The sequence below is a fragment of the Mercenaria mercenaria genome, chromosome 16 (genome assembly GCF_021730395.1).
Source record: "Mercenaria mercenaria strain notata chromosome 16, MADL_Memer_1, whole genome shotgun sequence".
In the NCBI taxonomy this organism is placed as follows: Eukaryota; Metazoa; Mollusca; class Bivalvia; order Venerida; family Veneridae; genus Mercenaria; species Mercenaria mercenaria.
Genome location: NC_069376.1, coordinates 50,674,709 through 50,818,887, shown reverse-complemented (window position 1 = coordinate 50,818,887; position 144,179 = coordinate 50,674,709). Strand labels below are relative to the sequence as shown.

Below are 144,179 nucleotides of genomic sequence, written 5' to 3'. Positions count from 1 at the left end.
TCCTGCATACCAAATGTCCAGAATATCGACCTGTCAAAGAATTAATTGATGAATATGGCACGAGAGAACATTTCACTGTTTGAGAATATGTTTTCACGTCTTAAAGTTTTGAAATATATTAACTTGTCAAGCAATGAATTAATAACTATTCTTTCAAAAATGTTCGAGAATAACAGAGAAATCGAAGTGATAAACTTGTCTGACAACAAATTGGACCAAGTGCATTTCATACTAACAGCACTGAAGAAGCTCCAAGTTTTAAATCTGCAAGGGAATAACATTCATACTTTAGATCCAGTCTCTATTGATAATTTAAACAGTATCCAAAACAGAAATTCCACAGGAGATTCCCACGTAACTGTCATATTGAAGTTTAACCCTTTATCCTGTTCCAGATGTGAAACAAAACAATTTCATACTTGGCTGCTATCAACAAATCTTGTCAACGTAACATCACAGAATTTTAGGTGTTCCAACGAGAATGCTATGGCGGAACGTATAAATAAAAAAACAGAGAAGACTAAACGAAATCCTCCAGCTGATGACGGGTATAGTGGAGAATTAGTCTGTACCGGAGACCGGCATTTTCGCCCTGGTTTCTATGTACACAATGAAGCGTACAGGCGTCTGGATACAGCGTCCGTTATGATAGTTGTTGCTTCGGAAAATTTCTGCCAAAGTGCTTATTGTCAAACTGAACTTGAACAGGCCTACCTGAAAAAGATGCCAATCATTATTATGTTTATCGAGCATATTGACCACGACGTTATGACCACAACAATGAAAGAGTTATACCAAAGGAATGTAAGAATACTGTGTACTGCAGAAAATGGTGAATATAAAATGAGAACAACGTGGGAAAATGTGTGTACATCTATTCTGGATCTTATACAATGAAGTATAAATTTACAGTCAAACTTGCTCGAGAGACGAGAGCACTTGCATTAATAGACCACTTTTTCAATTCGAAATAGTGTTGTTGAAGAACTCATTAACATGTTGTATTAAGATAACATTTGTGTAAAGAGACCATTTTCATCCTTCCCTTATGTAGTCTCTTAATTCAAGACTTATGGTAATTTTATTCAAAGGATAGTATTGCGTTTCAGAACAAAAAAAAGTTTCAAAGTATGGGGAAATTGCTCGATCGTTTGTGACAATATGTTAGATGAATGAGATGGTGTAAGGGAAATAAATCTCGGTAAATACAATGTAGCTGGTATGTCCTACAATAGCATCTGCAATTATTCTACGTTCGGTTTGCATAATTGGTGTTCAGACTGACCGTTTAATTGCAATTTATTGTTATTACAACAATTGATAAGTTGATTTATATGTTTCTGCAACTGGATTCGCATGCAGTTGAGACTAGTTTATTATAGTTTTCAGTGAAAATTTCTGACAAGAGATCCCACATTCTACGCCTCTGTGCTTCTCTACAAGTAGCTGACCACTCCCACACCCCTCCCCTCCTCCACCCCCTCCCCACCCCATGTATCAGATGTTATCCGACAAACTAAACTGGCTTCTGTAACTCCGTCATAGAGAACTTAAAACATCTCTTGGATTGATCGAATTTATGACATCTTGATTCATATTCTTGCGCCAGACTAAAGAATTTGAGCCGCGCCATGAGAAAACCAACATAGTGCGTTTGCGACCAGCATGGATCCTGGCCAGACTGCGCGTCCACGCAGTCTGGCCAGGATCCATGCTTTCGCTAAAGGTTTTCCCAATTGCAATAGGCTTTGAAAGCGAACAGCATGGATCCTGACCAGACTACGCGGAAGCGCAGGCTGGTCTGGATCCATGCTGGTCGCAAACGCACTATGCTGGTTTTCTCATGGCGCGGCTCTTTAAACATGTGACAGCCATTTCTTTTTCATCAAAGAAACATTTGCTTAATCCCGCCACTATGAATAGAATAGTAGAGCGCCGCTTCGGGTGCGGGAGGTATTGGGTTCACAAAATACTCAGTATCAATCACAGACGTGGAAGAAGGTATTAGTACCTTCCTCGCTTGAATTTCTAGAACTAGTCAGCGCAGTATCAGTGTAATGTGATTGGGTAAGGTATCATGCCACGTGTTTCCGGCGTGATATTCCAGCGAGGCAGCACTATAAAGTTGGACTTTGTGTTCTACGCGTTTTTTCATTGAAACTTAACGCGAACGCAAACAAACACATCAATTATATCTGTAAAGAGCTACATAAATATGCTGAAATGATAATCTTATATAGTGCTGACGGGGCGGAGTTAACCTCTGGCTTATGCAAATAATGGTAATCACAAAAAACGAGCAAAATATGCTAAAGAGGTCATGAACCCTGGAGAAATGGAGAATGTAAACAATTCTCACGTGGCTAATTTTATTTTAACAATGGAACTAACACTTGGAGCATATTGTAGAGCTTTGCCAGAAACGTAATTTTGAATTTTTAAATTAAATAGAATATCTTAATCAGTTTTGCAGTTATATTGTTATGTTATTTAGAAAATAAAGTTTTAAATCAAGATGTAGAGAACTAAACTACAGACATACAGTGATAAATTATTTCAAATAGCTTATCATTTTTAATACCTTATCACAGCAACACTGCTAATTTGTGTCTATTGTTCTAAATCCCAGACAGAGAAAACTGTGAGGATAACTGTGTGCAGCGGAATTTAGAGCACGGCTAACCGTGGCGATACCAGAATTTAGTAAACACAAAACTTCAAAAGAAAATGCCGCAGTCATGCAATAATTGAAATATATTGTTTCGATTGTAACACATTACCGAGGATTTTTATCTAGACCTTTGAAGATGCGCATCAAAAGCTGCTTGTTTTTTTTTTTTTTTTTTTTTTTTTGTGTGTGGTTTTCTTGTCCAGAGCGCCGCTATGACGTTTGACGCTATAACGTAATAATTGTGATGTACAAATAGTGCAATTGTTGCGTAATAACACAAAATTTTCTTTGTTCATTTAGGAAATAAATGGGGAATGTTAGAATAAGTTACAACGGAACCTGAAACGTCAGTATTTCCCATACAGTAGTATCAGTTATGACGTACAATTGCACATTTCAATGTATCGTCGCGTTAAAAAGTACGGTGCCCCTAAAGTGACATGTAACAGACTTTTTTTCCAATAAGGTAATGTGAGACTTTTTTTTATTTCGTTTAAACGAAATGATTTCGTTTAAACGAATTCATTTCGTATAAACGAAATAAAAAAGTCTCACATTACCTAATTGGAAAAAAAGTGTGTAACATGTCACTTTAGGGGCACCGTAAAAAAGTACTAAGACAGTCATGATTTTTTTTTTATTTTGCTCAGCTGAATGAACAAATTCATCTAGTTCAAAAGTGTGAATATGTATGTAATATAAAAATTATGAAAACTGTCCACTCGTTCTGTAGCGGCTTTTGCAATATTTTAGCTGCAGAACTCGCGACTTTGATAGTTTTAAATTTTAATATTATGGAGGATGTCCCACGGAAACTCTCTAGATATTTTGCAGCTGGGTGAATTGTCCTATAAAGACCCGAATAGGGTTTGAACTCACAGAGTTAAATGACTTAAATACAAAAAAAATAGTATACTCTAAGTTAAAGCAACATAGAAGCTACTTCAGAAAGCACTGAGTTGATGCAAGACTTATTTTTGAATTTGTAACTTCCATAATGACATTTCCTGCTTCTGAATTGATATATATTTGGACGAATAGGGGTATATTGTTTTACTTTGCTTATAAAAGATGGCTATTTCCATCATCCTCATCTTACCTAAGTGCTTTTAATACATGTTTGCGGGTTGACAGATTGGAAGATACTTTTATGTTATGGAGAGGAGAGGCGTGAAAAATGTATACGATCTTTCAGGTTTATTATAGCAATGATGTATTTGAAGAACGGCGTGGCTTTCGGCCTGCAAGCATCTCACTAATTGCTTTGTAGGTCAGTGTATGTACTAACCACAAGTCACCAAACAGGACTAGTACAGCTAGTTGCTTACTTCGGGTATTCTGAATAGCCGAGGACAAAGCAAAGTCCTTCCCACGGTGTGACAAAAGTTTGATTTCTTCCTCCCGCAAGTGATTAAATACTGGTGTATGACAAGAACACTGTTGTTATGATTGTTATTTTATTACAAAAATATACAAACTAAATCAAATAAAATATACAATACAAACTAATACTTTGTAAAAACAAATATCTTTATAATATTTGAACGTGTCTTCACACAGTTAGGACCTTAGGTTTCCGGTGTGAAAGCTATTCCACAATGTCATTTATTTCAGGATGACAAACACAGCCGTTATCGAAACAATGGCGAACTTCTCTCAAACCTGTAAAACTTAAAGGACACGGGGGACAGTCATCCTTCTGCATGCATTCAGGTCCTTAAAAAGAAAAAAGTAGTTCCAAAACCATTGGTTCTGTTATCTTATAATTATACATTGATTTTTTTTATACATTTTCACACATCCTTAAAACTAACTAATTTTTGTTTTAATTGTTGTAAGAAAAAGATGGTAGTCTGTTTTTCTTTCGAAATCTCAATCAATGCTACAAACGTCTTCTGTAAAATTTCAAAGTTTAAGAAAAAGCACAGTTACAACGCTGAATCAAAGTACAATTATTTCTGAACAAATTTCATTTCTTCTTCAATGTGCCTTGTTGAAGACTTCGATAAACGTAATCAATATATCAGTGTATTACAAATAAACACTCTCAGCAGGTTTACCGGTATCATAAACGAAAAGTCGCAAGTCACTTCCACGAAAACAAAAAAAAAAGTTACTTCTTATGATTTTGGTTTTTGGGTAAAATTTTACAAAGTTATGTATTGAATGATTTTAGACACAACGCTGTACAATGGATCTTTTAGTTAAACAGCTCAACAACTTACCACATGCACAGACAAAGTGTTCACAGATCTTGCTTTCATTCGGCGGGCACGTGTGTGTACATTTGCTTGGATCCATGTTTTCACATAGGTGGCTATAAACTACCACTGGAAGGAACATGTGAACTAAATTTTAGACAACATTTGTCACTTATCATTGCTATTTTCATACTGTCATGAGAAAAAAAAAATATTTGAAGATATTGTCATATAATAAAAGTGCCAGCAACATTGTATATGTATCGTGTACTTTTAATTGGCAAAAAGGTATGTGAACATTTTGTCAGTAGAAGTTTACGATATTAGTAGGAAATTTAGACTCAAAATCTGAACAACATGTAAATACAAACTAAAACTGTTCTTTTTTGTTTTAAACTGAAAAATCATTTGTTTATGCTACTATACTAACAATAGTATATCACACATTTATACATTTGCATGTCATCATTTGTTTAACCCTTACCCTGCTATATTTCTATAATGGACTGGTCCATCTTTCAATTTGGACAGTACCACTTATTACTCAAAGGGGTTTTCACTGAAAATTTACTGACTGAATAGCGAACAGTGCAGACCATGACCAGACTGCACGGATGTGCAGGCTGATCTTGGTCTGCACTAGTCGCAAAGGCAGAATCATCTGCCGCCAGCAGGCTAAGGGTTAAATATGTTTTCCTTAAAAAGATAAGAAATAGAATGAAAATAAACTAAAATACAAAATAACTCAAAGCACAGACCTGCACAACCGATCACAATGATTATTTTCATCTTTGCTTTATTGTAGAATTATGGTTTTTTCGACAAGAACGCTTCCTTTTATACAGGTTTTCGAGTTACACTTTCTAAAAAAAGATCAATAACCCGCGAGTCAGAAGTCAACAATCGCATGACATTAAGTTCATTTACCTTTGCTATTCAAGGGGCATTGTTTCTTTACTTCTGTTTATGTATAGCTTTGAAGACCTTTTAACATGCATGCAATAAATCACAAATGGTTATCAAATTTTCAAATGTTCATGCCAGTACCATCTCTTTATTCTACCTGTGTTCAGATGCTGTCATTCTTTTGTTATTAAATTTCAACTGAAATTTAAGCTCGATATGGATTACAGTGTGATAACAAAGACTATAGAAAGACTAAAACGAGACGAAAGGGCATTTTGCAGAGATTTCGCATCACCATAAGCCTTAGAATCTATTTTCAGTATTAGAGATACTGGGGTATCCACGGAAGGCAAAAACTAATCATATCTTTGAAACAGATTTTGACCGGGGAATTCACTGCAAAATAATCGAATGAATATTGAGAGGGTACCAGGTAACACAGTGCCGGGGATTAACTAGGCTGTGAATTGGCAAGAACAGTGGGATAACTTGCATAAGCACTGCGAGCATTGCCAATGTTGTGATTGGGCTGTGTTAAGGCTTGGTTTATACATTGACAACAACTTGACTGGATATTTATAAACCGCAGTTTAGAATAGACATTTCTTGATGTGACTGAACATGGACAATGCTATGAGTGGGAGTAGCAAAGGCTTTTGGGTAGTTGTGTGTGGTATTCGTCAGGCGGCTCCTGGCCTTTGATGACTGTAAATGGCAATAGAAAGACCGTGATAGCCTTTGAAAAGGCTATGACTGGGTTTTAACAAGGCCTTGACTGGGCTTTGACAAGGCTATGACTGGGCTTTGACAAGGCAATTACTGGGCTTTGACAAGGTCGTGACTGGGCTTTGACAAGGGTGTTACTGGGCTTTGCCAAGGGTGTAACTGGGCTCTGCCAAGGCCGTAACTTGACTTTGACAAGGTTGAAAATAAAATTTGACAAGGCCGTGACTGGGCTTTAACAAGGCTGTGAATAGACTTTGACAATGTTATGAATGAGCTTTGACATGTCTGTGACTGGACTTTGACAAGGCTGTGAATGAGCATTGACATGGCCAGAACTGGGCTTTGACTAGGTTGTGAAAGAGCATTGACAAGGATATGAACGGGCTTTGACAAGGTTGCGAATGAGCATTGACAAGGCCTTGACTGGGCTTTGACAAGATTGTAAATGAGCATTGACAAAACCTTGACTGGGCTTTGCCAATGTTGTGACTGGGCTTTTTCAAATGTGCCTTGGCAAGACCGTGATTGGTGAGCCGTGCCAAGGCGTGACCGGGCTTTGACAAGGTTGTGAATGAGTATTGACAGAGCCGGAATTGGGCTTTGCCAAGGCTGTGACCAGGCTTTGACAAGGTTGTGAATCTGTATATGTATTAAAAGACATGAAGATCCACCAATGGATTACCTTGTTATGTGGACAAGTATGCCTTGTAAACATTTAAAGGATAATAATTCTGCAGTTACTGAATAGATTCTGATGAAAGATGAGCATGCACCACCGCCGTATAGTGATCTATATTTGTGTTAAAAGACATGAAGATCCATTAATGTATTACCTTTTTATATGGAAAGTATGCATTGTGAACAATTAAAGGACAATAACTTTGCAGTTACTGAAGAGATTCTGATGAAAGATGAGCACGCACCACCTCCGTATAGTGATCTATATTTGTGTTAAAAGACGTAAAGATCCATAAATGGATTACCTTGTTATGTGGAAATGTATGCATTGTAAGCAATAACTCTGCAGTAAAACAGATACTGGAGAGATTCTGAGGAAAGATAAACTTCCCCACCGCCCTATAGTGATATGTATTTGTGTTAAAAGATCCGTCAATGTATTACCTTTTTATGTAGGAATTTATGGATTTTAAAACAATTAAAAGGCAATAACTTTTAAATAGTTACTGAAGAGACTCTGATGAAAGATAAGCACGCACCAGCGCCCTATAGTAATGTATATTTGTTTTAAATATCATAAAGATCCATCAATAGGTTACCTAGATACAGCCAAAAATCATTATTTGTACCAAATCAAGGGGGAAAGTGATTTTATTGAGTCAAAGGGAATAATACTACATGTGAGCAAAGGTAATGTGCTTATCAGTCATAATGTGATTTTTAGTGATTCTAATTGAAAGTATGTTTGAATTATAAGCATTTTCAATCTTTTATAACCAAATCAAGAGGAAAATTCAGCTTTTACTCGGTCTAGGGGGATAATATTTGGAATTTATTACTTTGGCATTATTTACACCATAATTTACTAGAACTTGATAAATAATTGCAAGTCTTTTCAACCTGATTAATGTTTATACATAATTTTGGGGATGGCATATCGAAGTATAGATGTTGTGTTTGTTACTTATATATTTTCTCTGATATTATAAATGTCCCTAAGTTTATTTGTTTCGGCCTACGCCGTCTAAGAACGAATTCGTGACCTGGACTAACCCATGCTACGTGACTAAAGTTTGCAAATCAGATTACTTGATAACGCATTATAGATAATTTATCAAAATAAAAAAAACTTATGCAACACTCTGCCTGAGTGGACGAGATTTTCTATTTGTTCACTCTGCTGATTGTGCAACGCTGAGTGAAAATGTCAGACAAAGCGATTCTCCTTAATGACGTTGTTTACAGTTTTAAAGTTACGTTTCGCTAAGTATATTTAGCAAGAATAATGATATATCTTAAAATGATAAGTAAGTTTAATAAATATAATCAAAGCCTTGAGACGTCTGGTGGTTGCGGGTTTTGGTAGATTTATTTTCTGTTTAAATATACATGTATGAGAAACAAATACAGATGTGCCTCATATCTAAGATGAACTCTGCCTGACCTTACATGAACTTATCTAAATTGTCAGCTGGAAATCAGTGACGTAACCATGGGCTGGAATACCTTATCATTGATAGATGTTATCTAATCTAAATAGTCAGTGTGAATGAATACAGGTTGAATATTAGAACTGCTTGATCATTGAAAATTCATCCGCATTGTTTGTTAATGGGACTATTTTGTTTAGCACATGAACATCTTTTGAATGTGATTAGGAATAAAATAAAGGTGCTATATGATTGTCAGAAATACACTTATAACTTTGGTAGCGGGATAAACCCGCAACCAATAAAAACCTGCTCAAATACCAAGAGGTATCAATTGACAGAGAGAGCTATATACGGTCTACGTATCACATGATAAGGGTGTGATTAGCCGATAGATTAAAGTCGTGTCTTCCAGCTCGTCGTAAAAAACGAAACAAAATTGCACCCCTACGAAACTTTTGTGAAAAATTAAAAGAGAACCATTTAAATTGTTAAAGTGTCGTGTTTAGTTTGCTATTAAAAGTAAAATGGCATTATAAAGATCGCGAATAAAAGGAGTGAGTATCTTTACATACATATATTAGCGTTGACCTAATTTACCAAATCAATGTCAAAATGTGCAATATCAGAGTAAAAGTCGAGAGATTTTTACATAAACGGAGACTTAATTTGGCAACTTTGGGTAATTTTTGTCACATTCTTTACTTTTTCCTTTTTAGTTCCTCTGTTTCTAGTTATTGTTCTTTATAATACCTCATTTTTGTTTGCAATGTTCCTAACCAGTAGGAATTCTTGTATTGCTCTGCAATACTTCTCTGGTTTGTGCCCCTTACAACTAACTCATTGTAAGCAGTTTCATTGTTCTTTTGACAGTTTTTTAAACATGTAATTGCTTCTCAGTATATCAATATGATTTTTATTTTTCTACAAAAATTTACTTATCTATGTATATGCAAGTCTATATTAAAGTCAATGACTCAACTTGGTTTTAAGAGTTGATTTTGGAACCATGGCGGGGGCCAAGCATAAGGATACAAATGCAGCATAAACGGTTTACATTTACCAATGTGTTTCCCACAGACGGTTCAAAGACGGTGCCCGATTGTTCCTTTCGTTGTTCATTTTGTCTTTGTTGTCTATAAGTTTTACTTCGTCTATGTTTTGTCAGATTTCTTATTTAGAATTACGTTGTGTTTGTCTCACTAATTGTGTTATCCCCAAATGAAGCAAACACTATGTGTTTTTCACCATCTATAGTCTGCAATATCTTACCTTTCTAAAGTTAGTTAAGATGATTCCTCTCAACAGTACCCTATGCTCGCATTAGTTTGATACGGAAAACCCATAATATTTCAGATTTTGCAAAAAGGTTTCCGACACAGTTATTTAGTGCTTTGTGGTAGCCAGCCTTTCTGTACTTTCAGTACTTTGATTCTTTTTAAGTGTATTATATCGTATTTTGTGGTAAATAACTCCAATGGGGTTTTTCATTATCGTTAACAGTAACTTCGGTACACCTCATTTTATAAAAGCTGAAAATGGTATCGATATACTTTAAAGATTACCCTTTGGTGTTAAAAATGGGGAAAGAAAAGTCAAAATCGCTTTTTACCGTCTTTACATTGCTGGAAATAATGTGAGATTTCTCATATAAGGTAAACTGGCGGACACATATTAAGTATTTAAAAATCAAGAGCTTAGTTTTACCACTGACTGTTCCTAAGCGGTGCGCCGCTGTGTTAACCACCATACTTACACAAGGGGTTCAATGTGGGTGGCTTTAAACGAACTGTCATTCGGTTCGGCCTTGCTCAATTCAGATAGACATGAAACTGTTGCAAGGCCAACGGACAACATTGTATAATTGAAAACAGGACATATATCCGCCATGGCATCAAGTTTTAGGTCATACACTACAACTGACACATAATTACAGTGGAGGTACGTGTGCTGCTGCTGTGATGATGATGAAGTGGCGGATGTTTTTATCGAAAAGAATTGCAAATGCTCTTTATCATTATTGTTTGTTATGTCGCATTTAAATTGAATGTAGCATTTATGCATAACGATCAAATAAGTCATTTTTTTTAAAGAAATCAAAAAAAAAAAAATCGACAAGATGAAAATATAGAATGGGATTTTACGGAGAATCTTACAAAATTGAAAAAAATTTTCGTCTGAATCGTCATAATCAGTGCAAATACTCGACTACACCGGAAGCAGAAATATCATTTATTCGACATATGGATCTGCACAAATCGCCAATAGTTAAAATTATCGTCCGCCGGGTGGACCGCCGTCAGGGTGATGTGGTCCCACGTGCTCTGGTAGACATTTACATACACTGTCTACGCAATGTACTTTCTCGTGCGTCACGTGACCCATAGGGTCAGTGTTGGAAGGGCAGTCCGCGCAGTCGCTGACCTGTATGCAAGATGGTGCTGAAAATAAATGAAAAACATTCATAGTTGTTGTAGTTGTTCTTGTTGTTTTGTTGTCATTAACAGCGAAATATAATACAATATTAACGTACCATAAACAATTACTGGGAATAAATAAAAGTAGTTTGAATGGTTTTGTTTATTAGCAAAGTGTATTATAATGTACTGAGTCCTAGTGAGATACGCCGCGTCACTGAAACTTTGTATATGTAATATGACTTAAATTGTATTAACAAGTTCTAAATGATTTTGTTTTTGTTTGTTTTGGGTTTAACGCCGTTTTTCAACAGTATTTCAGTTATGTAACGGCGGGCAGTTAACCTAACCAGTGTTCCTGGATTCTGTACCAGTACAAACCTGTTCCCCGCAAGTAATTATAACTGCCAACTTCCCCACATGAATCAGAGGTGGAGGACTAATGATTTCAGACACAATGTCGTTTATCAAATAGTCACGGAGAACACACGCCCCGCCCGAGAATCGAACTCGCGACCCCGCGATCCGTAGACCGACGCAAAAAGTTCTAAATCAAGAAAATACTTCGATCGACGCGCTTTTGATTACATTTTAGATCACTTTATCTATAAGACACGCACATCGTCTTGCCATATTTGACTAACTGACGAAACTTTACTAACTTATTATGTTAGTAACATTCATATTAACGTCAAATTTTGTCTAAAATGCCCTGTATCTTATCGTCTAGGATTGAAATCAAAGGTTGCAAACTACTGTATAAGCATTTTACGAATTTACAAACCGCATGTGCAGATCTCGTGCTCGCATGTTTTCGCTTCTCCGACAGGACACGTGTGTGTACATGTAGACGGGTCGTTTTTGGTGCAAATATTGGTGTGAATCACTGAAGATAAGATAAAAAGTACTAGATAAAAGTACTAGTATACAAGACATCATACCGTGTAAAATAAAATAGGCAGAAGCTTTTCAACAGTTAGTCGCTGCCAGTTTACCTTTATCACAACTAACGAGTAGCGTGAGCCTTTTCATAAAGGAGCGGCGTCTAAAATGTCCTAAATGCAGGTAGTCGGAACCATGCTTACATACCTTTGAACAGAGATCGCCTGCTCTAAAGACTGTCTGTTCCGATTTTGATAAGAATCACCTGCAAATAACGTCCACCTTTTGTCTCTTTCAAGCTTGGTGTTTATATAGCGGTTTGACTGATTTTGTTATGTCCTAGTATGATCCTTTTAGCAAATCATTACAAAATTGCAGTGTATTTCTGGGAATATTTATTGTTTTATCAATTTGATTCCGTAAAAATATATTTTGCCATTTATATAAATTACTAAAATGTAATTTTGAATTGCCACATCCAAAGTAAATCAACGACGAAATCAATGCCTCTATATGTTTCTAGGATATATAATTACACCATTTTGACTTTTATGATTCAATCCTTACGTTTCTGGGATATACTAGTATTGCACTTACTGACAAATAGGACTAGCCCATTAATACAATAGGGTTACTATAATAGTAGTAAGATATTTTTCAGTAGCTTGATTTGGGTGGAGTTGACATTTTTTAACCATAAATACAAGAGGTTTCATCTGTAATGTACTTCAGTCTCGTGGATTTTACCAGGCCTATCTATTTTTTCTTGATTTAACCAAGTATAGCTATATACTTTGCCAAAAAATGTTTAACAGGTCACGAATATTAACGAATTAACCTAGACACAAGCAAAATACAGAATCGGATAATACTGATTGTTTATACCTGTCATTTCGTATTTATTGCCATTTCTTGTACAGAATAACTATAGGTATATAACAAATATAATCAATACATAATCAATAACAAATAATTCAAAAGAACATTGGTCTTATTGATAAATGGTTAGTCGCTCGATCCGGAGGTCGTTAGTTCTGGTCCTATGTGGTTCTGAGAAACGTTTGTTTGAAAAGAATTGGAATTACTGCATTACACTCGTACAATCGTAAGAAGCAATTAATAGGGTCTGAATTCTTGGTTTTACTGTCTCTGTGATTTCAGTGGGTATAAAGGTTTTGATTCCATACCTCATGTATTTATTTCGATGCAAATGAGATGTGAAACCAACCTTTTAGTCCTGTTTGGCGCCATATAACCTCAACTGTGTTGGTGTACCATAAAACCAAAATGGAATCAAATTCGTTAGTTTGAACACAAATAGGCTGATGAAAAGTTCATCAAAGAATGCGAATTCGTTATCAGAAAACAACATGCTGGAAATTTTATAATAAACATGAAAAAAAATGTCGGTTCAAGAAATAAAAGGTTGGTTTTCACAGTATAATTAAAGCAAATTTGTGTAAGCGATACCTTGTAGGAAGCTAAGTCCAGCAAAAAGTATAATTAATTTCATCGTTCTTCTAAGTCCTTGTCGTTAGAATGTCAACAGTGTCTTACAGAGATTGTTACGTACAATGTCTAACCTTGGATAACCTTAATCTGTAAATGATACGTGTTACGTATTCTACGAAAGCCTTCAATGCCATTTGGACGTCGGCCCGTCTCGACGGGTCGGAATGAAAGCAAGGACAAAGACCGAAGCTTAAAAATTTCGAGTGTCATGGAGTACTTTATATCTTTCTTTCTGTCCATTAAGCAATGGGCAAGCTGAGAACTAGCGCAGTTGTTGAAAGCTTGCATGATTCTGTGAAATATATAGGAAAGAAGCTTGCTTAAGAAAATTGTCTAAATCAAAGCCAAGATTTGTGTAGCAAGTGGGTATAGGTGGACTTTTCTATGCCGTTTTCATCGTGTTTGAAGTTTCACAGTCCTAACCACAGATCACAAAAAATAACATTGTATTTAGTTTATGACATGAATGATGACTTAACTCTAGGAGGCGTGAGGGGTGTTACACTGTCCATTACCTCTCATTATTTATTAAGAACTGAAGCCTTTAGGACCATGGACTCAGAACTTATCACCTAGAACCTACGAATTTGAGCTTTTGACTTACTGAAAAAACAGTTGATTGGCGAAAATGCTAACATTTCATTATTATTTTGTTACAAATATCGGTAATAACATGCAACTGTTATTAATGGATGCTCATCAACTTGACACCTAGGTACCAGAAGCTACCAGCTAAAAATAAGAACTTACAACTTGAATTTAGAACTTAGAAAGGTATGGAATATAACGGGAAAAACCGGACAAGCCAAATATTAGATGTAATTCATTTAAAATATCATACCTTATCTGATATATGATTTGTAATTAGACAAAAGCAAATTCTCTTCCAAATAACCATATTAAGGTAGATTTTTCTATTTTTGTCCATCAGCCGTTTCTTTAACGTTCTTATGTTCAGAAACCTATACAGGACATTTGAACTTAAAAACCTATGAACTATTAACATGCACATATTTGGTTATTTTGATGATAATTCGCTTTTATCTATTTACGAATTGATTACAGGTTATAAGTTTTAAGATTCTACAATAAAAGTGCTAATCCCGAATAGCTTTTGTAGGATTTCGTACTTCTCTGTCTTATCTTAAATACTGGTATATAAAGGTCATTCATACATAGGTTAGAACACTGTTATAACTTACTATAACTTTCATTATATCTCCCTGTTCTTCAGGACGTCGCAGAAAACATGATAAAATCAAGCCCCCATCAACGAATAACGTGTCAAAGTGGGTTTGTTTTAGAAGCAATACAAATATCACATTTGTTTTATACTTTAATACGTATAGTTAACAAAAAATAAGCACCGGTTTATCGTCCTCCTGGACCGTGGTTACCACCTGGAAACATGTGCTCTGGCACACACATACATGCGCCATCAATGCAGTGCTTGGTCTCGTGCATGGTGTGCCCGTGATGGTCTGTGTGAGATGGACAATCTGGACATTCAGTGGCTTGAATACATGACACGGCTGAAATGAAGAATAAAATAGTCATAATACTACAGTAACGAGGAATATCGTTGTACATATTTGCAACCAGGGTAACTGCTTTTGTGGTTCGCATGGTACAGGCTTTACTGTGGGCTCATACGGAGCAGTATTTACACTGCGGACCTTACGCACAGATTTTTGTCGCGATTTCGCAAGGCACCGTCCAGTGTATTACCAAGCAAAAAATGAGGAATGTACCTGTCTTTGTTTCTGATGGCGCCTATTTGAGTATTAAAAGCAAATTATGGATACTCAAGTCAAACAGTGTAAATCCGAGAGGCGCGAACTGTGTAATTGACTAGAAAAAATGATTTAAAACGTTGTCCTTTCCCATCAAAAGGATACCGTTTTCATTCATAAATGTTTGCTAAAACATACATTTTTAACCAGTCCCTAAATTGACCTACTGTTTGCTTATATCTGGCAGGACTTTCTCTTTGTCCGATTTTCTTATCAGTTCATGATGATTCATTGTTCTGCTGGATAATATTGTCCAAATGCTTGCAAATTTTCATTATGATCGATACGATGTGGTAAATACGACACCTTTCTCTACCTAGTGGCGTTATACTGTTTCCATTCAGGATACTAGCATGTCGTACAGAGAGCAAACTACGAATTTCTCTAGAAACTTCAAAAGGCTCTTATTACATATGATAATAATGGATGCCCTATTCTGTACCGAAATGTAAGCCATACAAATGCAGTTTATTTACCGACTTATCTTAATAGAAATTACTATGTGCAAAACACACGCTTCTTACATGCCCTTACTTTGACACTCCAAGCCGAGACCACATAATTTTATGTAAGTGCACTACACCACGGGCACTGAGAAATAAATAATATGGATATACACTTGCGTGGCTCCACCTAGCCACTGAAGCGAAGTGAAGCGAATCCTGCACGTAATGTTCACGTAAAATTAACGATTATGTATCTCTTGAGTTTTATCTTCAAGAACAGTACTAATTGTATTTTTGTTTTTACTGCTATTGGTTGTCTGTTGTTTGTGAAATGCCGGAAAACGCTCCGGGGCGTATTCTAGTTAACAAACTTGAGTAGAAGCATACCTGGACCCCCTAATAGACTGGGCCGGTAGCTACATTCTGGTATAGCTACACACCTTGAATAGAAATAGTTATAATCTTAATACAGAACATATTAAATACAATTCTAAGAACAGATTACTTTCTGATAAAATACTTAAACCAAATCACTTACAGCACGTGCATACATCGTGTTCACAGGCTTTCACCTCTCCATCCGGGCATGTGTGAGTGCAAGTCGAAGCATCATTGTTCGTGCAAATACGACAATGTACTGCAACTGTAAATTAACAAAGGGACAGTACTAAATATTGCATGTTAGTGACTATGACGTTGCTTGTTATGAGCGCTCGAACGTGCTACAACTTCTTTAGGTATCGACCTTTCGGGCTAATGTGTCTCTCAAAGACTTATACAAATTATAGTCTTTTTTTAAATGTGAATAGTGAAAAATTTTGAACATTCTAACAAATGAATACTCCATATCTCTGCGTTCACTTGTAAAACAGCAACTAGCAGCAGTGTAAAACGTACAGTGTCAATGTAGCTAATGCTGAAATAGGAACTCTTAATCAAAAATCAATCTTTCTGGAGTAATTATTTAATGATCAAAAGTTAATTGTTTCAGGAATATAAAAAAACATTAAACTCTTCAGAAAATATGTAATTGCCATAGAATTATAACGATTCCGATTGTTAGAACAATGCTATAAATCGGGAGGTCGAGGCTTGGATCCCTGGGCAAAGCTTATCTCTTCCATAACGATTTCACCGAATCATTCGTCCTTGACCTCCAATAATTCATGTATAAATCTTGTCAGCTGGTTGCGTAAGGCAAACAGAATCGGTGAATATTTGCTTTTGAAAATGGCGTTAAACACAATCTAACAGAATTAACAAGCGTCACATCATATGAGGCTGCATATGGTCAAAATACATTAGATAAACGGGTTTTAAATAAAATACTGAATCATCTTTCACTCGCGACCCGCATGTATTAACATTTTCATTGGTTGCTACGTCAAACCCTGGAGTTAACTTGATAAAAGATGTTTCGATCATACTTTATGAAAAGAGTTCAATCTTCAAAAAAAAAAAAAAACTAAAACGTACCTGCGACCAGAGACAGCACTGCTAAAACGACTGTAAATTTCATGGTTTGAGATCTGTTTATCTTTCTTAACTGTTTCCGAACAACGGGTCAGTCCAGCATTTATATGTCACAACTATGACAGAATAAGACATAACAGATACCGCAGGTCAATATAGTCTGGTCACGAAAGGTTTATGAAACGGTTCCCTGGTCATTCCCAATTAAGGTGAAGGCCACATAAATAGACCTTTCACATAAAACATGTACAGTTCAGAACAGCTATCTGTAAATACCTAAATGCCTGCATTTCTTTAATAAGAATTTACTTGACTTAATGGTGCATGTTTATCATAAAATTATTGAAACATAACATGAAAAAAGCTTTAATACAACGAAAAACATATATTACTAGTAATCCATTATTTCCTAATATTCTAGATATACATTAGATGTTCTACGTTTTTAGAGCCTCCTATATATATATACCCTATATTTATCATAAACAGTTTTAAACTTTGTTAAAGAAGTATTGTAACACGATCCGGTTTGTTTTACTATTAAACAAAGAAGGCTTTCATTCCTGACGTCACAATAATTATACGTTATGGCGTAAAACGGCATAGCGGCGCTCTAGAAAAGAAATCATTAGCAAACAGACAAATATTTTATGGATGGCGTCAAAGATGTACATAATTATCATTGATGACGTGTTAGAATCGAAATAGTATATCTCAGGGTTAATTACGTCTGTCATTTTGATGCGTATTATTATTACTCGGGTTGCGCCCTCGTGATACAATTCCTTCGCATCTAAACTCCAAACAATGATTTTATTCTATGACAAATCATTGTTTATGATATATTATTTCTTAAACATATTCCAAACACAGGTTTTTCGTTTAATACAATCACTGTTTGGCGTTAATGATACGTATCATTATTCAAGAGCAAAGCACTGTTTGAAATATATCATTTCGGTCGTAACTGATTACCGATGATTATTATCTACATCACTTTGTAGGTTAGTGTATGTACTAACCAGTAGTCACCAAACAAGACCAGTACAGCTAGTCTTCGGGTATTCTGAATAGCCAATGACGAAGCAAAGGCCCTTCCCACGGTATGACAAAAGTTTGTTTTCTTCCTCCATCACCATATCGTGTTCACAAGTGATAAATCCTTACCCTGCTAAATTTCTATAATGGACTTGTTCATCTTTCAATTTGGACAGTACCATTAACTGTTAGAAGGGGTGCATACAAAAAAGATACTGACTGAATGGCGGACAGTGCAGAGCATGATCAGATCTGCACTGGTCGCAAAGGTAGAAACAGTTGTGTCCAGCATGATAAGGGTTAAATTATATTGTAGGACAAGAACACTGTTGTTATGACTGCTATTTTATTACAAAAATATACAAATTAAATCATATAAAATATACAATACAAATCGATACTTTGTAAAGGCAAATATTATATTTGAACATGTCTTCACGCTGTTAGAACTTTAGGTTTCCGGTGTGAAACCTATCCCACAATATCATTTAATTCAGGATGACAAACGCAGCCGTTATCGAAACAATGGCGAACTTCTCTCAAACCTGTAAAACTTAAGGGACACGGAGGACAGTCATCCTTCTGCATGCATTCAGGTCCTTAAAAAGAAAAAAAATAGTTTCAAAACCATATAACTAGATCTTTTCAGAATGTTATCTTATATTTTACATTGAATTTAATATACATTTTCACACATCCTTACAAGTAACTGAATTTTGTTTTAATTGTTATAAGAAATAGAGAGAAGTCTTTTTTCCTTTCGGAATCTCAATCAGTGCTCCAAACTTCTTCAGTAAAATTTTAAAGTTTAAGAAATAGCAGCGTTACAACGCTGAATCCAACTATACTTATTTTTGAACATGTTTCATTTCTCCTTAAATATGCCTTGTTGGAGACTTCGATGAACTTAATCAATATATTAGTGTATTACCAATAAACATCCTCAGCATGGCTACCGGTATCATAAACGAAAAGTCGCAAGACACTTCAACGTAAACAAAAAAGTTACTTCTTATGATTTTGGTTTTCGGTAAAATTTTACGAAGTTACGTATTGACTGATTTTAGACAAAACGCTGTTACATTATATTTTTTTCTGAACAATGGATCTTTTAGTTAAACAGCTCAACAACTTACCACATGCACAGACAAAGTGTTCACAGATCTTGCTTTCATTCGGCGGACACGTGTGTGTACACTTGCTTGGATCCATGTTTTCACATAGGTGGCTATAAACTACCGCTGGAAGAAACATGTGAATTAAATTTTAGACAACATTTGTCTCTTATCATTGATATTTTCACACAAACATCAAAACGTGACAATGAGAATGAACAAAAGTAAAAACCCTCGTAGTTGCAAGATACTACAAGATACTACAAGACGCCTAATATACATGCACCCAACAACTAAACAAAATTTCATAAGAAAAAAATATACGAATAGGCAATAAACAAATAAAAACAAATACGGAGAAAAAACTATTTGAAAATATTGTCACATTAAAAGTGCCAGCTACATTGTACATATATCGTGTATTTTTAATTGGCCAAAAGGTACCGATACACCATGTGGACAATAGGAACTTTAGACTCAAAATCTGAACAACATGTAAATACATTACAAACTAAAACTGTTCATTTTTGTTTTAAACTGAAAATCATTTATTTATACTACTACATAGTGTATCACACATTTATACATTTGCTTGCAATCAATTGTCCCAATACATTTGCCTCAACATGATAATAAAATAGAATGAAAATAAAATACAATTCAAAATAACTCAAAGCACAGACCTGCCAGCTGATCACAAATATTATTTTCATCTTTTCTTTCGTAAGGTTGTAGAATTATGGATTTTCGACAAGAACGCTTCCTTTTATACAATTTTTCGAGTTACACATCCTAAAAAAAGATCAATAACCCGCGAGTCAGAAGTCAACAATGGTATGACATTAAGTTCATTTACCTTTGCTATTCGAGGAGGCATTGTTCCTTTACTTCTGTTGTATGTATAGTTTTGGAGACCTTCGATATTTTGGATATTAACATACATGCAATAAATTACAAATGGTTATCGAATTTTCAATTGTTCATGCCTGTACTATCTCCTCCTTCTACCCGTGTTTAGATATTGTCATTCTTTTGTTATTAAACTTCAACTGAAACTTCAGCTCGATATAGATTTCAGTGTGATCACAAAGAATATAAAAAGGCTGAGAAGAGACGAAAGGCATTTGGCAGAGAATTCGCATCACCAAAAAAAGCCGTAGAATCTATTTTCAGCATTAGAGATACTGGGGTATCCACGGACAGACTCGGTAGTTTAAGCGCTTAAACGGCCAAAACTAATCATTCTTCCCTTTGAAACAGATAGATTCACTGCAAAATAATCGAATGAATATTGAGCGGGTACCAGGTAACACAGTGGCCGGGGATTAACTAGGCTGTGAATGGCTAGAACAGTTGTATAACTTGCATAAGCACAGCGTGCATTGCCAATGTTGTGATTGGGCTGTCGAGGCTTGGTTTGTGCATTGACAACAACTTGACTGGATATGTATAAATCGCAGACATTTCTGGATGTGACTGAACATGGACAAAGCTAGGAGTAGGACTAGCAAAGGTTTTTGGGAAGTTGTGGAAAGACTGCAATAGCCTTTTTGAAGGTTATGACTGGGCTTTAACAAGGCCATGACTGGGTTTTTGACAAGGCAATGACTGGACTTTGACAAGGCCGTGACTGGGCTTTGACAAGGCTGTGACTGAGCTTTGCCAAGGCCGTGACTTGACTTTGACAAGATTGAAAATAATATTTGACAAGTCTGTGAGTAGGCTTTTTCAAGGCTGTTAATGGACTTTGCCGAGGCCGTGACTGGGCTTCGACAAGGCTGTGAATGGGCTTTGACAAGGCTGTGACTGGGCTTTGACAAGGTCGAGACTGGGGTTTGACAAGGCTGTGACTGGGCTTTGACAAGGCTGTGAATGGACTTTAACAATGTTGTGAATGAGCTTTGACAGGTCTGTGACTGGGCTTTGACAAGGCTGTGACTAGGCTTTTACAAGGCTGTGACTGGGCTTTGACAAGGTCGGGACTGGGCTTTGACAAGGCTGTGACTGGGCTTTGACAAGGCTGTGACTGGGCTTTGACAAGGTCGGGACTGGGCTTTGACAAGGCTGTGACTGGGCTTTGACAAGGCTGTGACTGGGCTTTGACAAGGCTGTGACTGGGCTTTGACAAGGTCGGGACTGGGCTTTGACAAGGCTGTGACTGGGCTTTGACAAGGCTGTGACTTGACTTTGACAGGTCTGTGACTGGGCTTCGACAAGGCTGTGACTGGGCTTCGGCAAGGCTGTGACTGGGCTTCGACAAGGCTGTGAATGGGCTTTGACAAGGCTGTGACTGGGCTTTGACAAGGCTGTGACTGGGCTTTGACAAGGCTCTGACTTGACTTTGACAAGGCTGTGACTGGCCTTTGACAAGGCTGTGACTGGACTTTGACAAGGCTGTTACTGGGCTTTGACAAGGTTGTGACTGGACTTTGACAAGGCTGTGACTGGGCTTTGAAAAGGCTGTGACTTGACTTTGACAAGGCTGTGAATGGGCTTTGACAAGGCTGTGACTGGACTTTGACAAGGCTGTGACTGGGCTTTGACAAGGCTGTGACTTGACTTTGACAAGGCTGTGACTGGGCTTCAACAAGGCTGTGAATGGACTTTAACAATGTTGTGAATGAGCTTTGACAGGTCTGTGACTGGGCTTCGACAAGGCTGTGACTGGGCTTTGACAAGGCTGTGAGTAGGCTTTTTCAGGGCTGTTAATGGACTTTGCCGAGGCCGTGACTGGGCTTCGACAAGGCTGTGAATGGACTTTAACAATGTTGTGAATGAGCTTTGACAGGTCTGTGACTGGGCTTTGACAAGGCTGTGATTTGACTTTGACAAGGCTGTGACTGGGCTTTGACAAGGCTGTGACTGGGCTTTGACAAGGCTGTGCCTGGGCTTTGACAAGGCTGTGACTTGACTTTGACAAGGCTGTGACTGGGCTTCGACAAGGCTGTGAATGGAGTTTAATAATGTTGTGAATGAGCTTTGACAGGTCTGTGACTGGGCTTCGCCAAGGCTGTGACTGGGCTTTGACAAGGCTGTGACTGGGCTTTGACAAGGCTGTGACTGGGCTTTGACAAGGCTGTGACTTGACTTTGACAGGATTGAAAATATAATTTGACAAGGCTGTGAGTAGGCTTTTTCAAGGCTTTTAATGGACTTTGCCGAGGCCGTGACTGGGCTTCGACAAGGCTGTGAATGAATTTAACAATGTTGTGAATGAGCTTTGACAGGTCTGTGACTGGACTTTGACAAGGCTGTGACTGGGCTTTGACAAGGCTGTGACTGAGCATTGACAAGGTCGGGACTGGGCTTTAACTAGGTTATGAATGTGCATTGACAAGGCTGTGAACGGGCTTTGAAAAGGTTGTGAATGAGCATTGACAAGGCCTTGTCTGGGCTTTGACAATGTTGTAAATGAGCATTGACAGGTCTGTGACTAGGCTTTGACAAGGCTGTGACTGGGCTTCGACAAGGCTGTGACTGGGCTTCGACAAGGCTGTGAATGGGCTTTGACAAGGCTGTGACTGGGCTTTGACAAGGCTGTGACTGGGCTTTGACAAGGCTGTGACTTGACTTTGACAAGGCTCTGACTGGGCTTTGATAAGGCTGTGACTGGACTTTGACAAGGCTGTGACTGGGCTTTGACAAGGCTGTGACTGGACTTTGACAAGGCTGTGACTGGGCTTTGAAAAGGCTGTGACTTGACTTTGACAAGGCTTTGACTGGGCTTTGACAAGGCTGTGACTGGACTTTGACAAGGCTGTGACTAGGCTTTGATAAGGCTGTGACTTGACTTTGACAAGGCTGTGACTGGGCTTCAACAAGGCTGTGAATGGACTTTAACAATGTTGTGAATGAGCTTGGACAGGTCTGTGACTGGGCTTCGACAAGGCTGTGACTGGGCTTTGACAAGGCTGTGAGTAGGCTTTTTCAAGGCTGTTAATGGACTTTGCCGAGGCCGTGAATGGGCTTCGACAAGGCTGTGAATGGACTTTAACAATGTTGTGAATGAGCTTTGACAGGTCTGAGACTGGGCTTTGACAAGGTTGTGACTGGGCTTTAACAAGGCTGTGATTTGACTTTGACAAGGCTGTGACTGGGCTTTGACAAGGCTGTGACTGGGCTTTGACAAGGCTGTGACTTGACTTTGACAAGGCTGTGACTGGGCTTCGACAAGGCTGTGAATGGACTTTAACAATGTTGTGAATGAGCTTTGACAGGTCTGTGACTGGGCTTCGACAAGGCTGTGACTGGGCTTTGACAAGGCTGTGACTGGTCTTTGACAAGGCTGTGACTGGGCTTTGACAAGGCTGTGACTTGACTTTGACAAGACTGAAAATAAAATTTGACAAGGCTGTGAGTAGGCTTTTTCAAGGCTGCTAATGGACTTTGCCGAGGCCGTGACTGGGCTTCGACAAGGCTGTGAATGGACTTTAACAATGTTGTGAATGAGCTTTGACAGGTCTGTGACTGGACTTTGACAAGGCTGTGACTGAGCATTGACAAGGTCGGGACTGGGCTTTAACTAGGTTATGAATGTGCATTGACAAGGCTGTGAACGGGCTTTGACAAGGTTGTGAATGAGCATTGACAAGGCCTTGTCTGGGCTTTGACAATGTTGTAAATGAGCATTGACAAGGCCATGACAGGGCTTTGCCAAGGCCGTGAGTGAGCTTTTTCAAATGAGCCTTGACAAGACCGTGATTGGTGGGCCGTGCCAAGGCATGACCTGGCTTTGACAAGGTTGTGAATGAGCATTGACAGGGCCGGAATTGGGCTTTTCCAATGCTGTGACCGGGCTTTGATAAGGTTGTGAATGAGCATTGACAATGCTGTGATTGGGCTTTACCAAGGCCCAAAGCCGTGACTGGGCTTTGACAAGGTTTTGAAAAAGCGTTTACTATCAGTGCTTTCCTTAATTACTGTTATACCAATCAAGATTAATTCTTCCACTTCTTATCACTTATTCATGTTATATTTACGTTAACTTTATTCAATATAAAAAAGCAAAACTTTTGTCCAGTATTAGTATAAAGTTCATTTTAAATAGTAGAAAATTATGTCAAAGATAAATATTTTAACATAATATTGTTTAAGTTATAATGACGTAGATCAGGTAAATGGTTTTATCTTTAAGGTCAACAATGATTCCTATTACAGAATATTTCTATCGGTCAGTAATGTATAACGACATTGCTTCCAGGCATCGCAACAACATTTGATGTGTCTCGCATGACTCGTTGATACCCCCATATAAAATAAAAATTCCTCTCTTCCCTCGATAAAGCGATCCTTAAAGTGCAAGGAAAGCCGGATGATAAATTAATTTCATATGGAAGCCATCTTCAAGTCTTTAATACAGCTAAGGAATTTTCAAAATTGGACCACTCTTAAAAACGATATGGCAATTTGAAAGTCAAGAAAAGTGCTGATCATGGAGGCAGCCATTTTGGTGTATTTATGACTTCATTTACACTTCGTGCTGGATTCTTTATTTAGCAAATAACCTTTAAATAGACAACTTTTCTTGAGAGTAAGATGTAAAACATAGTCTTTTTTCTCATCTTTCATTATAGATGATAAGATTATAATTATAAGACATTATTTGACAGAGATAAGTAAACACAGTTCAAGTATGTATATACAAATTTAATACATCCGCCATTTAGCTTTTTGTTGCCGCTTAAATATTTAAATGCTTATAACCGTCTCCTTTTAAACCGATTTTGAAAATTCCTTTACAGTAACTTCTTTAAATGTTTTAAGAAATCTTAGAAGACGGAATTAACATAAGAACAAAATTGCCTTTCCTTTTAACACCATTCATATATTGTCGTCTGCTGTGATTTTAGCTGAAACTGTGCTCTTCTGAGCAAATAATCATTATTCACAGCAAGGCAACCTATAATTTTCGTTTTCAAGGCCACGTATACCGGCCACTACAATTGTGCTGATATTGACAATGGTATAGGGTCAGGATGTATTTATTTGTTTATATCACGTTTTATACATGAAATTGTTGTAGAATAAAAAGTAAATTCAGTGAATTTATATCCCCCGCCGAATAAGTTGTTTTGTGAATGAGGGGACTATATTTTGAAATATATTTAATTTCCAAACATACACAAGTTATGACGAAAAGTACCGTGCAACGGTTTGTTGGTTGTTACATTTTTACAAAATCAAGGCAAAAGCTCTATAGTGATCCGTATTTGTAGGGTTATTCTGTGGGGAATTATTAATTTTAAAAAATCAAAGAGCAATAACTATGACGTCACTAAGGAGATCCTGATGAAAGACACGCATGCGCCACCGCCCTATAGAGATCTGTATATATGTTAAAAGACATGAAGATCCACCAATGGATTACCCTTTTATGTGGAAAAGTATGCATTGTAAACAATTAAAGGGCAATAACTCTGCAGTTACTGAAGAGATTCGGGTGAAAGATGAACATGCCCCACCGCCCTTTAGTGATCTCTATTTGTGTGCAGACACAACAGGCATATTGTTTTACAAGTGTCATAATTGTGATTCTGATACAGATTAGAGTAAAATGAGAAAAAAGTGTATATTGTATATTCAGTCAGTGAAAGGGATTTGTTCACGTTCATGACTTTTTAGACTTGCGCAAGAGTTAATGCTCACGTTAAATGTTCAACTTCATGTTCAATGTTAATATAAACACACATGCTGGTGTTCAAAGTGATAAAACTATATGATGTTAGAGTTATAAATATGTTTTAATTTGTCAATCTACTGACTGGTTCCGCGATATACAAACATTGCATAATAAAGTCTCTACAAGCCGAACGTGCCCGTGGGGTGGCCAAACTTGCCCCTTTGCGAGGCAAGTTCGGTCACCCTGACCTGATCACTTTGAGCAGTGAACTACCCTTATGAAGATAGAGAAACACTATAAGAAATAGCGGGAGTACTATAGTCCCATTATACTTTACTTAAATATACATTTTTCAGAGATCTAGCTATATAAACCCTTTATAAAATGTGATTTTTTTAAAATGGGGCCGAACTAGCCCCGGTCTCCCCTACTCAGTCACTTCATTTATTATTTATAATAATAATATGGTTATATTTAAGAACCCGTCATTATTCATGATAACGTACCTGTATAATATAGATAGGGAAGCTTCAAAATGATTTTCGTTGTAATAATTAAACGCTAATGATATTTCATCTTTCAACTTTTCAACTTTTATTTCAATACTTAGGCTCAAACATAATATACAGCAAAGCATCACAGTAAAGAAAACATTTAAAACTTATCAATGGCGGTAACATAATTATGTTTAGTGCCGTGAACGGCATGCCACTGTATAGTTATTAGTTACATGGATCATTAGTTTATCCGATGTTTATGCATTGTTTCTGAAGACAGTTTACACGATTTAATTTCGAGATATACATTAAAAGTTCCATTGTTTAATATTACAGCTTTTCAAATAGCTTTAAAGGCATATGTGAAATATAATGTTTCAATCATAGTCTGATAAAATTAAATCATTTTTTTTTTCTTTGTTTTAAACTTATATTACAACCTTGTGTCATGTTCAATTTACGTGACATCCATGGAATATTACGAATACAATCCTTCAAAGTTTAAATGTTATGGTAAAAGAATACATTGTGTAAAAGATTTATACGCTTTTTGCATTGGCGTGGCTTTTGGCAACGAGTTATTTTTCTTGTGATCTTTGTAATAAATATCGTTTAAAATTCAAATAGCAAGCAATTTTTTAAATACATCGGAAATCAGCTATAACCGCTTTACACTCCGCATATTATAGCTGGCGATTTTAACTGTACTATTAATCCGGCGTTAGACAGGAGTAATTTCTCCAATAAAAATAGGCGAGATGAAGGGTATTTTGATTTAAAAAATATAATTCTCAACTTCGACCTTGAGGATATCTGGCGCAGACGCAACCCATGTGAAAAACAGTTTACTTTTAGGCGTGCCGATGCTAAATCGCGCATAGACTATTTTTTCACCTCCAAAACTATTGATAACGAAATAACCGACACAAAGATAAGAAGTTTTTTTTTCTGATCACGATCTAATTTCTTTCTTTTGGAGTAATGCGCATGCGTGGAAATATGGCGGACACTATTTAAACTGAGAAAAAAAATGTGAAAATTTACGAGTTCTAATGGGAATATCTCGGAATTTACTTAGCTTAGTGCTTGTGTTTCCATTTGCTGACATTTCGTGAATATTTTTGTGTGAAATGGTCCTGCATTATGTGTTCAAATGCCAAAATCTAAGAAAAATAACAAAAAGCGGACGCTTTCTTCTCCGGACAATGGGGTTGGAAATCAGCCTGAGAAGCGAACATTAGTGACTAATTCAGTGCATAATACGGATTATAATACAATGGCGTCGCCTGGGTATGTACAACCGTTAAACATGTCAAATATGGCGAACATGAACAATTACCAAACTGCTATGAATACGTTCTATACACCACAAACTCAAATGTACGGTACATCATCTGCTATACCGCAGACACAAAACCAAACCCAGAATCAAATGCAGTCACCCCTACAGACTATACCACAACCATATTCTGATAATTTTCAACAAACAGTACTAGATAGGTTCAATGCTTTGGATTCACGACTTGCTAAGCTTGACTCCATAGAGAAACAGTTAACTTCTATCAATCAAAAATTGACTTCAGTAGATGTGCGTGTAACGTCCCTTGAAAAATCCCAAACTGAAATTAAAAGTAGACTCTGCGATGTTGAAGTCAGTAGAGCCATGGACCAGCAGATATGTGAGGAGATTCAAACTAAACAATCTGGCATTGATAAATCTCTGAAATCTGAACGTGATAGAATTGACCAGCTTAAGCAAGATTATAACATGCTTAAGTCGATAAATGAAGATGTCTTAGACTTGCAATCGCGCTCAATGAGGGATAACCTGTTATTTTTTGGGTTCAAAGAAGCTGCGTCAGTTGATGACAGAAAAGTGGAAAACTGTTCCGAAGTTATATTAAATTTTTGTCGTGATGTTTTGAAAATTGAAAATGCCCCAGATTCAATAAAATTGAGCGAGCACATAGGGTCGGAAAGTATGACACTGGAAAAAAGAGGCCAATTGTTGTGAAATTTAATCACTATCCAGAAAAAATGCTGGTCAAACAGAAGGCTTTCACCGAACTGAAAGACACGGATTATCGGGTTAGTGATCAATATCCAAAGGCTATTCAGGACAGGCGTAAAGCATTAATACCTACAATGATTAAGGCAAAACAGGATGGAAAAAGAGCCGTGCTTTCATATGATAAGCTTATCATTAACGGTACACAGTATACAGTGGATAATGTGTCACGTGCAGGTTACTAGGTCAGCGCTGAGAAACAGCTGTCTTTTCTACTCTGGAATGTGCAGGGTATCAATACCAAATTAGACGATGGTGACTTTATAAATTTTGTTTCGGACTTTGATATTCTCTTATTCACGGAGACGTGGAACGCTAAATTGACAAATGTTCACATTGAGGGTTATGAGTCGTTTAATTGTCCACGGCCAAAATTTAATAAAAATGCAAAGCGTCACAGCGGTGGCGTTATCGTATATTATAAACAGTTTCTTAAAAACTACATAAGCCTTGAAAGTATTAGCACAAATGGTTTAGTTTGGTTTAAATTGCTAAAATGTTTTACTAAAACGCATAGTGACTTATATTTTTGTGTATGTTACATTCCACCTGAAGACTCTTCTGTTTACCGAAATGCAAATTCAGATTTATATGAAATAGACTTGTTTGAATGTATGAGTAATGATATATGGAAATATAGTGACCTTGGTATTGTGTACCTGACTGGTGACCTGAATTCACGCACGAGCACGCACTTAGATTACGTGCCTGATATACATTTAGATAGATTTGTTGATTTACCGTATACAACTGATCAGGTGACCAGCCTACCTGTGCGGAAAAATCGTGACAGTCATGTGAATAATTTTGGGTCGAAGTTACTAAATCTCTGTAAAGAAAATAATTTAGTAATATTAAATGGTCGCCTAGAAGAGGGTAATTGTACCTACCATGGAAAAAATAGAAATAGGCCAGTACAAAGCTTGGTTGATTATTTAATCTGCAATGTTGACAGTTATAATTATGTTTATGACATGTGTGTATTAGATTTAACTGAATTTTCAGATCACTGTCCAGTAACATTTTCTATGAATTGTAGTGAAAAGTGTCTTGATGCCTATTGTTGTAAGCTTGAAAAAATTGTTTGGGACACCTTTGAAACAGAGTCGTTTTTAGATTTTGTTAATAGTAAAAAGACATTATTTGATGACGCAACCCGCAAACTATCGTCTGGAGAGTATGACATTAATCAGTGTATTGACTATATGTCAAAGCTGGTGTATGACTTGTCTTTCCACTCTTTTGGTAAATCCTTCTCAAATAAATCTAAGAAATTAAAACACAAAGTACTATGGTTTGACGAAAGTTGTCGTCGGGCTAAGGCTGAGTTTTGTGATGCTAAACGTCAATTTAATTCAAATAAAACGGATGAAAACAAAATGTACTTTCTAACATGTAGAAGTAATTTCTGTAATGTGAAGAAATGTGCTAAATGGAAATTCTATAATAATAAGAAAGGAAAATTTTGCACTTTAAGTAAAACGTCGCCACGTAAATTTTGGAAGTATATAAATAAATTTAAAAATACAAATAATAGTCAGAATGATGTAAAATTAGATGATTTTGTTAGACATTTTTCAGATATTTCAAATGAAGCTATGAACCAGTGTGATGATACTGATTTTACAAGTTCTCGAAATGTACCATTAAATGTTGAGCTACTTAATTGACAAGCAAATAACTGTGGAAGACGTCAAAAAAACTATTTCTTCATTAAATAGGAATAAAAGTTGTGATTATGATCGAAATGTTGCCGACTTTTTCATTGACACTAATGACTTTATATCTCCATATCTATGTGTTATTTTTAATCATATTTTTGATACTGGATTATATCCTGAGGCATGGTCTAAAGGAGTTATAATACCGGTATATAAAAAGGGTTGTAAATCTGAACCTGCAAATTACAGAGGGAATACACTGGTAAATGTTTTTTCGAAGATTTTTTCATTGCTACTTAGAAATCGTATTAACAAATGGTGTGAATCTGAACAAATATTTAATGATGTACAATTCGGTTTTAGAGATAATCGTTCTACAGCTGATGCTATATTCCTTCTACATGCTATTATTCAAAAAGTACTGTCTAAAAAGTCTAAATTATGGTGCATTTTTATAGATTATCAAAGAGCTTTTGATACAGTTAACAGAGATGCATTATGGTATAAATTAATACAGACTGGCATTAGCTGTAAAATGATTAATATTATTAAATGTATGTATCAAAAAGTACAGTCATGTGTTAAGATATCAAGTACGATGTCATTTTCTGACTTCTTTGATGTAACGATCGGATTGAAACAAGGGGAGCCATTATCTCCCTTGCTATTTATTTTGTTTATCAATGATATCACAGAAAACTTAAATTGGAATGATTTTACGGATAAAGATCTTGAGCTTCTTTCTATGTATTTAATATTATTTGCTGATGATATTGTATTGTTTACGACTGATCCTAAGAGCTTACAGTCCCAAATCGATTCCATTCATCAATTTTCAATAAAGTGGGGTTTAACAATAAATGTTAATAAAACAAAAATTTGTGTTTTTGAAAACAGAAAAACTCATCATAATGAAGAATTTTACATTAATGATGATAAAATAAAAATAGTTGATGATTTTACATATTTAGGCATTAAATTTTCTTATACTGGTTCTCTTTTAGGTGCAGTTAAGGCACTGAATGATCAGGCTTTAAGAGCCTATCACAATATACTGCTATTAATTGATAAAGTCTGTTTAGATGTTAAGACAAAATTATTACTGTTTGATAGAATGGTTGTACCTATTTTACTGTACGGAGCAGAAATTTGGGATGTTTACAATTTCAAGGGTGTCGATAATTTACATTTGAAATTTTGCAAATATTTACTAGGAGTAAAGAAGCAAACGCCAAATAATGCTGTGTATGGTGAATTAGGTCGCATTCCATTATCTACTATTTGTAAAGAGAGATCTGTTAAATATTGGTTGAAATTAATGAAAAATGTAGATTCTCCAATGAATAGTCTGTATCAAAATCTATGTTCAAATGTTATTGGTAAGAACTGGGCTAAACGTATGCATTCTATTATTGACCATCTGGGTCTGACACATGTGCGTCAGTATTTTGATCCGAATATTAACTATCTCCCTGCGTTCAAACTGAGATTACGTGACCAATTTATTCAAGAATGGAATGCATCGATTAATTCAATGTCAAAGCTGAAATATTATTGTCAGTATAAAACAGTCTTTTGTTATGAAGAATACATTGATAAAATTGCCAGTGAAAATTTAAGAAAAATGTTTACTTGTTTCAGATTATACTCCCATAAGTTAGAAATCGAGTCTGGTAGATTTAATAATATTGATCGAAACAATAGAATATGCAGAATATGTAATCAAAATGCAGTTGAAACTGAGTACCATTTCTTGTTATGTTGTAGTAAATATACAGATGTTAGAAATAAGTATTTGGGAAATATAGCTTGGCCTACAATTCAGATGTTTGAAAATATTATGCTAATAAGAAATAAGAAACGTCTTGTAAACATCTGTAGATATATAAAAGAATCTATGACGATAAGACATAACACCCTAACAAATCTTGCTGTTTCTTAATTTATTACTGTTTGGTATTTTATAGCATGTGATATTCTCATAAATGTGCTATGTTTATGCAATATATGATATTTTTTGTTTGCCATGTTTATTATATGCTGTTTGTTAAATGGCCAAAGTCAAATTATTGCCGATTTTGCTAATAAAGTTGATTGATTGATTTAAAGCTGAACACTGAAAACATTCAAAGAGGCCCCGGGCTCTGGAAATTTAACGCTAGTCTTTTACAAGAAACAGAGTACATCAATTTAGTTAATACCTTTTGGCGATATTGGACAAAACACAAAGGAAACTTCATTACTTTGAAAGAATGGTGGGATATGGCGAAGATAAAAGTCAAAACTTTGTCAATGGAATATTCATACAATAAAGCTAAACCGCACCTAAAAATAAATCAGCTAGAAAATAAACTTCGAAAGTTAAAAAACGATTGCAATATAGAATATAGTGATATGGAAATAGAAAAAATATATACGGAACTGAAATATTATTATGAAAAACAATTAGAAGCAGTAAAAATAAAATCAAAAGCTAAAAAGCAAAAGAAACATCGTCTAAGTATTTTTTTGATCTTGAGAAAAAGCGCGGAAAGCAAAAACTATGATCTCAGATACGTACGGAATCGGGTGAAATTAAATGTGATATTGGTTCAATCTTACAAGAGCAGTACACATTTTATAAGACACTTTTTACTACGGAAGGTATCGACGTTGACGCTGTAACTTATTTAGCATCAAAATTATCAACAAAAATTAGTTAAGAACAAGCTAGTAAGTTAGATGAAGATATAACAGAAGCAGAACTTGATAAAATAGTTAAAAATCTAAAACTTGCAAAATCTCCGGGCGAAGACGGATAAACAGTGGAATGGTATATCACTTTCTGGAATACCATTAAATCCGATTTTAAGGAAGTCATAAATGAAATTTGTAATGAATGTTCCTTGTCAGATTTACAATATAAAGGTGTCCTCTCATTATTATACAAAAATGGAGATAGACAACTCCTTAAAAAATGGCGTCCTTTAACATTATTGAATGTGGATTATAAAATAATTGCTAAATGTCTCGCAGAACGTTTAAAGCCACTTCTGTCAAAATTAATTCATACTGATCAGAAGGGATTTATAAAAGGTCGATTTATGGCAGACGCAAATAGTTTTTTACAAGATATAATAGATTTTGCAGATGGTAACAACAAAAACGGAGTAATGATTTTTTTTAGATCAAACAAAAGCATTTGACAGAGTAGAGTGGGAATGGGTCAATATATGTCTTGAAAAGTTCTGCTTTAACATCAAATTAAGGAAATGGGTTCAAATGCTTTTGGTTGGTCCAAGAACTGCTATCGCTATACAGACAAATGGCTTTGTATCTGCTTTTTTTCAGTATATCCCGTTCAATAAAACAAGGTTGTCCGATTGCACCTCTGCTCTACATTTTACAAGCAGAGCCTATGGCTTGCATCATAAGACAAAATGAAAATATATGTGGTATCAAAATTCCTTCGCAAAATGGAATTGCACTTGAAGCTAGGTTAAACCAATATGTTGATGACACACAATTCTTTTGTGAAGATGAATCTTCAATCCCTGAGATTTTTCAAAATCTTTCTATTTATGAAAAAGCATCTGGGGCAAATATAAATAAAGAAAAAACAACTGGGCTTTTTATTGGAAAATTGAAAAACAAGGCCCCCAAATTCAAAGAAATAAAATGGACCAAAAACTATGTAAAAACATTAGGCATTTGTCATTGGTACAATACAGATTTAAATGAACTTTGGATGTCAAAAATAAATAAAATCAAGAGTTGCCTAGAAATATGGAAATCGAGAGGTCTCACACTTAATGGAAAAATCCTCATTTTAAAAGCATATGTAATATCAAAGATCATTTTTGAAATAGAGATAAGAGGCATTCCGGATAATTACATCAAAGAAATTGAACTAATTATGTGAGATTTTCTTTGGGACGTCAAAAAACCATTGGTAGCAAGTAACACATTACTTTTCGATATTGAAAACGGGGGTTTGAATATGTGTAGCGTAAAAATCATTTTAGCAGGTTTACAAATAATACCAATATTTAGAATAATTCACTCTGAATTACAAAACTGGAATTCAATTGGAAAATACTACTTGCAATCTCTCGATCCATTGTTTTTACAATCTTTTATGCTTTGTAAATGTTCATCCTTAGAAAATGTTAAAATAGTATGTAACATGAGCGATTTCTATAAACAAGCGCTCAGTGAATGGGTGAAATTCAGACAAAACTTTCGCCCCACAACTATTTCTGATATAAAAGATATGTTCTTATTTGGAAACAACGAGATAAAATGTCGAGGGAAACCTATATTTTTAAATCTTTCTTAAAAAGTGACATTGTTTCAATGAAAGATATCTGGGATTTGATTCTGAATGATTTTATTACTGCAGAACATCTGCTAACAAAATTGAAATACAAGCAAAACTGGATATCAGAATGGCATATTATCAAAGCTAGTATTCCTTTAAAGTACATTAAAGCTCTTAAAGAAAACTTCTATAGACGTATAAATTTTTCACAATGTTGTGTATGAAATAATATTAAAATTTTGTAAACTTGACAATAGAAACTTCGTCAAATTTTACTTGTCTTTTCGTTTTTCGAACAAGTTCTATTTTACTGGCGATGTAACTATTGTGTTCAATATAATATTATCCTTAAATTTATTATTCATATGTTTGTATGAATTGGTTGTTTAATGACTTCTTTTCTGGTTATTGTTTTGTAAATGTTTATATCTTACAAAAATAAATGGGTTATCCCAATTGGGAGCCCGAACAAAAAAAAAAAAAAAAAAAAAAGAAAAAAAAAATCAAATAGCTGAGTTTTTCAGTTCAGAAAGATTTTAAAATTATTTATAAGATATTTTCAAAAGTTTACCTCTCGCATCGGAATATATGGTACTAGATGGTCAAAATGATTATAATGAATATTTACAAAGCACTAAACTGATTGGAATATTTGTAAATATTTACAAGAATTTGGACTATTTTAGTGATACATTTTCAAAAATGTTGTTCTTGCACTGTCTTTAAAATGGCTTATCCTGGAGATTCTTTCGCAAGAACGAAAACGTTTGAAAAAGAGATAGCTTCTCTTTTGAACGAACGTGGTATAGAAGGACTGAACGAATACGTAAGTAATGAGTTTGTAAAATGGAAGGATATTGAGATAAATAAAGCGGTGACGGGAAATTCTGGTACAGGAAAATTTGCGTTTATAAACGCAATTCGTGGTTTACACCCAACAGACCAGCAAGATGCTGCAGAAGAGGTGACTGAGTGTACACAAAGACCAACGCCGTATTCACATCCCAGAAATCCAAGATTTGTCCTGTGGGATCTTCGAGGGATAGGTACCCCTGCTCGGAAGAAATCTTCGTACGTGGATGATATGCAGTTTAGGAGATAAGACTTCTTCCTTGTCATAAGTTCACTAAGATTTACTGAAATTGATTTCGATTTGGTACAAACACTTCAAACATTTGACAAGCAGTTTTTCTTTGTTAGAGCTCGTATTGATCAAGATGTTGCAAATGTTAAATTTTGTAAAGGAATAAATCATGATAAAGAGATTTCACTGAAAAGAATTCGCGAAGATTGTATGCACAATCTCTCTCCATCTGCCAAGTTACACACGAAGCGTGTATATCTGATTAACAATCACTGTACAAGTAGCTACGATTTTGAAGAGCTCCAGAGTGATCTGCTGGAAGCTGCACCAAAGGAAAAACACAATTCTCTGATATTGTCAATGTCACACGAGTCAAAAAATGTTATTAAAGAAAAAGTGAAAACATTAAAAGCTGGAATTCTCAGAGTAGCAATTAAGGCGACGATATCGGTAGCTGTTCCAGGTGTAGACATGGTTATGGACGGAAATATTCTATTGAAAGAGGTTCAGTTTTATCAGCAACAGATGGGACTTGACGAGACCTCTATGCGGAGAACTTCCGAAAAATTGGATATGGCAATAGAGAAAATGACGCAGGTGCTGAATTTGAAAAATGATATATTTACTGTAGAGTCAGTTATTTCATTTTGCAAAAGTCTTATTAATACATCAATTATAGGGGAAGCATTATTGACCAGGTCGGTCCGTGAGCACTCTAGGTATGTTGCAACTTCTTGGAATTTATGCTTGGCAGCAAGCGATGGATTACTGGACATTCTGCTTTCAATGGAAAAAGACGCTATAGAAATAAGCGCTAGGTGAACGCGCTCGAGGCGCTTCGATTCTGTGAACAATGCCCGTTACCTGTTTATATTCTTATACAATTAAAACTATACGCCATCGTATGATTAGAATCCATTACCTACAATAATTATTTGTAATCATTCGCAATTACTAGACGTCTTGCTGAAGACGTGAAAATGAGAACAATTGCTAAACAGTATCTAGAAATGGTACCTACCCAAGATGTTTAAGGGGAATAGCTTTGAACTGGCCACAACCAAAGAAAGAGAAACTGTATAGATCATTTTTTCAACAACTGATCAGGACAATAAAATATGGCCGACATTTGTTAAAAACTAAGATCATGTGTCTACATTGAACTGTTATTGTATAAATCATTCGGAGGCCCTGTCAGAAAGTTTAATTGCATCAAAATTGAAAATGCATCAGTTTTATTCAAGAAATTTTACGATTACTGCAAATATTTGTGTTTTTGCTTTTTAGCTGAATGTGCTTGCTCTTACTGAGGATAACTTTGTTAACACAAAATATCATATGTTATCTGACAATGAGAAATAAGAAAAAAGATGGTATCACATATTTGCAATAACCAATGTAGAATGTTGTCATTTTATTGTTTCAAAAGTGTTTCAGATGCTTTACTCATTTTGAACCATTTCTCTGACTGGTCAGGGAACATTTCGCTGCAAGTAGGGTTACACACAAAGGTCCACTCCCATTAAATGTAATTTTAGCAAATTAAACATATTGTAAGATGTATTTATTGCAAAAAACGTAAGCGAGTACTATAGAAATTGACAATAATTTATAAAATGAAATATCTACTGCAGCGTCAGTTATTTCATTTTGCGAAAGTCTTATTGATACATCACATTCAAAGACAGCTTTATTGGAGAAGCTGTTTCGGGAGCCTGCTGAGTATGTTTCAAGTTCTTTCAGTTTACGTTGGGCAGCACATGGTGGCTTGAAGGCAATTCTGTCATCAATGGAAACAAACGCTGTAGAAATAAGCGAGTCGCTAGTGGAACACGCTCTATCTGTGAATAATGTTCGTTCCCTATTTGTTATATATTTCAAGAATATATTCTATTACATTGAAAATTATATGCCATCTTTGATTAGAAACCGTTACCTTCAATAATTATGTGAAATTATAGGCAATTACTACCTCTTCACCCAGACGTCTTCAATGTATTTGGACTTATGCTTTGATGTCAACATAATAAATGAACATTACTTCTATTTTGTCAGCATTGAGCTTCAACATGTTGCAATGCATCCACGAGACAATTTCAGACTGATAACCTTCAAAGCGACGACATGCCATTTTTTAAACGTTGTAATAATTTTAAACGAAAACAAATTTTCAATAACTCTTGGTTTGATGCCGACTGTATCACGGCTAAACGTAAATACAAACAGGCTCTGCATGTTTTTAATCAAAATAAATCACAGGAAGATAGAAATGGTTTATGTAATGCAAAAAAGGAATACAAATGTATTATTAAATTAAAGAAACGAGCACACAAAATTCAAAACTCTAAGGAGTTGGCTGAACTGAAGAAAAGTAAGCCTAAGGACTTTTGGAAACACTTCAAAAAGAAAACTTCAGTGTCGGATGCTGATATAAATGTTAATGAATTTCATGAGTATTTTTCTAAAATGTTTGATGACATAAGGACAACAGTAGTCAATGAAGCAGAATATTTTAATTCTAATGATGATTGTAATGTAAATGACCCTATTTTTGATGAGTTAAACATTCCTATTACCTCTGTTGAAGTAAGAGACGCTGTTAAACGCCTGAACAGAAATAAGGCATCATGTCCTAGTGATAATTTACTGAACGAATATTTTTATTGTTTCTATTGACATATTAGTTGGCCATTTAACAGATATGTTTAATATAGTTTTCGATTTGGGACATTTTCCCGAATCATGGCCATATGGTCATATTGTACCGATATAAAAAAAAGATGTCAGAGCTCCAGACAATTACAGGGGCATAACCTTACTAAGTAATTTTGGTAAATTATTTACTAGTATATTGACGCATAGAGTTAAGAGATGGTTTGATAAGTACAATATTTTGTCAGATGCCCAGTTTGGTTTCCGCAAAGGCTGTAGTACAGTAGACGCGACTTTTGTTTTACATAGTATAGTTGAACATGTTTTGTCACAAAAATTAAGATTACCTTGTGCATTTATTGACCTGAAAAAGGCGTTTGATTCAGTTTACCGTAATGGTCTGTGGTATAAACTTTTTAAATTAGGCATAGATTGCAAACTGTTGAGGATTTTTAAAGCCATGTACTATGTTGTCAAATCTTGTGTAAGACATTGTAATAGTTTATCTGATTTTACCAACATATCAGTGGGCTTACGTCAAGGTCAAAATAACTCTCCAGCTCTGTTTGCTCTATTCTTAGAAGATTTGGAACTGTATTTACAGAACGATATAAATTCTGGATTATCTTTATATGAAATTTGTGTCATATTATTATTATTTGCGGATGATATGGTTATATTGAGCCATTCCCAAGAAGATTTGCAAAATAGTCTTAATATTTTATATGAATACTGTCAATTATGGGGACTTGAAGTCAATACTACAAAGACCAAAATAGTTGTTTTTCGCAAAGGGGTAATATCTATCCCCATGAAACTTGGTTTTATAATAATGAACAAACTGAAGTTGTCGATGACTTCAACTATTTAGGTGTTGTTTTTTTTAACTATACAGGTCCTTTTGTACTTAATAACCATTACGTCAGTGGGAAAGCCTTAAAGGCTATGAATGTTTTGTTATATAATGTACATAAGTACGAATTACCACCACATATTGTACTGCAATTGTTTGACTCATTTGTCGGGTCTATTTTAAATTATGCTTGTCCAGCTTAGGAATTTACCAAAAGTAAGGATCTGTAAAGGATCCACTTAAAAAATTGTAAATCTATTTTGGGTGTTCCAGTAATGCGGCAGTTTATGGCGAATTAGGAAGATACCCTTTATACATAAATAGATATGTTCAAATAATCAAGTACTGGTTTAAATTATTGCATTCAAACAATATTTTATAAAGTAGTGTATGATAATGCTTTAAATGAATGTAAAAAAATGTGTTAAAAATTGGGTTTCCAAAGTAAAATGTTTGCTTGAAGAATATGGTTTTTCAGATGTATGGAATAACCCACTTGCTTATTAGTCAAATGTGTTTTTACTAACATTTAAAAAAAGGGCTATAGATTGTTTCGAGCAAATGTGGTTTTCTGATATTGTAAACAACAATGTATTAAATACTTTGTATATGTATATTAAACCTGTATTTGGTATGGAAAATTATCTAGAAAAAAATGTTTGTAAAAAAACTAGACAATATTTAACCCGTATTAGGGTATCTGCACATAGTTTGCGCATAGAAACTGGAAGATATGGTAGAGATAGATTGGAGAGAAACCAAAGAATTTGTCAGATATATAATGTCCACGATATTGAGGACGAGTTTCATTTTATTTTGAAATGTAACTTTTATAACGAATATCGTAGGAAATGTATACAAAAGTACTACTATGAAAGACCAAATATGCATGAATTTGTCGAACTATTGCAATGTACTAAAAAATCTGTTCAATTAGGTTTATGTAGATATATCAGACTAGCAAGCGATAAAAGGAATAATATGTTACTTACATGTAGATAATAAAGGGCAACATGTCCATTATATATCCCACCATACAGTGTGGGAGACATATTGATTTACTCCAGTCTGTGTGTGTATGTGTCTGTCTGTCACAAGGCTTGTCCGCACTCTAAGTCAAACATTTCTCATCCGATCTTCACCAAACTTGAAGAAAATGTGTTTGACCATAAGACCTCGACCAAGTTCGATAACTAGCCGAATCGGTCCAGGCATATTAAAGTTACGGCCCTTGAGTTACCAAAAAATTGGCCTTTTTACTCTTGTCCGCATTCTAAGTCAAACATTTCTAATCCAATCTTCACCAAACTTAAACAAAATGTGTTTGACCATAGACCTCCGCCAAGTTCAATAATTAGCCAAATTCGTCCAGGCATTTTGGAGTAACGGCCCTTGATTTACCGAAAAAATCGGCCTTTTTGCTCTTGTCCGCACTCTTTAGGTCGAACATTTATCATCCGATCTCTACCAAACTTAAACAAAATGTGTTTGACCATAAAGGGCCAAGTTGGAAAACTAGCCAAATCGGTTCAGGCATTTTGGAGTTACGGCCCTTGAATTACCGAAAAATCGACCTTTTTGCTATTGCCCGCACTCTAAGTCGAACATTTCTAATACGACTTTCGCCAAAATTGTACAAAATGTGCTTGATCATAAGAAAAATAATGAGCCAAAGCGGTCCAGGATTTTGGAGTTCGGGCCCTTGAATTGTACTGAGTTAACAGTTTATAACGACTGATTTGCAATTTAGATGTTTAGGCAGTTGTGGGAGACATTCCCTTTTCTCAAAAGCAGCTCTATTTGTAGTGTTGATAATTATGATTGTCTCCAGTGTCTACGGGCAATTGAAATTATTAATTGTGCTCATCACACATAGCATAAAAGCAGTGACAATTATACCTGCATGGAAACATTAATAGCAGCAGTACTAACAACTCGTTATTTTTTGTCATAGTGAATTATACATAGTTCATTCTTCAGACAGTTTAGGTTACCATATTAACATTGAATAGCAATCACTGATGTTGTTATTGTAATGTTTTTGTGATTCTTCATAACATCATCATCTTTATTCTTAAGACCGTAATGGTAGTGGTTTTTTATTTTGCCCCGGGACCTCCCAGTGTACATTTTTAGGTTTGTTTGTCTGTCAAATGACAACTACTTTAGAGGAAAATAACTGCAACACCTTTATTTACAGTTAAGCGCTTTTGGGTTGTTCCCCTTGAGTTATCATGTTATATAGTTACCCGCTCAGTATCAAATTAAGTGATTATTTTGACGCTGGGTGACATGGTGGTGGTTGTTTTTTGGGGTGTTTTGGGTGCTCTGGAATGTCTTGGTTTACTCTAACTACAAAATACTAAGTAGATTCAGGTTTAAGTTCAAAATACAAATGATGAATCTTTTTAAGTACAACAATTTCAGTAGTTTAAATTTTCACCTAAAAAAACTTCCTCACTTCAAGTTATAGAAGAAAAGGCAATCAACACTCACCATTGTCTACTAGTATTGCCTAAACTATATATTACATTTGCAGTGTGATAAAATTAACATGTGATGTTTCTGACATATATATACACAGGAAATATAATGTAAAGAAATCTTTTGACATAAATAAACTTTTTATCATAAACTTACCAGACATACTTATAAATGGCACAAAAAGTGTGCATCACTTTTGAACAATATTCATTCTACTGTAAATCTAGTTTGTTATAACAACTTCTTAATGCAATCTCTCATAACAAACTTAAGATGGTTTATAAAGTCATACTAAGTTTGATTTTTTTTACATTAAAAGTATATCCAATATTTCGAAGCCCACAATTATCAATTTGAGTTAATAAATGATAAAAAAATTACCCAAAGGAGCCGATTTTGATAATAATAGACAGACACATGCCATAAATAGTTTCATTGGGTATCAAGGGAGATAACTAGATTTACAGTGAAAATAGTAGCTAATATTTGTCTATTTTCTTACAAATAAAATCCAGAGCATATTTTGGTCCCCTGTGCATTGCTAATGTAATACAAATTATACACCATATACCTACAAATAAAGGCCCCCACATTCTCCCCCATCTATATACACACATTAGTGAATTTTCACAATATTCTGGTAAGAATAGTTAAAATCAATCTATTATAAGTTAGATTTATGGCTAAATTCAATTGAATTTTTTCCCTAAATGAAATGCAAAACGCAATGACTGGGGACATTTAACTGAGGGTATATGGTACTTGAACAATAAAACCATTAACATTTTTAAAAGAAAAGCAACTGTTAATCAGTTAAAATTAGAATCTAATTATCTAATACTAGTAGTATTTTTAATACAAAACTAGGAACAAGGTTTGAGATGATACAAAACAATATAAACTTCTAATATAAAACTAAACATTACAATATATACAAACAGTATCTGATGACCCTGCATCCTTGTATTGAAAAAAAAAACAATTATGTACTTTCATATATCATTTATATACAAAGTAACTGGAAACTGACTAATTTACAAGAACTTCCTTTTTGTGCAAGAACAATAATGATGGGGAAGAAAAATATATTTTCTCCAGTGCAACTTGCATCAAGCAGCCTCCTAAGGACATAATGTGGTTTGAATATAGTTTTAATACAATATAGTTTGTTCTTTAACAGCACAGAAAGAAACTGAAAATGTTATCTATTAATAGTAGTCTCTTAATAGATGTGGTCTCTCGAGCATGCTTGACTGTATAATAATAATCACAAATTTAAAGTTCTTTTAAAACATTGTAAGATAAGATAAGATAAATTTTATTTTGAGTCGGCAATACAAGTTTCAATATAACATAAGCACTCCAGGTGCATTTGAACATTGTAAATGGCAAAACCAGTTTATGAATAAGACAAGCAACAAAGCATCATTTTAAACTATTCTGTAAGAAGACTTTTAATATCTATAATTAGCAAAAATAATGAAGTTGTGAAAACTAACGTTAAAATGACGTGGGTTTCTAACATGTAACCATAGCCCTAACATGTAACCATAGTCCAACATTATATAACTGAGTTCGAGACCTCTCTCAATATTCAAGTACTTGATTGGCTATTTCTGAAAACACCATCTTGGAACTGACCAATCACAAGCTTGTACACTCTGACTGGTCTCCAAACTCAACTTTATAACCTTGAAATCATGTAAGCTATTTAGAGAATTTGAAAACCTTAAATCAGGTCCAGGTACAAAAGTTACCTTATAAATATCATGTTTCCTTCTGGCAAAGGAGATAATATAATAGTAATTATATTACAATGATAACTTGGAATGTTTTTTTCTTATACCTTGAGCACAAAATTATACAGTATAGAAACTATTAACATTTTTCATCTTATTTAATTCACCAAATGTATATGTACAAACCTTATAACTAAACCACTGATACAGAAAAGCTTAGATTAGCATATATGAGCGCTGCTGTGCTAAAAGCAACATTAGGGCTTTGTGACCAGCAATGATCCAAATCAGTGCATAGCCATCCCCACATCTATTCTGTTTGTTTATCAATTCAACACCTGTATCCAACTGACTGCACAAATATTCAGGCTAATCTGGATCTATACTGGCTGCAAAGCCCAAACATTAGTTTTTTTCAGTAGACAAATAAACATTTCAGTAGTCAAATAAAAAAAAACAAAGTTTTCTCTTCTAACTTCTAACTTAAGGTAATTCTGCTGCCATGACTTTTGACAAAACAAATGTGAAAAATTATCTTAACCTGAAAGAATCCACAATTACCTAAAGCTCTAACAAAAATGGATACTGTGAAATCACTACTATTCCTTGGGGATTAATTTTCTCAGATTGTGTGGTTGCGTCATTCCGTGAAATTAAATCCTAACAAAAAAGAAGAGTTTCCAGTGACTATTATGTTGATAAATGGAAATCAATGAATCCATATCCCATTTTAACAAAAAATAATTTTATTTCCACAGAACTGATGGTTTTGAAATATGGCACAGCTACAGGTCATGATTTGAACAAACTAGGCAGAGGACCACTACACAATACTACAAGCCAAATACTGGTTCATACAGCAGTAGAGAAGATGATTTTTAAAATTTTGCTAATTTATAAAAGTCTATGCAAAAAAATGTGCAACCTGGGGCTGGGACAATTTTGAACTCAGGTGGTATGATTTGAAAAAATATGGTAGACTCCTACTAGACAATGCTTCATATCAAATGATAAAGCTCTGGGCCTTGCAGTTCTGGAGTAGAAGATTATTATTCTTAAAGTTTTTTCCTTCTGGTTACCAAGGTGACTAGAATTCTGTATAGAACGACATTCTTTGAACAAGTTTGGTGGACCATACAAGGAACATCTAGGCCAAGTTTCATCAACTTCTACCAAACGGTTTCAGAGATGGTGTTTGAAGAAAAGTGCAGATAGACAAATGAGATTCTAAACAATATATTCCCGATGGTATTTTAAATCCATAACACTCAAACTGTGTATGTAATTAATAAGCACCTACACTGTCATATAACCGGGAAAATAATCAACATTATAATACTATATCATAAAATCTACATTTTACATACACAATTCTTACGTTATACATAAATTTGCTCGTTTTGATCAAATGCTCTAGTGGCCATTGAAATCAGTGTCTTTAGATACTTAAAAATAATAACAAAAAAATAAAATCTAGTGCTTTGTGAAATGTGAAGTTTATGAATAACAATTATGCAATATGTTCTCTTAAAGCAAACAATTCCCACCCGTTCATTACAACACTGTAGCAAAATGAACATTATTCATTTCTGATAGGAATTTGTACATGTCTTTGAAATATAACTATCTTTTCTAATACCCTGAATGTCCCTACCATTTCATCAGTCATTACTGAGATAATAACAACATGGAATGTAAAATAAACTTCTGCTGTGTACATCTGGAATGTTAAACAGATTTTGCAATTATCTATAATACTATAGTCAAACTTCGTCACTCAAACTCTATGGGACCAGTCAAATTTGTTCGAGTTATCGGTTATTTTCAGTTCGAGACACTGAAAAATATCAATTATAAAGATGTTTTGCTGGGACCTGTAAGGATGAGTTCGAGCTAAGGGTAGTGCATGAATTTTATCCGAGTTTGAGCGAACAAAGTTCTGTATTGTCTTTTCAATACCGCTATATACACCCTCATCAAAATGGTTCATTACATGGATCAGGGAGTGGTACAAAATAATCTGTAAGCATGTAACAATACTCATTACAAGTTAGTAAACACATATTTAAACAAGAGGACCATGATGGTCCTGAATCGCTCACCTATCCCCACATGACCCAGTGTTGAACCGAGTATGACGTCGTTATTTCTATTATTTGACAAAGTGACCTAGTTTTTGAGCATATGTGACCTAGATATCATCAAGATAAAAAATTCTGACCAATTTTCATGAAGATCCATTGAAAAAATAAATTGACCTCTAGAGAGGTCACAAGGTTTTTCTATTATTTGACCTAATGACCTAGTTTTTCAAGGCACGTGACCCACTTTTAAACTTGACCTAGATATCATCAATGTGAACATTCTCACTAATTTTCATGAAGATCTCGTGAAAAATATGGCCTCTAGAGAGGTCACAAGGTTTTTGTATTTTTCGACCTACTGACCTAGTTTTTGACCGCACATGTCCCAGTTATGAACTTGACCTAGATATCATCAAGCTGAACATTCGCACCAACTTTCATGAAGATCCAGTGAGAAATATGGCCTCTAGAGACATCACAAGAATTTTCTATTTTTAGACCTACTGACCTAGTTTTTGACCGCACGTGACCCAGTTTTGAATTTGACCTAGATATCATCAAGATGAACATTCTGACCAATCTTCATCAAGATCTCTTGAAAAATATGGCCTCTAGAGAGGTCACAAGGTTTTTCTATTTTTAAATCTACTGACCTTGTTATTGACCGCACGTGACCAAGTTTCGAACCTGACCTAGGTATCATCAAGGTGAACATTCTGACCAATTTTCATAAAGATCATTTGAAAAATATGGCCTCTAGAGAGGTCACAAAGTTTTTCTATTTTTAGATCTACTGACCTAGTTTTTGACCCCACGTGACCCAGTTTCAAACTTGACCTAGATATCATCAAGGTGAACATTCTGACCAATTTTCATGAAGATCCATTGAGAAATATGGCCTCTAGAGAGGTCACAAGGTTTTTCTATTTTTAGACCTACTGACCTAGTTTTTGACCCCACGTGACCCAGTTTCGAAACTGACCTAGATATCATCAAGGTAAACATTCTGACCAATTTTCATGAAGATCTCATGAAAAATATGGCCTCTAGAGAGGTCACAATGTTTTTCTATTTTTAGATCTACTGACCTAGTTTTTGACCCCACGTCACCCAGTTTCAAACTTGACCTAGATATCATCAAGGTGAACATTCTGACCAATTTTCATGAAGATCCATTGAGAAATATGGCCTCTAGAGAGGTCACAAGGTTTTTCTATTTTTAGACCTACTGACCTAGTTTTTGACCCCACGTGACCAAGTTTCGAACTTGACCTAGATATCATCAAGTTGAACATTCTGACCAATTTTCATCAAGATCTTATGAAAAATATGGCCCCTAGAGAGGTCACAAGGTTTTTCTATTTTTAGATCTACTGACCTAGTTTTTGACCCCACGTGATCCAGTTTCGAACTTGACCTAGATATCATCAAGGTGAACGTTCTGACCAATTTTCATGAAGATCCATTAAGAAATATGGCCTCTAGAGAGGTCACAAGGTTTTTCTATTTTTAGATCTACTGACCTAGTTTTTGATCGCACGTGACCCAGTTTCGAACTTGACCTAGATATCATCAAGATGAACATTCTGACCAACTTTCATAAAGATCCCGTGAAAAATGTGACCTCTAGAGTGGTCACAAGCAAAAGTTTACGCACGCACGCACGCACGCACTGACGCACGGACGACGGACGACGGACGCCACGCGATCACAAAAGCTCACCTTGTCACTTTGTGACAGGTGAGCTAAAAAAATTAGACTATCAATAAATTCATAACTGGTTTCTCCGATGAGTATAGTTTGTAAAACATGTGACAAAGAATTGATCTCTATTTCCAACTTGTCTGTTCAAAATTCAACAAAAAAATCTAAACAATCAAGGTTCGTCATTTCCTTATACCAATCATAAGTCACATACAAAAAATACTAGTTTTTTTCAACTACAGTATACTGGGAAGTCATTAAATTTCATGGGGTACTAAATTTCACCGACTCGGTACTTCTGCAAATCCATGAAATTAAATCCAAATGAATAACTAAAGGATCATTCATTAAATTTTCATCCTTATAAGGTTAAATCTGCAAATTTTATACAGCCCAAAGAAATGACCATTTTGGTCTAAACCATAAAACTTTATGCCAACGAAATGAAATGATTTTCCAGTATTCCGTATTAACTCATAAAACAACATGTATATTCCTGAGGTATTTCATTCATTTCATATAACAACATCCACAGCACCTTCACTGTAGCCGTCCAATGGTCAACAACAACATTAAAGGGGCACACCTACAGATTAAGTCATTTTTTTTTTAAACTTAAAAAGTGCTTAAATAGGTAGTTATTGTAAATAAAAGTAAAACTAAAGTGATTCTTTGAGGTATTAAGTATCTACAAAAACTCTTGCGTAGTTCATAAAATATGTAGAAAAACTAAAGTGACAGTCCGCCGAAAGAAATGTGATGTAAAAAAAATGAATATAGCTGTAAATTATATCATAATTGAAAAATTAATATCAATTTAAATAAAGTGATTTATATTGTTTTTTTATTTAATATACCATATATTGTTGCTATTTTAATTTGTTTCAAATTCTATGTTAACTGGGAGTAGTGCCCCTTTAATGCAAAAACAAATATTCACACAAAAGATCTTTGTATACTATGTAATAGCAATTTTCTTCCTTAAATATATTTGGCATTCAAGTGCCTATAACAACAAACCAATATGAGATTTTTTCAAGTTAATTACAGGAAATAAATCTGTTTTAATTACACTTGACTTTACCACTTTCGTGTCATTTTCAAATCGTGAAAAATCCAAACAATACTGTTCCAAAACGTTGCTCAAATATCTCATTTAAGAATAATACAAATTCATTCTTGTTCTTGGGGCTGGTATTGTAAAAATGCATGTAAATAATGAAAATGGCACGCAAATATATTGACAAATGTGCAAAGTAACTGTGCAAAGCAGTGTGCAGTTTGTGTGTTAAGCAAAATACTATTCTGATATGTGTTACATGATAGTTATTCTTTATCTCAAAATAAAAAAAGGTAAACAATATGTAACATTCTAATGTGACTTACAATGCTTTAATCATCACAACAATATTATGCTGACGTCACGTCGACATTTAGCGCCATGTACGCATCAAGAAATAGCGCTTTCAAAATTTGATCAAATATTTTACTTGAAAACATGTTTAAAATAAAATGTCACATAGCATAACACTGTCTAAATTAATTTACACACAGCCGGAGTTTGTTATTAGCTGGGCAGAACAATTCACTACCATTTGCGCCCTAATGGAACTATTCTGCAAGACGTATTACTATTTCTGGTCCAGGCGCGTAGAAACAAAGGAGCATGATGACCTACCATTTGGAGTTTCATCATATTTGATCTAAATTTTATAATAAAAGACATATTAGAATGTAAATAATTTACAGCAAAAACTTGTTCGAACACTATTTATACACTCTGACTGTGCCCTTGTGCAATTATTACACCCGACATATAACCACCCATTTGAAAAATGGTGTTAAAACACGGTTTTGTTTTAAATTATTTCTTAAATATACATGAACACATCTAGAAAAAATCTCTCTTTATAATCATATATTTCAAATATATGCTTAAGATGTAAAAATAAAATTGAAGTTAAAGGCAGCCTTATAGCACGAAGCAATTAGGTTTTAAGATAGTTCTGCATGTTGGATGAACTGGGAATCACAATGTTAAGTCATTTGTCTCGATATTATAGAACAGAGCCTGGACTTGTCATACTGAAAAATGTAATCCTACATATGAAAACAATTATGAAAATAGCGACATGAATTTCTTTCCAAAGATAAAAATGGTGACAAAATTGATAAGTGAAATAATTTGGTGCCATCAAATCTGCTTGAACTTTGCATACATTTTCAGTCATAGGAAAATAACTCAAAAATAAGCACACAGACTTAGACATTTTACTTTACCAATGGGAATAAGTTGATTTTCATTAAAATCTACAATGTCAAAAACTTTAAACTTGCAAAAATGACATCAAAATTGTGATTTTTTCATGAATTCCCATGAATATGAAAACCTGCTTGAGATACAGATCCAATTTCCTTTACAAAATCAAGCATAAAATCCTACCCTTTTGTATTGGCAGAATTTCCTTAGTATATTCTTAAGTTTTGAAAACTGAAGGTTTAAGAATAATCTGCTTTGTAGAAAAAAAATATCCAAACATAGAAAACTACCTTAAAACAAACATTATTTTGAAGACTTCTTTCTATATTTTTGTTTCTAGTTAAAGCTGGCAAGTTTTGTGTGTTACAGTTATCTTCTTTATTGGTACACCCTGCATCATTTAATTAAAAAAAAAACAACAGACAATAAATTATTCAAGGACCCACTGTTTTCACATTAACATAAGAGAAACAAAAGTCATTTCAATATAATAAAACAGAAATGCTAAGCATTTCAGCACCAATCTATATGCCACCTTTGAATGTATAGAAAACACATCTTAACAAATATACCCAACAGAAATATGCACAAATGTATAACATTAATCTCTAGAATAAATAAATTGATATGACTAGGGTATTAAATATATACACCAAGTTCAAAACTTATAAAACCAAGTTTGGAGACCAGTCTTTGATCTCTGGCCTCTGATTGGTTGATTCTGTGCACCATTTTGAAATCAACCAATGACCTGGCTGTATTCTAAGATTGGACTTCAAACTGACTTTGAACTCATAATTTTGAACCAAGGCTTTTTTCTCGAGATTCAACTGAACAAGTAAAATAACCTAGTGGCTGTTGTCATCAACATTTATACCAGAAATTTAGTTTTGAATTCAAAATGTCTATCAGTAATTTTGAAGACTTTGTGCGTATGCATAGTTTTGACAAATTGACAAATTCAGCTTCTGTACGACTTTTCAGGTTTTTTATAGTGTAGAATAGCTCAAAATGTTCCTCTGGGTATTACTGTAGGCATCTGCATGCACCTGGTTCGAACTGGCATACATCTGGTTAAACTGACAGGCACCTGGTTAAAAAAGTGGACACCAGGTTTAAACAAGAAAATTCAATCCTAGCTCCAATCATTTACCTCATGTGAGAGTAAATCTGGCCTACCTGAAAAGGTAAACACATTATAAACCTACAACTGATACTGAATGTCATATAAATGTGTTTAAGCATGTTTGCCAGTAATTCGGATTCTTTTTTCACATTTCAAAATATAATCCTACTGTCAATATCTAAATAAAATTCAGCCAAATTTGCAAACTTTGAAACGAAGTACAGCATAATGAAAACATTCCCAAGGCTATTTTTCTGACATAAATATTAATGAAGAACAGCCTAGGTTTTAACATTATTTCTACATTTCACACATAATGTAAAGCATTTAAAAGCTCATTGACAAACACTTGGAAAAAAAAAAAAGATTTTACAAAAATGAACACAACAAAGAAAGTGACTCAGTCTGACTGCTTAAAGGCAGTACTTTTGATGCTTAACACAAATTGAAATCTGAACAAGCAATTTAGGAAGTTAGCTAACACGTTGCTTGAGGCACCTGGCTGCTTATTATGGGTGGTCACTGAGTCAAATTCAACTGTATATCAAAATATCAGCTCTTCATAACACAAAGACATCTTATCTATAAACATCTCACTAAGATAGGTAAGTACAAATTAATAAAATGCTGAAACAAATTGCACCTCAAACTTGACAAAGGAGTATTTTCTCCTATAACAAAAAATAAAGAACAAGAAATACAAACAAGAGGACCATGATGGTCCTGAATCGCTCACCTCTTCCCACATGACCCAGTTTTGAGTATGACATCGTTTTTTCTATTATTTGACATAGTGATCTAGTTCTTAAGCTCATGTGACCCAGTTTTGAACTTGACCTAGATATTATCAAGATAAAAATTCTGACCAATTTTCATGAAGATCCATTGAAAAATATGGTCTCTAGAGAGGTCACAAGGCTTTTTCTATTATTTGACCTATTGACCTAGTTTTCAAAGGTATGTGACCCTGTTCTGAACTTTACCTAGATATCATCAAGGTAAACATTCTCACTAATTTTCATGAAGATCTCATTAAAAATATGGCCTCTAGAGAGGTCACAAGGTTTTTCTATTTCAAGACCTACTGACCTAGTTTTTGATCGCAGTTGATCCAGTTTCAAACTTGACCTATATATCATCAAGATAAACACTCAGACCAATTTTCATACAGATCCCATGAAAAATATGGCCTCTAGAGAGGTCACAACATTTTTTCATGATTTGACCTACTGACCTACTTTTTGATACACGTGACCCACTTTCGAACTTGACCTAGATATCATCAAGATGAAAATTCTGACCAATTTTTATGGAGATCCATTCACAAGAATGGCCTCTAGAGAGGTCTCAAGGTTTTTCTATTTTTAGACCTACTGACCTAGTTTTTGACCGCACATGACCCTGTTTCGAACTTGACCTAGACATCATCAAGGTGAACATTCAGACCAACTTTCATACAGATCCCATGAAAAATATGGCCTTTAGAGAGGTCACAAGGTTTTTCTATTATTTGACCTACTGACCTAGTTTTTGAAGGCACGTGACCCACTTTCGAACTTGACCTAGATATCATCAAGATGAACATTCAGACCAACTTTCATACAGATCCCATGAAAAATATGGCCTTTAGAGAGGTCACAAGGTTTTTCTATTATTTGACCTACTGACCTAGTTTTTGAAGACACGTGACCCACTTTCGAACTTGATCTAGATATCATCAAGGTGAACATTCTGACAAATTTTCATGAAGATCTAATGAAATATATGGCCTCTAGAGAGGTCACAACGTTTTTCTATTATTTGACCTACTGACCTAGTTTTTGAAGGCACGTGATCCACTTTCGAACTTGACCTAGATATCATCAAGGTGAACATTCTGACAAATTTTCATGAAGATCTCATGAAATATATGGCCTCTAGAGAGGTCACAAGGTTTTTCTATTTTTAGACCTACTGACCTAGTTTTTGACCGCACGTGACCCAGTTTCGAACTTGACCTAGATATCATCAAGATGAACATTCAGACCAACTTTCATACAGATCCCATGAAAAATATGGCCTTTAGAGAGGTCACAAGGTTTTTCTATTATTTGACCTACTGACCTAGTTTTTGAAGGCACGTGACCCAGTTTTGAACTTGACCTAGATATCATCAAGGTGAACGTTCTGACCAATTTTCATGAAGATCTTATGAAATATTCGGCCTCTAGAGAGGTCACAAGGTTTTTCTATTTTTAGACCTACTGACCTAGTTTTTGATGGCACGTGACCCAGTTTCGAACTTGACCTAGATATCATCAAGGTGAACATTCTGACCAACTTTCATAAAGATCCCATGAAAAATGTGACCTCTAGAGTGGTCGCAAGCAAAAGTTTACGGACTGACGCACGGACGACGGACGACGGACACCGCATGATCACAAAAGCTCACCTTGTCACTTTGTGACAGGTGAGCTAAAAACATCTAGACAAAGCTGTCCCATCTCCAGCCCCATTCTAACCATAAATACAAGCTTAGATGGTAATTTCTCTAGAAATTATGTGAACTCTCAAACAAAGGAGATTCTCTGAAAACTGATATAGTCTCAAGTACCATATTAACCTTAGCCTGCTAAATTTCTAAAATGGACTGGTCCATCATTCAATTTGGGCAATACCATTTATTATTCGAAGGGGTGCTCTCTAAAAATTTACTGACTGAATAGCGAACAGTGCAGACCATGATCAGCCTGCATGGATGTGCAGGCTGATCTTAGTCTGCGCTGGTCGCAACGGCAGAATCAATGCCGGCAGCAGGCAAAGGTTAACTCTTTTTATTGAAATATTTCAGTTATACAGTCATTTCTTAAAGATTTTACAGTTGGACTAATTATCTTTCAAAAAAATACCTTTCAACTGCCTTTAAAAAAGAAAGGTCTTTAACAGCCAATTTGGAAGACATAAAAGTAGAAGCACAAATTTTATACAATAAAAGATATGACACATTTTTGTAATTTCTTCCCATTTCGAGCTTGAATCTTTCTCTATCTTGTTCAGCCTAACAAAACAATTGTGTTTGGTAAACTTAACAATAATTTGAACATAATAGTAATTATTACACTATCGTGATGGGAAAACAAACATTACACTAGCTGCCAGCAGCCTATTCTTTCATCAATTTCTGATTGATGTACACAACATTGTTATTCAACCCTGTTACAAATTATATTCTCACTGTACATCATACTTTTCAAGCAATTTTACACAATAATCCTGCTGCCTGTTGCCATGCCATCAGAAGTAGGAATATGTGTATTGTCGTGTGTTGTTGTTGTTGTTGTTGCTTGATGAAGAATACACAGAAAATGATTGTGAATCCACGAGGCTGTTGAGAAAATTGTCGTTGTCTAGCGAAATCATCTCATCATAGTTATCCTGTAAACAAATTTAACATTATATATATAGTACATAAACTGACTTTTTATAGCTATTATTACTCTTTGTTGTTCATTTTTTTCCTTAAGCTATGCACAGTTTTTGTTTATAATTTTTTCATGTTAATGCCACTCACATTTTTTCCAATCTACATGTACATAATTATATGCACAAAGTTCATGTCATACAGAGACTTGCCAGCTTTGCTGGTGGAGCGAAACCCAAGGTGCCCCTCAGTACTGATTCAGGCACAGAAGGGCTCTTTGGTAGAAACACTGACCCTTCTCGAGTCAGATGGATGGCTTCATTTTATGCAGCCGTAGTACAGTCATGTCTAAATGAAACATTAACTTCCCGCTGTGCCTCAGCACACCTTAACTTTTCATGTGAAGAAGTCATCCAACAACTTGTGTCAATGTTGGCAAAAAGCCGGTCAATATGAGTATTGACCGGGCCGGCGGTCAATACTGGTTAAAACCGGTCAATACTGGTCAATACCGGTCAATACTGGTCGATTCAATACTAGGGTTATTCTTGATTGGTCAATATTGGTTTATTCAACACTTTTATACATTGTACATTCACAGATTTGCACAGGCTGTAATAGTAATATAAAAATATTAAAGCAGTTTGAATAAGATAAAGTTTTGTTCATTCAAAAAGTATAGTGGTCAATACTGGTCGATTCAATTTTGGTCCTTGGCAATGTGTCCTGGTCAGGCTCCATTTTGGACAATACTTACATGTAGACTGGTCAGTAACTAGTTTATTCAATGCTTTTGTCTTCTTACAGTTAGCCTTGATTTCAAATTAATTAAAGATTTTATTACTAAAATTACACTCAGTGAAATGGACAGTACTGTCATTCAAATTTGGTCCTGTGCAGTATTCCTGATCAGTACATGTAGTGGTCAATACTGGTCAATTGAATATTGTAATGGCATTACTTATTTTTAAAACAAAGTTAACATGTTCAAACATTGAGAATAATACAGTGGGATTATTGATCATGACAGCTAATTAGTGACAATAATAAACAGCCAGCAACATACCTACTGTGTATTGTAAACATGTGTCAATTAGGCAATGACAACTGCTTTCAAAACACAAACCACCTCCATGAAAGGGTCCAGGACTGGTGTTCACAGCAATTTTTCATTAAATTATTTATACCAGTAAAAATCATTCAATTTATCACCTGAGAAACAAACACTTACTGCTACAGTTTATGAAATACTTTCAGTTAAATTACAGTTTTTCCCACTTATTGTGACAATTTGTAGAAATATAATATATCTTTGTAATTTAATCTTACAGAAAATGTTCAGTGACTAAAAAATTCAACCGTATTGACCTACTGACCACTTCTTACTAATTTAGGAGTACTGATTAGGTTGCTTTAACTAAATAAATAATGCCTGCATTCACCAAATCAAGCCCCAAATGCTCTTAGACAGTCGTTATTAAATAAATCTTAATTGTTCATAAACATTGCAAAATATTTTAACAGTTAATTGACTAGTATTGACCAATCGACCAGTATTGACCGGTATTGACCACTTCAGGGAGTATTGACCGGGGCGGTTTTAACCGGTTAAAACCGCTGGTTAAAACCAGGGGCGGTTTTAACCGCCCAACATTGACTTGTGTGGCACTCGTACTAGAAAAAATATCTTAAGGGGCACTTAGAGTAACCTTCCTCCATTAAAGCTGTGAAATCAATATAAACCCTGTGGTCCAGTAGTAAGACGACAGACTCTTAAGCCAGTTATTTTATCCCACTATCTAACTTAAGTAAACAAGAGGGTCATGATGACCCTGGATCACTCACCAGAGTAATATGAGCTACATGTTTCAAATGTCAAACTGATGATTTTTAGAATTTTTTTGGAATTTTTTCCGATGTACAATCAAGTAACCCCTGGGGCGGGGCCAATTTCACCCCGGGGGTCATGATTTGAACAAAGTTTGTAGAAGTCTAATAGGCAATGTTACATATCGAATATCTAAGATCTAGGCCTTCAGGTTTATTTTAAGCAAATTTATGAAGATTTCCCTATGTACAATCAAGTAATCCCTGGGGCTGGGTAAATTTGACCCGGGGGGGTGGGGGTGGGGGGGTCAAGATTTGAACACATTTTTTAGAGGTCCACTAGGCAATGCTACATGTCAAATATCTAAGCTCTAGGCCTTCTGGTTTATTTTTAGAAAATTTTGAAGATTTTTCTATGTACAATCAAGTAACCCCATGGGACGGGGTCAATATGACCCCGGGGGTCATGATTTGAAGAAATTTTGTAGAGTCTATTAGGCAATGCTACATGTGAAATATCTAGGATCTAGGCCTTTTGGTTTATTTTTAGAAAATTTTTGAAGATTTTCCTATGTAAAATCAAGTGACCCCTGGGGCGGGGTCAATTTTGACCCTGGGGGTCATGATTTGAACAAATGTTGTAGAGGTCCACTAGGCAATGCTAACATGAAATATCTAAGCTCTAGGCCTCCAGGTTTATTTTAAGAAAATTTTTGAAGACTTTCATATGTAAAATCAAGTGACCCCCAGGGCGGGGTCAATTTTGACCCCGGGGTCATGATTTGAACAACTTTAGTAGAAATCCACTAGGCAATGCTACATGTTAAATACCTAAGCTCTAGGGCTTCTGCTTTTTGAGAAGAAGATTTTTTAAGATTTTTCTATGTAAAATCAAGTGACCCCTGGGGCGGGGTCAATTTTGACCCTGGGGGTCATGATTTGAACAAATTTTGTAGAGGTCCACTAGGCAATGCTACATGTGAAATATCTAAGCTCCAGGCCTTCTGGTTTATTTTTAGAAAAAATTTGAAGATTTTCCTATGTAAAATCAAGTGACCCCTGGGGCGGGGTCAATTTTAACCCCGGGGTCATGATTTGAACAACTTTAGTAGAGGTCCACTAGGCAATGTTACATGTCAAATATCTAAGGTCTAGGGCTTCTGGTTTTCGAGAAGAAGATTTTTTAAGATTTTTCTATGTAAAATCAAGTGACCCCTGGGGCGGGGTCAATTTTGACCCTGGGGTCATGATTTGAACAAATTTGGTAGAGGTCCACTAGGCAATGCTTCACACCAAATATCTAAGCTCTAGGGCTCCTGGTTTTTGAGAAGAAGATTTTTAAAGTTTTTCCTTTCTGTTGCCATGGCAACCAGGGTTCTGCATGGAATTCAATTCTTTGAACAATTTTTAAAGCAGACCATCCAAGGAACATCCCTGTGAAGTTTCATCAAAATTGGCCTGTTGGTTTAGGAGGAGATGTTGTTTAAAGGAAAGTGTGGACGGACGACAGACGGACGTACAACGGATGGACGGACGGACGCCGGACGGTGAGCGATCACAATACCTTACCCTGAGCTAAAAACAAGGCAGTCTGAAAGACAGCTAAATCCCCCTCCACTGCTATGGATAGTGAAAGGGTAAACCTTTGATTTTAGCTGTGACCTTGACCTTGAACTGACATGGCTGACTCATGAATTTTGCACAACGTCTTGATCATTTGACCCAAGTTTCATGAAAATCCTTCAAGGGGTTTAGGAGATACAGAGCTGAAACCTTTGACCTTCAGTTGTGACCTTGACCTTGAGTTGACATGGCTGACTCATGAGTTCTTGATGAGGTGATCATTTGACCCAAGTTTGATGAAAATCCTTCAAGGGGTTTAAGAGATACAGAGTGGACACCAAATGGAAGGCTCAAACCTTCTACCCTTAGTTGTGACCTTGACCTTGAGCTGGCATGGTTGACTCATAATTTCTGCACATCGTTCTGATGAGGTTATCATTTGACCCAAGTTTTATGAAATTCCTTCAAGGGGTTTAGGAGATATAGAGCAGACACGAAATGGAAGGCTCAAACCTTTGACCTTCAGTTGTGACCTTGACCTTGAGCCGACATGGCTGGCTCATAAGTTCTGCACATCGCCTTGATGAGGTGATCGTTTGACCCAAGTTTTATAAAATTCCTTCAAGGGGTTTAAGAGATATAAAGCGGACACAAAATGGAAGGCTCAAACCTTTGACCCTGAGCTGTGACCTTGACCTTGAGCTGGCATAGCTGACTCATGAGTTCTGCACATCGTCTTGATGAGGTGATCATTTGACCCAAGTTTTATAAAATTCCTTCAAGGGGTTAAGGAGATATAGAGCGGACACAAAATGGCAGGCTCAAACCTTTGACCTTGAGTTGTGACCTTGACCTTGAAACGACAAGGCTGACTCATGGGTTCTGCACATCGTCTTGATGAGGTGATCAAGGACGGATGCAGACCAATCCTATAATCCCTCCGCCACGGCGGGGGATTAATAACATTAGTTAAGGTTCCATTTGGGTGCTTTTATTCTTCAGTTCTTCAGTATCTTGCACTATCCTCCAAGAAGCTAAAATGATGCACCATTTTTCTAGAGGAGTACCCTGTATGGATAACTGAGGACAACCGTAAACGTACTTTAAATACACAGGCATACACAGACCTAAGCTTTCATTAACAAAGCAGACATATGAAGCCGTTACCTTTGTGAGATCAATGTTACTGTCTGCTATGTAACTCAGAGTGAGATTGTCAACCCATGCACGAGATTTCTTCTCCCTGTACTTCTTTCTTACGAAACATACTGATACAATCACTGAAAACAAAATAAAGAAGGTAAAATAGGTTACCATATAAACTGTCACAGGTTACTTTAAGGCCTTGGTTTAAAATGTGGCTGCCACTTTTTCCGTCATTAACATTTATTTATTTATTTACTTGGGTTTTACGGCGCACCAACACAGTATAGGTTATATGGCGCCGAACAGGACTAAAAATTTTGGTTCCACATCTCATTTACATCGAAATAAAAACATGAGGTATGGAATCAAAACCGTTATGAACATAAAATAATGTGCGTGAAATTAGCCAGAGTAGCCAGAGTTCAGCCAGAGAAGTCATTACTCTGTTTACTCTGGCTGGCCAGAGTAGCCAGAGTTCAGCCAGAGAAGTCATAACTGGTTACTCTGGCTGGCCAGAGTAGCCAGAAATCAGACAGAGTAGCCAGAGTTCAGCAAGAAAAGCCAGAGTTTCTAGGATGTTAAAATGTTCTGGCTACTCTGGTCAGCAATAGTGTCCAGAATAGCCTGAGTCACCTGGATTTTATTTGCTCTGTTAGTCTGGCTGGCCAGAGTAGCCAGAGTTTCTAGGATTTTAAGAGTAGCCAGAGTAACCTGGTTCACAAAACATTTTCTGTCTTAGCTGGGTTTGCTTATGAAACTTAATATGTGATTTCTATCTAAATAGCATGTTTAAACTGAATTTCAAGTTAATTACTATTTTCAAGTGGCTATTTAGAGTAGCCAGAACTCTTGTTACTCTGGCTGGCCAGAGTAGCCAGAGTTCAGCCACAGTAGCCAGAGTTTAGCCACAGTAGCAAGAGTTTCTAGGATTTTAACATGTTCTGACTACTCTGGTCAGCCAGAGTATCCGGAACAGCCCGAGTCACCAGGATTTTATTTGCTCTGGTTAATTTGGCTGGCCAGAGTAGCCAGTTTCTAGGATTTTAACGTTTTTGCTATTCTGGTCAGCCAGATTAAGCCAGAGTAACCAGGTTCCATGTTCACAAAAGTTTTTCAGTCTTAGCTGAATTTGATTATGAAATCTAATAATTGAGCCGTGCCATTAGAAAACAAACATAGTGGCTTTGCGACCAACATGGATCCAGACCAGCCTGCAAATCCGCGCAGTCTGGGCAGGATCTATGCTGTTCCCTGTTAAAGCGTATTGGACTTGGAGAAATTGTTAGCGAACAGCTTAAGAATCCTGACCAGCCTGCATGGATGCGCAGGCTGGTCTGAATCCATTCTGGTCTCAAACCTACTATGTTGGCGTTCTCATGGCGTGACTCATATGTCATTTCTATCTAAATACTATGTTTAAAACTGAATTTCAAGTTAATAACTATTTACAAGTGACTATTTAGAGTAGCCAGAACTCTGGTCACTATGGCTGGCCAGAGTAGCCAGAGTTCAGCCAGAGTTTAGCCAGAGTAGCCAGAAATCTAGTTACTCTGGCTGGCCAGAGTAGCCGAGTAACCAGGATGTCAATTGCTCTGGCTACTTTGGCTAGCCAGAACAGCCAGAATTTCCGAGATGTCCATTGGTTCTAGCTACCCTGACTAGCCAGAATAACCAGAGAAAATACTGTAATACCTATTGCGAAATGACCCTTTTGGTACTCTCAGGATTGATTTTTTAGTGTTTTATATGTATCAAGTGTATCATTGTACCATCGTGCATCACGGTTTAGTATTAAATAAAAAGTCACGATTGTCCAAACAGAACGCCGTACGTAACAGTGTGAAAATGGTGAAAAGTCAATTTACATTACTGAACAAAATTGATAGGTAAAACTAAGTCAAATTAAATGAGATTTAATAGTTACCATTATATATTGAATGACCCTCATACACTATACTTGAATTTTTTTTAGCTCGTGTCAATGTGTGACAAGGTGAGGTTTTGTGATCAACTTTTGTCTTGTCTATCAGATTGAGTCAGGCTCTTTGACTGAACTCAGTACTTGTTCCATTTTATATTGTAAAACCTTAAAACTCTTCTCAAGTATCACAAGACCCAGAGCTTAGGTATTTTGCAAGAAGCATTGGCAAGTACATCTCTTTCAAAATTGTTCAAAATCATGGACTCCGGGGATCTGCCTTGGGGCTTTAAGTTTCACATAGAGTAATATATTAAATCCTATAAAAATTATTTTTATTTTCCTTTAGGCCCAGACTATATATATTTTGTATGTAGCATGGCCCAGTGAATGCCTCCCTAAAAATTGAGCAAATCATGTCCCCTGATGTCAAAATTGCCCCTGCTTGTGCTAATGAGCTTGCAAAGTCTTACAGGAAAACCTTTTAAAATCTTCTCAAAAGAATTGAAAAAACACGATATACTCACATAGCAAAAATCTTTTTCAGAGCCACAAGGGTAAGAGCTGAAATATTTTGCACTTGATACATAAAACACACAAAAAACAACCTTGAGAGAACCAAAATAGTCAACAATCTTCTTGCACCTTTCCAATATAGCTTCCGTTCCAAATATAGCTGTGAGGCTCAACTATTATCCTTTACACAAGAAACTTTTGACAATCTCCAATCTGGAAACAAACAGGTCTCATTGTAATGGATTTCTCGAAAGCTTTTGACAAGATCGATCATCAACTCCTTCTCTATAAAATCGTGAAACTTTTTGTCTACAGAATCTCCCTATCCTGGATTCTCAATCTTTCCTTAGTAACCGTTCTCAATCTGACTCTTTACTAGTTCTATCAGGGGTTCCTCAAGGTTCAGTGTTGGGTCCTTGTCTCTTCCTATGTTTTATCAATGACCTTCCTGACTCTGTTAAAGGTGGAATACGCTTATTTGCTGATGACACTATCATATACCTCAACATAGACTCGTTAATAGACTCTAACAAAGTTCAAGAGGATTTGACAAAATTAGAAGAATGGGAACGTAATTGGTCTATGGAATTCAATCCTGATAAATGCGAAGTAATAGAAATCTCAGAAAAAAAAAAGAGAAAAAATATCATCTTTCCATATAAATTACTTAATCAAGAACTAAAAACTACAGGAAATGCTAAATATCTTGGAATTACTATTAGTGATGTCTTAACTTGGAAACACATATTGAAATTACATCTAGTTCTGTGAATGAAAAAAGCAACTTACCAATAACAAAAACAAAAGCAACAGAACTAAGCGCTACGGCAACAGTCACCGAGGAACCCAAACCACCAAACCCATTCACAACAGATTGGCCAGTGTTCGTCACTGTCTCATTCCAATATACGTCTGTTGTGTTGATGTGAAATGAATGAAGTGTTGATGACGTCACATTTGATAATGTCACATCTGAGAAATTGGTTGTCATGGCAACATCATGCCCTGACTCGGAGGTCAAGGCTATCACAGTGTCATTGGTCCCCATGGTTCTATAATGCTGTTTGAGTTTTTTCTACATCTCTTGACAGAACTGTAAATAAATAAGCATGCATGAAATCACCCGTACGAAAAACTATGGCGGAATCCGCTCAGAATTAAAGCGTATTAAGGGCGTAATCCTGCTAAAATTGATATTCAAAGGCTGACTATAGGCGGACACGGATTATTCTAAAAATTACGCCTAACAGGAAGGCGGAATTTTTCTTAAATTCTGGTTAATGCTTTTCAAAAAAAAGGTGCATTCTCACTAGGCGGAATTCTCAGATAAAATAAGGGGAAATTTTGAACTTAGAAAAAATGGCTTTACTGAGATAAGGCAGAATTTCGGAAGGTGGTAATTGTATATCATTTAATTTGAAATAGGATCACTGTAAGGGTCCAGTGAGTTTACTGTAACATCCAGATGTTGTCACTTCTGTTTAGAGAGAAAGCACTTTCTGTAGGCATTTATACATGGGATGTTGTTAGTTAGGTAGACTAGACTAAGGAGTACATTATATATTTGTGGTAAGTTAGAATTTAAATAATTTCAGTATAATAATCAGTAGTTCATGACATGTCCATGCTTATTTAGTGGAGGTTTAATTCTTTTTAAATCTTTCAAGAAATGTCTGTATCGTTGTGCATTTTCTTCAATAATTCTATCATTAAGCCACAGCTGATATATTTGTAAAATCGAAGCTCACAGTCTTATTAATGAATTGTATTTGGCAAAGCAAAATGAATCTAGTGAAATGTGAAAAGCTTCATGCTCAAGATAAATACTAAGGGTACTTTTTCATGTTTTACATAAGGTGGATTTTATTCCGGTTAAGCTTTTCTGGGTATTTTTTTCCGCCTAAGCAGAGAATATCCTTAGACGGAATTTTTTCCTGCTTAAACATTTTTACGCCAATTTAGGCGGTTTCCGCCTTACTAACAGGAAAAAATTTGCATATTTCGAGCCATATTCTCCCTAAGGTCTCCCTAAGGCTGATATTACGCTTAATAGCAACATAAGATGGAAACCGCCTTATTTTTCTGGGTGGTTTCCGCCAAAAGTATGGGCGTACTTTTTTGTACGATGATGCAAACACCTGATTCATGATTTCCAAAAAAAATGTGACCACAAAAAAATAATAATTTGAAATGCTAGCAAAAATTTGCTTTTTAAATCTAGCTTATTGTGTTGCATAGAGGATATATGAAATACAGTGTACTTTATCTCTTTTAAGACAGGAAAGTGTGCAGATTGGAAATTATACACTATTTTCCAAAGTGAAAGTTAAATATTCTGAATGGAGCTATTAAAAATTTCATTTTCATTTTTTTATTGAATGGCTATGTTATCTCTTTGAAGAAAATACTAGGGAAATCTTCCTTTGTAATAGATAAATAAGTCATATCTAACACTGGGGAATCACATGATCAAAATAATCTCAAAACAGAAGTTATATTTTGAAGAACATGAATAAATTTACTACCAATATAAGATATGAAATTTAAACATAGCCTAACATATGACTTAATGAAAGTTGTCAAAGTATTATGTAGTTCAGACAATAATGATCTATATCCTGTAATTACAAACACTAAGGAAAATAAGAAGTTTCTGTTTCTTGAAGTGTTCCAGATAATCAGAAAGTGATTGTGATTGAAATCTATGTAGTTTTAGGAAACATATCTCTGTTGTCATATGATAGGCTAATTAGTTTAGATTTACAGCAAAAGTTGTTTCAGTATTATTCCTTTTTATTCATAAATTTATTTTAGTTTAGAGATTATTTTGATCATGTGATTCCCCAGAGTGTCTAATTAAACCAAATACATGTAGCAGAAAAATTTGAATGCATAAATCTGTGGTCACTTTTGCACAAAAAACCTGAAAATTTTGTTACGTGTCAAAATCTAGGACATGACTTTAATACCCTATAAAACTTGTGTTCATTAATAGAACTGATTTGTGATTCATTTGAAGAATCAGTATAGTTTGAACAATCTTGGTAGAGGGTGACAGTCTTGTACCATTTGTTGTGTGAAATCATTTCAAAATTGGACCATTGGTTTAGGAGATGTTGTTTGAAGATTTTTCTATTTTTAGCTCTGGCAGAACCTATGTGCAACCAAGCAGAACCGTTTAAATAACTTTGGTAGAGGCCTCCCGCCCTCCTCCACCCCCAGGAACATCCTGGCCAAGCTTCATCAAAATCCATTCAGTGGTTTTGGAGGAAATGTCATTTTTCCATCCAATACAGAATTTCTTACACAAAATTTATGTTAACAAACTTTCATTTTTTAAAAGACACATTTAAATTAAAATTAAGAACCTGACACAGATAAAAAATATGTGTTTCTTATATATATTTACTACGGTAACCATTCTAGCACAAAACTGCTGTTCTTGTCACTTTTCAGAGGTGTCTTAACTGGAGAGAAAATATGACTTGTGTTAACAGAGAGATTCTTGCACTCACATGCTGTTAAAACACATTTTTATATATGCGTGCTCCATGGCAAAGTGTAAACACATTATGGCCCCAAAACAGATAATTCAAAAGGAAATAGCTTCAAAGGGAAAAAACAAAACAGAGATTCCCAAGCGCTTCATGGAAATTAAATGACACCAAGGGATAATTCATTCAGTTAATTCAGTTTTTACATGTTTTATGCTCAGGATATGTTGGCTCAGGCACCAACCAATCCCTTAGGATTCTACAAATAATATAGCACGAAAAAACATGCGTTATCCCTACAATATAAATCTAAATAACAATGAATATCTTTTAATGTTTTTTCACCTACTGCTGATTAAATTCAAAAGGTACTTTAAATTTCGGATGGTGGCTGCGTAAATGTAAACATCTGGTGTAAAAATGAAACAATATTTCCAGGATAATAATTATTTGATTGTGAATCCTTCTAAAAACCTTGCAAAATTAAAGCATTTAGGTTTTTCTTTTCATCAGCGCACAAATTTAGTAAACTAAGATTGACTGACCAGAGACACAGGTGCTAGACACATAACCAAATATTTTACTCATAGGTCTCATATATACATATATAGGCCTATGAGTAAAATATTTGGTTATGTGTCTAGCAACTGTGACCAGAGACAACTTTGTCTGCAACTGTCTGTTATTTCTAAAAATAGAAGTGCTTACATCACGAGGTAAGTGCATCAATGTCATGAATCTTGCTATTTCTTATTTTAACTAATTTCTTTAGCATTTTTTACTGTTTATTACTTTACTAGTAAACTGGCAGGATAGGTACCTGATAAGCCAACACCACCTGCCTGGACTACCATCATTCTTAAACTAGAATGTGTCTGTAGGACACAGGGTGTCCCCACCCCTGCCCACCCCACTGGTACATTTGTCACAAATAAGGGGCAATAATTCAAATGTTTGCAGTCATAATGGGGTATAGCCTCAACAAACATTTTACGAAAAGAATTCATTATTCTAGGCCTTTTTGAGCTATAAGCATCACAAACTATTTCAAGGGCCATAACTCTGTAATAAGAGCTAAGATTCTCAAGAAGAATGCCAAGTGTGCAAGGTCACATCACGTTAAAGACTCCAGCAAGGTTTCCTGAATTTACATCTAATACTTTTTGAGCTAGGCACATAATTAGGTGAAAAAGTGAATTTTTTACTATTTCAGGGGCCATAACCTTAAAAATAGGGGGTGGAGCCTGCCAAAACAATAGAGGTGTGCAAATTTATATCATGATAAGGACTTATGCAAGTTTTCAACCATTTATATTAAATACTTTTTGAGCTAGGTGTGTCACAAGGTGAAAATGTACATTTTTGACTATTTCAGGGGCCATAACTCTAACAAGAGGACCATGATGGTCCTGAATCGCTCACCTATCACATGACCCAGTGTTTAACTGAGTATGACCTAGTTATTTCTATTATTTGACATAGTGACCTAGTTTTTGAGCACATGTGACCTAGATATCATCAAGATAAAAAATTCTGACCAATTTTCATGAAGATCCATTGAAAAATATGACCTCTAGAGACATCACAAGATTTTTCTATTTTTAGACCTACTGACCTAGTTTTTGACCGCACGTAACCCAGTTTCGAACTTGACCTAGATATCATCAAGGTCAACATTCTGACCAATTTTCATGAAGATCTCATTAAAAATATGGCCTCTAGAGAGGTCACAAGGTTTTTCTATTTTTAGATCTACTGACCTAGTTATTGACCGCACGTGACCCAGTTTCGAACTTGACCTAGATATCATCAAGATGAACATTCTGACCAATTTTCATAAAGATCCCATGAAAAATATGGCCTCTAGAGAGGTCACAAAGCTTTTCTTTTTTCAGACCTACTGACCTAGTTTTTGACCGTACGTGACCCAGTTTCAAACTTGACCTAGATATCATCAAGGTGAACATTCTGACCATTTTTCATGAAGATCCATTGAGAAATATGGCCTCTAGAGAGGTCACAAGGTTTTTCTATTTTTAGACCTACTGACCTAGTTTTTGACCCCACGTGAGCCAGTTTCGAACTTGACCTAGGTATCATCAAGGTGAACATTCTGACCAATATTCATGAAGATCTCATGAAAAATATGGTCTCTAGAGAGGTCACAAGGTTTTTCTATTTTTAGACCTAGTGGCCTAGTTTTTGACCCTACGTGACCCAGTTTCGAACTTGACCTAGGTATCATCAAGGTGAACATTCTGACCAATATTAATGAAGATCTCATGAAAAATATGGCCTCTAGAGAGGTCACAAGGTTTTTCTATTTTTAGACCTACTGACCTAGTTTTTGACCCCATGTGACCCAGTTTCGAACTTGACCTAGATATCATCAAGGTGAACATTCTGACCAATTTTCATGAAGATCTCATGAAAAATATGGCCTCTAGAGAGGTCACAAGGTTTTTCTATTTTCAGATCTACTGACCTAGTTTATGACCGCACCTGACCCAGTTTCGAACTTGACCTAGATATCATCAAGATAACATTCTGACCAACTTTCATAAAGATCCCATGAAAAATGTGACCTCTAGAGTGGTCACAAGCAAAAGTTTACGGACGGACGGACGGACGACGGACGCCACGCGATCACAAAAGCTCACCTTGTCACTTCGTGACAGGTAAGCTAAAAATAGGGGACAGACCCAAATGAAAAATAGAAGGTGCGCAAGTTCATATCATGATTAAGACTCCTGCAAGGTTTCATGAATCTATATCAAATACTTTTGAGCTAGGCATGTCACAAGGTGAAAATCTTCATTTTTGACTATTTCAGGGGCCATAACTCTGAAAATAGGGGGCGGACCCAAACAAAAAATAGGAGGTGCCCAAGTTCATATCATGATTAAGACTCATGCAAGGTTTCATGAATCTATATCAAATACTTTTTAAGCTAGGCGTGTCACAAGGTGAAAATGTGCAATTTTGACTATTTCAGGGGCCATAACTCTGAAAATAGGGGGCGTAGTCAGATGAAAAATAGGTGGTGCGCAAGTTCATATCATGATTAAGACTGTTGTAAGGTTTCATGAATCTGTATCAAATACTTTTTAAGCTAGGCATGTCACAAGGTGAAAATTTGCATTTTTGACTATTTCAGGGGCCATAACTCTGAAAATAGGAGGTGAAGCCACCCAAGAAATTAGAGGTGTGCAAGTTTATATCATGATAAAGACTTAAGCAAGTTTTCAACCATTTATATTAAATACTTTTTGAGCTAGGTGCGTCACAACTTGTGACAAGGTGAAAATGTACATTTTTGACTATTTCAGGGGCCATAACTCTAACAAGAGGACCATGATGGTCCTGAATCGCTCACCTCTTCCCACATGACCCAGTTTTGAGTATGACGTCTTTTTTTCTATTATTTGACATAGTGAACTAGTTCTTGAGCTCATGTGACCCAGTTTTGAACTTGACCTAGATACTATCAAGATAAAAATTCTGACCAATTTTCAAGAAGATCCATTGAAAAATATGGTCTCTAGAGAGGTTACAAGGTTTTCCTATTATTTGACCTATTGACCTAGTTTTCGAAGGTACGTGACCCTGTTTTGAATTTTACCTAGATATCATCAAGGTGAACATTCTCACTACATTTCATGAAGATCTCATTAAAAATATGGCCTCTAGAGAGGTCACAAGGTTTTTCTATTTTTTATACCTAACTGCCTAGTTTTTGAGGGCACATGACCCAGTTTCAAACTTGACCTAGATATCATCAAAATAAAACATTCTGACAAACTTCATACAGATCCCATGAAAAATGTGGCCCCTTTAAGAAGGTCACAAGGTTTTTTATATTTTGACCTACTGAACCTAGTTTTTGATGGCACGTGACCCAGTTTCAAACTTGACCTAGATATCATCAAGGTGAACGTTGACCAATTTTTCATACAAATCCCATGAAAAGTAGGGCCTCTAGAGAGGTCACAAGGTTTTTTTATTATTTACCCTACTGACCTAGTTTTTAAGGGCATGTGACCCGTTTCAAACCTGACCTAGATATCATCAAGGTGAACATTCGACCAATTTTTATGGAGGTCCATTCACAAGTATGGCCTCTAGAGAGGTCACAAGGTTTTTCTATTTTTAGACCTACTGACCTAGTTTTTGACTGCACATGACCCTGTTTCGAACTTGACCTAGATATCTTCAAGATGAACATTCAGACCAACTTTCATACAGATCCCATGAAAAATATGGCCTTTAGAGAGGTCACAAAGGTTTTCTATTATTTAAACCTACTGACCTAGTTTTTTGAAGGCACGTACCCACTTTCGAAACGACCTAGACATCATCAAGATGAAACATTCAGACCAAAACTTTCATACAGATCCCATGAAAATATGGCCTCTAAGAGGTCAAAAGGGTTTTTTCTATTATTTGACCTACTAACCAAGTTTTTGACGGCACGTGACCCACTTTCGAACTTGATCTAGATATCATCAAGGTGAACATTCTGCCCAAATTTTTTCATGAAGGTCTCATGAAATATATGGCCTCTAGAGAGGTCACAAGGTTTCTCTATTTTTAAACTTACTGACCTACTTTTTAACCGCAGGTCACATAGTTTCGAATTAGACCTAGATATCATCAAGATGAACATTCAGACCAACTTTCATACAGATCCCATGAAAAATGTGGCCTTTAGAGATCTCACAAGGTTTTTTTATTATTTGACCTAATGACCTAGTTTTTGATGGCACGTGACCCAGTTTCAAACTTGACCTAGATATCATCATGATGAACGTTCTGACCAATTTTCATGAAGATCTTGTGAAATATATGACCTCTAGAGAGGTCACAAGGTTTTTCTATTTTTAGACCTACTGACCTAGTTTTTGATGGCACGTGACCCAGTTTCGAACTTGACCTAGATATTATCAAGGTGAACATTCTGACCAATTTTCATGAAGATCTTGTGAAATATATGGCCTCTAGAGAGGTCACAAGGTTTTTCTATTTTTAGACCTACTGACCTAGTTTTTGAAGGCACGTGACCCAGTTTCGAACTTGACTTAGATATCATCAAGATGAACATTCTGACCAACTTTCAAAAAGATCCCATGTAAAATGTGACCTCTAGAGTGGTCACAAGCAAAAGTTTACGGACGGACGACGGACACCGCGCGATCACAAAAGCTCACCTTGTCACTTTGTGAAAGGTGAGCTAAAAAAAGGGGATGGACCCAAATGAAAAATAGGAGGTGCGCAAGTTCATATCATGATTAAGACTGTTGTAAGGTTTCATAAATCTATATCAAATACTTTCTGAGCAAAGCGTGTCACAAGGTGAAAATGTGCATTTTTGACTATTTCAGGGGCCATAACTCTGAAAATAGGGGGCAGACCCAAATGAAAAATAGGAGGTGCACAAGTTCATATCATGATTAAGACTTATGCAAGGTTTCATGAATCTATATCAAACACTTTTTGAGCTAGGCGTATCACAAGGTAAAAATGTGCATTTTTGACTATTTCAGGGGCCATAACTCTGAAAATAGGGGGCGGCGCTAGACGAAAAAATAGGAGGTGGGCATCATGATAAAGACTCATGCAAGGTTTCATCAATTTATATCAAGTACTTTTTGAGCTAGGCGCGTCACGAACTTCGGACGGACGGACAAGACCAAATCTATATGCCTCCACCACTCATGGGGGGGCACAAAAATTGACCCAAAACGTAATTTGTATATATATAATTATTTCCACAGGTACTCTGCAGCTGCAAATTAAGCTGCTGTATTGACTACCTGCCGTGATTTGACTGTTATTTCTCCTATTTGAAATTCTTTATAGTCACCGAATAACCCACAGCTATCTAATTATAAAATGCTTCTTTAAAATATTAAGAATTTGCTGATGATATTAAAAAAAAATGACAAGGTAGTCCTGACGCCATTTTTTCAACCATCAGAAGTGGACTGAATCAGGCTTACCAATGAAAACAACAAAATCCGTAAGGACAGGCAAAAAAGAGGGAGATACCCCGGTGTGCGCATGTGTTTTCACTTCCAAGCCAGGCTCAATCTACTACTGTTGGTTGAAAAAATGGCATGAGAGCTACCTTGTCATTTTTTTAATATCGCTTGAAAATTCTAGATATATTGAAAAAACATTTAAATCAAAATTTGTTGGTTATTTGGTGATTGTGTATGTAAAGAATTTCAAATTATGAAATAGGAACATCAAATCATGGCTGCTAGCCAAAACAGTGACTGTATTTTCAGCCGCAAGGTACCTGTGATTAAATTTATATCAAGGTTGTAGTACTTGTACTGTCAACAACTGTGCCACCTGCTCTATATGCTACACTTCTTTGATGGAAGTGTCTAGCCGTCTGGTAACCGGACACCTAGCCTGTGTTCTAGTCGTCCGGGTACCGGATGGCTAGCAAATCCTCAGGGGATTTTCTAGTTGTCCGGTAAATGATTTCCTAATGAATAAGACATGATTTTATATAGTTTTAATGTTATTTACTTGAGATATCGATACTTACCTGTAAACAAAAGTTTGTGTAAATACATACAATAAACAGTTACGGTAAATAACTGCATTATTCAGCTGATAAAATAGAAGTTTGCCGATCTCAATAATGGCGAAATCGACGTGATGTCACTTATTAAAATCTGTTCACCTTGAGGCTTTTATGGGATCAGAATTTTTAAATTTTAATAACTTTTTCACTGGATTTTCAAAATTAAAACAGTTTTGAAGAACTTTCAATTTTCATATTTTAGTATTCAAATATTTTTTAATGAATTACTGTTTTAAATGACATCTAATTTCAAAAGCGGCAGTGTGATGTTCAAAACTTTAAGAAAAATAGTAGTTATGCGTTCATAATTAATCCATTTTAATTTGAAATAATCATAGTCAAAATTAATGAACGCATTGCCTTTTTTTAAACTTTCCATTCTTCAAAAAAATATATATAAATTTGTGTTTTAAAAATTAAAGTTTAGGTCGTTAGAAAAAACATCACTTTTTACAAAACAGCATATGGACGTTCGGCGATCAATGTTTTATCATTTCTAAAAATAGAATATCAACGGATTTGTAAACAAACACGATCTCTTGCGTTTAATCGACTGAAAAATCAGATAAGTATTAATATTTTAAGTAAATAACATTTAAAACTATATAGAATCATTACTTAACGTATTCATTAAGAAATCAATTACCGGGCGACTAGAAAATCCCCCGAGGATTTGCTAGCCGTCCGGTAACCGAACGACTAGAATGCAGGCTAGTCGTCCGGTTACCGTACGGCTAGACACTTCCTTCTTTGATAATATTCGTTTTTTTTCCCACATCTAAATTTTAATTATTTGGAATAATTGCAGGGCTCATGCTGTCAGTCGCCATTATCGCCATTTGCGATTATTTTATCTAAATGGCGAATATTTTTTCATTTTGGCGACAGGAACTGGCGATTATTTTATTTAATAGCTACATAAATGAGACAGTAACCCGCGGTCTGCTAGTGTAGAAAATCGATAGTGCGGACTGTTTATTACCTTGTGTATTACAAACACGTGTCAACTATGCTGATAACATTGCCTAAGGCTGTAGGATGCAGACGAAAATTAAACTGATTATAATCGGAAGTTAATCTTACTTATCTAGCTATCAATCAGATTGAACTGGCAGGCTACTTTTTTGGAACATTTTAAAATGCCAACGCAAATTTTCTTCAACTCTATATTCGGCAGACGCGATTAAACCAATTTGTACGGGCCGTTTCCTGATGAAAAACTGATTTGCCATCTATTACTACGGCTAATTTAATTTAATCTCTAAAAAAATATTATAAACTGACCTTACTGTCGACGATTTCAAAATATCAGGAAAAATAATCAGGATCTAGGTTAAATCTATATGTGTTTTTAATCTAAAATGAAATTGTTCGAAGTGAAAAAAATCTTTCTTTTTTTTTCGAATTTTCAGAATTTGTGAAGAACGAAATTTGTTGAAATATTACAGGCCAGATATTTTTAATAGTTTTTTTTAACAAGACAATTCTGGCAAAATTAATGTTTGTTTTGCACATTAATTAAAAGATTATCGGAAAACCCAGTCCTGTTTCTATTTTTAGAAACATGGCCGATACTTCCAGGTTTTCAGGGATGATAGAACCTCAGGCCAGGGAGGAGGTGTCCTTACTGCAATCTCCAAACACCTCATTTCTCAAGAACAACCTGAACTGAAAACCAACTGCAACCTGTCCTGGGCGAAAATTACTATCAAAGGGGCCAAGGATATATACATTGGCACATACTATAAGCCCCACGAAAATGATGAGGACTCCCTCACAGAGTTATGGTCATCCCTTTCTAAAGTACCCCAAGACAGTACAATTTGGTTACTCGGTGACTTCAATCTACCTGATATAGATTGGTCATCTGAGGCCCCCAAGTCCAAATGCAGATTCAAGGAAATGTATGAGGACTTCATTGATAGGATAAATTCCTTTAATCTACAGCAAATGGTCAAGATCCCAACAAGAAATGAGAATATTTTGGACCTGTTCCTCACTAACTTCCCTTCCCTAGTTCAATGTACTAAAACAATCCCTTGTCTAGGTAAATCTGACCACGACATTGTTTTCCATGAAATCAACATAAAGATAGGCCGTCCCCTCCAACCCAAAAGGTCAATAAAATGCTTTAACAAAGCAAATTGGGATGATTTCAAAAGGGACCTATCAGAGTTTGAAAGAAATTCGCTGATTCTGACCACTCTGACCCCGCCTCAGATTGGAATCTGTTCAAAGATGAACTCAATCGACTTAGTTCTCTACACATTCCAACTAAAACTACTAAGACACGCTGCGACCTCCCATGGTTAACTCCCAAGATCCTTAGGGCAAATCCGCAAGCGTGATAAAATGTACACTAAATTGAGGAAATCCAACCAATCCCCATGTAAAAGTAACACCTTCAAAGCCCTTAAATATAGCATCCAAAAACAGCTAAGGAACTCATACTGGTCTTACCTAGAATCAGTCATATTCATGGACGATTCACAACCAGGTAAAAATAAGAAATTCTATTCCTTCATAAAACATAAGAAAACAGAAATTGTGGTGTAGCACCTCTTAAGCATGAGGGTCTAACATATACTGACCCTGCCACCAAGGCCAATATACTAAATAGGCAATTTGAGTCGGTCTTCTCAAAACCACAACCACTCAGTTTGAAGCAACTCTGCAAAAAAGTTACTACAAACACTTCAGCACCCAACATGCCCATGATCTCCGTTACAGAAGAGGGTGTTGATAAACTCCTGCAGGGGCTCTCTCCAAACAAAGCCTCTGGCCCAGATGAACTCTCACCAAGAGTTCTAAAAGAGCTACACCACGAGATAGCGCCCATCCTTACAATTATATTTAGGTCATCCCTAGAAACTGGCTGTGTCCCGCCAGATTGGAGAAGTGCAGTTGTCGCCCCTGTTTATAAGAAAGGCCCGAAATCCAAGGCCAGTAACTACAGGCCAATATCTCTCACCTGCATAGCTTCCAAATTATTGGAACACATTCTAGTCTCCAACATCATGACACATTTTGACAATAATGACCTCTTAAGCCAGTACCAGCATGGCTTCAGATCTAAGCATAGCTGTGAATCACAACTGATCAGCTTTACACAAGAAGTTTACGACAACCTTGAGCAAGGTCAACAAACAGATGTAATAGTAATGGATTTTAGTAAAGCATTCGACAAGGTTGATCACAATAAATTGATATTTAAACTTAATGAGCTGGGTGTCCACCCTCTGGTATCACAGTGGATAAAGTCATTTCTGAAGGGTCGAACCCAAAGAGTAGTTGTAGACGGCTGCACTTCTGACACCCTGCCTGTCCTGTCCGGTGTCCCTCAGGGATCCGTCCTAGGGCCCTGTCTCTTTCTGGCTTACATTAATGACCTACCAGATTCTATTAGAAGTAAGGCAAGACTGTTTGCAGATGATACCATAGTATACCTTACAGTCAAGTCCTCATCTGATGCCCAAACACTACAAAAAGATTTGTACGCCCTTGAAAAGTGGGAACAGGACTGGTCAATGGAATTCAATCCAGACAAGTGTGAGGTTCTGAGAATTACTCGCAAACGAAACCCTGTCATGTTTCCTTACACCCTGTATGACAAGGAACTGAAATCTACCGATACCGCTAAATACTTAGGTGTTACACTAACTAAAGACTTAAACTGGTCTGAACATATTAATACTATTTCCTCTCAAGCAAACAACTCTCTTAAATTCATCAAAAGAAATGTTCAGACAACAAACAAAAAGGTCAAAGAGAAAGCCTATAACACCTATGTCTGTCCACAACTTGAGTATTGCTCATCCATCTGGCACCCCTGGCAAAAGTCCCTCTCATACAAAGTCGAAAAAGTGCAAAGATCAGCTGCACGGTTTATCTTTAACGACTATAACTATACAAGCAGTGTAACCCAGATGATTAACACCCTAAACTGGCAAACTTTAGAACAACGGCGCATACAATCTTCTCTCATCTATTTTTACAAAATCCGAACAAATCATGTATGCGTCGACCATAACCATCTAACTCCGACCAGAAACCTGAACTACCTAATTCCACAGTCCCGTACTCAATACCACATGAATTCCTTCTTCCCCCGTACAATCAGACTATGGAATGGCCTTCCCCAATATGTACAGTCCAGCCCCAGCCTCAACATATTTGCTGAGCGGCTGGCCACTGTACATCTGCAGTAACTTCCTTCACTATGTTTTTTAACTTAGCACCTGTAGTAATTTTTATTCTTTGCACCTAATGAGTTTTCTCATTTTTAACACTGCCCAGACAAGCGCCTTCCAGTCATAATCGTTAATGATTGTTGGAAGAATCATGTAGATGTAGATACGGACAAACTAAAAAATCAACAAATAAATTTGCTTACATACTGTAATTAGCGTAAGTAAAAACATTCTAAAACACTTAAAAATTAGTATATTTATTGAATAAAGCATCAAAAACTTGTTGACAAAAAGCTGTAATTCAATAGTGTGCATGGATGCCAAATATCATGTAATTTCGCGACCTGATTGCTTTGTACTTTTCGAGCAGTTTAAGTGCAGTTATGGTCAAACGAATCATGAAAACACTTTTGATATTTATAAAGAAGAAGTGTAAACATGAATGATACTCAAAGACTTTGTAAACTTTCCATTATGTGCAACTGTGTCCATATTGTGTGTGCATGAATGGGGCTAATTGAGCCATTGCCCAGTCCATAATGTCAGTCAATATCAACCATTTCAGCTGCCATACACAAACTAAATATGTGTCCTGTAAATGCCTTCAAAATCCATCAGAATATAGCATTTTAAATTGTTATATTGGGACCTCACCACCAATATAAGGAGGTAATTTCCATGAATCCCTGATTCCCACACCCCCTGTTGGGGCCTACTACTTTTTAAAGCAACTAAGAAAATATATATGTTAAAATTGATCATTTTTATTTTTATAAAAATTGCATGCGAAGATCCGCATCAATTTTGGCTATTAATTTTTCGGTTATTAATAAAACCCGGCCCGGCCCGGACCAAACCACGGAAACAGCCGATTCCGATTGTACGGAAACCACCGGAAACTTACGGACGGAAGGCTAATATAATTACGAATGATATCGTGTCGATATCAACTTACATATTTAGAATTTAGTTAAAAAAAAATACACTGAACTTTATGATGCCCGCGAGGAACTTTGATGAATGGGTTTAAACTGCGTGTTCTTTCTGGTTGCAAAAACGTCTTTATATAATTTGTAAACTTGTACACAGGAAGTCGTTATACATAGCGTCGTTTTGACGAGCCTTCTAATTAGTTCCCGATATTTTGTATCGTTATCATTTATATTACTATTTTATAATCACGTTTTGTCCAAAAAGTTGTTATATTTCGAAGAAAGGAATTCCTCTCGGGCCTCAAAGAGTTTTTGTTTCACCTGTGTATTCCCAAAGCCTAAATAATTCTTTGTGTCCGGTAACATGCCTAAAAAAATAGGTAGTAAAAAGGCAGGATTTTTTATACTTTTTTGTTCAATGAGACTTTACGGAAATTATTTTTATGTCAAAAAAATGAATACGAATAATTTCTAATATCACTGACAATTTTTAAAGAATAGAATGAGCAGTTTTTTAAAAAATCTCAAAGACTATAAAACATTTAGGGTCATGTAAAAAAATAGGATAGGTCGGGATACCGATTACGCAGGAAGAATGCAGCGTTGAATATTGAAAAGTTTTACACACGGTACCCCATATTTTTAAAATATTCCTGTTAATAAAATAGAAACAAATACTGAGACAGGTTTGTTCACGCAGTATTGTGAGTATCTTTGAACTTAGTCGACTGAATTGACGTACGATGGAAAGTCACACATTGGATATAATGTGGTACATTGCAGTTTGTGGCATAGCTTTGCACTTTCGATAATCGATTTCATATTCGGCAGGTTGCTATAATGTTTTAACATATTTTTTTTTTTAAGTTTGCAAGTAATCTCTGAATAAACTGACTTACTTAAGTTATATTCAAATTAGTTCAAAACTTTATAGAGTAGAATCGAGATACAAATTTTACCTTTTTTCATTTTTGTACAGAAGTCTCGTAAACTGGAGGTCGCGGGTTCGAATCCTGTCAGCGGATTTTGACCGTGACTCCAACAGTCCTTTCTTTCGGTGCGAGTACTGGTTACTTTCCAGGAAGCAGTCACCGAGTGTATTCACATTAGTTGGTGAACCAAAACTCGACGCGAAAAAGAAATATTTTAAATGGGAACAAAATTACCATTTAACTGCTCTCAACGATTCACACTGTTTCGTGAAAAAAGACCAAGTAAAAAATTGTTAAGGTTCGTTTGGATTTTCCCATGCTCTACACTTTCAGATTATGAATTTAGATACTTCAAATTAAACTTCAATGGTTAGACATATCTTGCAAAATTTTGCAATTTATTTAGGTTGATTTGATATATATTGTATACAGAATGCCTTTTCAGTCAGTTTGCTAGTGCTCGGCTTTTTTGATACATAACAACTGAAGAATCGTTTGAGCCCGCTAATCATAATTTACAAATAAGTCTCAAAAAGCAAAATAAAACTTTGAACGGATGTTGTTTCTTCAAATCTCAAAAATTTCTTCATTAAGATTTTTTTTGTAAATTTATCAATATCACAATGTACTGCAGACGATTTACTCTAACACTGGTTACTTTACTATGGTTACGTGACCACACCGGAAGTGAACTGTACTTGGATCTATATTGAGCAGCTTTAATGCTGTCGCATTCTGAGACCTTACGTTTTGTGAGTTTTTCATTGGTAGAACCAAACCTATTGTAATTATGCATCTTCTTTTGTATATACCGAGTAATTGTACAATAGTTTGCAGTTTTTTACGAAAGATCTGAGTGTAATTCTTCAGCTATAACTGGTTTGTTAAACTGCCCATGTGTGGCCAAATCCATAAAGCATGTCAGAAAAGTTTTAACCTTACAATTTTTTTTTCAACTTTACGGTAAAGAAAGTGTAATGAGCGGGATTTTCTAAAAACAAGTTGCATCCTTCATAACTTGTTTAAATAATAGTAAAAGTTGATCTTCACCCGATATTACATTGTATTGAAAAGGAAAAATTCGTACTCCTTACGCAAATCGTGTCGAGAAATCACATTTTAGCTCAACCCTAAATATATATAGTTGTGACGTTTCTGTTTTACGGAGATTAATTTATTTTTTGGGATTCCATTATATCCAAAAAGTAATTATGTTTCATTTGGTATAACGGGCCCATTGAAACCTATAGTTTTCAAATGGAATGACTAAGTAGTGTGTTCTTTTTTCAAAAATACAATTATGATAAAAAAAATTTGAATTGTTAATATGAGCGAAAAATAAACAGGGATCTCCTTCTTGTTTTCGCGGTATTGTCTTAATTTTCTCCTACCCTATTTTCACGCGCAGCTATTGAAACACTCAATTTTTTACATACAAATGCTTGTATCTAAGGGAAAAATAAGTTAATCACCAAAAAAAAAGTTTACAACAGCATAAATTTCATTTAATTATATTCTTTTTTTTGTTAGCCATTTCGATTTCTTTCCGATCTTTATTGTTCGCGTGTATCCCTGAATACATGTTACACACAAAAGGGACATGATGAAAAACATAATATAATACTTCTTATTAAACATTTTACTGATCGTTCGCCACTTAGTATGTATCTTTTATTTTCTGAAAATGTTCCTGAAATGTTTTTGTCTGAATGAAATAAAATTATAAAATGACTGTCAGGTTCATTCTTATGCTGTGGTGCTAGGAAAATTTTGATTGTGCATATCAAAGTCCTGACCAACTTAAAAGTCAGAATTAGCCGGGAAGAATTATTTCCTGTTGTGGCCTTTTAGGATTTTAAGCCCATTTTCGTCAACATTTTATTATACATTTACATTTTAAATACTAAATTCTTTCTCTAGAGTAACTTACAATTGTCGCATTGAAAAATATTAGTCACGGAAAGAGTTATTTTGAGGGACCACTCTCTCAGGAATACATTATTTATTTTATTATACCGAAAAAATAATGAAATGATTTATTTAACATTAAAAAAGTTATTACTTACCAAATAATGAAGACAGAATTAAGGAGGCTTTACTAGTAAGCACTTAAAAATTGTCACGACTTTGCTGTTTTAAAATCATTACTTTTGATAGGTTTTCTTAGTCTTGAGGTTACATAACGCTGTATTTATGGACATCCTCAACAAAATCAGCAGCAGTAACATTCGAAAAGCGGCGATAACTACGGAACATATAATGAGAGCACTCATTTTCTTAGTAGTTAGTAGTTAGTTAATTTCCAATCTAATGGTGATAGATTCAGTTTGATATTTGATGAAAAATTGTTTTTAAAAATGTTGCATGTTAGAACAAATCATTCAAAAGCAGAAAAGAAAAATAGGCCCGGGGTTTACACATGTATGAAAACAAGATAAAGTAATTTAATCCTATGTATAAATAAGCCATCGTCTTTTAATCAGTAAAGAAAGTATCGATCTTCATAGGGAGACATTGAAAATGTAATATCACATGCGCAAAAAAAAAACAAAATAGCGTTGTTGCGCATGTGATATGAAATTATTGCTTTTATCATTAAATCTATATTTATAGTCCTTTCCATTGTTTTTAGATGTAGTCACATGTTCAACGATAAAAAATCGTATTTTCCGAAGACAGAGCCAAACACACATATTGACCTTTCCCGCTGTGACGTCTACGCGTTATTACGTTAAAACAATGCGAGTCGTTATACAATTAACACGAAAGATTGACCTAAGGGTGCAGACATTTGTATCTAATGTTTTATACTTATGAGTAGGCTGGATTTGATAATAAAACAATTGTCGTTTTTATGTGTGGTCGATATGTGGATTTATCGCCTGTTAAAGCGATATCAAGTCGATAAATTCGCTCGAGGTTGATATTGCTTTTATCAGGCCGATAAATCCACATATGAGCCAAGCCATGAGAAAACCAACATTGTCTATTGCGATTAGTTTTTAGTTATCAAAAATTTTTTTTAGCTCGATTGTGATGAAACTTCAAGCTTATTGTAACCACTCTCGAGTCCCCTTCCCGGAAAAACCAAATACTGGTGTCATATGAGAAGTCATGGTCGTGACCTAGTGGGGCTCGAACCCCCGACCTCTGGATTGAGCGGCCAAACCCTTATCCACTAGACCACCGCTCCTATTGCGATTAGAGAAAAACCCTTAGCAAACAGCATGGATCTGACCAGACTGGGCGGATGTTGGTTTTCTCATGGCGCGGCTCATATCGACCTCACCAAAAGGCAATTATTGTATAATATCACATGCGCAGAAATTGAAAATAACGATTTTGCGCACGAGATGTGAAAACGCTTATGATATATTATTCAAGTTAAACTAATGGGAAAAGTGCACTGGACATTGTGTGGGGTATAATAATTTAACATCTGAATTGCACACATTTGTAATCCATGCTTTAAAATGTTCATTTTAAAAACAAAAATGTTAACATTGTGTGAATAGTTGTATAAGCATATAGCAAAAGCATAGTTCGTAGTCCGACCGGACCGGTTTTTTTTTTAATTCTTTGTTAAAAAGATATGCTAGTATTATTTCAAATATAAAAGAAAGAGAAATCAAAAATTAAATAATCTTAAAACAAAAATAACGTTAGCAGTAAATTGTTAAAACATGAAAGTTCATTGCTATCACTACCCTCCATTTATCGTATTAGATATTTACCGTTTTTTATTGTTTTGTTTTAAACAGACTGAGCGGACATGTTTGGGGTGTGTGTGTGTGTGTGTGGGGGGGGGGGGGGGGGGGTCCGGGTTCGAAAACTTTGTGACCGATCTTTCATATTTTATACTCCAGTTCATTCATTTCTACAACTTACTGTAACTCCGGGTATCATCTCCATACAGAATCATCCGGTTTTGTTTAAAGCTAAATCATATGATTTATCATTTGAGCAACATTTTATGATTTTTTTTCAGTTTTCTTGTATTTCAGGAACAAAGACCTATTACATAGAGTTATACCTCTTTGGAAATGTTAACTTTGATATTTTTTATGAAATTTTGTAATTGCTCCCTTTAATAGAAAAAAATGTAAAAAATGGACTATGTTTTTTGATTTTGATATGATTTATTAGTTTATTTAGTTTTATATTCAAATTTGAATACTTCAACAACCTGAAACAAATGGCAAGTATGAAAACAGCGCATAGCTTCGTAGTTCATCTATTTTCGATCTATCTTGGTTGCGCAACCGAGATAGGCAGAAGGAGTATAATAATAATTTCATAAACTTACATTTCTAGTTAATTTTCGCAAAATGTGTACTTATCAATGCAAATCTTTGACAACCTTAATATAAGAGTGTTTATATTCATATGTTCCCTAAGACAAGATATTTTCATTATACTTAATATGCTAAAACGCTATCTTGGTCGGGCAACAAATTTTACAAATACTTCCAGTGCATGGTATAGACCCTTCGCCTTACTACAAACCTAGGTCACATCGTTAGGTGTGAAATAACAACGTACATTTAACTAGCCTGTCCAGTTCTGTTGAAAGTATCCTGCAAAAATGCTATTCGTGTCTGTCGGTACACAAAATGACACATCGACTGCCGAATATTACTTCTTTGATTGAGTGTGATTCCCAAAAATCTTGTTATTTTAGGTCTTTGCTTATGTCAAGTGCAATACTTCATCAAACATACGTATCATCAATATTAAATACTTTGCTTCTACTTTTGTAATAATGAAATGAAATACACATAATTGCCTTGATAAAGATGACGATATCACCATTCGTAATTATATTAGCCTTCCGTCCGTAAGTTTCCGGTGGTTTCCGTACAATCGGAATCGGCTATTTCCGTGGTTTGGTCCGTGCCGGGCCGGGCCGGGTTTTATTAATAACCTAATTTTTCATATGTTAAAAAGTTGGCTATTATTTTTTGGAGGCCAGTGTGAGCCCTGTAATTGTACCAACTATTTATGTTAGTAAAAATTTGACTGATGTTAATTACAGATATTTGGCAGTAGTGTAATTGCAACATATCAAACTGAACTGTCACGGATGTCAAAATATGATGTATTCATGAATCATGACAAAAACAGTCACAGCTATTTTAATCTTCATTACTAATTTCCTACACTGGCTACAGGACAAATACAGAAAACATTAAACAAAATTATTATTGATACATATTTTAAAACATACTGAGATTAGCATAGTACCCACCATAATAACTATTCTCCGTTTCATTATTTTTTCGAATTCATATTTTTCTTTCACGATTTCAGCTGTCAAATGGTCAAGGTCGCTTACTGATTTGCACGCGAAAGATAATTTTATGAAAGACGGTGTATAGTAACTTTTCACCTCTACAAAATTATTCAAAATGGCAGCGCCCATGACAAATGGAAATTAGCATGAAAATAAATCGATTACCAATGAAACAAATTCTTTGAAAAGTTTGCAATTAAGAGAAACTTACTCCTTTTACGTTTTGTGAATCATTACATCGACTGTCATCTAAATTATGTCAGGAAATCTCGTGCAATATGTCGTTGTTAGAAAAGATCTTGTGAAAGCTCTGAAATGGCCCACAGGAGCCTTGATTGCACAGGCCTGCCATGCATGTACTGCAGTAATGCATCAGTTTTATCAAGATTCAAACACACAACAGTATCTTGAAGATTTAGACAGAATGCATAAAGTTGTTCTTGAGGTTAGCCTTGCTTATTCGGTTTATTTCTATGTTTTCATTTTATGATTTGATATTTTATAGTTGCCATCAACTAAGTCCTATATGTAAGAACAGTCTGTGGCAGACATAACTGTTTTCTTACATTTAGAATGTTTTTTTGCTATAACACTTACAACAATCAACTAGCCATCCTGTAACTGGACGCCTAGCCTGTGTTGTAGGTGTCCTGGGCAGTAATTGGACACCCTATATGGCCCCCACCTTAAGTTGTGTGTGTGTGTGTGTTCGGGTTTAACGTCTTTTTCAACAATTTTTCAGTCATATAAACGACGGTGTCTACTTGTAGCAGTGAGCACAATGCCCAACTTTACAGTGCTGCCTCACTGGAATATCACGCCGTAGACACGTGGCATGATACCCCACCCTGTCACATTATACTGACACCGAGCTGACCAGTCCTAGCACTATCCCCTGAATGCTGAGCGCCAAGCAAAGAAGCTGCTAGTACCATTTTTTACGTCTTTGGTATGACGCGGCCGGGGATCGAACCCACGACCTCCCGCACTCGAAGCGGACGCTCTACCACTAGGCTACCGAGGCGGTACCTTAAGTTGTTCAAAGAATTTTATTCTGTGCAGATCTTTGGTTTCCAAGGCAATGGAAAAAATATCTTCTCCAAAAACCCCAAGGCCCGCACTAAGATATAACTTTGGCATCTTGCATTGTCCACTGTCCTCAACCATATTTTTTTTCAGATCATGCCCTGTGGTCAAGACTGGCCCTGCCAAAGATGTTCAGTTGTTTTACATAGACTTCTGTAAGAAAAACTTCAAAAATCTTCTAGCCCCTGACTGATGTGGGTTTGAGCCTTCTTCATGTGAGGAAGTCATCCAGGTGGCTTACAGAATAACAGTGTTTCTACGCAGAGATGAAATAATGCCAGGAGGAGCACCTGGGGTCTGCCTCCACTATGAAAAGCTGGAAAATCACCATATTTGCTATACTATTGTTTGCAGATCAAACTGCCCTTTTGCCTTTTCTTAAATCGACAGACTTTTACCTTTACGCCACAAAAGCAGCGATGCTGAAGCTATTTTTAGATCTCGTCTATACAGGTAACTCCGCCTTTCGATACGAGTAAAATACACTAAATGAACTTATTTACATTGGCTGCATGACCGAGAAATGCTATTTAAATACTGTTGGAACGGGTGTATTACCGGAATAAAACAGATGTACTAGATCTAATCTTCATTTAGAATTGACACCCTCTTATACATTACAGGCCTTTTCTGCCTAAATTTCAGAACCTTTTGCTGCAGACTTTTCTTTTAAATAATGTATCACGTGTTTAGTTTTCACAATAATAATAAAACGTGACTGACTCGAGTTGTTGGATTCGCTCATCAATGATTGAAGGGCATAAGTTAGATTCTCGGAACCGACCATGCCTCTTTAGTTGAAAAAAGTCGGCAATTTCTTACGAAATATGTGATCTTAGTCTAACTAATTTTACGCGACCCTAGGGAACAGTTACGAGTTATTTTCTCCTCTCGTAAGAAATTGTCATCGCTAGATTTGGGTTTAAATGCTGATTTTGTTGAGAATATGAGATAATTTCAAATAAAACATACATGTATCCAAAGGTAGTCCAAATAATTGTAGATCTACTCAAGAGTTGAATATCGGTATATTTTTTTGACTGGTCGATATCCCCTTTAAGTAGACAACGTACATTATCAAAATGTAAAATCGGTCGACCCGAGGTCTTATTATTCAGACTAATCAAAAGGGGGATTCAGTGTTTCATAAATTTATGTAAAAGTTATCATAATTCCCCTTAACGCGATTAACGCTATACATATGAGCAAGGGATAAAACAAATAACTTTACATGACGGTGTAGGTCTAGTGTGATTTATCCTCAATTATTTTGGTCCTTTTAGAGTGACCGGCAAAAATATAAAACAAACTAAACGTCGAATTATTTTGACTTATGCGAGTCCATAACTGGTTCTTTCCATGAACGAAGACATCCGAAGACAAGGCGTATCAACTGCCTGTAGATCTATGTAAATAACTGAAATAGTGTTTAAACGATTTCAGATAAATAGTACATAAATTCACATACATGTAAACCCCACAAAAAATAAAATGAAATAAAAACAGACATATAAGAGTTAGATTTGCGATAGTTATTAAAGCTACGGAAGACTGCAAAAAAATGAATATCAAATAAATCAGTTTTTATGGATATGACAATTAGATTTACAAGTGTTACATAGCTTGAAGGTTCAATGATACCTTTCTACTAAAACCTTGTATACCTTACGTGGTTGGAAATTTCGTCAATAATAATTGTCATAAACAAAAAACGCTGTTTTCATTTGAACGTAGTTGAAATATTCTATTCTACTTTTAAAACAACATATCTAATTTCACCTTATTGCACTTTAAATTACGGCGATACATCAAAGACAGTCAGAGCGCGCGCTTTGTGTGACGTCAAGATAAAGAAAAAAAATTCACGACAAGGTAAATGAATAATTTACTGAGGATGAGGCGGGGTTAACCTGTCAGGATTACTCCAAAAATAACTTCAACTTCACCGTTTTTGTGACGTAAACGTGCAACTCTATCGATTTCAAAAATGTTGAAGGGGCAACTTGATATGCAAACAGTAGTAAAAAATGAAGAAAAGCAAATCTCTATAAAACTGAATTTTTACTGTTAACATGTCATTCATTCATGAAATCTATACACTGTTCTTAAATTGACATGCTTTAAAAGACATATATTATAGCAGACAGCCGTGAGTGTTTGTGCATATGTTGTTTAGCTCACATGAGCATGAAGTACTCATGATGAGCCTTTAGAATCAATGGGTGTCCATAATCTATACGTCTGTCTGTAGATGCCTGTGAAAACTTCTTTTTTAGCTCATCAGGGCATAAAGTGCTCAGGATGTGCTATTGCGATCACTCTCCTCCAGACGTCCATCATCTATCCATCCAGAGTTTGTCATAGCAACCTTAACCACTCGACCAGGAAGGTCCCTATATACATACAGAATCACAATCTAAGCTGAAGTAATTTTTTCAGTTAATTGAAAGATAATAACATTTACGAATGTTCGTTTCTTGAGTTACCACTTCGTATTCATTTATTTTGAAACACTGCAGGCACCAGATGAGGAATCTCTAAGGAAGTTGGCAGATAGGCTTTTGGAAGATAACATAGACCATAAACTGTGGATAGAACAGCCCGAGGATATCCCAACATGTGTTGCTGCTAAACCATACAAGAAGGAAGATGTACAGCAGTATTTCAAGGACTTTAAACTATTTAGATGATGTTAGATAAAAATTTGAATGTTTTTTTTGCATATTTATTAAAATGATAAAAACAGTCATAGATTTTCTGTTTCATAATGTATACCATTTGCAGCGTTTAGCTTGTACAAAAAAAAATTTGAAAAAAATGGTAAAATTGTAACTCCTCCCCACCCAAAAAAAATTTCCGAATTGCTCTCGGGGGGATGAAGTGACTCGTAAATATCATACAATGGCTGAGTAAAAGACAGGCAAGGTCTGTCAATGAAAAAAAGACAAAAATTGCTAAGAAGGTAATTTATGCTATTTTCTTTATTTCTAGTGACCTGTTGTACAAATTCTCTGCAAACGGGGTAAAACCATCGCAAGTTCTCCCAAAGTCCCTGTGACTTTTTCCTATTTTCCTTGTAAAAGAACTAGAAGTGCCCTTGTTGCTGCAATATTCCAGTGTGTCAACAGTATACCAATCTTTGCAGCATTTAGGCATTTAGGTCATGGATAGCAAGACTCCATTAAAAACTGTGTGTTTCTGTTCAGGGAGAATACTTTTAAGGGATGATGTGAATCTGATTGGTAATTCTAATATGCTTGTCTGTGTTAAAACACGCTTACATTAGAATGATGTCACGTTAACGTGACGTCAATGTTTTTGAGAGCATTACTATATTTTTTTTTCTTCTGTTTAAGATTAAGGGCATATTAGAATCGAAATAATTTATAGCAAAACCGTGTTTTACTACTATTGCTAAACTCAGGCGGTAATACGTCCTACAAATAATTTCACGAGTGCGCCCATCATGCATAGTGGTAAAACACTCTTTTGCTATAAATTATTTCTTAATTTAGGCATACAAAGACTGATGACAGACTTTATTAGCTGATCACCCTTGTAAAGTAAAAGCTGTTGGAGGACAGCAAAGCTCGACTATTCAACAGCCTTGTCAATTGAATGAAAATAAAAGTTGAAAAAGGGGCACGATTTTGTAACAAGAGGGTCATGATGACCCTGAATCGCTCACCTGAGTAATATGAGCTACATGTTTCAAATGTCAAACTGATGATAAAATATTAAGAAAGTCAGTAGGTCACATTCATGGTCAATGAAATTCAGTTTTACTATTTGTGTGCAAAACTGTGTAAGTCATCAATATTTCAAGGCTGTATCTTAAAAAAACAAGAAAGTAGGTCAGTAGGTCAAGGTCACAACCAAGTGACACCATATTACTTGGGGTCATCAGGTAATTAGAATTAAATAGTCTTGGAAATAGAATCAGATGATTTTTTAGCTCGACTATTCGAAGAATAGTCTAGCTATTCTACTCACCCTGGTGTCGGCGTCGGCGTCACACCTTGGTTAAGTTTTTGCATGCAAGTACATACACCCATCAATTAAAGGCATATAGCTTTGAAACTTATTTTTTCTTTTTCTAGGTCAATTACCAACCTCTCTGGGTCAAGTCCCATTACTCTGACATGTATTTTGAGCAAATTATGCCCCTTTTGGACTTAGAAAATTTTGGTTAAAGTTTAACATGCAAGTTACTATCTCCAAAACTAATGCAGATATTGATTTGAAACTTCACATGTGTCTTCGGGGTTATAAAACTAGTTGATAGCAGCAAGTCCCATAACTCTGACCTTCATTTTGGCCAAATTATGCCCCCTTTTGGACTTTGAAAATTCTGGTTAAAGTTTTGCGTGCAAGTACATACAGCTATTTCTAAAAGGCATGTAGATTTTAAACTTATTTTTTCTTTTTCTAGATCAATTACCAACCTCACTGGGTCAAGTCCCATAACTCTGACATGTATTTTGGGAAAATTATGCCCCCTTTTAAACTTAGAAAATTTTGGTTAAAGTTTTACATGCAAGTTACTATCTCCAAAACTAATGCAGATATCGATTTGAAACTTCACATGTGTCTTTGTGGTTATAAAACTAGTTGATAGCAGCAAGTCCCATTACTCTGACCTTCATTTTGGCCAAATTATGCCCCCTTTTGGACTTAGCAAATTCTGATTAAAGTTGTGCGTGCAAGTACATACAGCTGCTATTACTAAAAGGCATATAGATTTGAAACTTATTTTTTTCTTTTTCTAGATCAATTACCAACCTCACTGGATCAAGTCCCGTAACTCTTACATGTATTTTGAGCAAATTATTCCCCTTTTTGGACTTAGAAAATCCTGGTTAAAGTTTTGCGTGCAAGTACATATAGCAATTACTAAAAGGCATATAGATTTGAAACTTTTTTTTTTTTTTCTAGATCAATTACCAACCTCACTGGGTCAAGTCCCATAACTCTGGCATGTTTTTTGGGCAAATTATGCCCCCTTTTGGACTTTGAAAATTCTGGTTAAAGCAGGGGTGTGGAAATCCCAATTATAATTTTTCACTTGTCCACGGACAAATGAGACTTAAAAATCTACTTGTCCGCAGTCAAAACTTACTTGCCTGGAATTTCAACATTTTAGCATGCAAATAATTCTTTATTTTGGACAAAATCTACAAGTAGTAACAAAAGCAAACATAATAAAGTGTAATACTGTAGCTGTTTCAAAAATTAAGCTTTCGGCACTTTAAGTTGTGTTCGTCCGCAAGGCCGTCGGACATTTAACAGAAATACCTGGAAGACTGCCAATCATGCCATGTGAAATCATGTGAGAGAGCATGAAACATTCTAACTGTTACTGTTAGAAAACATGAAACTTCCTGACTCATACTAGCGAGCTATTTGTGCTTTGACTGTTGACATCCATTTTTGTTGGCAGACGAGGTAGTAACTACGAGTTTGTCCAAAACTTTGTGATAATTGTTTACGTTTCTGGTTTCTATTCGCCGAGTTCGTGATATGGAACCAATCAAAACGCAGAGAAAGAGATGCTAAATTTAGACACAGTATGGGAGAAATCGAGAGGCCCTCAGCGGGTGAAACATCCGTTTTGTATGTCAAATTATTTTATTAACTGCATAAACTTGAAGCACTGTTCAGCGTTTCTGAATTATTTTTTCCTTCTTTCATTTCAAACCAGAAAATTTGTGCTTGTCCACGGACAAACGGAATGCAAAAACTCACTTGTCCGCCGTCAAAAAGTCCCAAGTCGGACATAGGAATTCCACACCCCTGGTTAAAGTTTTACATGTGAGTTTCTATCTCCAAAACTAATGCAGATATTGAATTAAAACTTCAAAATGTGCCTTCGGGGTTATAAAACTAGTTGATAGCAGCAAGTCCCGTAACTGATATGCATTTTGGTCAAATTATGCCCCCTTTTGAACTTAAAACTCTTTTAATATTTAACCTTTTTTGGTAATATTTTCCTGCTTCTGGGACAATATTTCGAATAGTCGAGCTTGGCTGTCTTACGGACAGCTCTTGTTAAGTATTTTTCCTACATAATGTCATAATAACTAAGTGACCCCAGGGCGGGGCCTCTTTTAACCCGGTCCCCTGGGGCATAATTTGAACAATTTTGGTAGAGGACTACTAGACAATGCATCATACCAAATATCAAAAGCCTAGGTCGTATGGTTTCTGACAAGAAGATTTTTAAAGCTTTTTCCTATATGTCTATATAAAACTTGGGACCCCCAGGGCAGGGCCTCTTTTCACCCCAGGGGTACAATTTGAACAATTTTGGTTGAGGACCATAAGACAATGCTACAAACCAAATGTCAAAGGTCTAAGTGTTGTGGTTTCAGATAAGAAGATTTTTAAACTTTTTTTTCCGAAATAAGTCTATGTAAAACTTGCGACCCCCGGGGCGGGGCCATATTTGACCCTAGGGGGATAATTTGAACAATCTTGGTAGAGGACCACTAGATGATGCTACATACCAAATATCAAATCCCTAGGCCATGTGGTTTTGTACAAGAAGATTTTCAAAGTTTTCCCTATATAACTCTATATAAACCGTGTGATCCCCGGGGCGAGGCCATATTTGACCCTAGGGGGATAATTTGAACAATCTTGGTAGAGGACCACTAGATGATGCATACCAAATATCAAAGCCCTAGGCCATGTGGTTTTGTACAAGAAGATTTTCAAAGTTTTCCCTATATAACACTATATAAACCATGTGACCCCCGGGGCGGGGCCATATTTGACCCTAGGGGGATAATTTGAACAATCTTGGTAGAGGACCACTAGATTATGCTACATACCAAATATCAAAGCCCTAGGCCATGTGGTTTTGTACAAGAAGATTTTCAAAGTTTTCCCTATATAACTCTATATAAACCATGTGACCCCCGGGGCGGGGCCATATTTGACCCTAGGGGAATAATTTGAACAATCTTGGTTGAGGACCACTAGATGATGCTACATACCAAATATCAAAGCCTTAGGCCATGTGGTTTTGTACAAGAAGATTTTCAAAGGTTTCCCTATATAACTCTATATAAACCATGTGACCCCCGGGGCGGGACCATATTTGACCCTAGGGGGATAATTTGAACAATTTTGGTAGAGGACCACTAGATGATGCTACACACCAGATATCAAAGCCCTAGGCCCTGTGGTTTTGGACAAGAAGATTTTTAAAGTTTTTCCTTTCGGTTGCCATGGCAACCAGAGTTCTGCATGGAATTCAATTCTTTGAACAACTTTGAAAGGGGGCCACCCAAGGATCATTCCTGTGAAGTTTGGTGTAATTCTGCCCAGTAGTTTTCAAGAAGAAGATTTTTTTAGGAAATGTTGACCGACGGACGCCGGACATTGAGTGGTCACAATAGCTCACCATGAGCCTTTGGCTCAGGTGAGCTAAAAATGTAAAACAGGATTATATAACCTGTACAATGCATGTTGGCTCATCACAGTGAACAAGTATGTGAAGTTTCAATCCATTCCATCAGCAGGTACCAGCTATCAGCTTACAAACAAGAGCTGTCAGAGGACAGCAGCGCTCAACTATTCAACAGCCTTATCAATTGAATGAATAAAAAGTCGAAAAAGGGGCATAATTTTGTAAAAACAAAAATGGAAAGCGTGTGATGTTTCAGTCCTTTCCCATAACTGAAATACCAGCTTAAAAAAACTTAACCAAAATCTGCAGTCGAAAAAGGGGCATAATTTGAAAAAATGCAAAGTAGAGTTAAGGGACCTACACAGTGCATGTCAGATCATGACAGTGAACAAGTGTGTGAAGTTTCAATCCATTCCCATCAGTGGGTACTGAGATACCAGCTTACATACAAAACCTTAACCAAGAATTTCTAAGTGGACGGATAGCTCAGTGGTTTGCACACTGGCCTTCCAATCCTGAGGTCAGGGGTTCGATCCCCGGCAGCTACTCGGGGAATTTTCAGAAACGCTTTTCAGTGTTTCCCACCCAACTAGAGGTGTACTGGTCAGGAACCCAGGCAATCCTTGCGTGTATCAGTGCTATACACTGGGCACGTTAAAGAACCAGCTGTCCATTCGCAACGAGCTAGGCTAAGTTAGCCGGACAAGCCTGTATCTGATTTCTGATCTCTCTGTTGTGGGGGCTTTGTCTCACTCTGTCCCTCTGGTCAAATCACTCTGTGTCTGTACTAGTAGAGGATGAATTATGCGCCCTGTGTGGCTGCATTTGAACTATGTAAAGCGCCTTTGAACGTGAAATTGATCATGAAAAGGGCGCTATATAAATCTGGTATAATAATAATAATTAAGGGGCATAATTTTGTAAAAAAGCAAAACAGAGTTATGGAACCTGTGCAGTGTAGGTTAGTTTATCCTGGTGAATAAGTGTGTGAAGTTTCAATCCATTCCCAGTTGTGGGTACTCAGAGATACCAGCTTACATACAAAACCTTAACCAAGAATTTCTTAGTCGAAAAAGGGGCATAATTTTGTAAAAAAGCAAATAAGAGTTATGGAACCTGTGCAGTGTAGGTCAGTTTATCACAGTGAATAAGTGTGTGAAGTTTAAATCCATTCCCACAAGCGGCTACTGAGATACCAGCTTACATACAAAACCTTAACCAAGAATTTCTAAGTCGAAAAAGGGGCATAATTTTGTAAAAAAGCAAAATAGAGTTATGGAACCTGTGCAGTGTAGGTCAGTTTATCACAGTGAATAAGTGTGGGAAGTTTCAATCCATTCCCACAAATGGTTACTAAGATACCAGCTTACAAACAAAACCTTAAACAAATTGGGACGCGGACACGGACCCCGACGCATGGGCGAGTCCAATAGCTCTACTATTCTTTGAATAGTCGAGCTAAAAACTAAACTTAACTAAAAATTGTTATGTCTAAAAAGGGGCATAATTTTGTAGAAATGCAAAGTAGATTTATGAAACCTATGCAGTGCATGTCAGATCATTACAGTAAACAAGTGTGAAGTTTCAAGCCATTCCCATTTGTGGGTACTGAGATACCAACTTTCATACAATAAACCAAAAATTGCAGTCTAAAAAGGGGCATAATTTTGTGGAAATGCAAAATTGAGTTATGGAACCTGTGCAGTGAATGTGTGTGAAGTTTCAAGCCATTCCTACTATAGATTACTAAGGTAACAGTTTACATACAAAATCTTTACCCGAGATAGGGATGCTGATGGGGACGCCAACCCATGTGCGAGGCCAATCATGAGCTCTACCTATTGGACTAGTCTAGCTAAAAACATACCGCTTTTCATTCACTTTGGCATATAACTGGTAAACATTCCTTGAAAACTTAGGAAACTTGAAATACCACATTTTTCACCACTAGTCTTATCTATGCATTATGCAAAATTCACCAACTGATATATGTTGAATCCAACTGATGATAACACTATAAACATTATGAATATTAAGACAAAATGTGACAGAATCAGTCACTGAATATGTTCAATATGATGATCTGGTTATCATTCAGCTGCGACTCCATACTAAATGCATCAAACTCAACAGGTATGCATTCATTCAGCTATAGAACAAGTCGTAGTTTGGTTTGTACTTTTCAATGCGTTTGAACTTAAGAGAGTGTAACTTGTAACTTGCACAATCATCAAATGTTACTATGTTTTGTATCAAAATGTTTTGCGTGATATTTTGTATTACAAAGGTTAGCAACATTGCGTCTAATGTAATAACATGTATTTACATTTATCTAGAAGTATTGTTTTATAAGTATGTAAATTGTTTATAATGTTACCTTAAATCTGAAGTAATGTTGTTTGTATTTTGGGCCGGAGGCCTTGTATTGCAATAAAACCATATCATATCGTAAATGTATTCAGTGCACAAACCAGCAACTAGACTGTATGAAATGAACAGTATTTAGTACCCTAGAAAGAACAGACTCTGTGGTGGTGGCATTAGTTGCTGTTGTAGTTAGTATTACTTTCAAATGCCAGTCTTTAACTCACGTAGGTCAGATATCCTAACTTGCATTCCTGGACTCTGTGGCAGTACCGACATTCTTGGGTAGTAACTACCAACTTCTCAGTACAACTCTGCAGTGGAGGATGGCTGACTTGGGACGCATCAAACTGATCAAATTCCTGACCTCTTAATTGAAAGTTTTGTGCTATACCTACCGAACTAAGGGATCTGGTATGTCCATATGGTTAATTCCTAGCAACATTCTAACTTTGAAAGTCAAGCACATCCTACAACCTGACAGTGAACATTTACCTTGGCAAGTTGGCACCTTCAGGGAGCAATTGCTTCGTTTACATTCAGGAAAATGAAACACTCAAGTCATTTGAAACAATCAACCATTTTATATAAAGCACAATATTTAATACAATGACTGTAAAATTTATGCTAATTCAACATTATTAACAGCAAATGTTTGCAAACCAAAAGATGACTTAATTAAATAACCACTCTCAAAAAGTTTCAAAATACAATTTAACCATATCACATGAATGAAGAGAAAGACTATCTCATAGGTAGGCATACACACTTTAAAGCTCACCTTTTATCTTAAAAATTAACAGCTTTTGAAAAGCTGCGTATCAACAACTGGAAATTTCAAATATTAACTTCATGTTTTCTTAAAAAACTATAAATACTTATAAAGTCAAATGTTTGGAAAACGATATAAACAGTAATAAAATTCAGTGTAAGTACAGAAGAAGAAGCAAGATATTTCAGTCATCTAGACTTACTGTAAAACTGGTTAAAATATCCGTCTCCAAATTGGAGTTGTGGTATAGGGCCTAAATTTCCTGCTAATGCCATCATATCACAAAACCGATATATACAAATCTCAAGTAGCTGAATTTTAAGCCTGACATAAATTTTCAGCAGACGACATTTTTGGTGAAAAGATTTTCAAGGAACTATTTGAATCAGTCAATATATGAGCCGTGCCATGAGAAAACCAACATAGTGGGTTTGCGACCAGCATGGATCCAGAGCAGCCAGCGCATCCGCGCAATGTGGTCAGGATCCATGCTGTTCGCTAACAGTTTCTCCAATTCCAATAGGCTTTAAAAGCGAACAGCATGGAGCCTGACCAGACTGTGCGGATGCACAGGCTGGTCTGGATCCATGCTGGTCGCAAACCCACTATGTTGGTTTTCTCATGGCACGGCTCATATTATGACTATGTCACCATTTGTTTAGGTGTGATATTACTATTTAATAAAATGTACCTTTCTAACAACTGCGGAAAGAAGGGAACATGGAATACAAACAATATTCTTTCAATTCCATTTTCTATCACTTGAGTACTATACAGGTTACAACAGTTTATTCTTTTCATGTCTTTTATCTAAATAATCAACAGAAATAATATGTAAGAAGGTCAAATTTTGCATTGTTGGTGTCATTTATTTATTGAGGCTAAGTTCACAACAAACTCTTGGGTTGAGTAGAGACCAACTCTTTAATAGATAACCCACTTCAACGGTGTAAGTTAGTACACCATTCATACCTTCCTTGTTGGAGAGCTGAAAACTCCTCAAATTCTGCTACAAGGAAGGGTTTATTGGTTCCTGGCTTTTCATCACATCGTTCAATGTGCAGGGAAAAAAAAGTTTTACATATTTCCAGGGCCAAATTTCTGATTGGTCAGTTACTTTACAGGTGGGAGAAAGTATCATTTACACAACAGCCTACACTTCCCTAGAGCTCCGATGTGAACTTAGCCTAAATTTTCCAAAAAGACATGTTAACATTTAAAATATAAATACTGAATAAACAGTCTGGGGTGTAACTGTTTCAAGTTATCGCAGTTTATAACCCATTTGAGTTATTGCTTATACTTAACTTGTTTCAGTTATCATAAAATATTACAAAGCCCTCCTGTGCCAATTCCTCATTTTGAATGAGACTAATGCAGTTATTTCCTGAATCCTTGACCTTTTATCTTTCCAGCTATGCAGTAAAAATTTTTACGCAAGGCTGATAAAGTTTTATGCAAAAGTTTTAAAGCTATAAAACTCTTAACATCCCATTATGCTTATCAGGTCATGATCAGACTAAAAGAGAATTTGATTAACCACAGTTTGCTACTAATTTCACTTTAAAGGTCACTTTGTGAGAACAGCAAAAATACTTTTTTTGAATAACTTACCTGAGTTAACTATATTTTATAACTAATACAAGTTATAAAATGCTTGAAAAAGTAACTGAAATAGGTTACATAACTTAAAACAGTTACACCCCTGACTGATAAATATCCTACTAAATTTCACTCATTTTAAAGTTGTATTGCAATTTTTCAAAATGAAATTCTAAAATAATTTACAGTATAGAAAACTGATCTCTTGTGATTAGCAAAACGTTCAAGTTATCAAGCAACATAACACAGAAAATAGAAGGAAAAGGCAGGGATTGTGCCTGCAAGTCCTGATGATCAAGCCATCGATACTTGATTGAGTAGTGTTTCATTGAGATGGCAAACTTAACCCTTACCCTGCTAAATTCCTAAAATGGACTGGTCTATCTTTCAATTTGGGCAATACCATTTAATAGACTGAATAGCGAACAGTGCAGATCATGTTCTACACTAGTCACAAAGGCAGAACCAATCGTGTCCAGCATGGTAAGGGTTAAGTTAAATTTTGCTTTTCCCAGTTCATGTTCATTATAATTTTTCATTTATATGACGAGTGAGACATTGAGGTAATGTTCATAATGCCTGTAACAGTGGCACTATACTGGAATGTGAGGAAGTTATCACTGCAGTTTTAACTACACTCAGGGGGGAACTATGAATATGTAGCAAAAACGGATCAAACTAGAGCTATCTCTAGAAGTGATTCATACCCTCATCAAAGGCTTCTTTGAAACAACATTTGTCTAAAAGAACTGATTTAAATGCACTATATCAAATTTCTTCAGTGGAGTCATAGTTACTGGTTACTGCTTTAATTTTAAATAAAAACAAAAGTCAAGTGCAAAAAGGGAGACAATTATAAAATTATTCTGGCTTGAGTGATGGTTCTTGTGCTCAATACTTCCTCTCTGCAATCTGACATGTGCTGTGTCAAGTTATTTTAAATTCCCTTCAGAGTTGTAAGAGCTATAATTGACTTAAAAGTTTTTGGGACAGGATGGACAGACAGGGCAAAGTGATTCCAATATAGCCCCCTAAGAACTTTTGTGGGAGTAAATATTAAACATACATATTATGGCAGTATTATCACATTTAAATAATATAAATGTACTGTCAAACAGTTAAATCATTAAAACAACCATGCCCCCATAACCCTGGAGGAAAAATCATTGTTCATAACATACTCAAAAACTTGTCATTTTTTAGTGAACTGCTGTGCTGCATGATTCAACTTACTTCTATATATTATATTTATGGGGATATTATGTTACTCATTTAAATGTTACAATGAATCCCTTCCTTGACATACAGTAACGATCTTTTCTGTGGACAGGCAACAATAAGAATAACACAAAGGCTTGGTATGCATTGCTTTCCTGACCACTGGTTGCTTTTTGTACCGTATTTTCCGGGCAATAGGGCCTGTACGTTTAATAAAGTGAAATTTTCAGGGGTGTTGCCTATGCGTCGAAGCGGCCTATACGTCATTTTATTTTTTCTAAATGGGCATTCCATGCGGCCTATGCAACAGTTTTAATTTTTCGCTTGCATTTTGAAAGCCGATCGAATCAATTAAAATTTACAGAATGGACAATTTTGCCGAGAGGGCCTTTGAAAACAGCTCACGAAAACGTACATTCGGACTTAACAGTTCACTGCATTCAACGGATTTACAAGTGAACACCAACCCTTTTATTTGAATTCACTGTCAGGTTCCAGCAAAATATCTAGAACATATATATTTTTGCAATGGCTCATACTACCGATAACTTGGACAAATTTTGTTTGTCCAGTGGAGTTCGTGAGAACGAAGTTTGACTGTGTATGGACTGAAATCCTGGATAACTCAAGGATTTAGCTCCTCCCCTTGTGACATCAAGATAATGGTGTTTTACTGTATTGCTTTTAGGGAACTATCATTGAGAACCCATGCCTAGCTCCGGATATGAACCTACAGACTTTTGAATGGAAATGCTGTGCCCTACCTCTTAAACATACAGGACAGGTTGTTAACTTCAGGTGTATAATTACTGGAACTGTACCCCCGAGTTTGTAAAGTCAAGGAAACAACTCTTGATTTAAGATATCAACTGAAGTCAATAAAATTTCAGTTGCTATGGTAATAATCCCAATTATCTTTCAATCTGACAAGAGCTCATAGAACACGAAATGCCCCCCTTGATGTATTCAGTAATTGCACAAGGAACAGAAATTATTTGGTCACTGTACACAAAAGTTCAACTGTTCTGGGTCAATGTGACCTTCACCTTTGACCTACTGACCTCAAAATAAATAGGGGTCATCTGCTGGTCATGATCAACCTCCCTATTAAGTTTCGTGACCCTGGGCCCCAAGCATTCTCAAGTTACTATCCCAAAACGGTTTAACTGTTCCGGGTCACTGTGACCTTGACCTTTTATCTACTGACCTCAAAATCAATAGGGGTCATCTGCTGGTCATGATTAACCTCCCTATCAACTTTATGATCCTAGGCCCAAGCGTTCTTGAGTTATCATCTGGAAACTGTTAACTATTCCTGGTCACTGTGACCTTGAGCTTTGACCTACTGATCTAAAAATCAATAGGGGTCATCTGCTGTTATGACCAACCTCCCTATCAACTTCGATGACCCTAGGCCAAAGTGTTCTTGAGTTATCATTTGGAAACGGATTGGTCTACGTACCAACTAACAGACCAACCGACATCTGCAAAACAATATACCCCCCTTACCCCTCCTTTGAAGGGGTTGGGGAGGGAGGGCATAAAAAATCCTTTTCAGTATAATAAATAATAAATCTACAAATCATGAAAATGTAAAAATATGGTTCATAAAGAACGATTCACATTTTTTTTCATGCAACTGAGAAAACTTTATCCTTTTAATTATGGAAATATAAATAAATTCATTTACTGAACAAAATCTTGTCCTCAGAGATGCCATATGACAATAAGTGAATTTGAGAAATTATGTGAAAACCCTGACCATCTAAACTGAGTATCCTATCTCATGCAATTGGTGGTAAAATTCACAAAAATTAAATAAACAAGAGCTGTCTCCATAGGATTACACATGCCCCCGATGGCACTTTGCATGAATAGTTATGGCGGATGTTAGAGTTTAGGACCTTTGACCTACGGAGCTGGGTCTTGCGCGCGACACGTCGTCTTACTGTGGCACACATTCATGCGTAGTTATTTTAAAATCCATGCATGAATGACAAAGATATGGACCGGATACGCCCATCAATGCACTATCATGAAAAATGACCGTTAACGTCTAAGTGTGACCTTGACCTTTGAGCTACGGACCTGGGTCTTGCGCGCGACACGTCGTCTTACTGTGGTACATATTCATGCCAAGTTATTTGAAAATCCATCCATCGATGACAAAGATATGGACCGGACACGAAAATTGCCGACAGACTGACAGACCGACAGACGGTTCAAAAACTATATGCCTCCCTTCGGGGGCATAAAAAGAAATATATAACATTTGCCATTAAAAAAATGAAAAATTTGTATCTTAATATATTAAGAAACCGTATATTTGTCTCAAATTATGCAAGTCAATTAAATGTGCAATATAATAGCTTATATAATAATTATAGTTAATTTCATACCAAACTACAGAAAGGAGAAAAAGAGCACCAAAACGAAAAAGAAAACGACAGAAAAATACAAACAAATAACTATTTAAACATAGTCATAACATTAGCACTTTCAAAATGCATCAAAGTACTTTATCATTATAAATAATTCACTTAGTCTACCAAATAATATATCTCATACATCAGAAAAGAAGAGCTGTCAGTGGACAGCATGCTCGACTATTCTCAGTGCTTGATAGTATAATATAAGCTATGAGTAAAACTTTAACATTACAATAAGCATATTCCAAGTCGAAAAGGGGCCATAATTCAGTCAAAATGCTTGATAGAGTTGCCTCCTCCTTTTTACAGACTGGGGTCATGATGGTAAAAAAGCATGCAAAATATGAAAGCAATATCTCAATGGACTTTGAAAATATTTGGGGTGGTACGCAAACTTTAACATTTGGGGCGAGTAGGATAGCTCCCCTATTCTTCTAATAGTCGACCCAAAAACCACTACAATGAACCCGATCAATTTTGTAGGCTTTTTCAAGATTTCACAGCAAAATCAAAATCTTAAAAGTTTTACCAGGTACAGTATATAGTGTATTATTACATACTTGTTTCTATTCCTCATTAAGTTACAGTGATAATGGAAACATCAATATTTTCCCATACATTGACGCCTGAATTTCATATCGGGTGTATGACGTAATTTAATATCTGTCGTTGCATTAATTCTTTTATTTAGTATTGTCAATCTTATTCAGGCTATTGAACAAATTCATTATATCTACATTACATTAAATTTTATACGTGTATATACGCATGTAATAAAAAGTAATAAATATTACCTTTGCATCGGGAAATATGCATTTGTTCTTTCGCGGAAGAATATTGCGCTCCTAAAGTCACGTATTTCCGCTGCAGAACTGGTGCGTATTTCCCGATACAAAGCTGATTACTTATAAATATTCATGATGAAATAATTTTTGCTTATATTCACGAATAATGCCACTCACAAATTCAAAATATTCGTCAATATTAATCTGAAATCCTGTCCTAAAACAGTTTCTGTGAATTCTGTGAACCATGAAATAAATAACTTCAACAAGAAAATGACACAATCTATAGTTCTTTAATGACAGTGAACGGCAACTTTGGTCTATATATTTACAGCAGAACCTGTGCTATAGAACATCTGAACACACAGACCATCATTTTCTAAAGTAAATAGTTGCTTTTCTAATTCAAATAATTGCAGTGTATTTATTTCTGTAAGTAAACACTCTTTGCCATATTCAGACAGCTATTTAGACCTTAATTAATGTGTCCGCGTAAAAGTTCATCAAGTTAACATTTTCAAGTTGACATTTTCAATTTGGCTTAATCCAGAGAACAAAATTTAATGTATTTATGATTTATAAGGATAAATGGGTATGTTATTAAATGCTTATAATCTATGTAATAAGAAATATTTACTTGTTGCTCTGTGGAGTAATACTGAGACCCTAAAGTCATGCAATGCAGAATTTCTCAATACAATTGTTTTATTATGCCTTTTAGGCGTTCATTTCGACTCAAAATAAAAAACAAAAACATTGGAAACTTACTACTGCTAGTGAAAATGCTGCATATTGTTCAATGTAATTATCTTAAGATATGCAGATGAAATAGTTTAAGAAATTATCAAAGATTTTCAAATGTTTTACTTATCATTCTGTTGTACAAAACAAAATGGGTGACAAAAAGGTGGTAACTGTGCTTTACTATAAACTTCACAAGAAACTCTAACATTTTATTTAACTTCAGTAAAATTAAAAAGCAAATGTAACAACAGTTATAAAATAAGTTTTTGTAAACTATGCAGTATTATGGTATAAATATATATTTATTTTTGCTCCAAACTGCATTTTTGTCTCCTGTTCATTGTGGGAGTGTATATATACCTTATAGATTGGAAGTGTATTACATATTTTCCACTAGGGAAATCTGTATACTGAAATTTCAGATTTCTTATACTTCTTACATTTACACCGTCCTGATAATCAAATCATATACAAATCCTGTTAATTGAAGACTCATCAACAGCTAAAAAAAATGTTACTGTGAACCTTAACGTCTTATTCAACTTGTTTTTTTTCATTGAAACTGTTTTCTACTGAGCATGAAAGTTCCTCCAATTAGTCAATACAGACATCTTTTATTTGTTACACTCAATACTCCTACACTTCATGATGTTACATTTGGGACTCCAAACATGCTTGAAAGACTCAATCCAGTGGGTATATACTTCAGCTAGTTGTGTTATCCTGAAGGCACAGACAAAATTTTTAACACTGTTACACTGAAGACTACTGCTAACTCTGTTACCTCCAAGACTTTACACTGAGACTTCTGTTAGTTATGTTACCTTGAGGGCACAGTACAAAATTTCAATTCTGTAACAATTATGACCTGCCAGCTATCACAGTCCAAATGATGTTATGTAAGACTAACAATAACCTGACAGCACAAACTGTTACAGAGGAATTTAACTAGCTAGGTTACACAGAGGACACCTTTCCACATCATCTTCTCTTCACATTTTTCATCAGTGATAAAGTCTTTTGCATCATTGGTGCTTTTTTCGCTGAAATAAAAGAAATCAAAATAATTCTGGAGAAGGCTTACCCTAACATGCCTGATTTGAATACATATAACTGTTTATAAAACAAGAGGCCCAAGTTGCTCAACTGAGAAGAACCTTGACCTTGCTTCTGACCAAGTTTGGTGAAACTCCATTATGCAGTTCATTTAAAGATATTTATAAAGTTTAGGGGATTTTTTCCTGGCTCTGGAAGACCATATAAGGGGCAAAGTGGAACCATTTGGACCATACAAGGATGGTACAATCTATCAAATGATTCAAAAGAAAAAGATGTTTAAAGGTTTTTCTATATTATTAGCTTGAGACACCCCTAACGGATGTGGAGCAGAACCATTTGAAAGGAAGTGAGAGAACAAGTTTAGTGAAGATCCATCATGCAGTCTATGGGAAGTTGTTTTTAAGTTTTTTATTTTTTAAGCTCTGGCCTGTAAGATTATCCTTAAATTCTGGTTGTACAGTGCCACATACAACTACACAGTACTATGAATTTATTAAAGGCCCAAAACCAACCCACTCATAAATGGAATAGCTGTAATTGAATAATGCATACCTGAGAATGGTAATACTTGTGTAGATGAATGTTATATATGCAATGACTGAAGAGACTATGGGTTACAAAATCAAGGACCCACTTCCACTTAAATAACTAACACTTTTGCAGACAAAGGTCATGTGACTGTATGGGTGCTTTACACCTGGCATGCTCGTGTAACTGGTAGCATCTTCTGTGTCTTACACTATCATCTAAAGCACAGAACACAAACAACTCCCTTATAAATGTAGGAGTTGCCTATACCAGTTACCAGTGGCAACTGTCAATAAACTTACATACACACACTGCAATACTTTACCTCTCTCAGCCATCTGCTGTTTAGCTCTGCCGATTGCTATCATATCTACACCAGTAAATTTGTGCTTCTTGCCATCTCCCCCACTCATAATTACATTTGATGTTCCAAACTTGGCCTGCTGACGTCTAACCTCTCTTGGTGGCTTGGCAACATGGTCAATAAATGCAAGCTGAGTTTTCCTAACTGCAAACAAATATACTGGTAATGAGAAAGAGGTCATTCGGAGGAAAACCTATCTCATGATCTCATGACAAAACGTGGACTTGTAAGAAAATTGTACCAATTTGCAAGTCTAAAAAGGGCCATAATTCAGCCAAAATAGTTGACAGAGTTATGTACTGTACTCCTGCCTACAGATAGAGACTGTTATAATACACAAGTGATAAAACTTTCAAAGTCATATGTCAAACAGTTTACACAAAATATGAACTGGTACAAAATACTTAACCAAGATTTCTAAGTTAAAAACGGGCCATAATTCGTCCAAAATCCTTGATGGAGTTATGAACCCTTGCTTAAAACAGGACATGGCAATGGTACACAAGGGTTGAAAGTTTCAAAGATTTGTCTTAAAAAGTTTTGTCAAAATGTGGACCGGTACGAAAATTTAACCTAGGTGTGACACTGTGGTGGGTAGGATAGCTCTCCTTATTTTTCGAATAGTTGAGCTTACAAGATAGCTTACCTGGAGCTGCAGTCTTAATGGATTTAGTTATGTTTGCTGTGATAGACTTCAGTTTTTGTTCACGTTCATCCATTTTTCTCTGTAAAACAAATACACCTTTTACTGAAATAACAATCATGTTAACATTGTATGACACATACCCCTGAAAATGACTGATAGAAAAGTATAAAGTCCAAAACATTAAGTCTTACTGAAAACAGTAATCAGTACAGACAAAATGAGCATGTCCACTTCATGTTGGATTCACACAATGTTTCATTTGAACTAGATGAAAACTGTAGGAGGTGAGCACACAAGAGTGTCTGAAGGACTGATGGATTGACAGTTCAAGCAATGTGTCTTCTTGGTCTTTGACACTGGGGGCATAAAAAACCTTTGACAGCTTCATTCTTTGCAATGTTGTTCATTTGATTTTGCTGGTTTTAAGCTACACTGTCATCTGAGGTAATATAGCATTCTTCTAGCTTTAAAGATGGAAGAGTACCTACAGACAATCCTGCTGTCATTAAAATAAGCAAGTAGAAACACCTGGGTAGAATCAACATATTTCAGAAAGCCAGCATGACTGCATTTTGACATGAAATAAGGACCCAATGAGGGTTTTTTTATTGAGTTTTAAGTAAAACCTACACGACTGCAAGTTGTAAACAATTGTAGAGTCTAGACTGTATGAAGATATTCTAGCTTGAATTGTGAAGGAAGACATCTGGTACCCTTCAGTATCTCAGATAACAACAGCAACCTGACAGAACTGGACATTAAGACGGATGGCTTCCTCACATCCACAGTGGAGATGGACAAGTGATTCAAGAAGAAAATGAGATCCCAATAAAAATAATTCTTAAAAGTTAAGTACCAATTAGAAAGAGTAGAGTTTAACAAAAGCATGCAAAAATGCTTCACTGTTTTTAAAACCATATGAATACAAACCAGATAAAGTTCTCTCCAACTTTCCATCTCATCAGGCTTGGCACCTTTGAACTCTCTCTCACAGTGTAGTTTCCACAGACAGTCAGAATCTTCTAGGAAATGCTGAAAGAAAACAAAACAAACTCAAAGTATCTGTAATTCTTTTAATCCATTGTTGCAATATTAACTGTAACTACCATGCAAGCATTTAATTCTGTTGGCATAAAACTGTGTATGCCAATTCATCCAGACTTGAATTCATTGATTTAAAATTTATGAGATTTTCACATTAAAGAGAAACATATATGTACCCTAACAACCAATTAGTCAAATACAATATGATCCTTCAATATTTCTATTAAAGTTATAGATGCTGGATTTATGTTGACTGTTCACTGCACTCCTTCTAACTGCCATCTACCTACATTCTAGGTTTGATGTCAATCCCTTTCTTAGTTCTTCAATCAATCTTCAGACTAGTAAGTTCACAGAAAAATGCAGAAAGCGGATAATCTAAACTAATTTATGCCAAAGTTACAGATATTGCAAACTGCACTCCTCCGTGTCACAATTGGAAGTACAAAGTAAATACCTATCACAGGACTTACATACTGCTATTTCATGGATTGAGTCAAACATGAACTCCCGGAAAATTAGTTTCTCACTAACTTCAAGCATATGCTGCCTCTCTAGGTTACAAAATTTATTTCAGTCTGACACAGAAGATATTTTTCATTATTACTAACATCATATATCACATTACATTATCACAGATTGGAAAAACCTCTGCATTAACTATTCACTTAATTTTCATACTTGAATAATCTCAAATTTGAAAATGAATAGTCATACTTAATATAGTACATAATGTAGGTCTACATTAATGGTTACATTACTTAACGCTTAAGCTGCTAAATTTCTATAATGAACTTGTCCATCTTTCAATTTGGACAGTACCATTAACTGTTAAAAGGGGTGCTTACCAAAAAAACACTGACTGAATGGCAAACAGAGCAGATTTTGATCAGACTGCATGGATGTGCAGGCTGATCATGATCAAAAGTGGCCACAAAGGCAAAATCAATCGTGTCCAGCATGAAAAGGGTTAAAATATTTGCAATAATTTCTTGGCATGCTTTAAAAAGTTCTGCACATTTAAACATTTTTACATTCAAACATACACTTGTATACTTACCGGGTTATAGTCCTCTAAATCATAGAGCTGTTTGGGGTTACACTTCTCTAGTACAGGTTTCAGGATATAGAATGGTATTCCACCAACATAGTCAATATCTGAAATATTGGTTGTTACATTCCATTATGTTAGGTTGTTGACGGGCTTGGCATTCAATTCAAATATATCAACAACTCCTTTGCCAAGATTTTTTAAAGTGTAAGACTGCTACTGTAATGATCACTCAGAGCCCTTAATGTTTGACACTGTCCTGAAAAAATCTTTTCTTTTTATGCCTAAAATCCCCCCCACCCCCACACACAAGCCCAATTTTTTTCTATAAATTGTATTAGTGTTCTATAACAGCGTAACATATCTTCAAGTGGGTAGAACATTTGTTAACATTAACTTTAGATACCTGCATCTTGTAAGAGTCAGAAATTTTACAAGAATTCCCCCAAAAACTCAGTACCAGTAAGAAATGATACAATTATAACAAGAAACATTAAAAAGAATGTTGAAAAAAAACTGGTTTAAATCATAAAAATACTTACAGTCAATATTGTCCTGCAACACCTTGATACACATGTCATGCAGTGAATGCATCTCTGAAATATATAACCAATATTCCAATAAGATGCTGCTTCGTGTCTATTCAACATCAAGGCTGTTGTTTGTCTCGATAGATTGAAAAGCTTTATTTGTGGATACAGACGTTTGTATTTCTCAATCTCAACATTTGCAACTAAATTTTGATAGTATAAATTAATAAAATCTAAAGATATTGACTATATAAGCAATGGTATGAAAAAAAAAAAAGACAAACGGAAAGACAGACAATCAAAGGCATATATATTTATATTCCCTGAAATATTCTCTTACCTGCCTGAACTTCAGAAACTGGTTTTATCTGAATACAAAATTTCACATCAGGTCAATCACTAAGTTCTTTTACCTGTTACCATAGTCTGTTTCTTCCCAGAATACACTGCAGTTCTTGTATTCTTCGACATCAGATAACCGGCTGGATCATTTCTCTCAGCTTAAAGTAAGACATTTTGTAATCATAAATGGAACACTCTGGTATATTTTTTCCTGAAACAGATTCCCGATTTTTTTATTTTCACTAGTTTACTCAGTCAATTAAAGGAAAAAAGAAATTCTAATTCAATTTTGCTATATAGTAATTATTTTATGACCACATGCCTCTAAGAAGTCGCAAAAACCTGTGACAAATCATATTATCTGGAAACTGGACACCCAGTTTTAATATTTTTGACATGATTTCATAAAAAGAGTCTATGTACATGATGAAGAAGAAACACAATTTTGATGACATTTTAATTAATAGAAAATTTTACAATGTAGATTTTAATGAAACTTCTAATAGTTTTAAAATTCTCTATTTTCTATCATAAGGGTTAAAGTTAAATGTGTCTAAACATGTCCTTAATTTAGAGAGATGTGCCCATGAAAAAAGAAAACCAAATATTTGAAGTGGATTTTTAACTTTTAAGAACTATTTCAAAGGTAGTCATTTTTGTTCTTATATCTTATCTATAAAATAAAATAGAAATGTTTCTTGTATAAAGTTAGTTAACACATTAGTTGCCATAATTGTAGCAATGTGTCTCTGTAAAGTGGACCAAAGTTTATTCTAATAGTATTATTTCTAACGCTCAAAAAGGGCACGGTGCTGCCTTAAAAGGGGCAGGGTGCTCTTTTAGATGTGAAAGTTAGCGTAGCAGTAGATGCATTTCTAGATGTCTATAGTTAATAATAAATATGTATTCCATTTATCTTTATTGCACACTTAAAAGAAATGTCACAGAATGAAGTGGTAAATGATATCTTCCCAAAACCAGTAACAAGAGTTTACAAAGGCTTTTTACTTACTTTATATTTTTGGTTAAACCATTCAAGCCTAAGCTACCCGGATATTAAAATTCACATTAAGTAACTGACCTCTATATTAAGATATGTGATGAAACACCTTTACTTATCATCAGAGTTTCGAAGTTTTCATGTCATGAGTAAGCTTAAAGCCATCACTTCTGAGAAAGCCAGAGATATTTCACTTAACAAAAGTCATTTTTCATCCTTGTCAGACAGTTTTACCTACCTGACTTATCTGGTACTTCGTTGTACCTCCAAGGTCTGTAATGAGCTTGTGTGGAGGGGAGATAACTGGCAAGATCACCACTCATCTGAAAAACAAGAGTTTTCACTGGGAATTTAAATATGTCCCCCAAAATTGTATATACCAGTATTATTTCCAAGTGGTTGGCTATCATGACTATAATATTTTAAATTATGTTCCACACAAAATGGGGACAAAAGTGACTGACAAGGTTATCATGGAGGGCTGATGTGCCTTCAGGCAATATTGGCACACGAGGAGAGGTATTAGCAGTCTAGTTTGTCAGTATCAACTAAAGGCACACTAAACCTGTTTCATAAGCAGCTATCAAGTGCATGCCGAAAACAAAGTTAAACTGGGCTTTTTAACAAAATTTCCTTCCAAACATTTATTTATACAATCTATGGCAGTAATTCTTGTGTCATCAGTCTGACTTGATATTGCTTGTAAAATTATGTTAATTTACTAGGTTTGGTTAAAAATTGCCAAATATATGTACTGGTTTCTAGAATTTTGTTGTCCTGTCACTGGAAGTATAAAACTGGGATGCTTTGGAAGCAAGTAAAATATCAACAGGGTGTGCAAAATGTTGATATTTGGCTGGCACACAGGGTGTCATGGGAAGGCAAATTTCTTACGATATTCATTTAAATGATTTGCAATAAATTCATTTATTCTACACAAACTTAAATCATTTTTTCTTTCTTTTTCAGTTTTACATTAAATGTAGATCTGACACCTAATAGAGAAACAATACAACTAGCAGAACTGGACTTGTACTGACTTAAAAACACTAACCTGTCTTTTTGCTGCTTGAGAATCTTGCCCATCTGTTGCTTTCCGCTTTACACCTTCAATCTTTCCACCTAATCCCTCCGTCTTTGACTCCCATTTCTTTTTCACCTTGAACTTTGACCTTATCTGATCATACCTCGCTTTCTGTTCTTCCTCTTCTTTAGAAGGTTTTTCAAATATTTTCTTTGGACTACTAGCATTTTCTGTAACAACAGCATCAGAATTATCAAAACATAACATGTCTTCAAATTCCATTGGTTCAACCTTTGGTCTTTTACTTAGCTTAGAATGTGATTTAGAATCCCTGTCTTTATCACGTTTGTGTTTATGCTTTTTGGAACTTGACCCATGTTTTTCTTTTTCATCTTTAGAATCAGCTTCTATTTCACCGAAGTCTTCCAGATCATGCTGACTTCTGTGACTTTTAGAATGCCTATCTTCTCTTTCAGATTTTTCCCTATGAGAACTTTTATTACTTTTATCCTTGCTTTTCGATTTTCTGTCTTTATTTTCAGAGCTACTTTTAATACTACTACTATGAGATTCCGAACAACCATCTGATTTTGAACTTCTATGCTTAGAACTTGATCTTTGTTCTTGGTCACCGTGTCCGCTAAAAACCTTACTTGTTTTATTTTCTTGTGAGTGAGAACTTTTGTGTTTCATATAAACAGCTTCAGTTTCATCATCACTTTCAATTATGCTCTTGCTATGTTTGGGCTTATTGCTATCTTCTTGTTTCTTATCTTCCTCATGTGTTCTTTCTTTACTATGACTTGAACTTTTATGACTGTGAGATTTTGATTTATGTTCACTAGACTTAGATCTCTTCTCATCACCATGTTTTTCATCTTTTCTACTTTTGGAGCTTTGCTCTTCACTCTTTCTGGACTCTTTTAAGCTATCTGATCTAGAGCTACTTCCTTCGTGCTTTGAGCTTTTCCCACCTCTTGACTCTGATTCTCTTTTATCAGACCTTGATCTATTTTCTTCATAGTCTTTTGAGCTTTTTTCAAAATCTGAAGTGGACTCTTTTCTTTTCGTAGAGTCTTTGTAACTACTTGATTTAGATTTATGCCCTGAACTATGCTTGGAAGTTTTATCACAATTATTCTCTGAAATATATGTTTTACCTGAGCTCTTGTGTTCAGATTCATATTCAGCAACATGCTTAGAACTCTTGTCTGAATGTTTCTCATGTGAACCTGAGCTGCTGCTGAACCGTCTTTGCGGGTCTTTTGAATTGGCACCATCACTGGCACTTTTATGCTTAAAGCTATCACTGACTTTGTCTTTTGAGCTTTTATGATGTGTACTTACACTATACACCTTTTCTTTACTATCTACACCTTTAATATTTGCACTTTTATTTCTTTTATCATCATTTTTTTTGTCTGATTTATAACCAGAATGCTTTGAGCTTTCATCACCTCTTTCCTTTTTACTATATTTGTCTCTGTTACCTGAATGTGATTCGGAATGTTTCCCACTTTCCCTTGAATCTTTTAAAGAATATTCAAGGGATTTTTCATACCCGTCCTTACTTCTATCAACATCAGAGTTATTATCATCCTCAGACATATTATGATACTTTCTCTTTCTGTGTTTGTCATGCTCACTCTTTCTGTGTGATTCTCCTGTTCTATCAGAATGTTTTTCACTTTTGCCCAAGTCTGATTCTTTTTCTTTGACTTTATGACTTCTTTCACCTTCACGAATGTTCTTACTATTTTCATCACTCCTACCACTTCCTGAAGTTTTAGATTTTTCTTTATCTCTATGTCCATGTTTTCCATCACTGGATTCAAACTTCCTTTCCTGACCCTTATCATTCCCATACTTGTGTGAAGACTTGTGTCTATGGTCACTGTGTCTGTGTTTATGTCGATCTGAGTGAGACTTTTTGGAATGAATTTCTGAATCAGCTGCAGATTCGTCAGAAGACTCTTCTGAACTCTCCGAGGAGTCATCTGTTACTGACTGATACTGTTTTAAAGACAGGTCACTTTCCACACTGTGTGACCTACTACTTTCCCTGCTATGAGATCTTGACCTTGATTCTCTACCAACACTGTTTGACCTTGATGACTCTCTACTAACAGACCTTGACTTAAAATCTGATGAACTAGATGAACTTGATATTTTCCTTTCCTTTTTGTTTTCGCTGGAACTTTTCTTTTCAGTCTTAACATAGTCACTAACCTCCTTTTTAACTGCTGACAACTCTTTATGTTTCAGTTTTTCATCTTTATGATGAGAAGAATGCTTATTTTCTTCTTTTTTGTGAGAACTGTGTTTATCACTTCTACTTCTGTCATGACTTTTACTTTCTTTTTGTCTGTCAACTTTTCTAACATCACTGCCTGACTTTCTGTCTTCATATCTATGCTCATGCTTATCTTCAGTCTTTGTAACCTTATCGCTATGTGACTTATGATTAGCATGCTTATGTCCATCCTCTTTTTCTTTGTTTTTATCTTTAGTATCACTTAAGGCTGAATGCTTTTCATTTCTGTATGGCTTTTCTTTATTTTTGTCCAGTTTATCACTTAAATTTCTATTGTCATGAGACTTGTACTTTTCACCGCTTGTATATTCGGAATCAATCATTTTTGAGGTAGATGATTTACGATCAATGGAACTATGGGAATCTACTTTAGAGCTAGACACATGAGAATCCTTCCCTGAATGACTTTGTCTCTGATGATCTTTTGAGCTTCTGACTTTTTCACTTTGTTCAGAGCTTTGTTTATCTTTGGAGTTTCTGCTGTGTTTTCTAGATTCACTAGCACTTCTACCATGTTTTTCTTTACTGTTATTTTTTTCTGAATCAAGTTTAAGTTTATCATGCCTGTTTTCAGAATGATGTTCATCTTCACCTTTGTCTGTTATACTTCTGCTATGTTTCCTATCCTTAGACCCATGCTCTCTATATTTCTCATGTTTAGTTTCTGATTCTGTTTTCTTACCTGGATCATGTCTACTTGAGCTTGAGCTTGTATCAATGTACCTACCTTTATTTGAGTTTGAATGTTTACTTCCAGAGTGATGTTTTTCAGTGTCTTTTAAGGATTCAGACTGTTGTCTATTACTGTGTTTTATTGATTTATTTTCATGGACCTGAGATTTGTGGTGGGAAGAATGTTTATGCTTGTAAATTTTTTCAGAGTCAGAAGATTCATAACTTTTTTCATGTTCACTGCTGGACCTATTATTTTCACTATCATTATTAGCACTGTCAGAATGAATTTTGTTTCTTCTGTGATGTTCATAGGTATCTTGATCTTCTTTTTCACTTTCACTGTTACAGTCTTCCTTTTCACTAGTAGAATGTTCAACTTCACTGTCATATCCATCATGTTTGCTCTCTCTTCTATAAGCAAGATTTTCATTGGCTGTCTGCTCTGCCTCGCTTTCAGATTGTTCATTTTCATTGGCTGACTGTTCAGCTTCACTCTGAGATTTACTATTGTCACTTTGCTCATCTTCCTCTTCCTGTAACCTACTGGCTTCTTTAACCATTTCTTTCCATTTATGAACAATTTCTCTGGCTCTTTCAGCCACATATCCATCTCGCTTTCTTAATGTGTTAACTATCTTGCCTATACCTGTGCTCTAGAAAAAAAGAGAGAAAGAAAACTTTACTCTTGTTTAAAATACAGTTTGGTTTTTAAAATTACATCCATTTATAAAATCAGTGTGTCTGACTAAGTTTCAGAAGTTTGATTATAGGCGCAGAAATACCCTTAGGACTTTTAGCCATAACAAATCAAAGGGCACAGCATTTATGATGAACAATCAAAATTGCATGTAGTGGGATTCAAACCGAGGTCGCTCTGGTAATAGTCCAATGCTCTTACCACTCAGCCAAAGAGTCAACACTGACGCAGTTCTCTGAGATTGGAATTTAATGTACTGGCTATGCGTAAGCGACCGTAACACTTCCTCTCATCACAAGTCAACATTTATGATGACATGTAAGCCATTTTGGCATAGAAAGTGCCTTTTTTGGCACGAGATAAAGTCCACATCCCGGACGAGTCCCCAACTTACGATTTTTCGGTGCAGTAGTCAGAGACTGACATTAAACGTACAGGCTAATCTATGCATAAGCGACCTTAACAGTATATACTATTATAAATAAAACAGATGTCAGTATCTAGTACATTGCCAAACATTCCCTGTTAATAATCTTTCTGAAAATATAACAAAGGAAGTGTGTATCCAATGTCATATGAAAGCCTTAACAATGTAATTTTACAGGAACAATTAAAATCCGAAAGTTTATTAATCTGAACCATGATACTGTAGTGATGCACACTTGAACAATTTTCTGTCAGCCTAATAACATTCTTGCATAAAAGTGCCGATCTTGTCACTCTGCTTTTCTAAATATTTTTTGTTCTGTTCAGAATAGTGAGAGCACCTAGGGATATGTTGGTATCTTCGCCTTACAGGGCTCAGGCACTAACCAATCCTTCGGGATTCTGCAGATGTTACAAAAACAAAAACAAAACAAGAGGACCATGATGGTCCTGAATCGCTCACCTATCCCCACATGACCCAGTGTTGAACTGAGTATGACATAGTTATTTCTATTATTTGACATAGTGACCTAGTTTTTGAGCATATGACTGTGACCTAGATATCATCAAGATAAAAAATTCTGACCAATTTTCATGAAGATCCATTGAAAAATATGACCTCTAGAGAGGTCACAAGGTTTTTCTATTATTTGATCTAATGACCTAGTTTTTGAAGGCACGTGACCCACTTTTGAACTTGACCTAGATATCATTAAGGTGAACATTCTCTACAATTTTCATGAAGATCTCATGAAAAATATGACCTCTAGAGAGGTCACAAGGTTTTTCTATTTTTCGACCTACTGACCCTAGTTTTTGACCGCACATGACCCAGTTACGAATATGACCTAGATATCATCAAGCTGAACACTCTCACCAATTTTCATGAAGATCCATTGAGAAATACGGCCTCTAGAGACGTCACAAGGTTTTTCTATTTTTAGACCTACTGACCTAGTTTTTGACCGCACGTGACCCACTTTCGAACTTGAACTAGATATCATCAAGATGAACATTCTGATCAATTTTCATGAAGATCTCTTGAAAAATATGGCCTCTTGAGAGGTCACAAGGTTTTTCTATTTTTAGATCTACGGACCTAGTTACTGACCGCAGGTGACCCAGTTTCGAACTTGACCTAGATATCACCAAGATGAACATTCTGACTAATTTTCATAAAGATCCCACGAAAAATATGGCCTCAAGAGAGGTCACAAAGTTTTTCTATTTTCAGACCTACTGACCTAGTTTTTGACCGCACGTGACCCAGTTTCAAACATGACCTAGATATCATCAAGGTGATCATTCTGACCAATTTTCATGAAGATCCATAGAGAAATATAGCCTCTAGAGAGGTCACAAGGTTTTTCTATTTTTAGATCTACTGACCTAGTTTTTGACCCCAAGTGACCCAGTTTCGAACTTGACCTAGATATCATCAAGATAAACATTCTGACCAACATTCATGAAGATCCATTGAGAAATATGGCCTCTAAAGAGGTCACAAGGTTTTTCTATTTTTAGACCTACTGACCTAGTTTTTGACCCCACGTGACCCAGTTTCGAACTTGACCTAGATATCATCATGGTGAACATTCTGACCAATTTTCATGAAGATCTCATGAAAAATATGGCCTCTAGAGAGGTCACAAGTTTTTTCTAATTTTAGACCTACTGACCTAGTTTTTGACCGCATGTGACCCAGTTTCGAACCTGACCTAGACATCATTACCATGAACATTCTGACCAACTTTCATAAAGATCCCATGAAAAATGTGACCTCGGACGACGGACGCCCCGCGATAACAAAAGCTCACCTTGTCACTTTGTGACAGGTGAGCCAAAAACACATGTTACTATCCCTATGTACAGTAAAACTACTAACCTGTAAAATATCTATGGTAATGTTCAGCTGTGAAAGTTTCTTCAGTACATACAGCAACTGAAAAAATAACAAATTCATAATATTTTTAAAAACAACCCACATACCCTCCTGTAAGTTTATATTTGTCCTTAACTATTGTGTATTGTTTTACATTTCATTCTGGATGAAATCACTGGATCATCAGGAGTTCAACAAGAGCTGTCCGTAAGACAATATGTCACAGAAGCAGAAAATTATTACTCAAAAGAGTTTTAAGTTTGAAAGGGGACATAATTTGACCAAAATGCATATAAGAGATATGGGACTTGATGCTATCAACTAGTTTTATAACCCCGAAGAAACGTGTTAAGTTTCAATTCAATATCTGCATTAGTTTTGGAGATAGTAACTTGAATGTAAAACTTTAACCAGAATTTTGTAAGTCCAAAAGAGGGCATAATTTGCTCAAAATACATGTTAGGAGTTATGGAACTTGACCCAGAGAGGTTGGTTATTGACCTAGAAAAAGAATAAGTAAGTTTCAAAGCTGTATGCCTTTTGGTAATAGCTGTATGTACTTGCACGCAAAACTTTAACCAGGATTTTCTAAGTCCAAAAGGGGGCATAATTTGCCCAAAATACATGTCAGAGTTATGGGACTTGATTCTATCAACTAGTTTTATAACCCCGAAGACACATGTGAAGTTTCAATTTAATATCTGCATTATTTTTGGAGATAGTAACTTGCATGTAAAACTTTAACCAGGACTTTCTAAGTCCAAAAGGGGGCATAATTTGCCCAAAATACATGTCAGAGTTATGGGACTTGATTCTATCAGCTAGTTTTATAACCCCGAAGACACATGTGAAGTTTCAATTTAATATCTGCATTAGTTTTGGAGACAGTAACTTGCATGTAAAACTTTAACCTGGATTTTCTAAGTCCAAAAGGGGGCATAATTTGGCCAAAATACATGTCAGAGTTATGGGACTTGACCCAGTGAGGTAGGTAATTGATCTAGAAAAAGAAAAAATAAGTTTTAAATCTATATGCCTTTTAGTAATAGCTGTATGTACTTGCACGCAAAACTTTAACCAGGATTTTCCAAGTCCAAAAGGGGGCATAATTTGCCCAAAATACATGTCAGAGTTATGGGACTTGATTCTATCAACTAGTTTTAAAACCTCGAAGACTCATGTCAGAGTTATGGGACTTGACCCAGTGAGGTAGGTAATTGATCTAGAAAAAGAAAAAATAAGTTTTAAATCTATATGCCTTTTAGTAATAGCTGTATGTACTTGCACGCAAAACTTTAACCAGGATTTTCCAAGTCCAAAAGGGGGCATAATTTGCCCAAAATACATGTCAGAGTTATGGGACTTGATTCTATCAACTAGTTTTAAAACCTCGAAGACACATGTGAAGTTTCAATTTAATATCTGCATTAGTTTTGGAGATAGTAACTTGCATGTAAAACTTCAACCAGGATTTTCTAAGTCCAAAAGGGGGCATAATTCGGCCAAAATACATGTCAGAGTTATGGGACTTGACCCAGTGAGGTAGGTAATTGATCTAGAAAAAGAAAAAATAAGTTTCAAATCTATATGCCTTTTAGTAATAGCTGTATGTACTTGCACGCAAAACTTTAACCAGAATTTTCTAAGTCCAAAAGGGGGCATAATTTGGCCAAAATGAAGGTCAGAGTTATGGGACTTGGTGCTATCAACTAGTTTTATAACCCTGAAGACACATGTGAAGTTTCAATTCAATATCTGCAGTAGTTTTGGAGATAGTAACTTGCATGTAAAACTTTAACCAGAATTTTCTAAGTCTAAAAGGGGGCATAATTTGCTCAAAATACATGTTAGAGTTATGGAACTTGACCCAGTGAGGTTGGTAATTGACCTAGAAAAAGAATAAATAAGTTTCAAAGCTATATACCTTTACATGATAGCTGTATGTACTTGCATGCAAAAACTTAACCAAGGTGTGACACCGACGCCGACGCCAGGGTGAGTAGAATAGCTAGACTATTCTTCGAATAGTCGAGCTAAAAAACCAATCAGATTGTACTGTAATAGGAGCTGAAAAATGTGCAGCCCGATACAGGACTCGAACCTGCGACCTGCTTGCAAGTCAGATGCTCTACCAACTGAGCTAATCGGACAATCGGTATCATAGACTAATTATATACATGATTATATACACACTGCTACAGTACAAATAAATATATTGTTTCCTGCCTCCTGGATTAATATTCTAGATCTAAAAAGTCTATGGTTCAAATTTAGGCAACGTTTTTGCTAAGAGACAATATCAAGAAACACAAGAACCAAAAAATGAAAAAAAAAAGGGTTGAATATTTAGAAACACTTAGAACTAAGCGGTTTTTTCTTGGGTGGGGGGGGGGGGGGGGGGGGGGGGGGGGGGGGTAGGTAATTTGCGGCTGCAGTGCAGACAGATTGAATTGTTATTTGGGTAGAGAAAAACTACTGTAACAGTTTTGTATGTCGTTGCTTGATCGTTGTCGGCCAAAACAAGATCAGATAGGGAAAGTAGAATGAGCTGATGTTATACTCTTGCATCTCTTTACAAGAAAAAGTAAATACAATATAATGAGTGGCATTGTTTGAAACTATTAGGTTTCGACTTACCACTTTAAATATATTATGCATAAAGTAAGCTAAAAGGGCCATTCTTCTGATGTAATGCTGTGTCATTTTAAACAAGCCAAAAACTGAAAATATGTGGTAAAGAAGTATGTGAAAAGAAACCATTTTTAAGGTAACCAATGTATAATTATATATATCGGGTAACATTCTGTTGATGCCATTCATTATCATATTGAGTATTTTCATGGGTAGCATCTTTTATGGAAATAGTGTCATTGTTATGCTTTTTCTGGTATTACATTTGTTGAGTTTGTGGAGATGTCAAAGCAATATCTTTCCCAAATCATGTTTATATTCATTATTTATGACACCAGTGATTATGTATCCTTACAACAGATACAAACAATTACTTGCCAAAACTCTAGTTAAGCTTCAGGAACTAATAATCGAAGTACACCATTGGGTAGTGTCCGTAGATAGCAATTTTAAGCATGTTTTTCTATTAACATGTACGAGCTATTGATATGTTTCTACTGTTTTTTGTTTCAGACTCTGGCAATAAATGAAAATAGCAGAGCTTGAAACCTTAGCTTTCTGCATTTTTTCATGGCGACCGGTTCATATTTGTCCGTAGATCATAGTGTCCGTAGATCATATTTTTAAAATCGAGTAATTTTGCAAATAGGAGTCAGGAAATGATGTTGTCATATATGTTTTATTGTTTTCAATTAAATAAATAATATTTATCATCTAAGGCTTATGTAGTCTGCTTAATATTTGAATAAATCAGTATTAATGCCTCATTTGCCTCTTACATCTGAATATATACTTCAAAACTTAAAAAAAATACATAGAGTTTTTCAAAAGGACTTGTTTTTATGCATAAACACATTTTTAATAAAATACATTAAATTCTTGAACATGTTATTGCAAAAGAAATCTCTTGCAGTTCATTTTTGTTCAGGGTTTAGTGATCTATGGACACTACAATGTTAGGCATATGCATTACATATGTTGAAGATAAAGTACTTTTCATGTTTAATAAGTTTATTAAACGATATCGGTACTAAAAGAAAGACCTGCTTTTTATATGACATTGTGTAGGTTGGCAACCCTTATAACAAGCTTTTGCCACTGTGTCCATGAATCACACAAATATCAAGTTGTGTATAATAAAATGAATGAACTAACAAGCAGAAATGTGTTGTTAAAATTTTCCTATTAAATGTAACCACAAGTCACGTTTAAATGAAGTACATTGTATAAATATTTTATTTAACTTGAGCACAACCACACTCATGCACCAAAAATCATCACAATCCGACAATTCTACATACAGAATTACATTCAGAATTAACACTTCCATTAAGTCTGTATTTATTGTCAACACTTCTTTTAAAATGTATCTTGAAAAAACATTTAAAGATGTATCATGGCTGAAACAAAATTTTTATATTCAAATTTACTAGAAGATATTAATTATTTACCCTAGTCCTAAGGCAGCGATTAAGGTATCAATTTTAATAGACAAGAGGGCCATGATGGCCCTATATCGCTCACCTGTTATCACTGCACTTGAGGACAAGAAGGTCCTCAGAAAAAATATCACTCTGACTAAAGTACTTGATCTTCTAAACGAAGATCTGAGAACGACCCATTCACATACGTCTTCTGTATGTTTTGGATTTCCAGTATTGCTATTTTTATTTTTGCAAATTTATTATTATTTGAACCAATCAGACGACTTGTTCGAATCTCAAAGAGTAAGAAAACTTTACAGTCAATCCAGGGGTCGAACCCAGTACCCCTGGCTTACAGAGTAAGTGTCTTACCGACTGAGCTAACTGGCTATCTGACAATTTACGACATAAGAATTGTAGATATTAAAAACCAAAGCTTTTTTAAGCTTGCAGAATGTTGTAAGTAAGATTTTGGTTGGCTAGCGGAAGGGTCGTCAGAACGAGGCTATCAATAGCTCGTTTTCAGATCCTATGCGTAGCGTAATAGGAGATGTACTTTAGTCAGATTGAAAAAATATCTAAATCCAAAGGACAGGAACAACAAAGGGAAGAAATTTAACCAAAAACAAACAAAAAAATTCTTACAAGGTATAGATATGTCAAAATACACCTAAAAATTGGAGGTACCATCCATGTTGTACCACAGTCTCGGTTTTTCCCTATGGCCAATAATAAAAAAGTTACTAAAAATAAGCTATTTATAGTAATGTAAAAGGGAAGTAATTAAAAAAAAAAATTGTTTAAGAGAACAAAAGAAGGATCTGCCAAATAAATCTGTTGGCATAAATGAAATTTCAGATCAGTATCTTCATTAGTTACGGAGATATACCCATTTTAATTCAAAATAAAGGGAGGTAATCTGACATAAAATCAGTCCATAGTTATCTACCCTGATTGTCTCAGTCCAACTAATAACAATATTGAAATTTCAAATAAGTCCTATTAGTACTTACTGATATAAATCCATTTTGACTACAATCAGGGGAGGTAATCAGATATAAAATAACTCTGGAACCTACGACTGGATCTGATTTGTCATGGAATCCAAGATGTATTGTTGTTGAAGATATTTTGGAAGTTTGTGTCAAATAAAACCATAAATGAAGTCTCTATATGGCTGCAAAAGCCAAAATAGCGGATTTTGGACCTTTAAGGGATCATAACTCTGGAACCCATGATGGAATCTGGCCAGTTCAAGAAATGAAGCAAGATCTTGTGGTGATACAAGTTGTGTGCAAGTTTGGTTAAAATCAAATCATAAATGAAGCTGCCATTGTACAGACAAGGTCAAAATAGCTAATTTTGGCCCTTTCAGGGCCCATAACTCTGGACCCAATTAAAGGATCTGGCCGGTTCAAGAAAGGAACCGAGATCTTATGGTGACACAAGTTTTGGGCAAGTTTGATTAAATTCAAATCATAAATGAAGCTGCTATTGTACAGACAAGGTCAAAATAGATAATTCTGGCCCTTTCAGGGGCCATAACTCTGGAACCCATAACGGAATCTCGCTAGTTCAAGAAAGGAACCAAGATCTTATGGTGATACAAGTTGTGTGCAAGTTTGGTTAAAATAAAATCATAAATGAAGCTGCTATTGTGCAGACAAGGTCAAAATAGCTAATTCTGGCCATTTCAGGGGCCATAACTCTGGAACCCATAATGGAATCTGGCCAGTTCAAGAAAGGAACCAAGAGCTTATGGTGATACAAGTTGTGTGCCAGTTTGGTAACAAGAGCGCCGCCAAGCGGGGCAATATACGCCCGAAGAGTTACATCAGAGGATGGGAGCAAAATTTAAAGAACTTGACTGTTGAAGCCCAAAGGACACACGGCTATTAAACGCTAGCGCCACCACCAAATTGTGGTGATAAGGAAAAGGGCTATCGACATTTCTGTGGTGCAGCTATCGACCGTTTCTACTTGTAAACACGTGAGTAAATTTTATATTTTATCTTATATTTTCATTGATAGAACCTTTTTCGAAAATCAGAGAATGTAGTTCCGTGTAACAACACTTTTACTATAGATCATGTAGATTGGCTGTGATTTCATTAAAATAATATGCAAATTGTGGTGTCAGGAGCTTTTCTCCCGAATCTTACAGTGGCGCATTTTCATATCGACCAGTATTCAATCACCATTCCGATGAATAGACACGCTGTAAGAACATACCTGCGCATGCAAATGATGTAGAAATGATAAATAATTATATACGCACACACCATGAATAATAGAATCTCGGGTTAGAAGAAATATACCAGGATTTTTAAAAGTGGTGGCGCTATAACTCTAGTGATGGCACTATACAGTAGTGGTGGCACTGTTACGGCATTCAATAATACGAACTGCTGACGCATCCGAAAGAAAACAAACACCAACATTCTTTAACTGATAATTTTTCTGCAATGAATTATGTTATTAAAGAAAGAAAAACACGATCATAGTTAACTTACCTTTATGAAACATTCTCTATCCAAGAAAAAAAGAACAAAATATTCACAGACCCTTGGGACTCTTGTAGTCAAAGTAACTATTTTCCTTTGTTTAACATGATTATGTAGAATTATTTCTAACCTTTAAATATTCTACTTAAAAACAAACGTAATGGTACTTTAAATTCAGGTCAAGAAAAATAGTAGCAATACGTTTATTTCAAACAAAGATTTGCGTCCAGGAAATAAACTGAAGATAGTGTAGAATTTATTTGTTATATTAAGATTCTGAAAGTTACCCCCCACCTCCCCTTTGTTTTATATGTCGTCTGCATGTCATTGTAAACAAAAGACCTTTCTCAAAAGTGAGTACAATACATTTTCAATTTCAATCGATTAAATATGATTAATCAATAGAGCTTAGATGTACAATCTGAATCCATATACATGTAGATTATTTTGCGATCATGTAGAGGTTACTACATGTATTTTGTTGAGTAACGTAATTTGGATGTAGTGTGGGATAGGTTGATAACATCGATTATTATAGAAATGTCCGGGGCTTGCAGACAGACATGTTCATATATTTAAATTGAATATATCAGCCACTAATCATATACAACAGCGCCACCACTACTGTATAGCGCCACCACCTGAGTGATAGCGCCACCACTTTCAAAAATAGTCGTGTTTTAACTTTTTACTGTGTTTTCCGTAATTGTCTGGTGTATGGGAATACGTATAATTCATTTCTACACCATTTGCATGCGCAGATATGTTCTTACAGTGTGTCTGTTCATCAGAATGGTGATCGAATACTGGCCGATATGAAAATGTGCCACTGTCAAATTTGGGAGAAAAGCTCCTGGCGCCACAATTTGCATAATATTTCAATGAAATTACAGCCAACCTGTAGTAAAAGTGTTGTTACATGAAACTACATTGTCCGATTTTCGAAAAAAGTTCTATCAATGAAATATGAGATAAAATATAAATTTTACTCACGTGTTTACGAGTAGAAACGGGTGATAGCTGCACCATGGAAATGTCGATAGCTCTTTTCCTTATCACCACAATTTGGTGGTGGCACTAGCGTTTAGTAGCCGTGGGACAGGAACAACAAAAAGAAGAAAATCCAGAAAAAAATTCTAAGTCCACAAAAAAATTCTTACCAGGTAAAGTTATGTCAAAATACACCTAAAAATTGGAGGTACCATCCATGTTGTACCACAGAAAAGTGGTCTCGGTTTTTCCCTATGGCAAAATAATAAAAAAGTTTCAAAATAAGCTATTTACAGTAACAAAAAAGGGAAGTAAAACAAAAAAAATTATTGAAAGAGAACAAAAAAGGGATCTGCCGAATAAAAACAAGAGCACTGCAATGCAGAGCAATATACACAAAGCAAAGTCATATATGACCTTGACCTTGAAGCGAGTCATCTAAAACATGCGCTCTGCATGTCGCCTCAGTGTGGTGAACATTTGTGCCAAGTTTCTTTGGAATCCTCCAAGTAGTTCAAGAGTTACAGAGCGGACACAACAAAGTCATATATGACCTTTCACTCCTAAGTGTGACCTTGACCTTGAAGCTATCACCCGAAACAAGCGCTCTGCATGTCGTCTCAGTGTGGTGAACATTTGTGCCAAGTTTCTTTGAAATCCTTCAAGCAGTTCAAGAGTTACAGAGCGGACACAAACACACTCATATGACCTTTAACCCCTAAGTGTGACCTTGACCTTGAACCTAGTCATCCGAAACAAGCGCTCTGCATGTCGTCTCCATGTGGTGAACATTTGTGTCAAGTTTCTTTGAAATCCTTCAAGGGGTTCAAGAGTTACAGAGCGGACACGAAATTGCTAACGGACGGACGGACACCGACGTCATAACATAATACGTCCCTTTGGGCGTATAAAAATCAAATCATAAATAAAGCTGCTATTGTGCAGACAAGGTCAAAATAGCTAACTTTGGCCCTTTCAGGGGCCATAACTCTGGAACCCATAATGGGATCTGGCAAGTTCAAGAAAGGAACCGTGATCTTATGGTGATACAAGTTGTGTGCAAGTTTGGTTAAAATAAAATCATAAATGAAACCACTATTGTGCAGACAAGAAATTGTTGACTCACGCATGCACAGACGACGGACGAAGGGTGATCACAAAAGCTCACCTTGTCACTATGTGACAGGTGAGCTAAAAACAAAATAAAAGTAAAAGTAAGGTTGCATACATTGTACATCCTCAGTCAGCACTATGTAACATTTGGTAAAGTAGCTTTTGTCTGGATACAAAGAAAATGATATCTTGAACAGATTTAGTACCTGAATCTTTAAGAAAGGACATTGTCTGTATTCAAGGGAACTGAAATCAACGATGGGTATTTCATTTTCTTCAACATCCTAGACCTACAGAGGGAGTAACTAGAAATATAGATATAGTTAGCATTTTCAAATATTTGCACTACCTTTACAAAGGGAAACTAAATTTATAAGAAAATTTATTTTCTGTACCGAGAGCAGCCGAAATCATTAAATGGATGTTACATGTTCTTGCATTTTCTATTAACAGAGAAACTAAAAAATATAAATAGAAATTTTAACTTTTATTACCCATACAAATGGAAACTAAAATTAAGGAAAAGCACTTTCTACACAAAGAGAAACTAAACAATACAGATAGATTTTTTTCACTGCAGTTGTCCAAACACCCAGAAACTGAAATTTAAGAATGGTACTTGATACATTACAGCTGAAATAAATATGAAAAACTTAAATCTATGAAATAAACAGATTCCATTATCTTTTGTTTGTGCCATCTCCTTTGTCTTTGATGTCTGGTGTGTGGATTGCATTTAGAATATGTGACAGAGTACTGAGTGTTTCAGCTGAATAAAACATGTTTTAGGCACCAGTACATTCTCACAAGGAATGTATAATGTCATAAGCCACCTTATTTTACTTTGTTCATGCTTTCTATTAAAATTAATACATTTCTTGTGACTTTGTGGTTATATTTGAACTGGAATATCTAAATAGCACTTTTCTGGGTGCTAGTTCATTCATTTTATTCTCTACAGCTTGATGTTGTGTGACTCATGAATACAGTGGCAAAAGCGCTTGATATAAGGGCTGTCAACCTACTCATACACACCATAACGTATTTGGTAGTGTCCGTAGATGATTCGGATGGTTGTTTTGAACATTTATTTATAGTTATTTGACTGTTTTGTTGTTCAGATTTTGTTTCAGACATTACCTTTAGGTTCTAGAAAAGGCTTTTACCTGTCAATAAGTTGCAAATTTTACCAAAAGCACATCAGAATCAAAAAGAAATTGTCATAAGTAGTATTTAAATTTGTTTTTTCTTCAATTTCAATGTTTAAACTTCCAAAACATAATAATATTTATCCTGAAAATCATTACAGAACTTTGTGCATTGTAGAATTCAAAAAAGTTAATATTTTTAGTTAATATATCATATGTAGTCAAAGTCAAAGTTGGCACATGATCAACATATTTCGTAGTGTCCGTAGATAATTTGACACTCAAACAGAATTTGTCGTATTTCTAAAACTAAGATTTTGAGACATCTAGAAACCAGTGTTTTCTTGTCCGCTTACACAAGTTTTGTGATTTACGTACTTTATTTGTTCTTTCCAGTTGATTTGCAAAAGGAATAAAATTTGAACGAATTAAGCAAATGTTAAGCTTTAAATACCCTTGGTTCTTGTGTCATTATATTAAATATTGCATTGGAACAGATGAAATACTTGTTACTGAATGTGTTCACAGATGTTTGTGCGTGTATTTGGGTACAACAGTTTTTGCTATTGTGTTGTATTCATTGAAAATACACCACTGTTAGGCTTTTAGTAGTAGTGTCCGTAGATCAGCTACCTTGAGAGGATTCAACAGCTGCAACTTTTTTAATATTCAAGCGCAAGCTAAAACCCTTTGGAATTTTATGTCTCACATATGACCCCATATAACAAACACCTTTTTTAAATGTTTCTTGACATTTCATTTTTGACCTAAAGTGAGACAAACTTTCCCTATCTGATCTTGTTTTAGCTCAGCTGTGTGCATAAACTGTTTGCAACTGGGATTTGAAGTGAGATTTTTCTGAACGATTATTCACTTGCCCAAGAGACGGCTAATAAATGATAAATATTTTTTTTTTAAATTAAGGATCTGGATGGCTCCTGGTCTGAAGGGGTAAAAGAAATTCAAAATGACTTTTTTGGCATTTTTTTCCTCAGAAAATATGGTCATTGTAATAAATTTAAATGTATATGGCTCATAGACCCATACTGTATCCAAGATACATTACTACTACAATGATTTTTTTTACAAATTTCCATGTACGCATCCCAGGATTCTTTGGGCTACAAATCATGTCCAAACTCATTGATGATGACAGACAACAAGTGCTCCCAATAGCTCATTCCGAGCTTCACTCCGTTGAACAAGCTCAAGACAGACTTCAATATAATGTACTGTATTTATCCTTTGTAATACCCTTGAATACCATATCAAAATAAAACAAAAATGACTGAAACTAAGTTCTAAATCCAGTATTTGATTTAGATACATACATGTTACTTTAATTAAACTCGGTCGCTGAGGCAGTGTCTGATGTGCTAGGTTATGCATTCTTATTGATACTGAAAAAAAACCTGACAGCATTTGTTGATTTGCCTCTATTTTTGGTTTTTCCTTTGGACTCGGAAACATTTTCTTTCTGTGACGTTTGTTTACCTGTACAACATAATAGTGATTTACCTCAGTAATAAATCAGAGCTGCAAAGATTGGTTAGTTACCATAACTCCTCTGCTGATAGAAGGCTGGTCTCTGCCTCGTTCATCAGACATCAGCTCTAATTTCTTTATCAGCCAGGTTGCAATGTCCGATTCAAAGTTGTACAATATATCTTGTGTATGCCAGTATTTGTCAACTTTCAAATGTTAACACTGTCTTTGTACTGATGACACTTTCTGGTAAGGAGTTCCATATGTCGACCACTCTGTGACTGAAGGAGAATTTTCTATGTCCAGTCTGGGTCTACAGGGCCCGCAAAATCTCAGAAAATTTTACATGTCCCAGACAAGTAACTTTGAAAATTTACTTGTCCATTTTGCTTCAAGTGTCTGAATTGGAATTTCGGTCAAATTTTAGAAAGCAGATGCTCAATTTTTAATTGTCCATGGACAAGCAAAATGCAAAAATTTGTTTGTCTGAACCCGCAAATGTACGACTCTGGATAATTGATTCTGCCGGCCATGGTCTATGTTTGAACAGCTTCTTGGCATGCCCCCTTGTTGTATCTTCTCGTAGTTTCAGTTACTATGTGTGTTTTGTAATAAATTTAGCGTACATGTCCTGTGGATGAAAACATGCGTCCATGGAAATAATTGTGTCTAAGACGCATTGGTAAAAATATCACTGCTTCCACCTGTGGCCACAAGAATAGCCTTACTCATTTCGCTTATCAGGATGACTTATTTTATGATCTGATATTTTATACTTGTCATCCCTCTATGCCTTACACGTATCTTCATTTTATACTGTTAAGAAAACGCGGACTTTAAAAAATCCAAAAAAGTCATAACATACTGGTCAGACCAAAGAGCTATAAAATAAATAGATTGGCAACTTGAAAGGCATGTAGAGCAAATCTCGGCAAGAAAACGTGACAACGGAATGAGATTGTTTACCGGAAGTGACGCGTTCTCCACGCGCCATTTTGTATGCACGGTCAATTATTCATCGGTAAATTGATTATCACCGTATGACCACGCTTCTTTTGATGGAAAGAAACGTGTATTTTGTGTCTTAAGACTATTTCACATTAAACTTATGTTGCTGAAGAAGCTAACATGTATTTTAAATGTAGTTTTAAAGGTACAAATTGTAACTCTGTGCTCGCCGATGTTTGTTGTGACTAAGATAACGCCGATTCACGCTCTGACACGAGATCACGCGAGATTACAGCCAGTTCCCATTCTGTATATTTTATACTTCTTTGGTCAGACTCACCTGCTTTAATAAATTAAATATTAATATTATGTACAAACTTCATATGGGTTGAATTTAATCCATCATTTCAAATAAGAGACTTAAATCTTCGAAAATATGATGTGACAGGTGCAAGAAGATATCTACCCTGACACCGTTTTCAATGACAGAAGACTGTTGATAAGACACTAATTAAGTTACAGAAACAAAACACAAAATATACAGTCATAAAATGTCAGTAAGGCAAATTTCTGCTTTAATGTCAACATAAATTAATTATCAGAGATGTAAGCATTACAAATGCTTTGTACATTTTCATTGGGGATTTCCTAACAGAAATATGCAGAATAAGTTTGGACGTGGCAGAGACAACGACAGTCAAATGTTATCACGCTGTCCCGAAATGTCCTATTATTTGGACTATCACAAGAAGTTGAAACAACCCTTAAATTGCCTTAATTTGACATTGCAGATTCTGAACTTCAAAATGTCAGGATTTTCACAATTTCCAACAATTCTTTTTATCTGTTTATCTAACGGCTGTGTTCTGAATATTGCATGGGTGTGTTTATCTATTTGTTGAAGGCTATTCGTTTTCCTTTTTTTTGAAATCGACGACTGCAAGCTCGCGAAAACTAGTGACATTATCCAGCTACCGAGCATACTGGAGACGATTGTTGCAGATCTAACCAGTGAATTTCCATAAAATAAGGTATAACTGATGGGAAAATACATAAACTCATAGATAAAATGAAAAATATTTATCTATACCTTTGAATCATCTAAATCTGCTAATAAATAATCTTTGCATTTCAGAACTTTCGCCTCAACGTCCGCCATGATGACGTTTCCAAACAAGGGACATAACTGCGGAAACAGCTGATATATGTCAAAATCGAATGTGTCACTTTATGTACCAGACACTTTATGTACCAGCACTTTATGTACCACTTTGGACACCTTATGTACCACATATATGATATATATTGGATGATCATTTTTGTTTTAATTTGATGAAAATGTTATATTTTATGTTGCTTGAAATGTTTTTTTTATTAAATTTAAATGTTAATTGTCATGATTAAAAGGTAAAATTAAATGCACATAGAAATGTTAACAACATTCTATGGACTTAAGCTGATTAAATCAAAGTTGTTTTCACAGGTAATTATCACATATTGACAGTGCTACACAATGAGATACAATTACTATATAATATATAGGTGGTACACTAAGTGTCAAAGTGGTACATAAAGTGACTGGTACATAAGGTGTCGCACCCGTCAAAATCAATTATCGATATGTGTTTAAGGTATTGCTGTTAAAATACTGATACCTTTCTACGGTATGCCTAAATAGCAGAAATACTTTTTTTTAAACATAACACTTTAAATAAAGCAAAAAAAAAAAAAAAAACGCTCGGCATTTTTATTGACATACAGTAAGTTTGTTTTTTTCATATCGTAATCAATTCCTAATTTTTACAATGAACATATAGTGACTTTAGAAATAAATATCACACAATTGAAGAAATCAAATCAAGATTTTTCACTGCACATGCTCCAAATGATGCTACAAACAACAAAACATTGAAGTTTCATTGAAATATTATTTCGATTTGATACCTTTATTTTAGTTAAAACTTCGAGATTTTATCCAGGGAGTCTATGATAAAGTCCGAGTAAAATGTAATCAATACCCAAGTGAAATAAGTATCATTCCACAATGTTTTGGACATGTTAAAGTTATGAATATCCGTACCCCTAGACACTTCTTATATAAAAACCGAAAAATGATGGAGTTATTAAATGTTTTCAAAGCACACCATGAAAAAAAATCTTTCTTTTTTTTCGCTATTTTCTTCTATGATGTTTAATAAAAAGCTCGGCATTTCTTTATTCTTTAATTTATTGACATGGTTCTTTTTTCATATCATAAATAATAAATCATATAATGTGAACAAGTGATGCTGGTCAGGCTTCGCTCAGGGCACAACTAGCTCAATGCTCACATGTTCAAGAAATACAGACTGGCATCATCGCCAACCTGTCCATGTGGTGAGGGCGATCAGACTGCGGAGCATATACTTCAGAGATGTAAAAGGCATGACCAGGAGCGAGCTGCGACTTGGCCGACAGATAGCTCAATCCACCAAAAACTGTATGGAGGCATGCATGAAGCTGTATGAAGCTGCATGACATCGAGTTAAAATCGGCTGATTCTGCCAAATATTTAGGCGTAACCATTAGTAAAGACCATCATGGACCAATCATATCAATAATGTAACATCCAAAGCAAAAAATTCCCTAAGATTCCTCAAACGTAATGTCAAAACCCCAAATAAAAGAGTCAAAGAGGTTGCATATAAAACCTATGTTAGACCCCAGTTAGAGTGCTGTTCCACCATATGGCATCCATGGCAAAAATACCTAACCCATAACATTGAGCAAGTTCAAAGATCTGCAGCAAGATATGTCTATAATGACTATACAATTACACCAGTAGTGTCTCCAAAATGATAAATGAACTAAACTGGCAAACCCTAGAACAACGCCGTAAGATCAGCTCAGTTACTATGTTATACAAGATCCAACAACACCTTGTTTTTGTTGACCACAGTCGCCTAGCTTAGACCTACTAGAAACTTGAACTACTTGAGACCGTATTCAAAGACACATTATCATGCAAACTCCGTTTTCCCCAGAAGCATACGTCTATGGAACAGTCTCCCCGTGTCTTTGCAAGCTAGTCCCAGCTTAGCAGTATTTGCTGGGCAGCTACCACCCTTCTATCAGTTCTAATTCAACTTCCTGCTTTTACTTTTTAACCTGACCTGTAAAATAGTTCTTTTACTTATCCTTGAGATGCACATAATCTCTGTATTCTTATTATTTTTAACAGCTATCCCTGACAAAGCGCCTGCTAGTTATAATCGATAACGATTGTTAAGCAGTATAACATAGAGGCAGTGAGGATCTGCGGCAAACCACAAGTTTCATCGAGGCTACTGGTCTGACAGTGTAGTCGCGAACGAGAAGAAGAAGAAGAAATCATGTAATAAAGTATAATATACGAAATTTGAGCTATATTCTGTATTCTATATATATGAAGTTCCTCCGCTTAATTGTTTATCGGAGAACCCAAGATGAATTTCTCGCTCCGGAATATTGTACACTATTCTCTACCAGTAAAATCCACTCAGGATTTGGAATCACACATCCACACACGTATTCAATTCAAATATACATAGGGCTTTCTTAAAATCAGAATAACTTTTATTCTGCATATATATATGTATACACTTGTGCTCACTCCTGAATTAACTATCAGAAGGGTTTCATTCAGTCTATGCAATGTAACTAGATAAAAATCACGTAATTAGAAGTTTTACAGATATTGATTTATTTAAGTGTTAGAATCAAGCATTTTCAGTCTATTATTATGCAAGCACCGAATCCGTTCCCTTACAGTTCTAAGGTTTCTACGGAAAGATTATTGCTTTCCACTATGTCTGACACAGACGGGTGTGTACAGTCAAGTGAGCATAGGTGGTAATACTTAAATTCTCAATTTCACTGACTGGTATTTTTGAAATTTCTGACATTTTTTTGTTATATTGTGCTCTGTATGGTTTTAATGTTTTACATTCTGCTAAGAAATGTTCTCTGTTTTCTGGTTTCTCCCTACACAGTTTACATGTTGGGTCTACATCAAATTGGTTAAACTTTGCCCTATTAACTTGTAGATTATATGTCCCAGTTAATAGTCTTGCTTTAATTTCAGCCCTTTGGACAACATACAGGTTTGGTCTAATATTGTAGTATACAGCATGCGTCCTTCCAACTCTGAGAGCATGGGGACTGGTGTATCTCAAAGACGGCTTGTTACAAATCTCAGTCTTCCAGTTTTCTTTTCCACTTTAATATTTACCGCATCCCTGATCATTGACTTCCATTTCTCTTTTGTTAGTGGGGTGTGAAGGAGGTCATATACAGTTGGTAAATTGTAATAATGGAGAAGTCGTCTAGTTGTAGAGAAGACGCTAGTATCGGTTTGTTTCTTAACTGCAATTTGGCGAATTGCTATTTCATACTCTTTTTGTACAGGTTTTTATCAAAATACAGAAGACCAGAATCAATAAATTCTTGTGGATAATACTTGTAATGGGAGGAACCCCTAAAAGTGCTAGTACAGCCACTGTAGCTGTTCTGTCAGATAATGTTGTATTTGTCTGAGTAGCTTAGTTTGAAAATTTTCTAAGGTAGATTTATCTTCCATGGGTTCTGCTAATATTTTGAAGTATGATGCCCATGCTGTTGTTACCTCTTCTGGGGTGTCAATAATTGCAATCTGTTCATCGGCGTCATATCTGTTTTATTGTTTAGGAATCGTAATAACACAAACATACATATTATGATGCAGTTATTAGTAATTAGGGAATATGTATTCTTTGCATTTACTAAAAAATCCGTCATTAACTATAAAAGCGATCGAGCGTTTTGAATTTTTGTATAAAACTTGCGCATGGCATTAGCAACGTATGTATTATTTTAAATTGTCTCTAGTGTATTTTTTGGATTATGGATCAGATAGATCCAATTGACATTAGGTAACAAGTATAAACACGTAATCATTGAAATTATAGTATGTTTAGTTTGCTTCTGGAGCCTATTTTTAAACGACCAGGATAATGAACACTCGATTGTTTGTCATGACTTTTAACGAGGGAAGGGTTTACACTATGGTTCACCTGCAGTATTAGTGTAGTTTAACAGCCAGAGTCACGATTCAGACCTCTTTAATAATTACATGGTAGAGAAATGTCAATTGGTTATCTCAGAAACCATGAGAGAAAACTGTAAAATCCGTTTGAAAAAAATTGCACTGCACCATATCCTCTAGTTTTCGCACACTGTTCCTTACCATCGGACAAAAATTGTGCTTTTTTGATAATACGAACTGTGATCTGCTCAAAACCAATAGTATTAGAAAAGTATGTGGAAATATTCCTTCAAATCCGAAAAACAGCTTACAACCTGCGGTATATTAGGTAAAAAAGACTATTTTTGCAAGTCGCACTATTCCTTATCCCGTGTTTACCGGAGGATTTTCGAATCTCATGACCAGCATTCCAGACAAATTACAGTACTGTTTCCAAAGTGAAAGGTACCGGTAGATAGAGAAAACAGTGGAGCAGGTTGGTAGATATGTGTTATTGTCTAGATATCCTTGAAAAAGAAAAAAATGTAAGAAAAACTCACATTTTTAGTTTTGGCCGCCATTTTTTCCATGGTAAGGAGTAGATCGAATACCCCCCTTGATTTACTCTAGTCTTGTTTAGTGTCAGTTTCACATTTGTCTAAGAGTCTCTAGGTGGTATTCCACTTATTATTTGTTTTGTATTGCTTTCTATAGGAGCTTTCTGGTTATTTTGATGAGATTCAGAGATTTTTATTTCAGAGATTTCGAGTACAGAAATATCATTCATTCTATTTTGTTCATGGTTATGTTCATTACTTTGGTTTGTTTTTTCATAGTCTATTTGTTTGTCTTGTGAAGATTCTACATTATTTCTTTCACTTATTTCACTATCTGGTGAGCTCGAGGATTGAATTTATAAAATTTTCCTCTATGGAGGTATTCTGGATGTCAGATGTGACAAGGACAGTCAAGTCTCGGCATGATACAAAGCTGTACGGATTATCTTCTCCATGAAATCTTATCATCAATGCATCCAATTGTTCACATGGGTAGTGGAACCAGCGCTGGCATACATCGCACTGTATTCCATCAGTATCATTTGTCACAAGTTCACTGCAGTTTATACAGTTTTCATTTTGTTGATCCTGGGAATTGTTGGAGAAACTTTGTGATTATTTACTAAGAGGTTCATCTGATGTTATATTGTGGGATGGGGTCAAGTTCTGCTTGTTTGTGGATACACATCTGTCAATGAGACCTGCTATGTGCCTGCCAAGATCATTTATGTTTGGATCGCTTTGAATAACTTCCACAATGTCTGGAAAGATTTCCTCCTGAAATGTTGTTGCATTTTTTCCATTTACTAATATTGAACACTGAGTGTGTTGTATAAGTTTATTGTTAATTTTAGTCTCTTACCCTTGGAGCCTCCAACCAGTCTGTCATACGCACGTATAACATGTTCACAGAGCATTCCCAGATCATCTGTGATATTACAATGTTCAAATACGATATTATGCTTGTCACTGATCTTTTTCAGTTTATTTGGAATTATGAGATCATTTTTTAAAATCTCATAACAACCAGCACTACACTCAATTTTCAATTGCAATTGCTGTCCACTATCTTTTAGTATGATATTAATAAATGGTTTATTACAAGCGTCTCTCTTCTTTTTGAGTGATTTATCTATACTAAGGGTATAAGAACGAACGGATGTTCTATTAATTGTATTGATATCATTAATATCATTAAAATTACCATCACTTGGTATAAGGTCCCTTTTTGCAGCCATTTTGTTCTGATTTTATCTTTATTTTTTGAAGATTTAAGAAATTTAAAAGTGTGTATTTGTGTTAACCGTACAAATTACATATAGCAAGTATACCGTAAAGTTTCAGATATTTATTAAATTCTTATCAGGTCAAATCAATTTTTCTTTGTAGCATTAATTCAATGAATTTTAGGACACAAGTTTGGTAACTTTCTTTCAGCCCAAGATTACTTTATATTTCTTTTGCACTGACAAGGAATCACAGCTAGACAAACACAAGAATCTGTATTCTTCATCCTACTTAACAGTCAGCGGTAGGTTCTCCAAGATAATATTTTGTAGCTGGAATCACTATGCAGTTCTCACTTTCACATACAGGATTTTCACTAAGAGAGGGATGTTTTATATCACAGCGGCTCCCTGACTTTGTGGTACAGATATGCCGACCTTTGGATTAGGTAGTCTTAGCGTACAGTTTTGGGTCTTCAGGGTATGTTCACAAGTGTATACATATACAGGTATTTACACTATTATATACAGTTTTTCTTTGAGGCAGCTATCAAGCATGTAGTTTTTGCTTTGATTTTTTTTTTCAAAGTTCACTCCAGTATAAAATTTGTTTAAAATGATTAAAATTGATAGAAAAACACTGCAGTTCTGTAGAATATATATTAAGCCAGTTAAAACCAAGTCTAAAAACACTTTGTAACGTTATTATTAACTAGTATGTTTTTAAAAATATTACAATTCAAGATGGCGTACCAGTCACATAGACAGAAAATTTCACACAACCAGTTTTTCAACGTGTTTGCTCGTAAGTAATTCAATTTATCCGTCTCCTTTTCCCGTTACTGCTTAAACTTAAGTCACATTATCTGCTCACTACCTCTAAAACAGTTTATAAACCATAAAACATAAAACTTCATAAAATTCTAAAAGAGTTCTAAAACACGTCTTCTCCCTTCACCGCCATCACCATTATTATATATATACCGACAAATTTTACTATCATTTTTAAATGAGTGATTCAATTACACTGAAATATACACACAATAGAGTGCAAACCTACTTTATTTTCAGTTTGAATGTGACCATCTCCCCTCCTTTTCCTGACTGATTATTCACTTGTCAGCAGTAAAGAACATCATTTATATTAAACTATTCAATTCCAGTACAACAAATAGTACCGCTCGTTCTTCTCTGAATCTTACCGTTGTATATGATTATATTTATTTATGTCTGATTTTTGGTTGCGGGTTTATCCGGCTACCAAAGTTACACGTGTATTTCTGACAATCGCCGTGAGATCGCCGTTACGTCACGCATTAACATCTGTTTATCTGGTGGTTGGCAAAACAATTGTTTTTACATTGTTTATGTATGGGATCGGAATTTTTAATAACATTTTCGATTATTTTAGGATTTTAAAAATACAAAAAATTTTGAAATGCTTACGATTTTCATATTTTCCTATGCAATTATCTTTTTAAAATGAATTACCATTTTAAATGACATATGGTTTTAATAGCGGCGTAGCGTTGTTCAGACTTTTTAGAAAAACACCAAGTTAAGCATTATTAAATTTTAATCCATTTTACTTCGAAATAATAATTAAAAGTTATTAATAAATTGCTTGTTTTATAACCTTCCCACTGATCAAAAAGTTATTGATATAATTTGTGTTTTAAGAAAGTTTAAGCCGTTATACAAACATCACTGTTTACAAAAAACATGGACGCTTGGCGTCTGCCCACCCGATCTCTGTCTTATCAGTGCTAAAAATAGAAAATGCAACGGATTTGTATACAAACACGATCTCTCCTATAGGTTACATTCTACCAATTCAATTCCTTATTTATTTCATATTAACAACAAAACATTCAGACTTCATTTCCAGCACTTTTGAGCATTTCAATGATATGAAAACCACATATGGTCATTTAGTATGACATGTCTTCTTATCAAAAATAGAAAGATATTGACATGTTATGTTGTATATAAGAAAAATAATCTGTTCTGAGAAACATCAACCTCTAAAAATGCCCTCATGAAAACAGCCGTTTAGCAATTACGCGTAGGTAGACATTTTTCGCAAAGAATAAAACTTATTCCTGGAAATTCACAATGAAAATGGTCTTGATCTTTTCTCAATACAATAAGCAATAAAAATAAGCCAAAAAATTTAACTGTCACCTCCTCATGTCACTCATTATACCAGATTTCATCCATAGCATTTCTTCTTCATGCATGGAGAAATTTTGATGTAACTTAGCACAAATGTTAACAACCATGAGGCACACTTGATTTTAGAATTATGTCCCTCTGTTTTTATGGAATGATATTTAGGTAAATATTACACAATGCTTGCTGACTGTTACACTTTACTCACTGACCCTCCCATTGTGCTAAGTGGTATAGTAATCATGCATGCTGGCACCTTTAACACGCTTGTTGACAATGATACCACGCTTGTTGATAATGATACTATGCTTGCTGACAATGATACCATGCGTGCTGGAAGTTACAACTTCTTTGCTGCTTAGACCCTGATGTCTATACCATAATTTCATTTGGCAAAATGACAGTGCCGTGTAGCGTATTGGAATATTTCAACATGCCGGGACTGTATATAAGCAACATTGCACAGTTACAATGCTCACAGAAGAAAATACACGATGTGACCACACAATATGAAAGATGCAATCAGCCACTAAGCAAGTTGAAAGTAAGCATAATGCAAAGTGCAATATTGCACGTCACATTTTGATACCAGGGGGCGAATAATAATTGAATAATTGAAACAAAGGGACATAACTGATAGCAAATGGTTTAGCCAAAAGCTAATTAAAATCCGTTATAGGCCGGATATTCCCGTTACCTTTCGTGAAAACTACGAACTTGCGCCCCCTGGTATCAAAATGTGACGTGCAATGTTGCACTTTGCATTATGCTTACTTTCAACTTGCTTAGTGGCTGATTGCATCTTTCATATTGTGTGGTCACATCGTGTATTTTCTTCTGTGAGCATTGTAACTGTGCAATGTTGCTTATATACAGTTCCGGCATGTTGAAATATTCCAATACGCTACACGGCACTGTCATTTTGCCAAATGAAATTATGATATAGACATCAGGGTCTAAGCAGCAAAGAAGTTGTAACTTTCAGCACGCATGGTATCATTGTCAGAAAGCATGGTATCATTGTCAACAAGTGTGGTATCATTGTCAACAAGCGTGTTAAAGGTGCCAGCATGCATGATTACTATACCAGTAAGCACAATGGGAGTGTCGGTGAGTAAATTGTAACAGTCAGCTTGCATTGTGTAATATTTACCTAAATATCATTCCATATGTTTTACTATCTCCTTCTTCTCGTTCGCTACACTTTCAATCCAGCAGCATCGATGAAGGTGATCGTTCTCTGTAGATCCTCTGTCGTGCCGTGGAGCTTCTTGTTTTACTATAAATAGCTTATATTGTAACTTATTTATTACATGGCGTAGGGAAAAATGAGACCGGTTTTCTGTGGTACAACATGCATACTACATCCAATTTTAGGTGTATTTTGACCTTCTCTACCTGGTAAAGAGTTTTGTGGACTTATATTATATAGATTTGTTTAAATTTCCCTTTGTTTTTACTATAAATAACTTACACAATACCTTTTTGATAATCGGCCAAAAAATGCCATATGAAAACAACTGTAGGTTTTTATATATACAAATTTTAATTAAAGTGTTTTGTTATAACATATTGTATATATAGTACAACATTGTTTATACATTATTTATGGAATGATATTTAGGTAAATATTACACAATGCAAGCTGACTGTTACAATTTACTCACCGACACTCCCATTGTGCTTACTGGTATAGTAATCATGCATGCTGGCACCTTTAACACGCTTGTTGACAATGATACCACACTTGTTGACAATGATACCATGCTTTCTGACAATGATACCATGCGTGCTGAAAGTTACAACTTCTTTGCTGCTTAGACCCTGATGTCTATATCATAATTTCATTTGGCAAAATGACAGTGCAGTGTAGCGTATTGGAATATTTCAACATGCCGGAACTGTATATAAGCAACATTGCACAGTTACAATGCTCACAGAAGAAAATACACGATGTGACCACACAATATGAAAGATGCAATCAGCCACTAAGCAAGTTGAAAGTAAGCATAATGCAAAGTGCAACATTGCACGTCACATTTTGATACCAGGGGGCGCAAGTTCGTAGTTTTCACGAAAGGTAACGGGAATATCCGGCCTATAACGGATTTTAATTAGCTTTTGGCTAAACCATTTGCTATCAGTTATGTCCCTTTGTTTCAATTATTCAATTATTATTCGCCCCCTGGTATCAAAATGTGACGTGCAATATTGCACTTTGCATTATGCTTACTTTCAACTTGCTTAGTGGCTGATTGCATCTTTCATATTGTGTGGTCACATCGTGTATTTTCTTCTGTGAGCATTGTAACTGTGCAATGTTGCTTATATACAGTCCCGGCATGTTGAAATATTCCAATACGCTACACGGCACTGTCATTTTGCCAAATGAAATTATGGTATAGACATCAGGGTCTAAGCAGCAAAGAAGTTGTAACTTCCAGCACGCATGGTATCATTGTCAGCAAGCATAGTATCATTGTCAACAAGCGTGGTATCATTGTCAACAAGCGTGTTAAAGGTGCCAGCATGCATGATTACTATACCACTTAGCACAATGGGAGTGTCAGTGAGTAAAGTGTAACAGTCAGCAAGCATTGTGTAATATTTACCTAAATATCATTCCATATTATTGACAGATATCAGTTCATTGTGTTATACTGCAGTAGAGAAGATTAGGTGCCTTCCAGTAGGGGACTTTGTATTGCATGGTAATATTTCATTCACTTGTTGAATCTAGCCTTTTTTGTCTAAGCATTGCGATTTCGGTCAATAGACATCTATATGAAAGAAGATAAAAAGTAATGGAGGGTTTTTAAATATTTGTTTTCGTTCCAGGCACACCCGTCCTGTTGGTGAGAGATAACCATGTAGTAACTGTCACACAAAAAAAAAAACATATATGTTAACTTTTTCCTACGTACATGCTATATGTACCATATGTAATTCCACTATTGACATTTTGTTTAACTTGTAAGTGTGCCACATAAAATTCATGCAGTTTGTTACGAGTCTTTCACCAAATCTGATCCTTTCTAAGAAAGAAAGTGATTGCGATTTGGTGGTATAAAGAACGGTTTTACATCTTTTTCTAAAAAAATGTTACAATACACATCATGTTATGACATTGTAAGTTTTAATCATTAATTTGATGACAAACCTTTCTTGTGACATTGCGTTTTACTACACACTATAACAGCTACTCGGGAATTTTCAGAAACACTTTCAGTGTTTCCCACCCAACTAGAGGTGTACTGGTCAGGAACCCAGGCAATCCTTGCGTGTATCAGTGCTATACACTGGGCACGTTAAAGAACCAGGCTGTCTATTCGCAACGAGCTAGGCTAAGTTAGCCGGACATGCCTGTATCTGATTTCTGATCTCTCTGTCGTGGGGTGGGTGCTTTGTCTCACTCTGTCCCTCTGATCAGATCGCTCTGTGTCTGTACTAGTAGAGGATGAATTATGCGCCCTGTGTGGCTGCATTTGAACTATGTAAAGCGCCTTTGAACGTGAAATTGATCATGAAAAGGGTATGGTGGCTGATTTCTGCCATTTCGCGTTTTCGCCCCGCGACCCCGCCGAGCGAAAACACGAGAATTAGCAAGTTAAAATGGCGGGGGCGCGGGGCGAAAACTCGCTATTTAGCGCGGGCGCGGAGCGAAAACTCGCTGTTTAGCGGGGTCGTGGGGCGAGATTTAGTAACTGGTTTGTCGGGGGCGCGAGACGAAAACACGATAATTAGCGCTGCTTAAACGTCGAGTTTTCGCACCGCGCCCCGACATCCAGTTACTAAATCTCGCCCCGCGCCCCCGCTAATTATCGTGTTTTCGCTTCGCGCACCCGCTTAATAGCGAATTTTCGCCTGGCGCCCCGCCATTTTATCTTGTTAATTTTCGTGTTTTCGCTCGGCGGGGTCGCGGGGCGAAAACTCGCTATTTAGTAGAGGCACGAAGCGAAAACACGATAATCAGCGGTGTCGAGGGGCGAGATTTAGGAACTGGAATGTGCGGTGCGAAAACTCGGCGTTTAAGCAGCGCTTATTATCGTGTTTTCGCCACGCGCCCCCGACATACCAGTTACTAACTCTCGCCCCGCGACCCCGCTAATTAGCGTGTTTTCGCTCCGCGCCCCCGCTAAATAGCGAGTTTTCGCCCCGCGCCCCCGCCATTTTAACTTGTAAATTCTCGTGTTTTCGCTTGGCGGGGTCGCGGGGCGAAAACGCGAAATAGCAGAAATCAGCCACCATAAAAGGGCGCTATATAAATCTGGTATAATAATAAAATAATAAAAGTGTTTTGGTAATAATGTTGCGAATTGCGACACCAAGTAAAAGTAACCCATTCCGCACGTGTAATCTGTAGCCTAGGCATTTTCAAATAACACGTGTATATTAATGCTAAGTAGATAGCTGTAACTAAGAACAGTATAACCTCTCTTTAAAACACCTCCAAGGATATGTTCTTTCCAATTAAAAAAGTTCTTTAACCACTTATCAACAAACATATTTTAGTCTTACCAGTGTTGTTCAAGGGTTCAAGGGAGGTATAGATGTGATAAAGATTGATCTTTTGCTTGTATTTTAATGTAGGCCTACAGTTCTTCAGTTCCTTCGATATTTCACCCTGGAGCCAATGTCATAATCATACGAGTATGAAATGAAGCAAATTTACGGGTAATTACTGATTTGTGGTAATATGCAATTTTTTTTTCGTCTGTCTAGCGTAAAATATAAGAGATATATACCGGCGAACAGTGTATACCCTACTTTTTCAACCAATCGAATGCCAAATACCGGTACTTCACCATTTTGCACTATCTGTTCTTGTAGAGTGTATTATATTAGTCATCAATATAGGTGTATCTATAGAAAAGGTGAATCGAAACTTCGCTCTCTCCATTTCGGCTTCTTGGGGAGGCTGCGTTTTTGGTACGTGGCATCCCCTGTTTGATATTTGTCTTTGTTTTTTTTCTTAATATTGAATAGATCAAAATAGCTACGTATGGACAAATCACACGAAAGAAACAATAAACTTAACTTTAACGTTAAAATTATTTATTGACAGAAACTGACTAAACCAACAGCTACGGAAAGAATAGTTCTCATGCAATCAAAACAAAAAGTGTGACGGAAAAGATAAGCGTATATCATACACATTTAAAACTGAAAATGAAGTAATGCAACTCGAACATACAATAAATAACACCTGCTTGAACAATATAATAACAATAACAAACAACATTACAAAATATAGAAAAATAAATAAATTTATGAAGTTTCTTCAAAAGAATATTTTCACAAGCAATTTATCTATATATCTGGTGGACATTTCTCAAAGTATTTATTTTCGACATATTCTTCAATTTCTGGTTCACGATCATATCCAAACAAATCAAAATCTCTTCTAAAAGCCTGTATCGTCTTCTGTCGAACGTGCTCCGGAAGTGACGTAAGCGCCTGACTCATAGCCTCTTTCCGGTTACATTTCAGTTCGTCGTGATTACTGTCACTATGCGCCGTTCGTAAAGCAGTTTCAAAGTCGTCGCGTGTAATTGTTATTTTCCCAGACAAAAATGGAAATGGAATTGAATTACTGATAACACCACGGCTTTGAAGTCTTTGCCAAACTCTAAACATGGCGCAAGTAAATGAAAGTCCACATTCGGAAATTTTGTCTCTTTGGTAAAATACCCAATCAGCAGCGTCTTTTATAGCATCAAAAGCTGCATCTTCATCGAACTGTGTAAATGTTACATTTTCTTTGAGGTTCAAAGCGTTTAAAATATAAAGTGTATCTTCTTTCATTGTTTCGTATTTACCAATATAGTCATACGTTAATTTGCAAGGGTTGCAATGTTTGTAATTTGGAGAAAAATGACGATCAACGCACTTATTTCCGGACAAAATTTCATCAACCGTATGGTTCACAAACTCGGTGAATGTTATATCACATATACATCCACCAGTGAAGACTTTTCGTTGTGATTTAGCTATCACTTGACCAGTGGAATTCCAATATATTATGTTTGGGGAATAGAATTTATCTAGCCAAGCAGAGAACAAACGTGCATATGGGTCCCTCACAAACATAATACTTGTAGACATTGCCAAAACTTTTTCTATTTCTTCCCAGTTATTGTCTGACATGTCACAAAACCTTTCCTTGCTGTACTCTGCTTCGATAGTTTTGATATGGGTAGGATTGGAAACACTGCCTTCTTCCCCTAGAACGTACAGAATACGTTTCCAAAACGTACTTCCCGCCTTTTCTATGGCACAGTACATAATGTTACTTTTCTTTGAATATTTCAGGTTTTGTTTTACAGCTTTCTCATCACAATCACTGTATGTCTGCCGTTCTTTAGAGGCACTACAAGCTGTATTTAGTATATTGCTCCGCTCATAGAACCGTTTGCATATCTAAAACAACGCAAATATAATAATAATATCATTTGCTGTCTGTAAAGTAGCAAGTTCTATAAAATGCAAGACTTTGTAGTTTATTCAATATTGTAGGCTAAACGAAGGAAAAGTAGTAGAATGTAAAAAATATAATTGAGTCACACCATGAGAAAACCAACATAGTGACTTTGCGACCAGCATGGATGCAGACCAGCCTGCGCATCCGCGCAGTCTGGTCAGGATCCATGCTGTTCGCTTTCAAAGCCTATTGCAATTAGAGAAACCGTTAGCGAACAGCATGGATCCTGACCAGACTGCGCGGATGCGCAGGCCTGCATCCATGCTGGTCGCAAATGCACTATGTTGGTTTTCTCATGGTGCGGCCCATACTATGATCGAAGATAAGAAGAAAATTTATCGTTTATCAGTGAACCCTGCATAATTCCTTTTTCTGAGCGAACGAGGTATGTTAAAAACTTTTATTTCAAAAGTGACTTCAACGTATTTTTTGTAGTTTTAGCCCTTAGGAACGAAAAAGTAATTCCTCTCTTCGAATAATGATTGAAAGGTTGTCTTGGTAAATGAACCTATCCAGAGCAGCAGCCCCTTGCAGTCTTTTATAATATTCAGACTATCATACACTGGTTGCATGTATATAAGATATGATTAAGGAGAATATTGCTTACCATGTCATTTATGTCGGTGCCATTCTGAAGTGGATTTGGTCCGACAGGTGTATCAAAACTTTCCTGTTTATGTACTGTTGTGACTTGTTGGACCTCTCGTATTTGATTTGTAAAATATGTTTCTGTTAGTATACCGTTAACAAGTTCCTCATGGAATGCTGCATTGGGAAAATAATAAGATACAGAGCGTAAACTTATAAAATTCTCATGTAATATTTCAAAATAAATTGCACACCGGTTGCCATTGAAGATTCTTAATGCTAACACCTTCGTTTGGTAAATATCTCGAAATGTGATTTTCGGTATAGAAACAAATAACACAGGCCTGCTCGGGTGATATGGGAGCCTTCGAAAAAAGACGATATCCCATATCAATGTCATTGTCCTGTGTTATTTATATGTTTATCGCGTATGGGAAAAATTATCGTACAAAGTAGATGTCAATGAAATTCTCGCCATTGTAAATTAATCATTTAGTATTCGAATGCAGATATTTGCCCGTAAATTTTTAAAAGAGAAGATAAAAAAATGTTGATTATTAACGTGAAAACATTTTGTTACTAAACAGGACTCGCGGTATGTAGGACTTAGTTACCTGGGCAAATGACGTTAAGTATTGACTTCTGGTGAATAGAATATAATACAATACAATTTATCAAGATTAACTATAGTAAGCCGATACTAGTGCTGATTTTGACCATGCATTTGGAAAATATCATTGTTTTCAGTTATACCTCGGAAAGCCTTTTCACCATAAAATATATATAGAAGCGAGGTGCATGCAGTTCCCATGCAGTGCTTCACGCGATAGGTAATTTGCATGTTCCCCTGGTAAAACTGGCGAAAGTTGTACACTATAGTATATTGATAAGAAGGGAACAGCTGGGTTACGGACTGAATAAACTCGTCAGTTGTGGCTGAATGTACATCAATTTTAGTGAATTCGAACACATTAGATCATTTGTACTATGCAAATTGTTGTTTAAAGTTACTATTAAGCAATCTCCCTTCACCTTCAGTTCAAGGGTTTATATTTTTATCATATTACTTTGAAGAGCGCATTGTACTAAAATGGGTCCAAACATTTTAAATCAGTTAACGAGTGCAACTCAGGTCTTTCTTTTAAAATAGAAATATATACAAAATGTACCTCCATATTTTGCACGAATTTTCCGAAGAGTCAACACAGAATAAATGGAAGCAATAATAATTCCTACGGAACATAGAAATTTGACCATTTGTCGACGCATGTTGTAACTTAATGCATAAATTCGAAACTGTCAGAATGAATAAAAAGTGCAGACTTTTGATACGCCACAAATCTAGGCTCTCAAAACAAATCATTTGTTTTATATAGTGTATCTTTAAGAATATATTATCTGATAACGAAAATGATTTTTATTCCATTAAAACGTGTCTCTTTATTTAATGCATTGAATTTTGACTGATTTACATACAGGTTCATACAAGTTTTTACTGCTGTTACAAGTATAGTACCTTAACAAATAAACATATCGCTATAAAAATGAAAGTCCTTTGCCTTATTGCTTTATCTTTGGCAAAAACATGCCACAAGTAATAAAATTACGTTAAATGCAAAATTTAATGCAAGGATAAAATACGTATTCACTTCCCGGATAAAAATTCGG

The 144,179-nt window shown here is 35.6% G+C and overlaps 6 protein-coding genes and 1 long non-coding RNA gene across 7 annotated transcripts; 2 read left to right on the top strand and 5 right to left on the bottom strand.

The window, feature by feature from the left end:
- Positions 1 to 10,827: 10,827 nt before the first annotated feature.
- On the bottom strand, positions 10,828 to 13,491 carry LOC128549413 (serine protease inhibitor Cvsi-2-like). Its single transcript, XM_053526055.1, has 3 exons — positions 13,382 to 13,491; positions 11,814 to 11,915; positions 10,828 to 11,053 (listed from the first exon to the last, which is right to left on the bottom strand). The coding sequence occupies exons 1-3, from the start codon at positions 13,422 to 13,424 to the stop codon at positions 10,887 to 10,889; spliced, it is 312 nt and encodes a 103-aa protein (XP_053382030.1). The 5' UTR covers positions 13,425 to 13,491; the 3' UTR covers positions 10,828 to 10,886.
- Positions 13,492 to 14,763: 1,272 nt separating this feature from the next.
- LOC123540318 (uncharacterized) lies at positions 14,764 to 17,273 on the bottom strand. The gene is made up of 3 exons (XM_045325236.2): positions 17,139 to 17,273; positions 16,201 to 16,305; positions 14,764 to 14,955 (listed from the first exon to the last, which is right to left on the bottom strand). Exons 1-3 carry the CDS (start codon positions 17,179 to 17,181, stop codon positions 14,795 to 14,797), a joined length of 309 nt encoding a protein of 102 aa, XP_045181171.2. The 5' UTR covers positions 17,182 to 17,273; the 3' UTR covers positions 14,764 to 14,794.
- Positions 17,274 to 35,160: 17,887 nt separating this feature from the next.
- LOC123539889 (interferon-inducible GTPase 1-like) lies at positions 35,161 to 35,535 on the top strand. The gene has a single exon (XM_045324672.2). It carries the CDS (start codon positions 35,161 to 35,163, stop codon positions 35,533 to 35,535), a length of 375 nt encoding a protein of 124 aa, XP_045180607.2.
- A 6,780-nt stretch (positions 35,536 to 42,315) lies between these two features.
- LOC123541159 (uncharacterized) lies at positions 42,316 to 82,318 on the bottom strand. Its single transcript, XR_008367871.1, has 4 exons — positions 82,184 to 82,318; positions 61,579 to 61,882; positions 58,377 to 58,489; positions 42,316 to 53,833 (listed from the first exon to the last, which is right to left on the bottom strand). It is a non-coding gene; the product is annotated as an uncharacterized LOC123541159 (long non-coding RNA).
- A 17-nt stretch (positions 82,319 to 82,335) lies between these two features.
- On the top strand, positions 82,336 to 86,063 carry LOC123541160 (putative peptidyl-tRNA hydrolase PTRHD1). The gene is made up of 2 exons (XM_045326558.2): positions 82,336 to 82,673; positions 85,834 to 86,063. Exons 1-2 carry the CDS (start codon positions 82,485 to 82,487, stop codon positions 86,002 to 86,004), a joined length of 360 nt encoding a protein of 119 aa, XP_045182493.2. The 5' UTR covers positions 82,336 to 82,484; the 3' UTR covers positions 86,005 to 86,063.
- Positions 86,064 to 100,924: 14,861 nt separating this feature from the next.
- On the bottom strand, positions 100,925 to 127,635 carry LOC128549704 (filaggrin-like). The gene is made up of 11 exons (XM_053527057.1): positions 127,558 to 127,635; positions 114,228 to 114,284; positions 108,261 to 111,872; positions 107,445 to 107,529; positions 106,278 to 106,364; positions 105,877 to 105,930; positions 105,344 to 105,441; positions 104,170 to 104,271; positions 103,240 to 103,318; positions 102,555 to 102,737; positions 100,925 to 101,685 (listed from the first exon to the last, which is right to left on the bottom strand). The coding sequence occupies exons 1-11, from the start codon at positions 127,624 to 127,626 to the stop codon at positions 101,624 to 101,626; spliced, it is 4,488 nt and encodes a 1,495-aa protein (XP_053383032.1). The 5' UTR covers positions 127,627 to 127,635; the 3' UTR covers positions 100,925 to 101,623.
- Positions 127,636 to 140,510: 12,875 nt separating this feature from the next.
- LOC123541088 (carbohydrate sulfotransferase 11-like) lies at positions 140,511 to 143,823 on the bottom strand. Its single transcript, XM_045326468.2, has 3 exons — positions 143,681 to 143,823; positions 142,531 to 142,688; positions 140,511 to 141,862 (listed from the first exon to the last, which is right to left on the bottom strand). Exons 1-3 carry the CDS (start codon positions 143,778 to 143,780, stop codon positions 140,753 to 140,755), a joined length of 1,368 nt encoding a protein of 455 aa, XP_045182403.2. The 5' UTR covers positions 143,781 to 143,823; the 3' UTR covers positions 140,511 to 140,752.
- Positions 143,824 to 144,179: the final 356 nt, after the last annotated feature.

Excerpts from the sequence above, each read along its gene's own strand:
- LOC128549413 (XM_053526055.1), bottom strand. The coding sequence starts at position 13,424 with ATGAAATTAATTATACTTTTTGCTGGACTTAGCTTCCTACAAG. Across the intron at positions 11,916-13,381 it reads TGGACTTAGCTTCCTACAAG|TGATTCACACCAATATTTGC; the intron begins GTATCGCTTACA and ends TCTTATCTTCAG. Across the intron at positions 11,054-11,813 it reads GCACGAGATCTGCACATGCG|CACCATCTTGCATACAGGTC; the intron begins GTTTGTAAATTC and ends ATTTATTTTCAG.
- LOC123540318 (XM_045325236.2), bottom strand. The coding sequence starts at position 17,181 with ATGAAATTTACAGTCGTTTTAGCAGTGCTGTCTCTGGTCGCAG. Across the intron at positions 16,306-17,138 it reads AGTGCTGTCTCTGGTCGCAG|TTGCAGTACATTGTCGTATT; the intron begins GTACGTTTTAGT and ends GTTAATTTACAG. Across the intron at positions 14,956-16,200 it reads ACACGATGTATGCACGTGCT|CCGTGTCATGTATTCAAGCC; the intron begins GTAAGTGATTTG and ends TCTTCATTTCAG.
- LOC123539889 (XM_045324672.2), top strand. The coding sequence starts at position 35,161 with ATGGCTTATCCTGGAGATTCTTTCGCAAGAACGAAAACGTTTGAAAAA.
- LOC123541160 (XM_045326558.2), top strand. The coding sequence starts at position 82,485 with ATGTCAGGAAATCTCGTGCAATATGTCGTTGTTAGAAAAGATCTTGTG. Across the intron at positions 82,674-85,833 it reads TGCATAAAGTTGTTCTTGAG|GCACCAGATGAGGAATCTCT; the intron begins GTTAGCCTTGCT and ends GAAACACTGCAG.
- LOC128549704 (XM_053527057.1), bottom strand. The coding sequence starts at position 127,626 with ATGGCGGACGTTGAGGCGAAAGTTCTGAAATGCAAAGATTATTTATTA. Across the intron at positions 104,272-105,343 it reads ATTTAGAGGACTATAACCCG|CATTTCCTAGAAGATTCTGA; the intron begins GTAAGTATACAA and ends GTTTTCTTTCAG. Across the intron at positions 101,686-102,554 it reads ACAGCAGATGGCTGAGAGAG|CGAAAAAAGCACCAATGATG; the intron begins GTAAAGTATTGC and ends CTTTTATTTCAG.
- LOC123541088 (XM_045326468.2), bottom strand. The coding sequence starts at position 143,780 with ATGCGTCGACAAATGGTCAAATTTCTATGTTCCGTAGGAATTATTATT. Across the intron at positions 142,689-143,680 it reads AATTCGTGCAAAATATGGAG|CATTCCATGAGGAACTTGTT; the intron begins GTACATTTTGTA and ends TTCCCAATGCAG. Across the intron at positions 141,863-142,530 it reads GCACCGACATAAATGACATG|ATATGCAAACGGTTCTATGA; the intron begins GTAAGCAATATT and ends GCGTTGTTTTAG.